Below are 144,179 nucleotides of genomic sequence, written 5' to 3'. Positions count from 1 at the left end.
GTCCTTTCTCTGAAGCAGTTAACATTTTATGACCTCTTTTATGGTTAATTTCCCAAAATCCACTTCAATGTCTTCAAAACTGATGGAATACTGATTATTTGGTATAGTTATATGTGACTTTTTCCAAATAGTCTTGCCCCTTTCCCCCCACCCTTAGGCCCTGCACAGTTCTGGGGTATGGCTCAATTTTCTCTCCTGGAATTGCTGTAAGTGGAATAAATTCCCAAGAGTATAATGAAACTTGGGTTTTTTTTTTTTTAGTTGACAAGAGTAATTCATTGGCCTATAAACCAGACTCAGCCTCTTGCCCTCAGAAATTAATAAAAACTGTATGAAAATTGAATATAGACTCAATCCATCACTAATTCATTTTATCTAAACTTACCTGGGCCTTTCCTGCAGTTGGGTAATTGTTTTATTTGTCTGATTGTTTTTCAATCTCCGTCCCCGTACTGACTCTTTCAAATTTCACAGGAGTTTACAATTTGAAGAGACATCAGAAGCCATGTAGTCCAACTTTTATCTCCCAAAGATTTAATAACTTTCAAAAAAGGAAATATTATTAGTCTGTCATGAACTTTTGTCCTCAGGCACTCAATAGAAGCATATCCTATTATCTTTCTTCAGGTGAATTCACTTCCTACCAGACAGGGAAAATGAAAGTGTTCTCTTATGAACCTCCTTATTTCCCTTATTCCATTCCTCAACTCTTTTCTAAATCTTTCCCTCCCTTCCTTGTCTTTCTTTTGATTGACTAAATTCCAACTGTCTATAAAAGTGCCCAGGTCTTTCATATCCCATCAATCAATCAATCCTAAAAAAAAAAATTCATGTTACCATTCTTTATTTTTTTCATTTAATACTTATTTCACTGTCAAATTCTTAAAAAGTCTTTTATTCCATCTACCACTTCCTCACCACTCATTCATTTCTGGGTCCTTTGCAATCTTGTTTTTTGATCTTACTACTATTAGAATATCTCTCTCAAAGATTAAAAGTGATCTTTGTTGTCAAGTTCAGAAGTCTTTTTTTCAATCTCCATTTTAACTGCCAACTCTGTTCTTTTAATTTTTTTTACACCATCCTGTCCCCCAATCCTACTTTTAAGTTAGAAGCAATTTCTTATACTTTATGGCTTCCTACACAGTTTCCATTCCATTCTACTCTCTTTCCTTCCCTTTTTTTTTGGCATCTCTTTGGGCAACTCTTCCTCTACAAAGGGCTCAATTATTATTCTTATGCACATTAACTTTCACATCAATACATGCAGCCTAAATCTCCTGACTTTCAGTACTGTTTTCAAATGAGAAGTTGTACTTCCAACTCTTCAGTCTAAAGTCAACCTTATCCTTACAAAATCCCACAAATCACAGTATCTTGAAGCTGGAAGGGAATTCTAAGACTTTTTGACCCAACAAGAGCCCCTTTTGTAATATTACTGAAAAATAGTCTTGGTATCTTTTCTTGTAGACATCTAATGAAGAAGTACCTACTACCTTCTAAGGAAGCTCATTTTGACTCCTTTAGTTATTAAGAAATTTGTCCTAGCATAAAATGTAAATATGCTTCTTTGTAGCTTCTACCAATGTCCATAGTTCTATCCTCAGAACTAAACAGAACAGGTCTAATTTCTTTTCCATGTGGTATAATTTTGACTAGCAATTACATTTCCCCAATGTGTCTTTTATCCAGATGACTATTTCTTATTCCTATGATTAAAACTCATTTGGCATGATTTAGGGATCCTTCATCAATCTGATCACTCTCCTCTGGGTGTTCATCAGCTTATCAATTCTCTTCTTAAAATATGTTGTCCAGAACTGAATACAAGACTCCAGATGTTATCCAAGTAGGGCAGCAACTGTGTGACTATTAATCACCATCCTAGTCTTGGACACTACCTGAATCCTGGATTTCTACTTTAGTTACATATGCTTTCCCTATCATCACATTAACACTGTTCAAGCTGCCATATCTATCTTGTGTCGACTTTGAGTTACACTAAAACCTATAGATCTTTTTCAAAGGAATGACTTTTTTTATCAGCCTTCTCCATCTTGTATTTATGAAAATTCTTCTTTTTTTTTAAGGGAAAGGCTTTATGTTTATTCCTATTAAATCTCATCATATTAGATTTGATCTAGTAATAAATCTCAGGATCTAATGGGGTACTGATTCTGTCACTGTCCATTATAGTATTGTATCACCTCCAGTTTTGATCAGTATATTAGTGATATCTTCATCTTTCCTTTAAATCTTCTTCTCAAATTCCATACTTCTATTATCATACTCTTAGATGCTCAGCTTTGTAAACTAAGGTTCATCATTGCTTCTATCCTCTCCCTCACCATCCAGTCAATCAGTAATTCCATAGTTTTTCTCACTTCCTTTCTCTTCACTCAGTTGGTCATTACCTGGTTCAGGTTGTCATTATTTCTTCTCTGGTCTATTGTGACAGCTTCTTAATTGGTCTTCTGCTTCCAATCTGTTTATCCTGTGACCCATCCTCCTATTGTGACAGCTTCCTAACCAATTGGTTTTCCTGCTTCCAGTCTCTCCTCTCCACCCATTCTGCTGTTGTGATAACTTCCTATCTGATTGATTTTCCTCTTTCTAGTCTCTTCCTGCTCTGACCCATTCTACACACACTTGACAAATTGATATTCCTTTAGGACCATGTTGCCTTCAATTAAAACAAAACCAAAAACACTTCATCAATAGTTTCTTATTGCTCCTAGGACAAAACAAAAGAAAAAAATTAGTTTGCTTGGGATTTAAAGTTCTTCACAATTTTACTTGATCATATCTTTCTAGAATCATATCACTCTATCCCCTTTTGTATACTCTACTTCCTAAACCAAATTGGACTACTTGTTCCTTGAACTAGCATTTTATGTCTCGCCAATCTTTATTTTCAATAGCTATCCTTGTTCACTAGAGCACAAACATGATCATGTTCACCTCCCAGAATCCTTATTTTTCTTCAGAGCTTAACTAAGGTGTCACCTCCTCTTTGAGATCTGTCCTAAGTCTTACCTCCCTAGTTGTTGATTGATTTCAGAGAATTTCAGAGAAATTGCCAACTTGCACTGGATAAAGGGAATTTATATATCTTGTAGCTTAAGAACTCATCTTTTTGGTAGAGATTACTATCTCTCATCTATACATTGTTTATTGCTTTCTTATTTACTTTTATAATCTGGGCTTTATTTTATTATTATTATTATTTTGCTGAGGCAATTGGGGTTAAGTAATTTGTCCAGGTCACACAAGTATCTGAAGTCAGATTTGAACTCAGGTCCTCTTGACTTCAGGGTTGATGCTCTATCCACTGCACCACCTAGCTGCCCCATGGGCTTTATTTTCCTACTAGACTTTTAACTCCAGTGGTGCTCACAATGATAACTTGTTGACTGTTGAATGTTGTTCATGGGTATAGAGTTACCATCCTTGGAAATAAGGGCCCAATACCCAGTTCCCTTGTCCTTCTTTCGCTTATTTATGTCTGACATCATTTTCTTGGTGCAAAGGGCACCTCACTTCTCAAGAAATCCACATTAAGTCTGACACATGAGGCCAGGCTTCCCTTCCTCCTTTTCCACTGGCCATAGGTTGAGAGCCAGTGAAGAGACGAGGTCCAGCAGTGACAGTTGGGGCTCACAGTTTGTGTCTGTTGCTGCCTAAAGCTGATTTTTTTAGTCACAAAAGAAGAATAAGAACAAATTCTTCAGCATGTTTTCCCCACCCCCAACTCTTTTATTTGTTTGAAGTCTGTTAACTACAATATTAAGATCATAAATTGGAAGGATGCAATTTCCTTTCCCCTGCTGGTTGTGGAGGCATAAGGTTTTGATGGAGGCCAATGGGCACTTGGTTTCCTCAAACTACACTTGAATCTTTACCACTCTCCCTCCCCCAACCAGGCCTGCGATATGTCAGTGGACTTCCTGTAGTGAGAGATGAAATATAATTTCCAACTCCATGTTCAGCAATTTATGGAAAGAACTGAGGTTCCTTGAGCTTCTCTTCTTCTAGGAATTGATGCTTTCAGTAAAGGAAAGGAAAAAAAAATCATTGTTTCTAAGTTATCCTTGTTCCTGATCTCTAAAAATGCTTCATTTTATGCAAATATTTCCCTTGTTGTAAGAGCTGGATTGTGCTCTCCTTCCTGATACATATCTGCTTTAGGTTCTACTCAATTAATTTGTCAATTAACTATTGAAAGCAGGAGTACTTAATCTTTTCTGTAAGTATGTCATGGATCCTTTGGCTTCCTTGAATTGGGTTTTTAAATGAATGAAATAAAATACATAGAATTTAAAAAAAAAATTTAAAAAACCCAACAAAAACAAATTCACTAAATCTGAATTCAGAACTCCTTGATTTAGGATGCCTGATTTAATGCATGATAGCACTTTTTCTATCACTTCATAGTTATCATTTAAATATTTTGTTGTTATTTACCTTTTCAAGTGCACTCCCATATAATATTGGGGCATGGATATTATACTGGGTTTTTGATAGCTTTGCCACTGGACCTAAAACTTGGCTATCCTCTCAAGCTAGAAAGATTTTGGGCACCAGAGATATGGTTGATGTGACAAATGTTTGAAGACTAGGTCAGCTATGTTCAGAGAAGCTCAGAAAGATCCATCATCTTCATAAAATGGGCTACTTCAGATTAACTTCTTTTTGAAGAGAGGGAACCACAGCAATTTGATAAGTACTTACTAAGAATAATGAGGGGTGTCAATCTGCATTAGTGCAAGGGTATTGCTACACTGATGAAGTCAGGGATATTTTGAAGTATTGAGAAAGTTATTTAATTTGCCTGAGCTGATGCTAATCAACTAGATGACAATAATTGCTTATAATTATCTCATACTTAAAAATTCCTTGAGAAGAGAGACCATATCTTAATTCATTCTGTAGACATCAAAGTACTGCACAATATTTACTTACATATATTTGTGGATTTTATTTGACTCTTTTGATTCAATAATTTTTATCTGGCAAAATAATAAAGTAGATAAAGTTTATCTTCAATTGCCTCCCATCTTTCTTAGGTTCTTCTTTGTGATTGGACATTCTTTTTCCAGACTGCCAATCTTCTTAAGCTTTCTGCTGATATCCCCAAACCTTTCTTGTTTCCTTATCACGTTATCTAGCTCTTTCCCTCACATTGCCCTGTATCTTATCAAACTGTTCTTTCAGCCTGTGGTCCTGGATACTTGAAAGGATAGCTAATTATATGAGTTATTATTAGGGGAAGTGAATGACTTGAAGAATGCCTCTCTATGTCTGCACCATATTTCCTGAGAGAGTCCACATTAAATCTGATGAAGAAGAAGAAGAAGAAGAAGAAGAAGAAGAAGAAGAAGAAGAAGAAGAAGAAGAAGAAGAAGAAGAAGAAGAAGAAGAAGAAGAGAAGAAGAAGAAGAAGAAGAGAAGGAGGAGGAGGAGGAAGAGGAGGAGGAAAGAGAAGGAGGGGAGAGGAGGAGGAGGGGGGAGGAGGAGGAGGACGAGGAGGAGGGAGAAGAAAAAAAGAAGAGAAAAGAGGAAGAAGAAGAGAAAGAAGAGGAGGAATTACAGAGTTAGAAGGAACTTCAGAAATCATATAGTATAACTCCTATTAAGAACATGATTTTTTTTTTTAAAAATCATTCAATCTCTGCTTGAAGACCTCCAGTAGTGAGAAATTGATTCTACTCTATGCAGCTAATTCTATTTTGGCTTGACTCTAATTGTCAGGAAATTCTTACTTATATTGAGAAAAACTCTGCTTCAAACTAACTTATATCCTTTGCTCTTAGGTCTATTGAGTGATATGGGTAATTGCCTGTAGAAAAATGGTATTTCTGGATTATTGACAAAGTATGCGAAGACTTTTTATTTGTTATGCTGGTTGTTCAAGAACTTTACTATCAAGAGCAACAGACTGAGTAAGGAAGAAAGAAAGGAGAGAAAGGAAAATTTTGCAGTTGCACATGAAGTGCAATGTATATATTTCTACCAATACCAAGTGGTTATTACTTTATTTAATAAATAATATTTTATTTTCCTCCAATTACATGTTAAAACATCTTTTAACATTTGGTTTTTCTTTTTAAGTTTTAAGTTCCAATTCTATCCCTCCTTTTGCTACTCTTTCCTCTCCCATCTCCCTGAGATGATAAGCAATCAGATATAGGTTCTACATGTGCGATCATGTCAAACATTTCCATATTAGTCATTTTGTACAAGAAGATTGAAATAGAAAAAGAATGAAGGAAAGAAAGAAAGAAAAATAGCATGGTTCAGTCTATATTCATACAATATCAGTTCTTTCTCTGGAGGTGATTAGAATGTTTCATCATTAGTCCTTTGGGATTGTCTTATATCATTGTACTGCTGAGAATAGCTAAATCATTCACATTTTCTCCTTTTTTGATATTGCTTTTACTGTGCACAATGTTCTCATTGTGCTTCATTTTGCATCAGTTCATGTAAGACTTTCCAAATCATCCTGCTTGTCATTTCTTATAGCATAATAATATGCCATCACAATCACAATCATGTATCATTAAAATTCTCAGCCACTACAAAAAAACTGCCACAGATTTTTGTACAAATAGGTATTTCCCCCCCTTTTAATATCTTTGGTATATAGACCCAGGAGTGGTATTGTTAGATCAAAGGATATGCATGGTTTTATTTATAGTCCTTTGGGCATAGTTCCAAATTGCTCTCCAGTATGGCTGGATCATTTCACAACTCCACCAACAGTGTATTAGTGTCCCAGTTTTCTCACATCCCTCATAATGTTTGTCTTTGTCTTTTTTTTTTTTTTTGTCATATTAGCCAGTCTGATAAATGTCAGGTGTTATCTTGGGGTTGTTCTAATGTGCATTTCTCTAATAACGATAGAGAGTATTTTTTTATCTGACTATAAATAGCTTTGATTTTTCCTTTTCATATTATTCCTCATGATTCATGATTATGCCTCTTCATATGTTCTGTCCCTTTATCATTTGACTGGCCTTTCAACAAATTTGACTCAGTTCTCTATATATTTGAGAAACAAGGCCTTTAACAGAGATACTTGCTGTAAAATTTTACTATCTTTTGATTTCTTTTAATTGTAGTTGCCTTGGGGTTTTCTCTGGGCAAAATTTTTAAAATTTTATATAATCAAAATTGTTCATTTTACATTTTATAATTCTTTTGATATTTTCTGTTGTCCTAAATCTTCCCTTATCCATAGATTAGACAAATAAAGTTTTCTATGCTCTTCTAATTTGCTTATGGTATCATCTTTTATGTGTAAATTATGTAATCATTTTCACCTTATCTTGGTATACGTTATGACATGTTGTTATATGCTTAGTTTATGCTATACTATTTCTGACCAGGTTTTGTCAAATAATGAGTTTTTGTTCCAAAAGCTTGGAATTTTGGATTTACTAGATTATTATGGTATTATAGTGTAAGGTATAGCTAATCTATTCTACTTACCCACCATTCTATTTCTTAGCCAGCACCAGTTTGTTTTTATAATTATTGTTTTATAATACAGTTTGAGATATTGTGTGGCTAGATCACCTTCTTTCACAATTTTTTTCATTGATTCCGTTGATATCCCAGATCATTTGTTCTTCCAAATTAATTTCATTTTTTTCTAGGTCTATAATATAATTTTTGGTACTTTGATTGGTATGAAACAGAATAATTAGATTAATTTAAGAGTGATTATTATTTATACTGATAAAGGTAAAGAATTTTGAGGAATGTTCTCTCCATTTTTTATATTGTCAGCAAGAATTAAGTGAACCTGAAAAAGAAGATAAAAAAGAGATAAATACACAGGTAAACCATTTATTAAGTACTAATTATATTCCAGGCACTGTGCTAAGTACAAATACAAATCCAAGAAAGACAGTCACTGGTTAAGAGAAGACATTAATAGGATCTAGAAATTGGGGAAAAGTTGCCTATACAGAGTCTAGAGTAGACTGGTAGAAGTATGATCATGACTGGTTTGTATACTTCCTCAAATAGAGGTTCATGGAAGGTATTGCCAATTAGAGGAAAATAAGTGCTTCATTGTGCCAATAAAAAAGAAAAGGAAATCTGCTGAGGCAGAATATCTTAATGTTTGTCAAGAATTTGGAGATTGAAAGAATAAAGAGTTAAAAACAATATTAAAAAAGGAAAGAATGATTGCCAAACACTTGTATTAAATAAAAGACATGAGGTTTTTCTGAAGAGCAGAAGCTGAACTCTTTGAGGAAAAAAAATTTATTTCCTAAAGAAAGATGATGTGGGCTCATAAGTGCTATTAAATAAAAGTAATCCAGTAAGAGTTAACAGGAAAGAAAGCAAATAGTAGTGGCTGGTAATTCTTCAAAGAGAGGATCTGAGTCAGCAAATTATTTGTCAATCTGCTATCAATAAAGTTAAAATTTGTGGTGTTCCAAGGGGCATACATCCATATGAACTGTTCAAGACTTGTCAAATTACATATCTATCTACTGGTGATTCACATTCGTATATATGATATTGTCGAAAGGAATCTTTAAAAGATCAATAAAGATTACAAAGTTTGGGCAAGAAACTGAAAACCTTAGGGGCATAGATGGTATTTTCATCACTGGGACAATCAAAAGGAAGGCCTTCAGAAGAAAAATGAAAATTTGAGAAGTAAATAGTTGGTGAGAAAGGGGGAGTTGTGAATGAGATTTGAATATCTGGACCATGGATTAAAATATAGAAATGGTATGTACTAGTCACTTAATCAGGGATAGGTCGTTTAATAGATAGAGTGCTAGATATGAAGTCAGGAAGACTTGAATTGAAATTTGGCCTCAAACATGTACTATCTGTGTGATCCCAGCAAGTCACTTGGCCTCATTTCCCTAATCTGTAAAATAAACTGAAGAAGGAAATGGCAAATTATTATAGTATCTTTGCCAAGAAAACTTTTGATATAGGAGGCTTTGGAAAATGAAGAGTCAGACATGACTGAAAATGACTAAACAAAAGATCTTTTAACTGAAAAAATGAAAAGGGAGAAAACTACCCAAAAGCTATTGATATGTGGTACTTTAAAAATATTAACTCATAACAATTCTAGAAGGTAGATGTTATTATTAATTCCATTTTAGAAGCCAGAAAACTGATGGAGATTTAATGACATGCATAGTGTCACTCAACTAGTAGGTGCTAAGCTGGATTTGAACCCATGCTTTCCTAATTCTAAGCCCAGAACTCCATGCATTGCACTTTGTATATCCACCAAACTAGATATCATACATAATAGGGACAATGTAAAAAAGAATAATGGGCAGTAGAGACACCAAGAAATTCACAAGACTCCATCCAAAAATGGATTTGTCATCAAACCCCATGATTATGACTGTATCCAAACAAAGGCACAATATATGGAAGATAAGAAAAGTAAGTTATAATATCTAGCCCAATTATAGAATTACAGAACTTGGTAGAGTTTAGCACATAGCAAAAGATTAATAAATGTTTGTCGACTGACTTCCATGAAGTATCTTTGAACCAACAGAAACAAAGAGTTAGGAGAAACATAGATGTCTTCAAGTAGGTGAATAGATGATATATGAAAACAATTTTAGACTACCTCTGCTTGCTCCCAGAAAGCCTAACTATAGTAGAAACAAGGCATAAAAGTTGCAATGAGGCAAATTTAAGTTAGAGGTAAAGAAAAACTTTCATTCTCCTAGAATTCTCCTAAAGAGGAGTGGACTGTCCCTGGAAGTTGTGTTTCCTTTCACAGCAGATTTTCAGGCAAAGAATTGATGATCACTTTTCTGGTATATTACAGGGATTCTTCTTTAGTCTTGTACTGGAATAAGCAGACTTTGTGGTATCTTACAACTCTGAAATTTGGTGATTTTGTGATATGGTGCTAACCCCAACTCACCTATTCTTCTGACTGAGCTTTAGCTGTGGATATATCTTCACTGCAGCCAGTATCACCCACACCCCAGATAGCTGCAACTCAAAGGGAAAGGTTGGGGGGAAAGTCTCCAGTTAAGTTCTAAAATGGACAATTATGCTTATAGTTGTAAGCACTTAGAAAGGATAAACATTGGTATCAAAAACTAACATCTTCCATAAAAACAGATTATGCCAATTTTCTTTTCCAAAGGTGTTAATAAATGGGCATATGAGGGAACAGCCATAATCAAGTATCTTGATTTTTTATGGCTTTGATGAGAGCCGTCATGTTATCATTAGACATGAGGAGATACGTGGACTTATAGATAGAATTGTTTGGGGGATTTATGCTTTACTGAACAATCTTAGCCTCTGGCCTCAATTCTGATGCTTTTCCTCTATCGATTATCTATAATTTTTCATATATATTGCTTGTTTGTATGTATTTGTTTGCATATTGTAATTTATTCCATCAAATTGTGAGCTACTTGAAGTCACAGACTATCTTAAGACTTTAAACATATCCTCAGTGTTTAGCACAATGGTTGGCATATAGTGAGCACTAGAAAAATGCTGGCTATTATCATGATTAAGTGCTTAGTTAATACTTGTTGACTGACTTGTTGGATCAATGTCAATTGTGCTGTAGTCAGTGAAGCATCTTGCATGTAGGGACAGAGACAGACAGGACAGGGATGGACCATGATTTCCTTAATATAGGGAGCTCCCAGATGAGGAAATCCCTTTCACCTCTGAAGATCAAACTCAGAGTCTTAGAGAGTTGCCTGGATCATTGAAAATTTAGATGTCTTTCCAGTCATAGACAGTATATGTTAGAGGTAGTTCTTGTACCCAGATGCTACTGACTTTGAGGTTGGCCCCATGCACTATGGTATACTGTCTCTCATCTCACAGTAGTAGTTGCTTATTGAAAATTATATGATCTATTTAAGCTATATCAGATTGCTTGCTATCTTGGAGAGGGGGAAGGTAAGACAGGGAGGGAGAAAAATTTGGAACATGAAGTTTGCAAAAATGAATATTGAAAATGATCTTTACATTTAGAAAAATAAATACTATTAAAAAAGAAAACTATATGCTATTACATTCTTACTTTATATTAATATTGGGCTTAACATGCCAGATTTTATAGAGTATTTGAATTTCATTAAAGGAAAATCCAGAAAGGAAATGAATCTCTATGATTTTGGACATTGGTACGTGTGGGTATAAGGAAGAACTTTAGCCGGTAGGTCTTCTAAGACCTTCTCACGTTACTACTTGTAGATAGCTACATACTTTTACTCCCTATACACAAAACAGATGATGATCCCAAGCATATGCCTATCTTGATTTCTGTGTTTTAGATCATATGCTTCTTAACCAAAGAATTATACAAACATGGCACAGAATTTAGTCAGTTGGTGAGTCAGTCAATCAGCATTTATTAAAACACTTACTATATAGGGAGAAGTTTGAAATAGTAAGAACAAATAGGAAGCTATTGGGATTGTACAGACTGGAAATAATGGGATCTGAACTTGTGGGTAAAAGTATAAAAGAATAAAAATTTGTAAGAGATGTTGTAAGGATGAAAGCAAGGAGATCTGGATATATGGAGTGAGTTAAAGTAAGGAGTGAAGGACGACACCAATCTTGGGTGATTGAGGATAGTGGCACCCCTAATGACTAGTACAGAAATGCAAAAGACAAGCAGGATTGAAGGGAAAATAATGAGTTTTTTGGACATGTTGAGTTTGAGATGTTCTTAGGAAATTCAATTTGAAAGGTCTAATAGGTATCTGGGTGATGCAGGATTGGAGCTCAGGAGAAAACTATCATTGGATTTATAGTTTTTAGTGTCTTTTTCATGGTCACAATAATTGAACCTATGATAATTGAACCCAGATGATGAGATCACCAAGTTAAAGAATATATACAGAGAAAAGGAAAATCCCAGGAAAATGGGATGTTTCACAAATAATGAATTGGCAAAAGGGGTCAGAGAGGTAGGAAGAGAATCAGCAGAAAGCATTGTCATGAAAATCCAGGCAGAAAGGGAGGGCCAACAATATCAAAAGCTGAAGAGAGGTCAAGGAGATTGATGATAAAGATGTCATCAAGTGTGACAATTAAGACATCCTTATTGATTTTGAAGAGTAATTTCAGCTGAGAGATAAGGTAAGAAGTAAGACTGAGAAAACGTGCCAGGAGAAGTGGAGAATCTGAGTACAAATTCCTTTTTCAAAAGGAGTTTGAATAAGAAAGGGGAGAGAGTTATGAGAATAGTTGTCAGGAGTGGTGAAATCCAGTGAGTTTTTTTTTTTTTTAAAGAAGGGGAGACTTGGGCATGTCTGTAGGAAGCAGAGAAAGAAGCAGTAGACTGGGAGAAATTAAAGTTCTTATGATTATATGTATATGCATACATAGGAGTGTGTATATACTATCTCTATATAGATATTTTTCTATGTAATATCTTCATGTAGTTATAGATCTATATTGAAGGAAAGAGAAGAGAGATGATAGTGGAGTGTTCTGGAGAAAGCAGGATGGGAAAGATAAAAGATGAAAAGAAAGAGTTTGATCATGGTGAACAAGAGGATTGATTTTTTTTTCAAAACATTTCCATAAAAGTAATATTGTGAAAGAAAACACAGATCTCCCACCCTAAAAAATTCAAGATAAATAAAGTGAAAAAAGAGAGCATGCTTACTTCTGTATTCAGACAAAATTCTCTTCTCTAGGTATGATAGGATTTTTCATCAGAAGTCTTTCAGAGTAGTCATGGATCACTGTAATGTTGAGAATCCTAAAGTCATTTATAGCTGATCATCCTAGCACTTTGCCATTATTTTGTATGTAGTACATTTCACTTGGCTTAAGTTCATGGAGGACTTTCCAGGTTTTTTTCTGAGAGTATCTTGCTCATTGTTTCCTAAAGAACAATAATATTCCATCATAATCACATACTATATTCAGTCACTCTCCAATTGATGGGAATCTCCTCAATTTCAATTTTTTTTTCTGAGAAGAGAAGTTGCTATAAATATTTTTGTACATATAGATCCTTTTCCTTTTAAAAAATCTCTTTTGGAATTCATGCCTAGTAGTGATATTGTTAGGTAAAAGGATATGCATTAATTTATATGTCTTTTGGGTGATCGTCTATCAATAGGGACATGTTGCTTCTTCTTTTTAAAAAAAATTTGACAGTTCAAGAAGGCTATTTTTTGGTAAGAGACAGGAGAAAAGGAGGAAATGGTGGAGACGAATTCAAGAGACTGTGAGATGAGGAAGGGAAAAGGAGTTTTTGGCAAATATTCTTATTTATTTTTGCTTTGTTTTAGTCATGAAAACTGAGTCAAAGTCTTCAGTTAAGAGAATAGGGAGGAAATATAGCTGGAGGCTTGAGGAGATGAAAATTTGTGACAGCCTTTGTGGAGAACAAGAGACCATTAAATAGGGATGCATAGAATAGTTGCCTTTCTACAGTGAAGGCTCCATTGAAATTAGACAACATAAATTTAAATTTAGTCCTATGAAATCTTGGGTGCATGCCAGACCATACTTATATCTTCTTCTTCACTATCACAAATTATAGATTAGTTAATCCCCTCCCTCAGTAACTAGTTCATTTGCAGACAATTAAATCCAGAATCCCCTCTATAGCATCCTTGAAAAAGACTTTCAAGTCTGTTGTTGAAAACCTCCAAATACAGGCAGCCTTTTATTGACAATTAAAATTTTGTCAATATACTTTTGTCAATGTTCATTGTTTTGTCAATTATATTGTCAAACTGTTCAAATTGTTAGGATGTTGTTCATGTTGATTCCAAATTTTCTTCCCTGCAAAGCCCTAGCTGTGTGCTCTGGGGTCAAACATGACAAGTCTAATCTCTCTTATACAGAGAAAATAAGACTTGAAAGAAAAGGGAGGCTCTGGTCCATGTAGCTCTTTGTGTATGATTCCATGAGTAATGAGTGTCTTTATAAATTCTTTTGGAGGATGATGATAATGTTGATGGGCAAGAAGGGAAAAAATTGCCTTTCACATTTGAAAAAAAATACTCCAAGCTTCTTAACCATGGAGAATCAGAAATGTGGATCTGACCTGGGGGTCATTCTCTAAGAAGAATGAAGCAGATTGGAAAGATGGATAAAATGACCCTTTTCTATGGAGCAAGCATATGCTATTATCTATCCATCCACTGACCATTCCACTGAGCCAGAGTATCAAGTATCAAGAAGCAGGGTCTAGTGCAGGACATCCCCATTCCCACCCCCTTACAACCATCAAGTCTTTGGCTTTGACCTTTGGAACCTCATGGGATTGAAGACCAAATCTCAGTTTTCCTTAACTAAGACACTCAATGGACTATCTCTGCACCAACACACCCCACAGGCACTGCACCCCAGAGAGGGAGGGAGTGTCACTGGAAAAGAATGTGCTGCTAAGGGTCATACAGTTATTTCTCTTCCTTCCTCTGATTTACCCGATTGTACTGTGGATGTTTTCATGTTGACTCAGAAAGGAAGCAGCTAGTTACAAAACCAACTACCATCCCTCTTAGCTCCCCTCCGATTTCTCAGCGGGTCTCTGCTCCCCCTAGACAGGCCTGGGTGTGGATCAGCATTAAGAGGCCATGAAAGCAATGACATTGCAGGCTCATTATTTTGTTTCATCTTCCCCTTGTTCTTCAAAGGATGACCCATTCCCAGCTGAAGAATGGAATTTAAGGAGGAGAACTAGTAGAATTAGAGAAACTGGAGGCTTGTATAAGGAACTTCACCAACCTGGTTATCAATTTCCTCATATATAAAATTCAGAGGCAAGATTTCAGATTAAGAAAAAAAAATCTTCTCAATGATTAGAGTTGTGCCAGTGTGGAATGGGCTGTCTTCAGAGGTGATGGGGGTTAGGAGAGAGTAGAGACCTTCATGTAGATATTCGATGGTTATTTGTCAAGTATGTTATAGTAGTGTTATAGTGAGGAATCTTTTTGGGTACAAATTAAACTAGATGGTCACTTAGCTTCCTTCCAGCTCTAAATCTAATATTTCTGTGTGATTCTGAATGACTTGAACTAGATAATAATTCATATAGAGCTCAAGATTTACTAAATGCTTTACTTACACAAGTTTTTTGAGGTACATAGATCAATTATTATAACCTTCATTTTACAGAGGTTGCTGATCTTCAGAGACGGTGGGCAAGTTGTTCAAAGTCATCCAGCTAATGAGATTTGAAACTAGATCTCCTACCTCTAAGGGTAACATCCTTTCTATTCTATTACACTGCTTTTCCAAGATGAGCTCTTGAACTTCTTCTCTGCCTCATTTTTCCTAAACCCATTTTTCATCTTCAATATGTGTTATGGGTTGGACATGATTCAGATCAGTTCTAATATAAGAAAAAGAGATTTACTTAATCATAGCATGAGAAAAATATTTAACAAGAATATTTAACATATTCATATACAATAAATAACAAATATACAGACCTGATTCTACTGAGTGAAGCTTTCCTGACTTCAAGGTGCCCATCACAGTCTATCAGCCATGCGACTGAACATACCTGTTGCTCTTTGTGCCTGTTTTGTACTTAGATAACAGCATATATTGTGAACAGTTTGATCCTTTAGTTCCCTAAGTCAATTACAACTCAAGAATGGTTTCAATTATTTTTAAGGAAAAAGAAACTAGTAAAAAAATCAACTGGAGAATAATTGAGGAAGGTGTGGTATATGATTGTGCTATAAGAAATGATGGAATGACTTTAGAAAAAGCTGGGAAAACTTTATGAGCTGATACAAAGTGAAATGAACAGAAGGTAGAGAACATGGTCAACAATGACAACAATATTCCAATAATCAACTGTAAAAAAAAAACCTTAGCTACTCTAATCAATACAGTTATCTCTGATTCAAAGGACTCATGACGAAAAATGCTGTGCACCTCCAGAGAGACATACACAGAAAGAAGACAGAGAGAGGGGGAGAAGGAGGGAGAGAAGGCAGAGAGATCTAATGAACTAAGTAAAATTAAAGCATATTTTTTCCTCTTTATTTTTCTTGCCTTTTTTGTTTGCAACGTGGCTAATGTGAAAATATGTTTTGCATGACTTCATATGTATAATAAGTATCATATTTCTTGCCATCTCAGTGTATGAGGGAGCGGATAGAGTGAGGGAGAGAATTTAGAAATGAAAATTAAAAAAATTTAAAAAGGAAAAAATAGTAGTGAAGGATTAGGAAATTGTTCATATCACACCATGACTTCTGGTTCCTCCTTTTCTCCCTCTTCTCCCAGCCCACTAGTGTGCTTTGGTTGTATTTTCCTCCTGTCACATTCTTGACCCTTGGGTTGACCAATTAAATTCTTCATTCTTCTTTACCCTTGAATCCACTGCCTCCTATCACTTATCATGCTTTGCTAAATTTCAATCCTGGATCATCTCCATCATCTGCCTTCTCTGCTTCTATTCACATGCTTCTGAGTCATACTGTAGAAGTCAAGTAACCATAACGACTTGGTATACTCTAGGAGAACATTTCTACTGACCCTTCTCTCTCAGGAAGAAGGAAATGTTTCTACACTCACTCCCCTCCACAGAGTGTGTCAGCTCATGTCAGCTCAGATGGGTGCTATGTATGCTAAGCTAAGGACTAATAGACAATATTCTCTGCCTTCAATATTTCAATAGGTCCATTTCTCCCAGGTGGAAAGAAAAAGCTGGGAAGACTTTTATGAGCTGATGCAACATGGTAAATAGCAATAGCAATATTGCAACAATAATTAACTACTCTGGCCTGGATAATAGGACCTTTGGGTGAATATTGGTCAATGGACTGATGTCACCCAAGGTGAAGAACTCTAGGAGTATGACACAAGACTCTGTTCTGGGACCTCTTCTGCTCAACAAAAAATCATAGACTCATAGATTTAAAGTTGAAAGGGACTTTGAAAGACCACTGAGTGCAACTCCCTAATTTTATAGATAAGGTAACAGACCCAGAGAAATTAAGTGACTTACCTAGTAAGTGTCTGTTCAGTTGTCATTCAATCATACCTGACTTTTCATGACCACATTTGGAATTTTCTTGGCAAAGGTACTGGAATGGTTTGTTATTTCCTTCTCCAGCTCATCTTACCTATGAGGAAACTAAAGCAAACAGTTTAGTGATTTGTCCAGGGTCACATAATTAGTAAGTTTCTGAGACTAGATTTGGACTCAGGAAAATGAGTTTTCTGAACTCTAGTCCTGGTACCCTAACTATTGGCCCTGTGATTTAAATCCATGTCTTCGTGACAACTCCGGTGTCATATTCACTGCTCTATGCTGCCTTTCTCATCTTATCAACTACCTGGATGATACCATAAGATATTTGAGATAGACTGTGTGTGAGGGGACAGTGTTGGTATAGTAGAAAGAACACTAGCTCTGAAGTCATAAGATCTGGGTTCAAATTCTGTCCCTGAAATTCACTACTATGTGACATTAGATAAGTCTTAACCATCTTTTATTTTCTCATCTGTAAAATGAGGAGATTAGAATAGATGACCTCTAAGATTTCTTCCAGTAAGAAATCTATGAACCTGTGAGTATCAATTTTAGAAAGGCTATAAAGCTTTATTTTGAAAGACAGCTTCAGAATTCAAAACATTCTCAGCAGGCTGAAATTGATGGATCCTAACTAAGAAGCTGAAATTTAACAGAAAGAAATGTGAAGTTCTGGATTTAACTACAAAAAAATCAGGAGGAAAAGTATATGGTGCAGAATATGAATCCTGAGAGAGAGACATAAGGGGGTTCAGTAGACTGCAAGTTTAGTATAATTCAATAAAATGACTCTGCAACTCCCAAAGTGAATAAGATCTTAAGATACATTTGTAGACATTTTGTCTCCAGATTTTTAGAAATTATAAGCAAGACCACTGTCATTTGCTCAGATCACACCATTATCTGTAGTGTGCTGTTCATTTCTGGGCATCTTATTCAAGAGGGACCTTGGCAAACTAAAGTAGATCCAGACAAAAGCAGACAGAATGTGAGGGATCTGGAAACCATATCATATGAAGAACAGATGAAGGAGCTAGGGATGTTGAGTTTGGAGACCAGAAGACTTGGAGAACATGTGACAATTTTCTCCAAATAATTAAAGGGATTAGATTTATTCTATATTGCTTCAATACATATAATAATTCATATCTAGAGATCACTTAATGGTTTGCAAAATGCTTTCCTTTAACAACTTTGTGAGTTAGGTATTGTTACTATACACATTTTATAGACTTGGAAACTGAAGTAATGAGGAATAAAGTAGTTCATAGGATCATAGATTTAGAGCTGAAAGGTATCATAGAAGCCTTTGATTCCAACCAACACTGACTTTTTGTAGATCACAGAATCATAGATTTAGAGCTCCCAGTATGAGTTTCTCTTAAGTGACATTGCTTTGTGATGTAGCACATTTCCAGTAAATGGATGTGATTAGAAAAATGACCAGCTATTGTTAGAGGGGATTTCTACATTGGATCAGAAGTTTGATTCAAATGGTTGATCAAGTCCTTTCTTATTTTGAGATTTTATGAGTATATGAAAGGAAGTATTCTATCTCTAGCTTAGGATCAGCTCTCTAGAGAGTTTTCTTGATAAATGTTTATTTAAATTATATTTTTTTACATAAGTTTGTTATAAATAAAAAGAATGAGGAATTTGACAAGTTTTTATGAACTAATTCAATTTAGAGAAAAGTTTCTGAATAATTAGAACTGTCCAGGTATCTTGTAGACAATGTCCAAAGAATCAGCAAGTTATCTATCTCCACTATCAAAGTAGAAGTAGGTAGCTTCTGTTCAAATAGGGTTTGGAGTAGATGCCCTTTGGGAACCCTTCTAAACCTAGGAAGCCACAATTCTAATGTTTCTTTAGAGAAGTGTCAGTGAAATGTTTTCACCATAACACATACTAGTCAACTCTGCCTCTTTTTCCATTTCCACATTAAGAAGAATATTTTGGAATGTCCCAATTTTTTAAATGAAAAAATGAACAAGTGCATTTAATTTCATAGAAATATGACATATATTTTCCAACTTTATTTTTCTTTCTTCTTTCGGATCTTTGCTAAAGCAGCTTGGCCAGGGGCTCCCTGGATGCTGCCTCAAGGCTCTGGAGTAAGAGTTTTCAAGCATTACAGGCACAGATGTTTTGAAAATCTAAAAAATTTAGATTTTGTCCAAAGCAGTGGTCTGGAAGTGATGACCTGTTTCCAACTAATGTGGTAATCCTTTTCCTTTTCAATTCAATATTTAAAAAAATTCTGCACATACCCAAAGAACTGTCTGACTTTCCTATTACAAACACTTTGATATTGCCATCACAGCCTAGTCGGGGGGATTTGGGGTCTGTTATTGTGATGTATCCAATAGGAAATCTCTTGATAAGGGGAAATGTATCCTTAGCTTGGGTTAGTGGATAGAGTGATGCATTCTGAGGCAGAATTCAACTCTTCCCTCAGACTATTACTGGCTCTGTGACACTGGACATCACACTTAATCTCTTGCAACCCCAGTGTCTTAATATGGAGAATTAGGATTTGCTAATTTCCTAATAAATAAATAAAATAAATATTCTAATTTGTAAAATTTCTAATTTACACAACTTCATTAGGTTATTGTAAGGACCAGGGCAAGTCTTCTCTACCTTGGGAAAAAAAAACCTCATTGGATCCTATTATTTCTTTAAGCTATCATTTTATATCTCTTTTCTCTTTCACAGCTAAACTCCCAGAAAAAGCTGTCTGCTCTACTCCACTCACTCATTTCTTAATTTTGCTTCTAATCTCACCACTTGATTGAAGACTTAGTTTTTCCACTTGTTGATGATTTGTTACTTGTCATATCCAATGTCTTTTTCTCCATCATTATACTTCTCAACTTTAAAATATCACTTGATATTTTATGCTGTTGATGTTCTTCTACTGATGGATAATATCTTCTTTCTGTTTCTGTCAATGGACTACCATCCTTCCAGTTTCTCCTCACTCTCCTTCTCGTTACACATGCAGTCAGTTTTCAAATTTTGTTGTTTCTACTTGCATAATTTCTTTTATATTTATCCCCACCCTTTTCTACTTATCTGGCTACCAATCTAGTTCAGTGATGACAGAATTATAGAAATAGGCTTTTAATTAGTTTTCTTCTCTCTAATTTATTCTTTATAGTAGAGTATAAGTCTGACTATGTTTCTCCTTTACTTGCTAAAATTTCTTCTTGCCAAGTTTACCCAGATTTGAAACTTTTTTAGGAAGATCTATCTCAGTCACTAGATCTGTGACCCTGAACAAGTCAGTCCCTGTTTTCTCATTTGTAAATTAAAGGAATTAGACTACATGGTCTCCAAAGTCCTTTCCAATTCTCAGTCTATGATGTTGTGGTCTCTGACCCTTTATTTTATCTTCATCTTTAATGCCTAATTTCTCATTAAGCCTCTCTTGCTATTATAGTCATAATATCTCTTCCATTAACATTTTTCCTTGCTACCCTAGACCAACGTCTCACCATTTTCTGGATTATTTTATGCAACAGCATAATAACTAATATTCTTGCCTAAAGTTTATTATTATATTCTACCTCAAACATGACTAGAACATTTATCCTCAAATGTTACTTATTGCTTATTAACCTACAATGACTCCCTATTGCCTCTGAAAATTCAAACTTTCTCTTCCAGAATTCTGAATCTTTTTTATCAATTTCCTTTTGATCCTTCCCTTCCCATCCTCTTTTCTCTTTATCTTTTGGGAAAATGGAAAAAGATATACAAAAATTCATTGAAGAAAAAAAAACTCATTAAAAACAAAAGACACATTAACAAGATGTACAAAAATTCACTGAAGAAAAGTAGCATTACCAAATTCAAAAAGAGGTAAAAATGCTTACTTAAGAAAAGAATTCCTAAAAAATTAGAATTGGGTAAGTGGAAATTAATGACTTCATCAAGAAACAGCAAGACATAAAGAAACAATAAAATAAAATCAAAAGAATGAAAAAAATAGAAAAAGGTGAAATATCTCATTGGAAAAACAATTAATCTGGAAAATAGATCCAGGAGAGATCATTTAAATATTGGACTACCTGACAACCATGATAAATAAATAGTCTAGATAGCATCTTTCAAGAACTCATTGCCCTTTCAAGAAAATTGCCCTGGTGACCTAGAACCAGAGCATAGAAGAGTAATTGAAAATTATCACCCCTTGAAAGAGATCCCAAAATAAGAACTCCTAGTTGATGGTAAATTCTTCAACTTGAAAGGGTTACAAATCAAGACTAAAGTGGAAGGAGTGTTGGTGCATGATTTTTTGTTTGCAGATAATTGTACACTAATTGCAGTCTTTGAAGCTGAGATAAAATAAAGTCTAGGGTCTGTTCTCTGCTGCTTGTGATTATCTGGAAAATATAGCCAAATTGCAGAGAGAAAATATTGCAAGTAGTCAGAAAGAAACAATTCAAATACCATGGAACTAGTCAGGATTACATAAGATTTATGGATCAGAGAGCTTGAAATTTGATATTATGCAAGCAAAGGATCTAGAATTACAAGTAAGAATAATTTTATACAATGAAACTGATCATAATCCTTCAGATAAAAATGGATGTTCAATGAAATAGAGGACTTGCAAGCATTCTTGGTGAAAAGATCAGAGTAGAATAGGAAATATGACATTCAAAACTCAAGAGAAGCATAAAAAGATAAACATGAAAGAGAAATAATAAGGGATTCAATAAAGCTAAGCTATTTATTTTCCTACATGGGAAGATGAGACTTGTTAACAAGTCTCATTAACTCCTAAGAAATGTATTATTATTAAAGTAGTTAAGTTAGAAGGAGTATACGTAAACAGAATGTATGGGTGTGAGTTGAATATGATATCTAAAAAAGAAAATTAAAGAATAAGAAAGAAGAATGCCCTGAGAGAAGGGGAAATGAAGATGTAAAATGAGGTAAATTAAAAGAAGCATGAAAGAACTTTTGCCATAGAGGAAGATGGGAAAAGGATTCCTTAAGCCTTACTATCAATGGAATTGGCTCAAAGAGAGAATAGCATGGACACTCATTTATTTTATCCTATAGGAAAGTGGGAGAGGAAATGGATAAGAGAAGGGAGATTTTGTTCTCAAAAGAGAACCAAAATGACATCATTATGTTAGAGTTAAATTATAGTGTATCCAACTGTGGCTAATCAGACCAATAGAAGCTTAAAATGCCCTACCAAGACCAGGTACAAATATTTCATTGTCCATTGGACTAGACTCTCTAAATTTGTGCATCTTGCATTTCTTTTGAGTTCTATTTTTGCTCATAAAGCATAGCGCCTTCTCTGAGGGATTCTCCCATGCTGTCAGGTCCTATGCCAATGTCTCTCAAACCACATAATGAATTCCAAAGTTCTTAAGAGAGACTTTGAGAATGTCTTTGTATCATTTTTTTCTGACTACCTCGTGAGCACTTGCCTTGTCTTAGTTTACTATGAAATAGCCTTTTTGACAAGTATGAATTTGACATTTGAACAATGTAGTTCACTTGATGGAGCTGCATTCTCTGCAATAGAGTTTGAATGCTTTGCAGTTGAGTTCAAGAAAGTACTTCAGCATCTGGTTTTTTACTTGTCAGGTGCTCTTTAGACTCTTCCTGAAACAATTCAAATAGAAACAATTCAGTTTCCTGGAATAGTGGTCCAGGTTACAGAGACATACAGCAATGAGGGCAGTACACTACCTCTGTAGATCTTTATTTTAGTAGTCAGTCTAATATCTCTTTCCTTCCACATTATCTTTCAGAGCATCCCAAACATTTAACTAGTTCTGGCAACCTTATCATTAATGTGTTCATCCCTGGAAAGTATGCTGTCAAGATAAGCGAATTTATCCCCAATATTCAAAAGTTTTTCATTTACTATAAGTGATGCTTTCACATATGGATGGTATGGTGCTGGCTGATGGAACATTTGTATTTTCTTGGTGTCAATTTTTAGGCCGAAATTAGCACAAGCATCAGAGAATCGATCCTTGTTGCATCTAAGTTTCAGAAACTGCATTGAGTTCCATCATCTGAAAACAAACACCACGTATCAATACTCTCTTCACTTTAGTCTTGGTTTGTAGTCTTTTCAAGTTGGAGACTTTACCATTAGTTAGGTAGCTGACCTTGATGCTCTACTATCCTCATTGAAAGCATTTGACATCATTACTGAAATCATCATGCTTAAAACGATGGAAGCAAGCACACTGCTTTGTTTCACTCCACTGGTGAAAACGCAAGATTGTTGTCTATTATGCAGAACTTGAGCAAGCATTTCATTGTGAATTTTATGCATAATACTGATAAACTTTTCTAGGCAACCAAATTTTGTCCTAATTTCCCATAAGCCCTCATGACTGACCGTATCAAAGTTAGAACAACAAATGTTGTATACATCTGCTCCTGGTATTTTTTCTGGAGTTGTTGGGCAGCAAACACCTTATTGACCATTATGTGGTCCTTTCTGAAGCTACCCTGGCTCTCAGGTAAATGACCAATTTTCAGCTGAAGCCTTTTAAGGATAATTTTGGCAAGAATCTTGTCAGCAGTGACTAAGACAGAGGCTTCCTCCCTCTGCCCCTCTGTCTCATAGGACAATCTATTCCCTTTATCTTTATAGAGATGAAGGTGTCCTTGAACTCCTGGGGGGTAACTTCCTTTTGCCATATAACCCAGAAAATTTCAATCAGCTTTTGTATGAGCAATTGTAATAGAATCAGCATCAGATGCTGATAGAAGATTTGGAGGAGGTTGGGAGATATACATAAAGGAAATACTCAGTAATCATATATGTGGAAAAAAAAGTTATAGATAAAAGCTTCATTTCTCAAATGTATAGAGAACTGTGTCAAATATATAAAAACAAGGTTGTCTCCAACTGATCTGAATAGGCAATTTTCAGACAAAGTAATCAAACTTATCTATAGTCATATGAGAAAATGCTCTAAATCACTATTGATTAGAGAAATGCAAATTAAAACAACTCTGAGGTACCACCTGACAACTATTTAGATTGGTTAATATGATAGGAAAGCAAAGTAGCAAATGTTAAATGGGATGTGGGAATTAAGACACTAATGCTCTGTTGATAGAATATATACTGATTCAACTATTGTATAGTGCACTTTGGAACTATGCCCAAAGGGCTGTGAAACCATGTATGCCCTCTGACCCAGAATTACCACTAATAGTTCTGTATTCCAAAGATATAAAACACAAAAAGTAAAATGACCTATGTGTACAAAAATATTTATAGCCAGCTCTTTTGTAAAGGCAAAAAATTGGGACTTGAGGGAATGTCCATCAATCAAGAAATGGCTGAACAAGTTGTGGTTTATGATTGTAATGAAATATAATATGCTATAAGAAATTATGAGCAAGTTGTTTTCAAAACAAGCTGAAAATATGTTCATGAACTGATACAAAATGACATGAGCAAAAACAGAAGAACATTGCACACAGTGATAGAAATATTACACAGTGATCAATTGTGAATAATTTAGCCATTCTCAGCAATGACAGTTCTGAAGACTTATACTGAAAAATGCTATCCATCTCCAGATATAGACTGATGGAATTTTAGCATTAATCAAAACACACTTGAAAATGTTTTTTCTTTTTTCTTTTCCTTCCTTCTTTCCTTTGTTCCTTCCTTTTCTCCTCCCTCCTTCCCTTCTCTTGTCTTTCTCTTCCTTCCTTCCTTCTTTCCTTTCTCTCTCTTTTTCTTTCATCTTGCCTCTTTTTCTTTTATAATATGACTAATATTGAAATGTATTTTACATGACTACACATGTATACCCTATATCAGGTTGCTTGCCTTAACAATGAAGAGGTAAGGAAGAGAGGAAGAGAATTTGGAACTCAATGTTTAAAAACATGAATGTTAAAATTATTCTATATGTAAATAGGAAAAATAAAATATTCAATAAAAATAAAACAAAATAGGAAAAATCTCAGAGGAAAGATACTTGGGGACAGGGAACAAAACTCTGAATCAGATTAAAATATAGTTGGGAAATTTTAGCAAAATAAGTGAAAATACAATACAACATAGAAAACAAATAGTTGATTTTTTTTGTTTTTTTGTTTTTTTACTGGTTTTTTAATTACTTTTTGTTTGCTTGTTTTTTATTACTACCTATAAAAAAAGAAAAGCTTATGATTAGCCAGATACAATTGTGTGCTTACTTACATCCATGTTCTTCACATTGGTTAGCCTCAAAGTCCCTACAAAAGTATTTTCTCAATGTACCACAGTATCATTGATATTCAGTTGATGGTGGATTCTGCAAAGGAAAACCTATACTTTTTGATTCTGTTCAACCCCAGTTTAGCTCAAGGTCTAGAAAGTTAAGTTCAGAAAGTTGAAAACTCAGCAGAGGAAATAACATAGCAAATTAAATGGTTTTGAGCCATAACAAAGAGAGTTTTCCTTGGAAACTGTCTTTGTTTCCTTTAATCAAAAGCAATTCCTCTCAGGCTATAGGAAAATACAAACCAGAGCTTTGGCCAATTTGAATAGTTTGCTCCCTCAGATGTCAGACACTCAGTCAACAAACATTTATTGAACTTAGTATATGTTAACCACTATGCTAAGCACTGGGAGCATAAAAGAGAATTCCTACTTTGTGATGGAGGAGACAATATACAAACAAACATGTACAAACAGGTGTATGGAACTGTTCTTTTGACTCCAAATATGAATGTAGGTTATAAGAGGCAGGAAAGGGGGATATTGGCTTTGTGGGAAATTGTTTCCATTAATTTTTTTAGAGAGTATTTAATATTTTATTAAATGGAGAGAGATACTGGGATCAAATTGGATCCATGGTTTGGTTCCAGGGCCGAATGAGACTATTGTCTCCAAGAATCCAGCAAATTGTTTCCATTGATATAGAACCTAGAGCTAGAAGTGGTCTGAGAAATATTGTTGGCTAACTTCCCAACTTTCCATTTCATAAATTAAGAAACTGAGGCCCAGAAAGAATAAGTGATTTGCCCAAGGTTATGAAGATTCAAAAGTGGTGAAACTGAGATTTGAACACAATCTTTCTTTCCAAATCCATTGTTCTTTCCACTGTGGCACAATACTTTTGGGGTTGCTTGGTAGATCCTTCATTTCCTAGATCACCAAATATTTTTGTAAAGCCAATGCATATCATTATTTATTGTTATTAGGCAATGGAAGCAGGATTTATTCTAATCATCTTGTATTCTGAAGTTGTGAAGGTTGAATGTTATTGAAATATCTAATATGCAGGACTGTGTGGTTAGGTAACAGTCAAGCACATAAAAGTTAGGACACAGTAAAATGACATGATAGGCTTAGCATAGTTAACTTTTTTAAATGTAATTTTATTTTTTCTACTGATAATAGTCTATTTCCTATCCCTCCTGTTATTCCTCCATTAAAAAAAGAAAAGAAAAACAAAACCCTTGTTACAACTATGCATCATTAAGCAAAACAAATTATAGCATGCTCCATATCCAAAATTTACATGTCTCATTCTACATCCTGAGTCCCTCATGTCTTTCTAAGAGGGTGGGTAGCATTTATCATCACTGGTCTTGTGGAATCATCGTTGGTCATTGCATTAATCAGAATTTGTAAGTTTTTCAAGATGTTACTTGCCAAAGTTGTTATCATATAAACCAAAGGTGTTAAACCTGTAGCCTATAACATGCTCTAGAGCAGTCTGAAGAAGATTAAAATGTAATCGAAAAATATTAAAAAAGATTCAATAGAACACAGGTGATATTAATATGTGGTTTTTTAAAGTCAACATATGGCTTACAGGGACAAGAATCTTTTTGTATGGTTAAGGGTCCCTAATTTTTTAATATTTTATTTTTTTCCAATTACATGTAAAAACAATTTTTAACATTCATTAAAATTTTTTGAGTTAACAGTTCTTTCTCTCTCTCCCCCTTCCTAAATAGCAATGAAATTAATGTAAGTTATATGTGTACATTCATGTAAAACATATTTTCATATTAGTCACATTGTGAAAGAAGAACTAGACCAAAAGGAAAAAAAAAACCATAAAAAATGAAGAAAGCGAAAATAGTATGCTTTGATCTGTGTTCAGAGTCTATCAGTTCTTTCCCTGGATGTGGATAGCATTTTCTATATTGAGTCTTTGGGAATTGTCTTGAATTGTCATATTGCTGAAAAGAGCTAAATCATTCATGTCACACAATGTTGCTCTCCTTATTTCTATCTGAGCTTGACACCAGGGGTAAAAATTTGTCTCTGGTTCTGCCTCCTTCACTGACACATTCAGTTTATACTGAATTATACTATCTTCTCACCTTTTGTCTTGTAGATTTCTACATCATCCTGGGCCCTGAACAACCTCACATATTAATTACACATCAATACACACAAACAATCCATGATCTTCACAGAATGTCTATTTTGCCTGGGATATTCTTACTTGGAATCCCTGACTCTACCAAGGCTCAAATCAAATGTGATCTCTTTTGTGAAATGTTTGCTAATCTCTTGCCATCAATTTGTGATTTTGCTCCCAGTGAATTTTCACTTACTTTGCACATCATTCCTTTTCTCATCTGTATATAAGTAGTTTTCTCTTTCTCCCATCTCCACCCCAATATGCATCTCAGTAGAATAAATAATGTCACTTGAAGGAAAAATATATTATTTCCATTTTTATTTTTGTATACCACCCTACAAAGTGCTTGGAACAAAGTGAATGGGTTTTTAATGAGCACTAATTGAATAGGCACCTAGGTGAGTCAGTGGATGGGGCCAGTCCTAGAGTCAAAAAGACTTATTTTCATGGGTTCAAATCTGGCCTCAACTATTTACTAGCTGTGTGTTTCTGGGCAAGTCACTTAACCCTGTTTATTTCAGGTTCCTCATTAGCAAAATTAATTGGAAAAGGAAATAGCAAATCATTCTTGTGTCTCTGCCAAGAAAACTCCAAATGGGATCACAAAGAGTTGGACATAACTGAAACTTAACAAAAATTGAATGGAATTAGATTTGGTTTAGATCCTGGATTATTTTATGTGAAATTTTGAGAACTAATTTACTTATTTCATTAACTTGACAAGAAACATCGAGTCCTAGACTTTGAAGAGATTTTAGAGCTCATTTAGACCAATTCTCTGCCTTGGATGGACCTCCTCTGCAGGGACTCTAATTGCAACCACAATCACAATATTTGGACAACCACATTTATTCAAAGCTTACTCATGTGCCAGATACTATGCTAAGCCCTGGGGGGTTAAAAAATGTAAAAACAAAATTTATACCCTCAAGGAGTTTCCAACGAGGGTGGCAACAGGCAAACAATGAGTCAGCATGGACAACTAGGTACATACAAGATACAAGCAGTGTGAATTAAAATTAATCTCAGTGGGGAAGGCATTAGCAACTTTGGGAACTTGAAAAGGATTCTTGTAGAAAACAGAATTTGTGCTGAGTCTTCAAGGAAGCCAGGGTACAGATGTGAGGGGGGAAAACATTCTGAGCATGGAGAATATATATACATGCACTACCCTCATCTCATGACAGTAAATGTAGGAATAACAACAATAAGACCAGTGCTTTGGGGTCATAGAATACTTTGAAAGTATAACAAGATTGGAGAGATAAAAAGAAGCCTGGTTGTGAAGGACTTTAAATGCCAAACAGAACCCTTTATGCTTAACTTTTAGGTAGTAGGGAGCTATGGGAAGTTATTGAGTAGAGGGGTGATTAAGAACATCACTTTGACACCTGTCCTATTATTGTTATTGGTTAGAGGAGACTGGTTATCAAATGGTGCAATCCTAAGAATTGAGGGAATGTAGCAAGCTTCATCTTGTGAATTATTCAACAGATACTGTTTAATATTTCCTTGCATCACTTGCAAAGTTTGTTTTGGAGGATCAGTCTTTTCTCTGGACTTTACAACATCAAGTCTGAGACAGCTTTATGGCTCATAGGCGGGAAATGAGCTTTTCAATGTCCCATCCCAGATACAGGCAGCCTGTGATGTATGCCCCATGCAGCCTACTTACCCAGGTGAGTTTCCACTATGACCAATGAGGACAGCACCCGTCCATCAGCCAGTCCAGTGTGATTATCCACCCTTCCCCATTATCTGTGGGTGTGTGCTCAGGAACTGTGAGTCCACATAAGGACAACGAATATAATTGGAAAGAGCAATCAGTGTTTGTATAGATGAGTTGGGGATGAGCTGAATTACAGATCAACCTTTCTGCAGATAATCGAGAGCTGATTCTAGTTGCATTTGGGAGCCAGGGACCCTCAATTTGTTATATTTCACATTCCTAAAAGGAAGCCACTACAGTGGTTTTCTTGATCAGTGGGTGTTTATCCCACTTTCTGTGTACATAACCCCTGGGAGAGTGCCATCATTCTAATCCCCTCCTGGAACACCAGGTTCTTTATCTGTAGGAGACAATGCTGTTAGATTCCCCAATCCTGGCATCTCAAATACTCTGTTTGCCAGGGTTTCAAACCTTCCATCCCTCAGACTTGATAGTTTTGGAAAAGGTACAGAAGGGAAGAGGGGAAGCTATTTTGCATTAACTCTGTGTGTTGCCCTTGGGGTGTTATGGCTGTGACTTCAGTTCATTACTGGGGCTACAAGACTAGTCTTAAAGATCAGAGAGGTCTTTATACTGGATTTTCCTTTGGGATGAATGAAAGTCTCAGTCCCAGAAAGGCCACTTTCCAGTCTTGGTCTTAATGGATTTAGTTATTGGGTTGAATTGGGAAGACCTTGACTAGTTATAATGTAGAGAGATTATAATCATATCACATGAAATGGTGCTCTGAAATCAATTTTTTAAGGAAATTGGTGACTTCTACTGTGGATGTTGCTTATTGAGAGACTGTTGTGTTTGTTGGCAGAATAGGATAGGATAGAATAGGACCAGAGAGGAGGTCACATGGGATGTGGGTGGTAGTAATAAAATAAAATGGGCCATCTGGTCATTTTCATTTCCTCATTCTGGTTGCTCAGGTGCACAGGCACAATTGTCTCTAAGCTACTAACGAATAGCAAGTGCCGAAAATGTCTTTAAAATTTTCTCCTTTGAAACAAAGCTCTACTTGCTCCAGTCTAGTTACAATTCTGATGACTCCTCTTTATATAAGGGTCCTTGGAAAAAAGTGATATGATGAGAAGTTTAATTTAGAGAATGATAATTCACTATTAATAGTACATCCCATGAATATAAGCTGATATGTAAATCCTGAAATGATTTCTCCCTATCAGCAATAAGTATATGGTTCAAAAGTGCACAATTATTCTAATGTACACTTACAGAAAACAACACAATAGGAGAATAGATCCTCTGAGGGGAAAATACTGCAATGCTTTCAAAAGCCACATTTAAATGTTTCTTCAGATATGTGGAAGCATAGCTGGTGCTTTGGACTATCTAGGTCATTCCAGGCCACATAAAGAGAGGGTAGCTATAGGCAGTTGATTGTATTTGTTCTCCTGGATACTTCCTGTGTTTAATAGTCTTTTTGTCAACATATTCAGGCTGAAGAAAAGTTGTAATAAATGTGTAATCAAATGAGATAATATATGCAGAGTGCTTCATGAGCCTCATTAATTATGATGCTAATAGCTGACATTTACATAGTCTTCAAGATTTACAAAATTATTTATATGCTGTGTCTCATTTGATCTCCATAACAACCTTATGAGGCAGTTCCTATAAGGATAATATCCGTACACGAAATGACAGAACTCTGCATATATTCAGACCCCTCACTCTCCTGCACCTGGCTATATGAGTCAATAAATAGACAGATAAATGTATAGATAAATAATACATGAATAAATAGATTTGTTGTTGTTCATTCATTTCAGTCATGCTCAACTCTGCATGACCCAGTATGGAGGTTTCTTGGCAAAGATACTGGAGTATCTTTGGAGTTAGCCATTTTTCCCTCCAGATATTTTTTGGTGAGGCAATTGGGGTTAAATGACTTGCGCAGGGTCATATGGCTAGTAAGTGTTAAATGTCTGAGGCTGGATTTGAACTCAGGTCTTCCTGACTTCAGGACTGGTGCTCTATCCACTGCAGCATTCTTAGACAGACAGAAATGAATGGATAGACAGACAGATGGATGCATACATGCATGGAAGAAAAGACAAATAAACTGACAAATACATGGGAAGACAGACAATTGGATTGATAGATAGAGAGGGAGGGAGGAAGGAAAAGCGGGAGGAAGAGAGAGACAGAGAGAGACAGTGAGAGAAAGGAAGAAGGAGAAAAGAGGGAGAGAGGAAAGAAAGGGAGGGAAAGAGAGAGAAAGAGAGAAAAGAACAAAGAGAGAGAGAAGGGAACAGGGAGCAAAAGAAAAGGAGAGTAGGAGTAGGGAGGGAGGAAAGAAAGAAGGAAGGAGGAAAGGAAGGAGGGAGAGAGAGAGAAAGAATCAGAGCAAGAGACAGAGAGAGAGGGAGAAAGAGGGAAAGAAAAGGAGAAGGAGAGAAAGAAGAGAAAGAGAGAAGAGAGAAAAGGAAACAGGGAGAGAAAGAAAGAAAAGAAAGAGGGAGAGAGGAAAAAAGAGAGAGACAGAAAGAAACAGAGAGAAGAGAATAAGAAAAGAAAGAAAGGAGAGGAGGAAGGGAGAGAGAGGGAAAGAGAGAGAAAAAAAGAGAGACAAATTAAGAGAGAAAAACACACACACACAGAGAAAGAGAAAGAGAGAGAGAGAGACAGAGAGAGAGAAAAAAAAAAGAAAGAAAAGAAAAGAAAAGAAAAGAAAAGAAAAGAAAAGAAAAGAAAAGAAAAGAAAAGAAAAGAAAGAGATAGACAGAGACAGAGACAGAGAGACAGAGAGCATATTGTCTCCTGGGCAATATTTTCTTTTTTCTGCATGGATAATTAAAACAATCTCTTTCATTGCCATGGATCTCAAAGACGTTTGGTTGTAGGTTTGATGCTCTATTTAATCACTACAATATTCAATGTAATTTCTTTTGAGAGGACTCTGGGAAGATAGTGGAGCAGGTCAGAAAACTTTCAGCTCTCCATATCTCCTCCACGGTAAAAGACACAACATTGACTCAGAGGAAATATAGAGCAGCAGAAATAAACAAGAGTCAAGGTAAAGCCGTTGTTCTCCTCAGACAACCTAAGAAGACCCCAGGAAAGACTCGACTTCCGGGGCAGAGAGAAGAACAAAATCCTCCATATCAACACTGAAGAATGAGCCAACAATAAGCCCCAGGGGCAGCTGTGGTTGGGAGACGGACTCAGTCTTAGAACCTTGCATTTGCCGGACTGTGTGGGGTCTGATGGCTGAGTGGAAGAAAGTTGAAGGATGAATGCATCCATTGAGAGATGCCTAGCACAGACTTGCCCTGGCTGGGCTGCCACTGTGGAAATAGGGAGCTAACACACCCCTGGTGAATATAGTAATAGAAGGGCAAGGATCTTCCTGGCTGTGGGCACTTGCTGGTAAGCAGAGTCCCTGGGATCAGTCCTAGGGAAGAGGGGACAGCCACCAGAGAGACTGTAGGGAGGAAGATCACAGGAGGGACAGTGTGACCAGGAGCTCCAACCATGGTGTAGAAGTGGAGAAGAGACCCCAAGGTTGAGCCCCAGGACAGACCACACAAAATAACAGCAAGGGCCTGAGGCTTAGGGTATAATTCCCTATATCTTGTTATCAGAACTTACAACTAAACTAAAATAAAAATGAGCAAGCAAGGGAGAAAGAATTTGACCCTAGATAGCTACATTGATAGAGAAGAGCAGAATTCATATTCAGAAGAAGAAAATGGAAATTAAAAAGCCAGTCTTTTTTCAATGAGAAATTGGATAAGCACAAAAAGAATCCTCAGAAAATGTTATTCTTTTAACAATAACTTTTTAATTTTCAAAATATATGCAAAAATAATTTTCAACATTCACCCTTGCAAAACCTTGAGTTTCAAATTTTCTCCCTCCCCTTTTTCTACCCCCTCTCCTTGACAGCAAGCAATCCAATATATGTTAAATGTGCAATTCTTTTAAAAGAACTTTAAAAGAAAGACTTTAAAAATTAAATAAGAGAGATCAAGGAAAAATTAGAAATAAAAAATAACAGTAAATTCAAGAAAATTATGAAAAGAGTCAACCAACTTGAAATAGAGAACCAAAAACCTAAAGAAGAAAATAATTCCTTAAAAACTGTAATTGGACAAAGGGAAGCTAATGATGTTTTTAAGACACAAAGAGATAATAAAACAAAACCAAAAGAACAACAAAAAAGAGAATATGAAATATCTCATCAAAAAATCAACTGATCTGAAGAGCAGATTGAAAAGAAATGCTATGAGAATAGTCAGATTGCCTGAAAATTATAATAAAAAATCATAATACAATATTATAAGAAATTATCAAGAAAAATTGCCCTGAAGTTCTACAAGAAGAAAAGCAGAAATAGGAAAAATTCACTTATCACCACCAGAGAAAATTTTCAGGAATATCATAACCAAGTTTTAAAACTCCCAGATCAAGGAGCTTGGAAGCAATAAGAAAAAAAAAACAATTTAAATATTGTGGAGCTAAAATAAATATTACACAAAACCTAGCAGATAATATGTTGAAGGACCATAGGTCTCAGAATACTATATTTCATAAAGCAAAAGGTCTGGAATTATGACCAAGGTAACTCACCTAGCAATGTTAAATATAATTTTGAGTAAAAAATGAATATTTAATGAATTGAAATACTTTCAGTTATTTCTGATAAAAACAGCAGAACTTGAGAAAATTCAACACATGCCATCTAGGAGAATTATATGGTAAACATTAAAGACCAATTGCAAGAATCTGAATAAGGTCAAATCATTTATTTTTTGTATATGAAAATATTTATCATTTTTTATGGCTGTCATTTTTATTTTAGTAGTTTGAAAGAAAGGCTTGGATTGATCTGAATATAATGGGGTGATTCTATATGTGTGTATATATATATGTTTGTGTCTGTGTCTGTTTGTCTAAATCAGAGGTCCTCAAACTACGGCACATGGGCCAGATGCGGCCGCTAACAATGTTCATGTGGCCAGTCCAGTTATGGCAAAAATCAGACCAGAAATGATGCTCGACCTAAACTCGCATTAGCAACACACCCTTCCGACACTGGGCTGAGGCGGCAGAGACAGAGTGTGAGGCGATCCCGAGGTAAGGTGAGTTCCCAGGCTGGGGTGTGGATGTGGGGAAAGGAGAGAGATGCAGAAGATGGAGAACTGATGGCCCTCAGCCTTGTACAGTAATGACAGCTGCCACAACAGACAAGTGCGGAGGATGGACAGTGCATGCTGTGCATGTCACGGCCACTGCAGGGGGAATTCACTGCAGCAATGAAGGTCGGAAGTGGAAGTGTGAAGAGCAGGAGAGTGCGGGAAACAGAGGCATCACAGCACAGAGGCAGCTTGGGGGAAGTTGAGCATTGCAGGCTGTATGTCTCTTGTGGGCAACGTTATTGCTGGTATATTGTTTTTGTAGTGATATATATATATATATATATATATATATATATATATATATATATATATATATATATATATATATATTTTACTAAAAGCAATTTGGAATCCCTGGGAAATAATGATGCCAAGAAAAAGAAAAATTGACTTGGAGCATAGGATAGTCAAAGAACAGTGGACTTATGATTACTTTTTCATGCAGTACAAGGAAAGAGCTGTATGTCTGATATGCCAGAATATAGTGTCTGTGTTCAAAGAATATGATTTGCATGGACACTATGAAACTCAACATAAAGATAAATATTATTGGTTGAAGAAGTGAGAAAAGGTAAAATATTAAAACTGAAAAATACATTGACAACTCAGCAAAATACTTTTGTGAAGCAGAAGCAGCTAAATATTTCATCACTGTGAGCAAGTTTTCAAATTTCCAAGCTAATAGCACGCACTGGCAGACCATTTGTGGAGGGAGAATTTGTTAAAGAATGCCTTCTTTCTGTTGCCAAAGAGATATGTCCAGAGAAGGCTGATTTATTTAGTACAGTGAGTCTTTCAGGACCTACAGTTACATGGAGGATTGAAGAAATGGGAGACAATCTGCATCAGCATTTGCAAAACTCCATTAAAAAATTTCATGTTTTTCCTTGGCACTCGATGAAAGCAATGATGTTCATGATTCTGTACAACTTCTAATTTTTATTCGTGGGACGAATGATTATTTTGAAGTCATAGAAGAGCTTGCTGCACTGAAAAGCATCAAAGAAACAACTACAGGAGAGGATATCTATGAAAAGGTTTGCCAAACTATGAATGGTTTGGAGCTGGACTGGGCTAAACTAGCCAGCGTGACAACTGATGGTGCTCCTAGCATGGTGGGGTCTAAGAAAGGAGTAATTGCTCGCATTAACCAAGAGATGGACAAACATAACCATTCTCATCCAATAGCCATACGCTGCCTCATCCACCAATAAGTGCTGTGTAGTAAATCACTGAAGTGGGACTCTGTTATGAAAATTGTGGTATCTTGTGTTAACTTCATTAGAGCTGATGCACTAAATCACAGACAATTTCAGAAATTTCTGTCTGAGCTAAATTTTGATTAGGAAGATGTTCTATATCACACAGAAGTCCATTGGCTGAGTCGAGGGAGAGTTTTGAAACATTTCTATGACTTACTTCCACAGATTACAACTTTTCTGCTTTCAAAAAACAAAGAAGTACCAGAGCTCAATGATGCAGAATGGAAATGGCACCTTGCCTTTCTGACAGATGTAACAGAGCTACTCAACAATTTCAAATGCAACTTCAAGGAAAGGGGAAGCTCATCCGTGATATGCAATCACATGTCAAAGCATTTGAAGTAAAATTAGGCCTCCTCATCAAACAAATGAAGGAGAAAACTTCTGCCATCTCCCCACAACTCAAAATCTGTTAGTGGAAAAATCGCTGATTGCATTCCCAAACAAAATATGTGTGGATTCACTGGAAAAATTGCAAAAGGAGTTCCAATTTAGATTTAAAGAGCTTCATCTCCATGGACAGGACATACAGTTTTTCTGTAACCCATTTTCTATTGCCATCGAAAATGTGGATACAATTTACCAAATGGAACTGGCTGAACTGCAGAATTGTGACTCTCTGAAAGATGCATTCAAGTCAAGCAACCTTCATAATTTCTATGCATTTCTCCCCTCTCAGACATACCCTTATCTCAGGAACCATGCACTCAAAATAGCAATCATCTTTGGCAGACTTTTCTAGAATGAAACATTTGAAATCTCCAACCAGATCAAGACTAACGGGTGCACACTTGCATCACTTGTTATGACTAGCAGTGACAAATATGGAACCAGACACTGACCATCTCATTAGCCAAAAGCAGGCCCATAGTTCCCATTGAAATACTGGTAAGTTTGTTAATTTAACTTTACTTCATTTTAAATATTGTATTTGTTCCTGTTTTGTTTCTTTACTTCAAAATAAGATATATGCAGTGTGCATAGGAATTTGTTCATAGTTTTTGTTTTTACTATAGTCCGGCCCTTCACAGTCTGAGGGACAGTGAACTGGCCTCCTATTTAAAAAGTTTGAGGACCCCTGGTCTAGATAGACATAATAAATGAGGCAAAAAAGGGAAAATAGATACAAAAGGCTAGTATGGGGAAGGTAGGTAATGTAGAAACCTTACTCTCATTGAAAGTGGATTAAAGAGGAAACAGCATCTATATCTAGAAGGGTCTAAAAGTCTTCTAAATTCAGAAAGAAAAGAGGTCAAGAGGATAGGATGAGGGATGAGTTAAAGAGGGAACTGTTTATAAATACATATATTTATACAGATTGATTGAATGGAGCATATATGTAGGTTATGTATGTAGATTAAGTATGTAGGTTATATAGGTTATGTAAGTTAACAGGATTGAGATAAAGAGAGAACAACACATTTATCTAAAAAAGTATAAAAGTCTTCTAAATTCAGCTAGAAACTAGAGGGTCAGGAGATAGAATAAGAGAAGAGGATAAGAGGAGTCAGGAGAGATAGAGATAGGGTGAAAAAGGATAATGAGGAAAATAGGAAGGAGGAAAATAAGCCTAGAATGTGAATTGGATGAATTCACCTATGAAATGGAAACAGATGGTAGATTAAAATTTTGAACTCAATAAGTTACTTTCAAGAAATGTTACAAAATGAGAGAAAACATAAAATAAAAGTCAGGAGTAGATTTTATTATGTTAAAAAATCAGGGGTAGTAAACATGATCTCAGACAAAGTTAGAACTAAAATGGATTTAATCAAAAGAGAAAAAGAGGCAAACTATACCATATGTTAGCCATATTAATCGGTATTGTTTTAGACTATTTAAAATAACTAGACATTTTAAGGTTGGAATATTGCTGTGGTGCATGTAGAAAATGATGAAATGGTGAATTTAGAAAATTATAGAAAGATTTGGATTTATTAAGGAAGATGCTATCTACCTTCAGAAAAACAAAGGACAAGTGGAAATAAGCATAATATGATCTCACATATATGGAAAGTAAAAGTACACAGCAGAGAACAAAAGAAAACCTACAAGGAAGCAAAAAAAAAAAAAAAGAGCTCTGAATACAATGTGTAGTGTTTATTATATAGGCTTTCTTGAAATGGAAATTTATTGTTATATGTTTTGAATCCTCTTTCTTCTGCTGCACCCATGACAATGCTTTTTTCTCCCTTATTTTGTACTTAAAAAAATTTTAAAAAGAACTCTGAGGGGAAAAATAAAATATATATGACAGAGAAAGTAAAAAAAAAAAGCATTCTTTTTTTCTACAGTATGACTATGGTATAATTCCAATCCACACACCTACTATCCTAGTTCAAGCCTTCATTCCTTCTAACCTGAAGTCCTGCCTCATGTCTCTTCTCATTCCCAATCATGTTTTAGAAACACCAATATGACTTTCCCATGATGTAGGTTTGATTAGGTTCTCTTGTTACTCAATAACCCCATTGGCTCTCTGTTGCCTCTCAGATCAAATATAAAATATTTAACATTCAAAAGTTCATCAATTGGCCCTTTTCTCACCTCTCAGTATTCTTATGCCTTTTATCCTTCCTCACAGCCTATACTTCAACCATATCAATCTACTTAATATTCTACTCAACAGAACTTTCATCTCCCAATTCTGCATTTTGCTTAGATTGAACACCATTTAGAATGCCTTCTATCTTTACCTCTGCCTCACGTAATTTATGGTTTCCAGGCTCAACTGAAGTGCCCCATTTTTCTTAGGAATCCTTTTCTGGTCCCTCTTCCCCCATATACAAAGGATTGTCTACCTCCCCTTAAACTACCTTATATTCATTAGTTTATATTTTCTACTTAATCATATGTGAACATGTTCCTTAAGGATATGATTATTTCACTTAACTCTTTGTTTCTCCAGCACTTAGATACTAGAGTAGGAAGGGCTTAATAAGTACTTCATTGAGCTATATTAACAGAAGTATATTCTCGCATTTAAGGGAAGTGATATTCCTACTGAATGATGCCCTGGTCAAAGACTACTCTGCTCAAGTTAAAAGGGACAATAGCAAATGCAGTGAGCTGAGAGAATGACCAAGATGGTGAAGCATCTAAACATTATTTCATATAAAGGTCAGGTAAAAGGGCTGAGGATGTTTGAGTTGGTTCTACATATTATTTATTTTTAATGGTGCCTCAAATTTAAAAATCTTTTAAAACATATCTCATTTAATCTTCACAAAAACCATATCATAGAGTTTTTGACAATAGCGTTACCATTATACAAATGTGGAAGTTGAGTCTCAGGAAAGTTATGTCCCTTGTTCAAGGTTATATAGCTTATTGATCAAGTTCAAATTTAAATGTTATTCTATTCCACTTGATTTTCAGGCTACATATCCATGAATCCTGAAAAAGAAAATAACAAGAGGTAGAGATAGAGATAACATGGTAATTATCTTCAGACTTTTCAATGGCCATTAAAGAAGTAAAAATTTTCCATGTTCTTTTAGAAAGCTGAACTAAATATTAATAAATAAATATCTGGACAGGGAGATTTGGACTCAATCTAAGGAATTTACAATTAGGATTTAGAAACTTAGAATTGGAATGATCCTTAGAGGTCTTGAGTCCCAACTATAACTGAATAAGAATCCCTTCTATACTATATACAGTAGTCTGAAGACCTATTGAGGGGAAACCAACTACCCTTTGAAATAACCCATGTCACTGGTGTATAACTCTAATTTTAATAATATTTTCTTGCATAAAGCCTAATTCATCCTCCTATTCTGCCCTCTGGCAACTTTTTGGAAAGCATCTACTGAAGGAAACAAATAGGTAGAGAATCACCATGAAGAACTTAATTCAAGTCACACCAACATTTATTGAGGACTTACCATGTGTCAGGCACAGAGCTAAGTACCAAAAATACAAAACAAAACAAAAGACAATTCCTATGCTCAAGGTGCTCAGAGTCTAATAGGGGACAGAACATGTAAACAACTATGTGTAAGACAAGCTATGTAGGTGATAAGTAGGAAATAATTAACAGAGGAAATATATTAGAATTAAGAAAGGTTAGAAAAGCCTGCTTTTTGGTTCCCTTTTCTGTGCTGACTTCCTGATTTAGAATGTAAGCTCCTCGAGGACAGGGATTGGCTTTCTTTTTGCTTGTATTTTCATCCCCAGAACTTAGTGTAGTAACTGGCTCATTTTTTGTTGTTGGTTCCATTGGATATGACTCTCTGTGACCCCATTTGGGATTTTCTTGGTAAAAATGATAGTGTGGTTTGTCATTTTCTATTTAGCTTCATTATATAGATGAAGAAATGGAAGTTGGTGACTTGCTTAGGACTACACATAAATACTTGTTACCTTTACAAGAGCCTCCTAATTATTTTCCCAATTTTTAGTCTTTTCTATCCTCAAGCATCCTTCCATATAACTATGAAAATAATTTTGATAAAGATTTATGTCTCTTTTCTTTATAAAAAATTTTAGTGGTTCCATTTGGCCCATTGAATCAAATTCAAACTCCTTAGCTTGGCATTTAAACTCTTTTGCAGTCTGGCTCTCATCTACTTTTCTAGATTTATTTTCTATTACTTTCTTCACTCGCTCAATGTTCTGCTCATAGTATTCTATTTGCTGTTTTTTCAACTCAGTATTTCATTTTTCTCTCCCTTGCCCTTTGCACAGACTGTCCCACATACTTGGAATATACTCCTTCCCCTATTCAGTCTCTTGGGAAGCAAGGAAACAATGATTTATTAAGCACTTACTACCTTCCTGACAGTGTGTGTGTGTGTGTGTGTGTAAGAGAGAGAGAGAGAGAGAGAGAGAATATATGTGTGAACTTTACAAATATTATTTTATCTTTAGACAACACAAGGATATAGGTGATATCATCTCCATTTCGCACTTGAGGAAACTAAAGCAGGGATGAAATGATTCTTCTAGAGTCAAATCGGTAGGAAACATCTTAGGCTGGATTTGAATTCAGGGCTTTCTGAATCGAGATCCAGTGCTCTGAACACTTTGGCATCAGCCAGCTGCCTCTCTGAATACTTAGTTTCCCCTTAAGGTTCACATATGCAGTTTCCTTTGAGAGATCTTTCCTGTTCCCCCATTTGTTAATCTTCTCCTTTCTCAAATCATGATTTATTTGTGTAAATTTTGTATTCCTTCAATAGAATGCAAGCTTCTTGAGGGCAGGAACTGTTTTCTGTTTTATTTTCATATCCTTAGAGTCTTGTATACAGGAGGTGTTTCAAAATACATGCTGAATTGAGGAATTCCACACTCATTTGGGAACTGGAATCTTTATTATCATAGATCAAAGTTACTTCCTTAAAACTTAAAATGGTCTCCTCTTTTTGCCATTTTTTCTGCCTTTGTTATTGTCTGCATTGTTTAAGTCTCTGTCCTGAGTCTTTTGCTCTGCTGGCCATTAGATGTGGATTTAGTCCAAGCCTTTCTAAACTTTCTCATCCCTATTACTGTCCATCTATTTCCAGACACCAAATTATTGGAAGATGAAAAGAATTAAGAATTTGAATCAAGCAAAAGATAGGGTTAATATTTTGATTCCTTTCCATTTGATTCAATTAAATTTCATAAAATGTCTACTAAGCCCTCCTACCATCTGCAAGACATTTTATTAGGTTTTGGGGTTACAAATATAAAAACAAAACTCTGACCTTAAGGAGGTTAGGGATCATTCTTTTTTCCTTCCCTCAGCTCTTTACCTTAAGGGACTTAATTTCTTTTTTTTTTAATTTTATTTATTTTTAAAGCTTTTTATTTTCAAAACATATGCTCGGATAATTTTTCAACACTGACCCTTGCATAGCCTTGTATTTCAGATTTTCCCCTCCTTCCCCCCATCCATCTCTTAAATGGCAAGAAATCCAACATATGTTTTACATGTTAAAATATGTTAAATCCAACATGTATAAACATATTTATATAATTCTCTTGCTGCACGAGAAAAATCAGATCAAAAAGGAAAGGAAATGAATAAGAAAACAAAATGTAAATGAACAACAACAAAAAAAGAGAATGTTATATTGTGATCCACATTCGGTTCTCACAGTGCTCTCTCTGGGTATGGATGGCTCTCTTTATCACAAGATAAATGGAACTGGCATCAGTCATCTCATTGTTGGAAAAAGTCATGTTCATCAGAATTGCTTGTCCTATAATACTGATGTTGCCACGTATGATGATCTCCTGGTTCTGCTCTTTTCACTTAGCATCAGTTCATGGAAGTCTCTCCAGACCTTTCTGAAATCATCCTACTGGCCATTTCTTATAGAACAAAAATATTCCATAACATTCATATACCATAACTTATTCAGATATTCTCCAGCTGATGGGCATCCACTAATTTTCCAGTTTCTTGCCACTACAAAAAGGGCTGCCACGAACAATTTTGCACATGTAGGTCCCTTTCCCTCCTTTAAGATCTTTTTGTGATATGATACCAGTAAAAACACTATTGGATCAAAGCACATTTTCATAACTTTTTGAGCATAATTCCAAATTGCTCTCCAGAATGGCTGGATCTGTTCACAATTTCACCAACAATGCATTACTGAAGGGATTTAATTTCTACTAGGGAAGGGATGAGGGTAGGTATAAATGTACAAAAGAAATGACAATGGAATTTAGAGAGTGTGGACAAATGTGTAAAACCTACAGGTATCTTGTAAATAAAGATCTCTAATTGATTCTCCAGAACTTGTGACCATGAAGCTAAATTGAAGTTGGAAAACCTGGTATATTTGAATCATTTCCCTGCCACTTAGGAGCAGTGGAATCTTGAGCAAATAATGAATTTCAGTTTTCCTCATCTATAAAATGAGAATGGCAATAATTCTAATACCTATGGGTTCTTTTTCAGAGCCAAATGTCCCTTGGAAATTGTGTAATGTCAGCCAAATTATTTAACTTCCTTCAGTCTCTGTATGTTCATTTTTAACATGAAGAGATTGGTTTATATGACCTGTAAAGTCCCTTTTATCTTTATACAAGTAATCCCATGAATCTATGAAATAAGTTAACACATAGAAAGTGCTTTGTATCTAGCAAGTGCTGTGTAAATAGAAGTTGGGTGATTAGGTGGTGAGGTGGCTAGGTGGTGGATGGAGCCAGGAAGATCATATTTTTGACTTCACATCTAAACTCAGACACTAGCTGTGTGACTCTGAACAAGTCATTGTCCTCAGTTTCCTCATCTGTAAAATGAGCTAGAGAAGGAAATAGGCAAACAAATCTAGTATCTTTGCCAAGAAAATAGGGTCACGAAGAGTTGGACTTGACTAAGAAATAACTGAACAACAATAAATAGGAGCTATTGTTATTGTTATTTTAAAGAATAATGCTGTTTTTGCCATTCTTCTAAATACTTGAAATATACACTGGTACCGGTTACGAGAAAGTAGAATGCTGATGTTTACCATCCAGAGTTGGGACTGGAGGTCCAGCTCATACCCCAGATGGCCTCCATATGCTAACAGTCTGATCCTTCTCAGTTCATTGTGTATTCAGGATGCAGATTTGAAGAACCTTATAGGTTTTCCCCTCCTTTGTGCTTATATTGTCTTTATTCAGGATGTGTGTATTCTGTATTAATTGTATCTTTATTGCTTTTCTTTGGACAAAGCTTCATCCAATCCAAAAAACTGGGGATGACTTTCTGTTTTTGACTCACCAAATACACACAAACCACAGGCCAATAAGGGGGCGATTAAAGGTCTTTATAGAATAAATCCCTCATTGACTAGAGCTTTGCTTTCTATTACCACAAGTCATCAAAGTCTTTTGATGTGTGTTGGGCCCTCTTGCTCATAGACCTCAGCTTTATCATCACTTAGCAGGGCTATGAATCTTAATATCAGTGTGAATGTTAAATTTAGAAGAGGTCATGTCCAACAGGAGATACATGTAGAAATCAACTTGGAGTTTGGGCTGAAAAATCAGAGAAAAGGAGCGGGGGGTAGGAGGGAAGAGACAGATTAGGAGGGAGAATTAAATAAAAGGTAAGTCCAGAAGAAAGGAAAGGAAAATCAGCAGAGACTGGAAAATCTTTCCCAGCTGGAGGCCTCACTCCAGGCTGAGTTTCTGGGCCAATATTTGTAGTTGAGGTCATTCTTATTTCCAAAGGCAGCAGGGGATATAAGAATAGAGCACATCTGACTTAGGGGCAGACATGCATCCACTTTGGCCTCTTGGTACTTAGTCAATGATGAATTATGGGCAGGCTCCAAAAACTTCAAACTGCCTAGAGATAACGTGTTTTCCAGAAATAAATTTGCATGCTTTGACTCAGAACTGAGTTTATGAGGCACCAAATTTCTGGGTGCAAATGCAATCATTTCACTCCATTATCTGTATGTTTGGCCTCCCACAGACAAGACAAAGGAGTTGCTTTGGGCAACTATTCATTGAGAGGGGAGCTAGCTGTCCATCAGTTCTGATATTGGTGGTTTGAGTTCTTAGCAACAGTTTTCTAGCAAAGTCCCCCCTGAAGCAACAGTAACTCTCATTTTTCATGGTTTTCATAATCTTCTTCCCAAAATAGACCAATATTTTTTGTTTAATGGATGAAAGAGAGATGGTAATTATGACAACAATTCTTATAGCCCTAGAGCTCTGCCAGCTAAAGAGCAAAGGAATGAAGATGGATTTTTTTTCTTTTAAAGCCACATTCTTCAAATATGACAAACTGTAAATAAACCCTATAGTGCCTGCCGAGTCCAACTGGAGTGGTGGAAACACCACATATGGGCACTGGAGAGCTCCAGTTTGGGCTTTTCAAAATGTTTCAGATCACTCCTGACATGGCCTGCCTGTTGGAAGCCATCTGCTTAAAAAGGAATGCTCTTGGCGCTTGGTGAAGGCTGCCAGTTTTACGCACTTAATTTCAAAACCTCTCATTTGCCACAGCACGACCGTCCATTTTCAGATCAAGGATAAGTATTTATGATGAGATTCTTGGGTCTTGGATAAGCTGCCCAGTTAGAGTTAGCATTAGTTTAGTCAATTTTGGTTATGTCCGATTCTTTGTGACCCTTTTTGGGGGCGTTTTCTTGGCAAAGATACTGGGATAATTTGCCATGTCCTTCTCAAACTCATTTTACAGATGGGGAAACTGAGGCAAACAGGGTCAAATGACTTTTCCAGAGTCATACTGATAGTGTTGGAGGCTGATTTCAGTTCAGGTTTTTCTGACTCCAAGTTCTGTATTATATCCATCATACCACCTCGCTGACCTTAATTTTACTGGACACAGTTTAAGGATCATGGTAATATAGAAGGAGGTAAGGGCTTTGATGGGACTTTCTTATGTTGTAGAAGTGGAAATGAACCTATTTCTTCTGGTGAGCACATATTGTAGAATGTAAGTATATAGTGTGCTATGTAAGTATAAGAACAGGGACAGCTTTCCACTCCAAAACCTTGTAAATAACAGGGGATTGTTGGATGAAATGCTACCTAGATTGGCCAAATTCACATGGAGAGTGAAAGTTGAACAAAATCTATGAATTCTCTAGATATTGCTTAACTCACATCCAAGCCACCTGTCCTCATCCTTGCTAGAAGAACAGACTTTGCTCAGCTAACACCTGTTCCTAGAAACCCGGCTCACTTCCATAGCTCAGATGGATCAAAGTGAAAAGAATTGGCTATTTCAAAAGATTCCATCTCTTTCATTGGAGAGTCTCCCGATGATATTTTACCATTTCCTCCAGAGGAGAGTGCCAAATGACCAAGGCAACTGACTCGGTGTCCTCCTATCCAATACAAATTTTGTAAGAAAAGTAAATTGAGTTACTAATTACTACAGGAGAGGGAAATAGGAATTAATCATTGACCTCTAAGTTTTCCAAAGTATCCACTTCATGACACTTCTGAGGGAGAAACTGTGAGGTACATATTCATTTGGAGGGTCAAATTCATCTATGACCATTAGGACATACCTCTTTTACAATAACAACGGTTATTTATATAGCACTTTAAGGTCGACAAAGCACTTTGCATACTTTTTCTCATTTCAGCCTCATTATCCGTGAAATTGGTGGTAGTGTTATTCTCATTTAATAGATAAGAAAATGGAAATTTAAGGATCTAAGATCCTTAATCCTGGAAATCCAGGATCATATTAATTTAGTAAATATCTAAGGCAAGATTTTAATCCAGATTTTTTTTTCAATGTTAATATTACTTAATAAATTATTGTTTCCTTTCTAACTCAGAGGATAAATCACTTCAATTTATTTTGATGTCAGGTTTTTTATATGTTAAATAAAGGAGTTGGATTAGGGGTTCCTTCCAACTCTAGACCTATGAAACTACAATTTGAAATCGAACACTATTCACTATACCAGGCTGCTTCTAGTTATGATTGTTGTTTATCCTTATATATGTTTTATTTTGGGAGCTAGATTGTAAAGCCTTCAGGTATAGGGAATAGCTCGTATTTGTCTCTCACCTATTTTACCTTCTATCTAGCAAGCAATCAGCAGACATTAAATAACTATATATTGCATGAAGATCAGTTAGTTAATAAGCATTTATTAAACTCCTCTTATGTGCCAAGAATTGTACTAAGCTCTGAGAGTAAAAAAGAAGCAAAAAGTAGTCCTGCTCTCAAGGAACTTACAGTCTAATGGGGAGACTGCAACAGAACAATTATGTACAAATAAGTTAGACAGGAAAAATAGAAAATAACAATAGAGAGGCACTAGCATTAAGAGGGGTTGGGAAAAGCTTCCTCAAGGAGATGGGATTTTAGTTGAATGTTGAAGGAAGCCAGAAAATCCATTAGGCAAAGAGGAGGGAGAACATTGTGATAGCCAGGGAAAGATGCCCAGAGACAGGAGATAAAGTGTCCTGTGCAATGAATAGCCAGGAAGTCAGTTGTCACTGGATTGCAGAACATGTTGTGGAGAATAAGGTATAGAAAAAATGAAAAGGTAGGACAGGGCTAGGTTGTGAAGGACTTTGTTAAACAGAGTATTTTGTATTTGACTCTGGAGGCAATAGGAAGATACTATGTGTGTGGTGTGTGTGTGTGTGTGTGTGTGTGTGTGTGTGTGTGTAGTAATGGCAGGAGTGGTGGAGGGTAGGGAGGGTGTTAAACATGGTCTAAATCACTGGAAGGATGGACTGGAGCAGGTAGAGACTTGGGGCAAGAAGAGCCACTGTAGGCTATTTTAATAATACAGCCATGAGATGATGAGGACCTGCACAAGGATGCATTAACTAGAATTTTCTGAGCTATTAAAAAAAAAAGAGATCCAGATGCAATCATTGTGTCCTCCCATTATTGTGGAAAATTTAGAATTAGTTGTTAAATGTAATTATTACTCACTTTAGGTCTAATGCTATCCAACAGATCTTCCTCACCCTAACAACTTATATACACAAAGTAGACAACTGTTTAAGATGGTGATGATAGCTGGTATAAAGGAAAGACAAATGTATCAGAGCAGAGAAAAGGATGTACCCAAGAGACATTGCATTGGTGAAAGAATATTTTAGATAGGGCTTTGTACAAAATAAATCATACGGGCATTCATTCATCCCATTTATGTGACATCAGACACCATGAAGTCTTTGAACCTCATTTTTTCTCACCAAGAAAATGAGTAGATTTCACTGCAAGGTCTTTAATATTCTTTGCAACTCTAAATTCTTGCAAAATAGTATATTATCTTCCTTTGGTAGATGAGGAAATTGAAGTCCAGAGATAAAAAATTGGTATGTCCCATGGTCACCCAGCCAGTATGTATCAGAGCCACGAGCCATGGTTCTCAGCCAGGTCCCAAGACACCAGGTTTAGCCCTCCTTCCACCAAGCCGTGCTCCCTGTCAGCACAGAAAATCTGCAGCACCGCTGAGCACTTGGAGAATTTTAATTAGTATTTCCAGGCTCTGGAGAATAAGCTTTTGCCTTCAGTTATTTCCTGGCAAGAGTTAACTCTAAGGTATAGCTAAAAGAATGTGGAGTGGGCTGGATCCCACAGGAGGGGCAGCCTGGCTGGACTTGGGTTCTGAGCTTTGCTATTGCAATCAGAAGACAGCCCAAGTCCCAGTTACAGAGCCCTTTGAGGAGGTGCCAGAGTTGACACATGTTCCCAATTATCAAATGTGATCTTGAGACAGTGTACAAGTTGCACTTGCATTCTGTCAAAGTGAAAGGAATGGCGAGATCGAGATAAAGGGAGAAGCACTGCTATCGTGGTAGATGTGCCCAGGAGGGATAGCTAACACTGGGCAAGAACAGGAGCCCATCTGTCCTTCCCTAGCCCCTAAGCTTTGCCTCTGAAGAGCTGGCCATGGAGAGAATGTCCTTCTCCCAAGTGGGTTTCTTTCCCCACACATTTGGGGAGCAGAGAGGATGGAGCTAATGTGTTTGGAGGAGTCTGTTCCTCAAGTATATTTGTTGGATTTGGGGTAGCATTCTTAAGTATTCAGCCTGGAAATTCCATGCGTCTTAATATAATAGAGGGTGAACTGCAGTTTAAAACTGAAGAGAGATATCTTAACCCTGATCATTAGTGGTATTCATAAAATTTTGGACAGAATGTTTCCAAGTTAAGCTGAGCCAGGACATAGGGATGCTTTTTATCCATCCAGTGGAACTAGGTTATTAGAGATGCTATCTAGTATATTAGAAAGAGCATAAACTCTGAGTTCAGTTCTAATCCTAACAGATGAGGAAATGAGTTCAAAAATCCAAAAGAAAATGCCTAGGGCTACTTACTTAATCCCGTTTGCCTCAGTTTCCTTATCTGTAAATGAGCTGGAGAAGGAAATAGGAAATTAGCCAAGAAAACCCCCAAAGGGTCACAGAGTCAGATATAACTAAAATGATGGAATAATAACAAGCTGGTCCTAATAAATGTCAGAATTGGGATTGAAAGCCAGGGTTTTTGCCTGGAAATGAAGGTCTCTTTGCAATATGGCTATACTGATTGCCTATTATATATAATAATCATAGGATCTCTAGAAAGGGTCTTTGAGGTCATAGAGGCCAACCCCATCATTTGAGAGGTGTGAAAACTCTATGGAAGGTCCTGTGGCAGGAAAAAAATATAACTTCTCAAGAAGTTTCCACCTTAGTTCACCTGTCTCTTGGCTCGGGGATTAGGGGAAGGGTGGGGAATGAAGACAGAGTCTTTTCCAGTGAGGAAAATTGGCTAATGTGAGCAGGGATGTCCATTTGACTCCTGCATCTTTGTCCAGGGAAAGAGAGATATCCTGAGATCTATTCCCATGGACCTAGGAGAACTTTGAGAAGTCGAGGGCATATTGGGGCAAAACAAATTCTGCATGTTGGCCACGTGGAAGCTCTCAGAGCCAATGGTTTATAAATCTGCCAAGTGGCCAGGGAGTAAACACATCAGGGAAGAAACATGGGGCAGCTCCCCTGCAGCTGATGCACGCAAACCAAAAACAGACCTTGTTCAGCCATCTGCCTCATGAGAGCCATATGACTGGATTCAAGAAGCATGCTTGAGGTGCTGAGTAAGATGGGGCACCTCAGCAGAGGCATGTGGGAGCAGCCTGGGTATCTCCCGTGGGGATGGAGCCCTGGCCCTAGAGTCAGAAAGACATTCTTCATCATCGACCAATGACCCTATGTTTAAGCAGGGTTAATTAGCTGTTTGGTCCCTGCTGAAAATTTTATCCACATTATAGATTTTCTGCTTTTAGGGGAAGCAGATTTCATCTGGGTCTCTAGCAGAGGAGAGGTCAGAAGGACAATATACGATGTTAGTCAGAGTCAGGAAGCATATTCCTCTCATCTCTGGGAACCAGGAGTTTTGCCTGAAGCTGAGAAAGGTAAAGGATTGGTTCATTTGGGAAGCAGAAAAGGGGTCTGGACACATTTATTTGGGCATTGTGGGGGATGCTCTTGAAGGAAGATGAGAAAAGAGGAAGAGGGGGGGTGGGTCTTAAGCTTTCAGAATTTTGGGAGAAACTAGACAGAAAGTCTTGATGAACATGGAGTTGGAAAAATTCCTTTGGTTATGTAACTGCTGTTCTTCTATACAGAATAATGTGAAGTTTTGGGGTGTTTTTCCAACATGACTTGGAGCCCACATATTGCTGGCCTGTGTGTCCCTGGAGGCAACTTGGGGTAGGTCTATAAACTTTAGATCCCTCCAGTGTGTGGGAGCAAGAGACCAGGCAGCTGAAACCACCAGGCCAGCAATTGTTCTTGGAACCCTCCAAATGGGGTACAGCCAAACTGATATCCTCCTGTGTTGTGTGAAAACATTTGCTCTCATGCTGGGACTCCACATTTCAGTTCAGAGCAAATTTTGCATTTAAGAAAGATAGGGGAGTGAGGAGAGTCAGGACCTAGATGTGAGAGTCTTTCTCACCCGGTGGTATTAGAATGATAGTCACAGCTGAGAGGCCCTAGTACTACTAGCTAGCCTCTTCCCTACAAGTCAATTTGTAGGGAAGTCAATAGGCTCAGGTAAACTCTTTTACCTTTTACTCCAGGTGTTTCTAGAATCGCCTACTTTAATTTCTTTTTAAACACTTTTGGAAACTTTTCCCCCCCAAAAGTTCTAATCATCTTGTGTACAAGATATATTCTTCCAGGGCTGTTTGTGATGCTGTGACAGCTGGTAAAGGGAAACCTGTCCCAGCCAGGAGCTTCCCTTGTGGGATTTCTCCCTGGGCCCCTTTAACCTTCTCTAGATTTGTTAGGGCACGCCAATGCTGCACAGGAAAGAGGCCCCAGCAGCTACATCTGGGGAGACTAGATCATTTGGTGCAGAGATCCCAGTCGTTTCTTGCGAACAGCAAAAGGAGAGGAAGTGAGATCTTGGAGGATGGAGTTCTTTCTCCCTCTCCATGGTCCCTATCTCAATTAGTATCTCAGCACGGAATGTTCTTGGGGTTTCTTTCACATAAATCTTTATTCTGGGTTGCAGTAGCTTTGATAGAAAAAACAGGGCACATTTCATCATGTCTCTCAGGCCAAGCTCCCTGTTTCTCATCTGCCTACTTTAGTCATGGGAGTAGGGAAGGAGAAAGTTGTAGAAAACATTAACAACTCAATGTGCATTTTTCTTGGGAAGATTTTGGCCAGTTTTCATTGGGGGGGGAAGGAACTGGCAAAGAAAATGAAGAATAGAAATGTTAAATGTCAATTCAGTCAATTCAGGGGCTGTAAAAGTGGTTTTAAGGTAGGTACAGGAAAATGGAAGTTACCTAGGCAGAACACAGCCTAAAGGGAAAGATACTGGCTAATCAGCTCTCAATCTTAACATTGATTGGCTCCTGCCTCTGAGTCAAAGACAAACTCTCTCCCATCTGATTGTAGACCTAAATCTGGAAAGCACTTCAGAGAGGATTCAAAACCAGGTTTTCCTGATTCAACTTCCTGTATTCTTGCTCCAAATCTAGTATGATCTGTGAATTCAATTTCTCCACAGTGCTCATTTTGCTGCTACAGGCACTGTAGCCTAGTGGGAAAAGCACCAAATAAAGACTGGGAACCCTGAACTCTTGTCTTTACTCTTATTTCTCCGTTTTTGATTATTTTTTTAAAAATGGAAATAGAAAAAATCATCTTAAAACTGTACCTCACTTTGCCATCTTAAAAAAAAAATTCCTGTGGTTTTCCCCTTATATTACTCAGGACAAAAAAATTTCTTAGATTTTCTCATTTGGAAAATGGGGATAGGAATACCTGTCTTTGCTACTCCACTAGATTATAAAAAGAATAAAAGAGGTATAATGATGGAATAATAAACAATACTGGATTTGCAATTCCAATTCTGATTTTGCAATTCCAATCCTGGTTAGACACTACTTGTGTGACCCTGAGAATGTCATTTTTATCTATCTATCTATCTATCTATTTGTTTATTTTTTGCTGAGGCAATTGGGGTTATTTGCCCAGGGTCACACAGCTAGGAAGTGTTAAGTGTCTGAGGTCAGATTTTGAACTCAGGTCCTCCCGACTTCAGGAACTAGTGCTCTATCTACTGTATCACCTAGTTGCCCCAAGTCATTTTTATATTTATGTGCCTCAGGCAACTCCATAGGGATTATCTCCTAAATTGTTGATGAAGCTGATATTCATGGAAGGAGTTAATGTTATGAAATTGCAGATCTTTTCTGGGTCTGTAAAATGAGATCATGAATATAAAAACATTTTTCTCATCTGTTATATATTACACATGTATGGGTTTAGTTTGATCTGAAAAAAAATGAGAAGGGGATAAAAACTTTAAATTTATTGGGGGAACAACAGAGCAGGATAGTCCCCCGTGCTGTCTTGGAACAGGCTTCCTCTTTTTTCCTCCCTTCCCCCTTTTGTTTATTTTCTCTTTTTAGGATCTACTCTCCCTCTTCTTTATAGAAACAGAACCTGTTGCCATCTTTGGAACCTTATGATCTCTGATCAATGAGAGAATCTAGTTCAAAAATCTTTTCATTATATGTCCATAAATTGCTTTTTTCCCAAAGAACCTATGTTAGTACTGTTAGGAGGATGATTTTTTGGTCCAAGATTTTTTGCTGGAAGACTGAGAGATAATCTGTGGGCATAAAACTCTTGTTAGGTGGGAAGTCTTTTTAAGGTCAAAAAAGTTTTTGTTGGACCTGGTTCCATAATAAGTCTAGAAGACAAACTGAGAACCAAGGACAAGTCTAATCTGATGAAAGGGATTACATATTTGGACAGCTTTTCAGTAAAAAGGGAATTCTGCTTTTCTCACCCCTTCTCCTCTTTCCTTTTTTCTCTTTCCTCTCTCATCAGTTGTCTCCTAATTTTTTCTCTTTCTCTCTCTCTTGTACATTCTCTGAAAGTTTGATATACTGAAAAGATAGTTGGATTTGGAATCAGAAGATGTGGTTTTAAATTCTACATCTTTAAAAAATTCTACATCCTTTATTTATTAAGTAGTGTCATGAATCTGGGAAATTTAGATAACTTACCTGGGCTTGTGTCAAAAATGAGAAAATTGGCCTATATCAGAGGAATTGAACATTTCCCAAATTCAATTTAAACCAGATTAAAATATAATTGGGAAATAATTAATAAAAATAAATAAAAATACAATAAGACATAGATAATGTTAAGATATGGTTTTCTAAATAGAAGTTTCTTAAACGGTGGATCAGAACCCTATGTGGGACCTTGTATGTGGGGATCACAAAATTATAATTTTTTAAATGAGATGTTTGATTTGCATACCTATTATATATACCTATATGTCCAGGCTCATGTAAAAATATTTTGGGTCAAAAGCAGTAAAGAGTAGAAGTTTCAGAAGCCCAAGTCTAAGTCAATAAGCTACCAGCAAGGATTCTTATGTACAATTTATTCCATTCCTATTTAAATTTATTATCAGTGGCCCAGATCATCTCTATTTCTCTATCATCTGTAAATCTATGATTCTCAGGCACAGAAACTGCAGTCTTTTCATGATCTATGACCATCTCATAGCACCTAGGATAGCCCCATCTTCCTATATACTATATGGATATTAGACATGTCAGAAAAAAAAAGTCCTAATTAGAACTCTCCCAAAGAGGATGAGCTTCAAGAGAAGACTCTTCCTCCTTGAAGTTCTTCAAGACATATGGCTATGTCATATGTAATAAACTACATCAGTTTATCAATATAATAAGTATTTACTAAGCACCTAATTTGTATAATAAAGTTGAAATTATCCATCCTGTGGCTTCTTATGCCCAGAAACCTTGGGTTATTTGATTTTTATATGGAATCATATGAATGAATAAGGATTTCTCTTCCTAATTAAAATTTTCTTAAGGCAAATATCTAATTATTTTGTATTCCTTGTAATGTCTAATGAAAGGGAGAGGGATTGGAGTGAATTTTTATGGGAGAAATGAATTAAGGATTAAAAAACAGAAAAATCAGAAAATGCTGTCAGGAATAACCCATCTCAGGAAAATTGAGAGTTAACAATAGGAAGTTTTTTGTTTTGTTTTGGTGAGGCAATTGGAGTTAAGTGACTTGCCCAGGGTCACACAGCTAGGAAGTGTTAGGTGTCTGAGGTCAGATTTGAACTCAGGTTCTCCTGACTTCAGGGCTGGTGCTCTATCCACTGCACCATTTAGCTGACCCAACAAGAGGAAGTTGATTGAAATGACTGACCCGAAGGATGTTTCCAAAAAGTTTAATAAATAATGATTTTTTTTAACTGTATAAACTATAAATATACCATGCAATCCTTATAATTTAAAATAATTTACAGGCTGAGGTAGGGAGGGGCCTAGGAGAGTGTTGGAGGGCAGGGGGCCCAGGGCTCGCTCCGGCCAGCTCAGGGTCTCCCAGTCTTCCTGCTGAGCACACACACACAGGCCGTGTCGATCCGGATGAAGCGCCAGGCCGCCTGCTTGCCCTCCATGGTCAGGGCTTTGACGAAGGTGTGTGTGGTGGTACAGTAGGAGTTCCAGTGCTTGGAGTCGATGCCTCGGCACCCGCTGGCCACGGGTTTGGGGTCCCTGCACTTTGTCTCGAAAAAATACTGTTTGAAGACGTTGTTGTTGATGTTGACCTCCGCGAGCACCGTCACCTCCTTGCCCTTGATGTCAGTGGCGGTGTTCTTGTCCCCGACCCACACGCTGACGCTGTCGCACACCGAGAACTCGCCCCGGTGGAAAACGGGGTGCGCCGACCTCTTGCCCCTGTGAGTCCGGTTGAGGGGGGCCGTGTCATCGGCAAAGTCCACGTCCTGAGCATCCGCGATGACGGGTGGGGGCTGAGTGCTGAACAGCACCCGCGGTGAGCGCAGCCGCCTCTTTTTGAAAAGCTTGGGGTCCACAGAGACGTTAAGAGTCTGTCCGGCTCCCCTGTTATCTACTGTCCCGGCTGAGGGGCTGTGGCTTGTGTGGTGAACTGTGTCAGGGTCGTGTGGGGCCTTAGTCCGTTGGGGTTGGGGGATGGAGTGCCCTGCTGTACCATTGTCTTGTGTCTGGGGTGTTGCCTGTATGCCGATCAAAAAAGCTGTGATCAGAGCGTAGAACAACATGGACATCACTCTGTGCACCTGCAATGGAACAAAAACGAGAGATTACCGTGGGTGGCCCCGAGTTACCTTTTCAGCGATCCTTCCCGAAAGGGATGTTGTCGCAGTGGTCTATGGGATGACCTGTGTATTTGCCCTTTTCTAGCATGTTCTGCTATTCCCCAAGCTCCCCCTCATGCTCCCCGAATATTCTTCCACATCTAAGATGAATGTCACCCTCATCTCCGGTTCTTGTTCCTTCAAAGCTTGGTTTATATGCCATCTTCTACAGGAACCCATCCTATTCTCTCTAGGAATAACAGCTAACATTTAGATAGTGTTGGGAAGTTTGCAAAATACCTTACATCTAACATCGCATTACCTTGTCATCTTTACAAACTCATGCTTTTATTATTCCTATTTAACAAATGAAGAAACTGAGTCAGAGGGAGATTAAATACATACCCAGGGTCACATATCTAGAAACTTAGCTCTTTCTTATGCTAAGTCTAATTCTCTATCCTCTGCACCAGCTGACTGTCTCTTGACCAGGCTCTTTTTTTTTTTTTTTAAGATTCTTAAGTGTTTTATTTTTCCAAATACATGCAAAGGTAGTTTTCAACATTCATCATTGCAAAACCTTGTGTTCCAAAATTTTTTCTTTCTCTCTTCCTCTCCCCCACTCCTCCTAGACAGCAAGAAATCCGATAGGTTAAACATCTGCAATTCTAAATATATTTCCATATTTATCATACTGTTCAAGAAAAATCAGATCAAAAGGAGAAAAAAACTTGAGAAAGAAAGAAAAAAACAAGCAAACAAACAACAACAAAAAAGTGAAAAGACTATGCTTTGATGCACAATCTCCATAGTTCTCTCTTTGGATGTGGATATGTACTGGAATTGTCTTGAATCACCTCATTGTTGGAAAAGAACCAATAGACTAGTTTTTAACAGTTATATTTTTGTGTGTTATGATTCCTTCTGACAGGCTGGTCAACCTAAGAATATCTTTTTATAATGTCCATATATTTTTATGTAGGATTGCAAAGGTAATCAATTATATTGAAAGTTATAAAAAAAAGTTCATAGACTTCAGATTAAAAATCCTTTCTCCAAATTGTCCTGCATGTTTTTCAGTTTTATTTTATTTTTAATTTGTATATTTATATTTATTTATATTTTAATTCATATACTTCTAATAATAACAGTTGATATTTGAATAATGCTTTAGATTTGCAAGAAGCGTTATAAACATAATTTCATTTGATCTGTGAGGGAGGTGCTATTTTTATCCCCAATTGATGGATGAGGAAACTGAGGTGGGAGATGTGAATTGATTTGCTTGGGCAGTTTATGAGGCAAATCTGATTACAAGAACTGGCTTTTTTGGGAGTCTTGTTTTTATTTTCCTAGAGCTTACTACAGTGCCTTCATATTTTTGGCTCTTAATTTTAGATAAATAAAGATTTGTTAAATTGTATTGGGTTACGTAAGAAGCAAGAGATTTTCCCAAACTCCTAGGGAAGGCCATCGTATTCTTGTGTATCTTAAGTTCTTGGTCATGTCAGGGTCTACTGTAGGTCACAAAGGGAACAAGGGTTGTTTCTGGTGGTCAGGACTGGAGGAGGAATCAGGGACATTTTTGTGGCTTGTAGGCTGTGTTTCCAGCACTCTTCCCACAGAGCAATAAAAGGTCTCAGACAGCTAGGGTCACCAGATTGGGTTGTTCTGGGTTTGTGCTGCTTGTTTTTTGCTAGCGCTGTGGGACAAGGCTTGAGCAAAGTTTGGAACTTGCATTCTCCAACTTCCCCTGAGTTTCCACTGGAGACCTTGAGTCTTCACTACCATGTCTACTCACCTTATAACATAATAAATACCTATTTGCTATGGAAAGAGGAATTTTCTGGTATCAAAAAAGGCATTTATTTTTTAAAAAGCCACCAAACCTAAGATGTTCTTAATTTTCCCCTAGATGACCTGTTTGGTGGTAGGCAGTTAAAACTTCCCGTGCCTACTAAGCCTACCCTCTGCAGACATGTGTGTGTCTCACAGGGCCAGTCCCCACAACTCCAGTGAGCCAAAAACCTGGCATTTTCCCACAGCCTCAAGCTGGGGATGTGACAGTTCCTCTTTTGCCTATCTCTATAGCCCTGGCCTCGTTTTGCATTAGGACTGCAAAGCCCTTGGTTCCATATATATTTCTGACCCTTAATCCTGAAAGGGTCCTTTTCGTCTTCCTATCACTCTCAAGATAGAATAGGGGCTCTTAAATTTTTTGGGGGGGATCATGGACTCCTTTAACAATCTGGTGAAATCTATAGACCTATTTTTGGGAGAATAGTTTATTGGTAACATTCATGATTGAAGGAAATGCTAAACTTTAGTTAGAGGCTACTGAAAATACTATCCAACTTCAGAAATATGTCCTGCCCTTGAAATCTATACATGGACTCCAAGTTAAGAACTCCTGAGCTAAAACTATATATGAGCTTGTAGAACTGAAGTAGCCATGAGCTTCGCAGGTACACTCCTTCATAGCTGCAGGGCTCCATGCTCGGTAAAACATCCCAAGAACTAATTTCTATCCCTACCATAACTGCCTTACTGAGCTTTAGCAAGAATCTAAACCCAGCTCAGAGAAGAAAATTAAAGCATCATATAGGTCATCCAAATTCAACCTGCTCCTTTTACAGGTGTGGAAACTGAGGTCTGGAGAGAATAAATGTCTTGCCTGAGATCACATGGATAGTGACAGATGGGATTATCAAAGATCCTCTTACTCTGAATATCTTACTTCCAAGTGCTTTAACTCTTGAAAGTACTTTTCACATTGATTTTCCAATTTGATTAGAGTCAAAGAAATCTAAAAGGAATGGACCTCTAAAGACATCCTGTCCAGCCCATACCTGAAGAGGAAATCCCCTCTATAACAAACTTGACATCTTCCAACTCTGCTTGCCAGGGTGGTAGGTGCAGGAGGGGCTATTATTCCTATATGAAAGATTAGTAGTTGAAGAAATGAAGTAGCTTGCCTAAGTTTACACTCAGAGTGAGCACCAAAGCTAGGGAAACAGTTCAGATCCCCTGGTGTTTTTTCCCACACCCCTGCACAACTCTTTCCATTTATCAGTGACAAAGAAAGGATGCAATTCAGTCTCCTTTCTGCCCAGAACTAACATTATGCTGCTTTCAGAGTGGTTGGAAGCTTTTTATTGAGAAAATTAACCAATTCTAGATATGGATGTACCATCTGAGCTTGAAGGCTTCCTGTGGATAGGGCAGATGCTATTGAGATAGAGATAGGCTCAGTTAAACCTCAAGTCTTGGTTCTTCTGGGTGGTGCTGGGCACACTTCTCCCAAACCCATTTGCCTTCTGCTTCCTCTGACCATTCAGCCTCTTCCCATTTTAGTAAAAAAACTCAAATCTTCCTTTATCACTCAGGGTTCAAATCCAATAGGACATTCTTTTTCACACCCTCCATAGGAAGGGGGCAACCCAAGAGCACTGGGATGTGAATGGCTTGACAAAATCTCCATGTGGAAATGGATCCCCTTCTTCTTGTCTGGGATTGTTTCTTTACATTCTCTTGAGCCAGCTCAATTCACTGGCTTGTGGATGTCAATAGACCTTGTTAATGTGTCAAGTCATGTGGAAACTGGATCCCATTCCTCTTCTTGTTTGAAATTGGTTCTTTTCAGCTCCTGATCCAGCTCAGTTTACTGGCTTTTAGGTGTCAACTGAATTTGTTAATGTTTCAAACCAGATACTGCAATGCCAGGGCACTGAAATTCCTGTCAAGATGCAATTTTGACTTTCTATCTTTACTAGATTTGTGATTGTGGGTGAGATGCTTAACTGTTTGATCCCCATTTTTCTCATGTATAAAACACCTTTGATATCAGTCTCTGAGATAATCATGAGAAAATTGTTTTGTATACCTGAAAATGCCACATCAATGTTATTATCTCATGGCATCTGATGATAATAATAGTATTATATATCACATTCCAGCTTGCAGAGTCCTTCACCTATATTACCTTGTTTCCTCCTCACAAAAATCCTGGAAGCTAGAATCTCTTATCTCCATCTTACAGATGAAGAAATTGACTTATCCTGGATCATACAGCTAGCAAATATATAAGGCACTACTTGAACTTGCTGCCTTTCTGAATTTTATCTCCTATGTTTCAGAGTCTGTGACATCTAGCTATTTCTCATATATTGCTTTCCTTAAACTCCTTCTGCTGCTCTACTCTTAGGAATGGAGGTGACCTCTGGCTGTGCTGTATCTGAGAGCAAACCACTAATTTCTACGAAGCTTAAAAGGAGTTGGTTTTGTGCCCAGGAACAGACTTTGTCTACAATCCAAGGACCAGCTAGCTACGCACAGATACTCATCCCTAGGGACCTGGGCACTAGATGATGAACTTTTTGTTTTTTGGGGGGAAGAACTACAGCGGCTCACAAAGCTCCTCTCCTAAGGACATGGAGACAGGGAATGATGCAAATTGTTCATGGGAGATGCATCCACACTTATGAAATTAGGAATCTTCTAATTTTTTTTTATGGACATTATTATAGATATTTCTAACCCCATCTTTTCCTTCTACAAAAATATATGTTCTGAAAGGAAGAGACCATATCTTATTCACAGGCTAATACATGAAGAGCTAGAAGAGATCATTGAATCAATCCCTTCACTTTCCATAAGAACTGGAGGCTAGGAAGGTTACATATTAGTGTCCAAGATCACACAAGTAGAAATAGCAGAGGCAGAATTAGAATCCTAGATCTCTGATTTCAAAGCCGTCTCACAAGGCTTAGCATAGGACTTTATACGTGAGAAGAGCTCAATAAGTAATCTTCAGATAATTCAAAGAATGAGAGGTAGGTTTAGGGGCTAAAATAAATCACTGCCTGATTTCTTTTAGTTAAGTCTGATTTCTTTTAGATTTCATCAGGACTGTTAATAATAATTTTGTAATAGTAGTGCCCTAAAAACACCTGTGGGGCATATACTCATGTAATGGGGGGCAGAGTGAAATGGGGTGGGAGATTTCCAGATGGGCTCTGGATGCTTGCAAATATGACAGTGGCCCTGAATGCCCCCATATGTGCACACAATCTGTACAAGACACATACTTTCATCTTTGGTAACTTGCGTAGATGTTCAGGAAGCCAACATTCCAGCCAGATGTTCTTTTCCTTCTTCATTGTCATTCTTCAAACAAGTCTGATTTGGCCTTGAGATACTGAAACCATACTCATTTCTGGTTATCACATGTTTTAAAAAAGACTGGCAAAATGGACAGCATCTGGAATAAGGATTATTAATCTTTTGTCTTTTTTTGTATCATGTATTTCCTTGGCAGTCTCGTGAAGTCTATGGATCCCTTCTCACAATCACATTTTTCAATCACAAAATAAAACACATAGGATTACATCAATTGTTCGACATAAATTTGTAATTTTTCATTCTCCAGATTCATATACCCCTTGAAATTTATCCATGGACCTCAAGTTAAGACCTCCTGACATAGAATGTGATAACTGAGTTAGTAAAAGGACTGAGATCCTAATATATGAAAAGCAGTTGAAGGAATTAGAGGTGTTTAATTTGGGGGAGAGAAGTCTTTCAAGCCCGTATGAAAGAGCCCATTGTTAAAAACCTGGGTGAACTGATGCAGAGTAAAGTGAGAAGAACCAGGAGAACATTGTATGCAGAAACAGAAATATTGTGTGATGACTTGACTAATTTCAATAATACTGTTCTAAGACAGCCTATTTCAGATTGCTAACAATCTCAGGGAGGGAGGAAAGAAGGAAAAAAAGAAAATTTGGAAATCATTTAAAAAATCTTAAAAATTATAATTGGGGAAAAATTAAATATTAGGTTAAAAAAGAAAGAACCCATTGGAAAATTTTATGTATGCACATACTGACATGACAAAATCCATAAACGCTATGAATTAGAGCTAGTTATCTTGTTTTGTTAATTGTCTAGACTTTAAGTGATAGAGAACATTTTAAGAATGTATATGATCTATACTGTGCACAGGATCCCACTCCTTCCCTCCTACCCCACCTCCAAAGCTTACATTTACCACTAAGTCTCTAAGTGGCTGTCTTCAACTATATGGATGACTTTCACTGAGAAATAGGAATTTGACCACTTCTTTTTGTCTCTAGAGAATAGAGCTGTTACCAATCTGTGGAAGTAGCAAAGGGGCAGTGTGTATAATGGATAGAGCACTGAGCTCAAGCAGCTCTAGGTTCAAATTTTGCCTTAGACATTTACCTGCTATGTGACCCTGAGTAAATTATTTGTTTGCTCCAATGGATTTCTCTTTTCCTCATCTTTAAAATGGAGTGGTTGAACTTGACTACCAACCTTAAGGTCTTCTGAGTCTGCAATAGGCACATTTCAGACTTCTGAGGAAAAACATCCTAGTAAGTAGGAAGTCTTTGGGTAAAGGCTGGATGTTGGAGAGGGAGTCCTAGCCTAGGAATGAGTTTAGACTAGGTGACCTCTGAGATCCTTCCAACTATGAGATACTCTATGCAACTGTCAGGCAGAGAAGGAGTCAATGGCAAGGCTAGATTCCTAACTACCTTTTTTCTATTTTAGCTTGTTGACCTAGAGATGGAAGTGGGTTAATCAGTCTCTGGAATTTTATGTCTTCTTCCTTATATTCCCCCCTTGCCTTTTTATTATCGGTCACATTCAGTGGAAACTGACCTGGAGATTCTGGAACCTGGATCTCTTTCCCTAGCTTTAATAAAAATCACTAAAATTTATCACTAATTAATCACTAATAATTAGAAAGTGTTCCTTGCAAAGTACTCTACTTGTTGTTTCGTTTGATCTTGTAAAGTAGGTGCTATTGTTTTAGGCTAAAAGAGATTAAGCCAAACTTGTAATGGAGGCAGGGTTGGGACTAAGGTCTTTCCTCCTCTCCATCTGGTATTCCATCCACTGGACTTTCCCTAATTTCTTGCATCATAATTTCATTAGAGGGAGAACATGTACAGGGAAAAGTAATGAAACTCATCATCAGTCTGGTTTTATATTCATCAGCTTTGATCAGTCTTGACAGGCAGAAACTTGAACCTCTTAAAAGAAGGTCAGGACTGCTCTTTTAGCTTTATTCTATTCCTCCCACTCCCCATTGTCAAGGAATCAATTCACTTCACTTCAATTCAACTCAACAATCAAGCTAGTGACTCTGAACCTGACATGTTTTTGACCTTAAGAGAGACCTTTAACCTCTGTGTGATTTAGTTTCCTCACTTGTAAAATGAAAGCTTTGTACTTGGCAATGGATAAGGTCCCTTTTCACTCTAAAACTATATTCTTATGATTTCCCAACTGGAGAAGGAAGAGGTATTGACTTGCCCGCATTATATTCTACAGCTCTAGATTTTTAAAATCGTTATTGAACACATGTATAGATTCATATGAGTGCTTAGTTCTATATACTAGACCCTCACTAACAGTTTATTTTGTGCATTGAAAAATGTGTTTGTAAGAAGGGATCCATAGACTTCACAAGACTGTCAAGGCAAGACATGATACAAAAGAATAATCTATTTGGTGTTTTATATAGGATAATAGAAAATATAGATAATCCATATAATTATGAATATATATCATATATAATTTTTATATATGTATATATGTATTTTTCTCTATAACTTAATAGAAAATAGATAATTTTGGTATGCATGCTAAAATTTAGATTTTGATGACTTCTAACCATAACAGAAACTTGCATGGTTAGAAATTTCTGATATTTTGAAATATGCTGAGTATAGTTCTCATATGGTAGGGAGGGGGATAGAAAAGAGAAATTTTTTTCTTTTTATATACTTTTTTTAAAAGTTGGGATAAGAAAAAATTTTTTTTAAATTTTTATTTAATAATTACTTTATATTGACAGAATCCATGCCAGGGTAATTTTTTCTTTTACAACATTATCCTTTGCACTCGTTTCTGTTCCAATTTTTTCCCCTCTCTCCCTCCACCCCCTCCCCTAGATGGCAAGCAGTCCTTTATATGTTGGATATGTTGCAGTATATCCTAGATACAATATATGTTTGCAGAACCGAACAGTTCTCTTGTTGCATAGGGAGAATTGGATTCAGAAGGTATAACTAACCCGGGAAGAAAAACAAAAATGCAGATAGTTCACATTCGTTTCCCAGTGTTCTTTCTTTGGGTGTAGCTAGAAAGATTTTTTTGAGATAGTAGTATTGTCCATTTGATCTTATTATCACTCTTTTTTTTCTCTCTACAACTCCAAAAGACTCCTAAAAAAGTCTGTGCTCTCTATTCCAGTGGTATCATTTAGTAATCATGGTTTTAAAAAAATAAACATTCTCTCCTTGGTTAGTGGTGAACAACGGAAGGAACCATGGATGTTTATTTGTTTATTTAAAGCAAAAGAAAATGCTGAGCCAATGATGATCACCCTCTTGCTCCACCAACCAACCTTAGTGGTACCAATGTGTAGTTGTGGGAGAGACCACTTGAGTGGATGACCACATTCAAGACTAGCTCTGGAAGCAGAAAACAGTCATTTTTTTTTAGTCATGTCTGGCTCTTCACAACCCATTTGAGGTCTTCTTGAAAAAGATATTGGGGGTGTTTTGGCATTTCCTTATCCAGCTCATTTTATAGATGAGGAAACTGAGGCAGAGTTAAGTGACTTGCTCAGGGTCATACATCTACTAAGTGTGTGAGGACAGATTTGAATTCAGGAATATGATTGACTCCAGGTCTGATACTTTATCTACTGTACCACCTACCTGTCCCTGAGGTCAGAAAATCTAGGGTGAAATACAATCTCTGGTAGTTATACCTTTAAAACTTTGGACCAGCCACTGAACCAGAGAGAGACTTGGTTTCCTTATCTGGAAAATATGAGTGGTGGAAAAGATGGCCTGGGATACTCTTTCTGATTTCTGAGCTATGATTCTATGAAGTAAACATTTTATTTGCTTTACCCCATCCTGGTAGAAACATGGCCCAAAGTAAAGAGGCAGGTAAGAATGCTGCATTGGTCTGTTCCTGCACCCTTCAATCACCTTCCCATCATTCTGTCTGGTAGGTACATTATCTCCATTGCTTAGTTTAATCCCGCACTTCCAATCATTCACCTGGTCAAAGAGCCTTGGCAAAAATATACCTTGCTAAAGATTCCTGTCCAAAATCCACCTTATCTGACTAGGTAATGCAACAGCTGGATGGAACTAGGCAACTAGTCCACATATTTGAATAGGGATTGTGGAACTAATGATTCCAGAAGACTTGGCAAAGATGCTTAATGGAAGGAAGCTGTAGAAGGGAATAAGAATTTCTGCTAAAACAAGAAAGGAGATGAGCTGTGTTAGTGATTCTTAGACTACAGACTAGACTAAAGAGCCAGAAAAACTAAGTATTAGAGAGAGAGGAAATTCTTGCTGTTAGATGAAGATTTTTTCTTCCTCTTTCTCCTGTGTCTTCTTCTCTTTTTCTGTCTTGCTATCTTTCTCCCTCCATTTTCAGAAAAGCTTGAGTCACTTTCATTTTTCTTGCCCTCTCTCCTTCCCTTTCCTTCCTTCCCTATCTTCCTCCCTCCCTATTCTCCCTGTTTTCCTTCCTTTCCTCCTTCCTTCTTTCATTTCTTTCTTTATTCTGTCCCTTCTCTAAAGGTAAGTTGGCCCCTTTCTTTAGCTTAATAAAACAGACTCTCTTGGAAAGTAAAAGATTCCATAGACTTCTTGATGGTCAGTGAGAATAGTTTTAAGGCTCCCCTTCACATAAATGACAGCATGTTTGAGCTGGAAGAGCCCTAGGAGGTTATCTCATTCAAGCTCATCATATTAGAGATGAGAAAAAGGAGGTTAAGAGAGGAAGGGTCTTGCTAAGTTTGCTTAATTAGTTAGCTGTAGAGGTATGGCTTGAGCTGTCACTTCCTGATTTCCAATGTGCTATGTATTTTACTATGCCATGCGTTATGTAGCAGCATCCCATATATTTGGTACTAGAACAGAAAAAGGAATAATAGAATAAAATCTTGACTCACCATTGCTTCTCCTCTATTAGGATTTATTGAGTACTCTGACACTCTACTTGTGTTCTTTCCATAGGAAGAAGAACTAACTTTATACCCTTATTTAAAAACCTAGGAACTGATTGAGTACTCAGCTAAAAATTCTGTATCCTTTGTCCCCATAATGCCATATAAATATTTAGATAGACTAAAAATATTTAGATAACTGCTTTTTTTTCTGCTGACACCCAAATATTGGGCCCAGTGTAAATAGCACCTGTGAAGAACATTTAAATGCCTGGAAATTCAGCACAGGTGGCACAAATATCCACTTTGTATGTCTTTGGGTGTGTTCACTGAATTAATGGAAAAAGAATCTATGATCTCAGTTTACAAGCCATAAATCCTGAGATGGATGAAGGAAAATTCGGGGAGGGGGGTGTTTCTAGGCAAAATAAAAGATCTCAAATGAGCCAAGGTGAACTTTGAAGGAATAGGAACAAAAGGTCCTGAATTCATACATCAAACTTATGAGTTAGAAGTTTAAAGATAGGATGGATCAGACCCACATGACTTAGGAGCGATGGGGTCAAGAGGAAGGCCCTTAGGGAAGACTTCTTCCAGACACGTTTGGAAACCTCTGTGTGCACATGTTCATCATCACAGACATGTCCTCTCACATCCAATTCATATTTCAGGCCCATGCTAAACAGTCCTTGAGTTCAGAAATATTCCTTTTCCTCAGTCTTAGGCTTATTTCACAGCTGTCCACTCACTTCTGGGTCTCTTTCCTGCAATGCAAGGTGCTGGTGATGCTTGGATAATCACTTGGATAATCTTACCTCAGTGTGGCCTGGACAGAAAGCTGCTCCACAGGGAAATCTTTTATTGGGTCCAGACGCTGAGCTGCATTTGGGTCCAGCATGCCATCCAGCCCCCCAGACTACACAGCCAAGAGCCAGTAGAATCTCACTCCAGGACTCTAGAGAAAGAACAGTATCCATATCAGAAACAATATTTCATTAGAGTCAGAAGTAGGAATCCTTGCTGTCCTCAAATCTTCAAGTAAGGTGAAATCACCCCCAAAGGCCAAATGGACATTTACCTGGTGGCCTGTGATATGACCTGGAACTTTTTTTTTTTTTATTTTTCTGGGGTTGGAGGGTAGGTTTTAATGAGAGAAAGAAACAATTAGTCCTTTGCTCCCAGAAACTCTATCCTGCAGTCTGTGGATTGTCGTAGGCAATGTCCTTTGGAGAGAGGGTTAGTCTGTGGCCCTTGTGCCAGGATTAATTCCTTTCGTTTGTTCTTGGGCATAGTCCATGACTACTTTTATACCCAACAAAGCGACTGCATGACATGTGACTGCAGACAGAGGCACCCTTATCAGATGGCAAAAATGAAAATCATTTTGTACGCTACACATTTGCAGAAATGGAGCCAACTTTGGAACAGTATAATGAGAGTAAATCAAACTAGAAAAAAAAATGTCCTGACAATTCAGAACAAGTCAGTGCTTTGAGGAAAACTTAGATGAGCAATCACAGCAAATTAAAAAATGCAAGTATTTGAAAGATAAGGGTAAATTTTTTATGAAAATATGACAGAAATCTCAGAGAACCAGGCCAAAGTTCAAATTTTAGGAATCTAGAGATAGAGAGGAGAAAATAGCTGATGGGGGGAGGGATGCCATTTAGTCTTAAAGTTGTTAATACTAAAATGGGAAAGAGGTTCTTTTATCTTTTTCTTGCCTCTCAAATAATTATTAAATATAATTATTAAAAGTTTGAATGGGAATGGAGGATGGGAAGATATTAGGATAGCTTTTTTCTCACCCAGCTTGCTCCATTGTTTTTAGAAGTGACAAAGATCACTCTTGCTCCAATATCTTTATCTCTTTTCATTTTGGAAACCTGCTGGGTGCATATTTTTCCAATGCTAATATACAAGAATTAGCAAAAGAAGAACTGAGGAGGCAGTATCCAAGTACTAAAATTGGTTTCACCCTTGGCAGTAAAACCCCATCTCTCTGGTGCTTTGTTTATAACAAGCCTGTAAGGTAGGTGGTATGAGAGCTGCTATCTCCATTTTACAGAGAAGAAAACAGAAGAATTGAATATCCTCTAAACAAAAACTGGGAATGCCCCTTCCCTTTCAAGCTCAAATTTTGAAGTTTGGTTTGGTCTCAGTAAATGCCTGAAAACACCTCTGACTCTTAATTAGATTTTAGGTCTAGAGGGAACATTTACCTGGCAATCCTTAGAGAGAGTCAGATGCTCATGGGGAAAGATGGTGAATTCTGACTATTCCAAATTGGAGCTTAGTTTCTGGAGAGTGGTGTGTTATGGGGAGGTATGAGAGAAAGAATCAAACATGTACTCAAGGGAAACAGGATATGAACAGTTATAGTGGAATAGAGAAAAGCTCAACCAGTTCTCCATTCTGAGCTCATGTTGGCCAAACCTGACAAAATCACCTTCCACTCTCCCACTCCTCAATCCAATAAGTTCCTTTAGTAGGCTGCAATTTTCCAACCCAGACCTAACCTAGTAAATCTCAATGCAGTAAAGTTGAATCCAAAGCGGGATAGTATAGTGGGAAAAGCATTAGCATCAGAGCCAGGATGATCTGAGTCACTGCCAGCCTCTGACACTTAGGACACATGTAACCACAAGCATACCACTTCACCTCTCTTCGGTTCTTTCATCTATAAAATGAGGACCACAAATACCTGTAATAATAACTCACAGGGTTGATGATGAGGAACAGATGAGACTATGGGCATTAACACTTGGTAAATAATTAAGAACTCTACAAAGGTCAGTTGTCATAATTTCTGGTGATCCTATTCTATGCCTGGGATCCCAATCTTTGTTGTTGGTTAAATTTGTTCTTCACTTTCAAAGAAGACTGGTGACCTCAGGAAGGTGATAATTTGCCAGGGAATTGGGTTTAAATGAGGTAGAGTTGTGTAAAGCTGTCAGACTCTCGTTCCCTGCCAGCTAACAGAGCCTCCATGGAGGTAGAACAAAGGGATTCTCCTTCTGCTTGGACTTTCTACTCACAACTGTGCTTGCTCATGCTGGAGATATTTTTGGTAGATTAATTCTAGTTGTTCCTCCTACCTCTCTGACAACTTCTTGGAGAGGGGAAAAGACTATTATCTGTGAGGAATAGAAAGACGGAAGGGCTGATCACCTGGCTCCTCCAAGGTGACTGTATCTATGACCGGCCTCCTAGCCACCAGGATTCAAGTCAAGAGTATGGTGAATAGTCTAAATACTAACATCCTCTTTTGCCATGACATCTGACCAGGTATTGCTGTACCAGACTGTAGACTGAGTTTCAGTTTCTTTGATACCTTCTCCCATATCCTACAGAGATTTGAACTTACTAACTGTGTAATCTTGGACAAGTTATTTACTGTCTTGGGGCCTAATTTTCCTCCTCTATAAAATTATGGTTTTGGACTAGAATAGAAGTGAGGAATTTTTTTTTTCTGCCAAGGGCCATTCTAATATTTATAACATCATTTGGGGGTCCTAAATTTTTTTTCACCTTAAAAACTCAAGCAGTGGGAAGTTGTTGTGTCTAGCTTTCAGCTCATCATCGCTTGCAGTTGCCTTAGCAAGATCAGATTAAATAATTTCAGTCTTATACAGCCTATGGGCTGGATATTATCCACCTCTGGACTGGAAGATCTCTAAAGTCTAGAACTCTATGAATGAATATGAAAGGGCTTTCAAAATAGCAGAGTGCTATATAAATGGAGCAGTGAAGTAAATGAGTGCTGAATCTGGAATCCAGGAAGACCTGGGTTTGACATACTAGCTTTTTTATGACTGGTCAAATCTTTTAAACTTACTCAGTCTCATTTTCCTTATCTGTAAAATGGAGATAATAATAGCACCTACTTTTACATGGTTGTTGTAAGGATCAAATAATGATAATATATGGAAAATGCTTTGTAAATCTTAATGCTTTATATAAATCCTGGTTATGATGATGATGATTGATCATGATGATCAAGATGACAATTGACATGACTCCCCATTGTATCAGTATAGTTCAGGATCACAACAGTTGGTGGACAATATTTGTGAATTTCTTTTTTAATCTGCTAATATTTTGTTTGGTTTACTTTTCAGACTCTTACATCCATTGGGATCAAAGAGAAAACTAATAAAACATGGGGGCATTGGTTCTTCATTATAGAGCCCTGAGAAAAGTCTTTAGAGGTCTTTGAATATATATATTTTATAGAAAACAAAACTGAAGCCCAGAAAGAGAAAATAATTTGCCCAAGCTTATAAAGGTTGGGCAAGGATTTAAACCTGGGTCCCTGATGCTAATGTCAGAATTCTTTTCCATGGAAAGAGAAGGAGAAGGGAGTATGGTACTCCAGTGACAATCACTTCCCTACTATTTCTCAAACAAGATACTCTATTCTTTCAAGTCTCACAATTTCCTCTCATTGTCCCTATTCCTGGAATGCTTTTTTCCCTTATCTTCACCTCTTGGTTTTCCTGCTTTCCTTCAAGTCCCACCTTAAATCCTATCTTCTACAGGAAATCCTTTCTCACTTCATTTTTAGTGTCTTCCCTCTGCTGATTATTTCTCATTTGACCTTTTCTATGTCTTTTTTGTACAGTTATTTGCATGGTTTTCCCTCTTTCCCAATTAGATTGTGAGTTTCTTGAGGACAGGCACAGTCTTTTGGCATTCTTTGTATCCTCGATACTTGGCACAATGCCTGGCACATGGTAGGTGATTAATAAATGTTTATTGGCTGAATTTCACTTTGAATAATAGATATAGTCCTAAAATTTGCATGAGATTAATTTAGCTTTTAATTCATTCATTTCAAAAACTTATTAATGGTTTTTGGCATCTGCACAGCCTTGTATGGATGCTGGGGGGTAGATAATGAAGATTAAAAAGAGACTTGTCTCCATTCTAGTAGGAGGACAAAGTAATTTAGCTATGGCTTCATTGGTATTCTGTAAAGGGCATTGATTTGAGAGCCCATCATGAACTGTGTTACAATAAAAGAGCATTGAGTTCTGGCCTTTTATCCAGTATGGTACTTTGCCCACAGTAGGTATTTAATAAATGCTTGATGACTGCCTGGGGTCAGAAGATCTTGGTCAAATCCTGCTTCTAATGATCAATGTGACCTTAGCCTTTATGTAGTTTCTGTGGATCTCAATTTACTCATCTAAAAATAATGGGAGGGAGTAGTAGAAAAGATGACCTCTGAAGTCCCTCCCAGGTTTAGATGCAGTGCGGTTCTATGATCTATGATATTATTATCCCTAAAAAGTTCATATCTAATGAGAAGTAATAATATAATTATATACTAATAACATAATTATACTATATGATTATAGCAAACATATTTAATTATATAAATATAAATGTAATAATTATGGTTACTATTTATATAGAGAGAACTTAAAGTTTGCAAAACACTTTACATGACATCAGTTCTGTGAAGTAGATGCTGTGGTTATGTCCATATAACAGATGATGAAGCATAGAGCCTCTTTATCTAAGGTCAAACCACTACAATCTGAGGCAGAAGTCAAACTCAGTTCTTCCTGACTCTTTCCACTATACCATTTCTGTCTCTATACAGATAACTCTAATTAGAGTAAGAGAAATGCATAAAAGAATCATAAAGTATCACAAGAACAGCTGTCGGAGAAATTAGTTCTACAGTTTTATGAAGGAGTTGGAATTTTACCTAGATCTTGAAGGATAGGTGGGGTTCCAACAAGTAAAGAAAGGGATGGGTGGGAGAAGATGTTCCAGGTTAAGGGAACAAATGTGGAGTTGAGAAAAATACTTGCCCTTTGGAGAATGGCAAGTATTCTCATTTGCCTCTTCATTCACATTTTAAATGAACCAAGCAGAGTGCTGGGTCACTTTAACAATTCCTAATGTGAGTCCTTTTATGAAATCCACAATCTTTTTGTAGAGTGATTTAGGCAGACTAAATTTATCTTCTGGGTAAATATGGTCTTGTACATTCTTGGGTCTTCAGGGAAGTATTTTTGATGGTAAAAAAGAGCAGGCAAGAGTGTTAATGATATCTATATAGGTCCAGTATTTATAAAGGGATGCTCATTCCTGGATGATAAATTTGACACATCCTATCAACTGATGCTGGAGAATTAGCAAAGACTTTTTTTTTGGGCTCAAATGATCCACAATGGATATGGGAAAGATTGTCTTTCTAAGTGGTTTAAGCTAACAAAACTTGCACATGTTCTATGACCTCTAAAAGGCATAGGGTTTAGAATTGATAGGGTTTGCTGAAGGGGAAAAGGTGGATGCAATAAGGGGGAGTACATGCAGTCGCATATAGATATGCTTGTATGTGTGAGAGACAGAAACAGATCATGCTCCATAGGGTGGATTGGTAGTCCAAATTAACTCTAGAGGTCTTCCTGGTTTTTTTTTTTTTATGGTACTAGTAATGATGAAAAGCAAGAACACAGATTTGAAAAGTGGTGAACTCTAGTTCTAAGGTCTAGTCTGGGTTTTGTGCTACGGAACCTTAACCCTAACCACCCCACTTCTCAAGGCCTCTTATTTCTGCCCCTGTAAATGAGGAGGAAGAAGGGAGATAGTTGTACCAGCTGATCTCTACATATTCTTTAACCTGGATAGATCTTAATGATTTTATGTCAAGTTGAATCGAGAGGCTGAAACAAATAGCAAAAGTTTCAAAATGAATATCTTATTCAAACTAGACCTTCATGGAAATATCAGGTTTTCTGCTAATTGTTATATTCAAGGAATGATGGCCATGTCACTGAAGCCAACTTTTCTTCTCTGCCCTTACTATTCACTCATCTGTTTCCTCTGTTCCAGTAGTTCTTAAGTTATTTTTGGTTCAGATTGAAAGATCCCACAGACCATTTCCCATCTGCTTCTACCCCCTTTCCTCTCAATGTGTCCTCTACTTGCCTTTCTAATCCTTACTTACTGGCATGAAATTCCTTACTGGCATGATAGAAAGACTACTTTATGATGGAATCCCATTGAGATAAATCATGAGTAAATTATTAATATATTTCAGAAACTGAAACAGGCATGAAGACAGTCTTTGGGGCTGTTTCAGAGATTCTTAGAAGAACTTACACTGCCTTTTCTGACCTTTTCAAGCAATAGGGGGATTACCTGATCAGAGAAGAGGCTCATCATTAGAATGGGAACTCCTTGAGGGCAGGGGCTATTTTAAATCTTTCTTCACATTCCTAGTGCCTGCTTAGCCCAGTGCTTGGCACATATTAAGTGCTTAAGAAATGCTCTTTGATTGGTTGATTTTGATCAAATTAGAAAGCTTGGGTTTGAATTCTTTCATCTAATTCATAACCAATTTGGCCTACATAGGATCATAGACTTGGAATTGGAAGGGATTTTAGAGGACCCTCTCATTTTAGAGATGAGAAAACTGAATCCTCAGAAAATGACTTGTCCAAGGTCACATAGGTAGCAAACAGAATGGGATTTTAACCCAGGATCTCTTCTTCCAAATTCAGCACAATACACATTTTCTCATCTTCAAAATGATAATGTTATGCTAAGTGACCTCTAAATAATATTCCATTGTGCCTAATTCTGCTGCTTTCTTTAATCTATACATGTGTATATGTTAATATAGGTGGGTTTGAAGATTACCATTCATATGCATGATTAAATATCAAAGTTTTAGGAAAATCACCAAAAAGATCCCCTTCAGGCTGACCTTTCAATATGGTTTTGAAGTGAATGCTTAGGAATAATGGCTAGTTCAGATGATGGAAAGCTTACAAAAAATCAGCAGTGTCATCCCAACATTTCTAAATGAGAAAAGTCAGAATTCAAACCTAGGCCCACTGAGGCTACTTCATCTAAATATAGAGCTTCTTACCTCTCTTTGGAAGTATTTAGACAATATCTGTCAGATATGTCCTTTCTGGATGTCTATTTCATTATCTGGGAAAATGAGGTGCTTAGCCTATGTGGCTTCTGAAGTCATTCCCATCATTCTGGGATGCTGTGATTTCTCATTATGAAGAAGGTCGAGCCGAGGAAATGCTACCCCAATGTACTTCTCTAATTTAATTCAAGGATCTATGATTCCACTGGTATGGGATTTCCTTCAGGGAGGCAGATCCCAGCCCCCAATGCCTGCCATAGTAGAAAGTCTTCATGAACTTCTGTGGTCAAAAAAATTGTCATGTGGGAGCTAATCTTCTGGTGAACAATCTCTTTACTTAATGGAATTGGTCTTCAGATAAGCTTGTTGGGTATGATTTGCTAGAACTTATACTTTCTTATTGTTTTCAAGAAGCCACGGTTACCTCCATATCATAATAATGATAATATTGATACTTCACTTTAAGGTTGGCAGGGTGCTTTACAAACATTATCATTTTTATCCACATTTCCTTTATAATATGATGGGGCAATAAAGTATGAATTTATTAGAGAATTTAAATATAATCATTGTTATTGTCATTACTATACTCGAGTCACTCCTTTCTCTGTCAATTCTTATTCAGACTACGTGACTATAGGAAAAAGGGGGACATAATTTGGGCACTTATATTTTGGAGACCCGATTCATTTTTTTTTCAGTCTAATCTCCCTGTTATCCTTATTTTGCGTCTAATCAGGAGTTTAGAAGTATGGAACCAGCATGATACTGGCCAGCTAGTAGGCTTTTTAATTTCATGGATTTAGAGAAAAATCACTTTGGTTAGTTTCTACTGATTGCAATGTTTGAGAAAAAAAGAACATGTTTAACTATCTAGTGGTTTTGGCACATTCAATAGGAAAATAGCAGACCTGGTACAAAGGCCTTGAGAAAGCATAAAAAGTTCAGGAAATTGCCATGTTTTTCAATAGAAAATTATTGAAAAAGGACAGGTTTCTGAGTATGTCCCTTTCAAAGAAAACTGGCCCAATGGACTCCTTGAGGGAGATTCTGGATCGATTACAGAAGCACTTGCCAGTCACCATCAGCCACTCTTTGGGTCTCCCCAGAGACAGGGGCAGTTTAAAAGAGAGGCCATTGTGGTTGGCTGACCTTGAAACTTCAGATTCAAAGAGACTTTGATGTACTTGTAAGTGGCCTGCTATTGTTAGATGCTGTCCACAGAAGACATGTTATTTACCTGACTGGGCTCATGGTATGTGTAGCAGCCTACACTACAGAGAAACAGTCATAGAACAATGCCATTAATGTGGTCAACACAAAGACAGCTAAACACAAAGCAGTCTGCTGTGAGGACAGTATATTTTTGTAAGCCTACCCTGCTGAAATAGTAACCCTCATCATGTAGCCCATCAGCTTAGTAATACTAATGATATATCTATAATCTCTCCAGCAATGCCAAAAACAATCTAGCAATTTTTCAAACTTCTTTGAGACCCTAAGAAAACATTTCCTTGGTTCCAACTGGCTGATCCTTAAACCACAAAAAAGATCTGTTTCAGTTATGTTTTTGGCCTTTCTCCGCTCTGCACTTTGTGTACTCGTGACTGAGGGTAAATGACAGAACCCTATCAAAGGGGACCACTCGGGTTGGCTGGTGGCAAGCTTTCCATTGGATGATTCTAGCTGTCCAGCTTAAAGCTGAAACCAAACTTGGCATCTGGACTGGCCGCCCAGGTCCCAGCTCTTTATCCCCACTGGTCCGATCAGATTATATGTCCTCAGTTTTGCCTTTTCCTTCTCAGTGTGAGGTATGTTTTCCAAGCAATAGGTCAAGCAGTGTTACAATACATAAGCGTATAATGCAATTCAGATGTCATTTAAGAAAAATCAAGGGAAGCTACATCCCTTAAAAAGAACAAGTCAGAATCTAACTTAAAAAACATGGGACTTGAGGACCTTCTGAAAGCCAAGACAGTAAGTTCCACAATTAAAGAACAGTGACAGGACTTCAAGTTAAATATTTCAGCAATGAGGCCATCTTTTTTGTTCCAAAAGACATTCTATTAAGTGTTGAATTGTCTGCTGGTACCATGGAGCTGTTTTCACTGAGAAAATCCTAGCATAGCCCCATCTTCCGTACTACCTTGTGTCCAACAGATCCACTGAGGACTCATGTCCTGAACCTGGTGAGCATCATATGGAAAATTCAGCCTTGGGACACGGGGAAACCAAGTTTTGACTTTATTCCTACCCTTCTGCCCCCATGATTCTGCTGAAGGCACTTGGGAGCAAGAGTTGACATAATATCTTTGATGCTCTTCCTTTTTCTTGCTGACATTTCTTGGCATGTCCACTCACTTCACACCCAGAAAATCTGATTCAAGGCATGAAAGAGATAATTCAGTCCCACTCTGCCCAGACATGCTTCTCAGGCAGATTTTGGGGAACTTGGGGCTAAGATAAAGGACAGGGAAGGGAGATCCTCTTCCAAAAATGAAGAATTTCCTTTCGTGGTTGCCTTTGTCTGGAGCCCTGCGATTTAGCTGCTTCCTGTGTATTTTTTTTTTTTAACCAGCCTGAGTCTTAAATTGGCTCCTTTTCCCCATCCAGTGCCGTATGTACTTGATAGAGAATGGTAGAATGTCAGTCAAGCAGTTAACTCTAATGAAGGACTATTTGAAGAGGGTATTTTTAAGCTTAGGTAAAACGGAGCTCTTTCATTATCTCGGGAGAAAAGGTCAGCATAGATGGAAACCTGCTGTCCTTCTAAAGTCACATGATTCTCATATAATTACATCTCAGAATATTCACAATCTTCTAGGATTTCTTCTTTTGGGTTTCATTTGACCATGACATCATGAACAAAGGGAAAACTACACAGCAGGAGAATTCACCAAGGGGTTAACAAGAGCCCCACAGTGTGCATCTGTCTCTAGAGGCCCAAACCTTTTGAGTAATAAGAGAAGGCCAGAGATTGAGAGCAGATTGTATTCTCCTTTCTCTCCTCAATGTTAAGGTCTCCTTTATAGGCCAGTGCATACTTATAGGATGAGGAAAATCCACTGGCATTTAACCTATTATCTCATGTTTAACATTCAGGAAAATGGAAAATACCATTTTTAATCTTCAGTCATATCGATTTTTGTATTACTTCAAATCATGGAATCACCAAATCTTGGGATTGTAGGATCAATAGTCTAGGAATGGAAGAGATCCATCTAGCTCAATTTCCTTAATTTTCAGGTGAGGAAAGTGAGGGATAGGGAGTTAAGTGGCTTGCTCCTGACCATACCATGAAAAGTCAAATTTGAACCCAGGTCCTCTGATTTCAGAGCCAATGTACTGTCCACGTATACTTTTGGTGTATATAGAGTTAACTTAATCCAAAGCATTAGTTTGGCAGATGAGAAAACTGTAGGTTCAGAATTTTATCTAAGATCATATAGCTGCTTAGTGTCAGAGTTGGGTCTGATATCCAGGCAATTCAATTCAGTTAAACAAATTGAGAGCACAGTGATGGGCAAGTTGGGGGGGACAAACCAAATTAAAAAAAATAGTACCTCCCCTCATGAAGCCTTATAAGTAATACAGGCATGATAATATCCTACATTAGAGTGAGTAGTAATATTATTTGCCATTGGAGAGACACAGGACAAGAGCTATATAGCAAAAAAAAAAAAAAAGAGTAAAAAAGATGTCATTACCTGGGGGAGGGAAGATCAGGTGAAGGCTTTAGGAAGGAAGTGGCTGAGTTCACCTTTAAAGCACAGACATATGGATGAGGACTTGCTATTCTGATATATTGTGTTTTACTAGTCACCTTCTCTAGCTAGGAGAGATCATTTGCTAACATTTGGTTGGAATTATTGGCTGCACATGCCTGGTGTCTGCTGTCTTTAAGTGTGAGATGCAAGCAACGATCCTGCAGCTGGGGTGCCATTATCTATAATCACTGAAAACAAAGATGCTGAGTAACGGACTTAAAGATTATTTTTGAAATGACCCATTTTTCTTGGTTCCTAGGCAGTCAGTCTCATTGCTATTTGGGAGATGCACAAATCCTGTTCATCAGAGACCGCTGTTAGATAAAGCTACAAACTTAGGTATCAGAGGGGCCAGTGGATAGATAGTATGACATAAAGGGTAAGGCTTTTGACTTAGGAATAAGGATGAAGTGGCTTGATTTGACCATCCTCCCCTTTTTGGCTAAAGTCTTTAAGAAAGATGTCTACACTGGGTGTTTCCAATTCTCTCACTTGCTTGATTCAAACCTCTCTTGCATTCTCATTATTTAACTGCAACTGCCCAATTCAAAGTTAACAGAGATTTCTTTATTGCCAGACAGAATAACTTTTTTTAGAAGCACCATTTTTATTGACCGCTGTAGCTCTTAATATTGTTAATTACCCTCTCCTATTTGATACTCTCTCTTGTCTAGTCCTGTGATTCTCTTCTCTCCTTGTTCTCTTCTTACCTGCCTAATATCTTTTGCTAAATCTTCATTCAAAGTAAACTCACTAATCATGAGGTTGCCTATGAGACTATTATGGACTCTCTTTTCTTCTTCCTCTTTACCATCAAGTTTGGTGATTGCATCAGTTTCCATGGGTTCAATTATTCTCTCTCTCTGTAGGTGGTTTTCACCTATATTTTCAGCCTTACTCTGTCTCTTGAATTCTGGTGCCACATCACCAACTGATTTTTGGACATCTCCAACAGAATGTTCTGTAGGCATCTCAAACTCAAAATGTCCAAGACAGAATTTATTATCTTTCTTTATCCTGAAAGCTCCCCCTCTTCCCAGTTTTCCTTTTGCCATCAAGGGCACCATCATCCTCCCCCTGACCCAAGCTCATAACTTTGATGTCATTATTACTTTCTCACTCACACTCACTCCACTTATCCAATCTGTTATCAAAATTTGTCATTTCTATTATCATGACATCTCTCATAGACATCTGCTTTTCACATACCTATCCCTTGGAACAGCTTGGGACCTTCATCAATTTTATAATACCATTTCCCTTGGTTTTCTTCTCTAATGTCCTTCCCTATTCGAATCTATTATATACTCAACTGCCAAAGTGATTTTTCTAAAGTGCAGGTATGATCCATAAGTGTTCTATTCAATAAAGTCCAGTGGCTTCCCATTGTCTCCAAGATCAAACATAAAGTCTTCCAAGTGGTTTTCAAAGCTCTCCACAACTTGAACTCTTCTTCCTTTTCTAATCTTCCTTTATTTTATCTCCTTCCACTCACTTAACAATATGGCCACAGTAAACGATTTGCTTTTCTTCACATACATCACTCCATCTCCCAAATCCTGGCTTTGCATTGGGTACCACCATGTCTGGAATACTCTGTCTCTTCCTGTCCATCTGTACTGGTTTTCTTCAAGACTCAGCTCAAATCCTGACTTTGACCACCTTCCATCTAATGTTATATGTATCTTTTATGTACTAGTTACTTATAGATTGTCTCCTCCATTGGGATATGGGATTCTTGAAGGCAGGGATAGAGTTTTTTACCCTTTGTATTCCTAGTGGTAGCACGGTTAGCTAATAAATGTTGGCTTACTGCCATGCCCCCATTTGCTTATCAAGGAAATTATATGATAATAAATGATCTATGAAATTATAAATGAACTCAATGGCCTTTCTGATTTTTTTTTCAGCTCTAAATCCTCAGAGAGAGACTCTATAGGTTTTTCCTTCATTCTGATACTTGATCATTACTAAGCAGTTAATAGTTCCTTTGGGTTCACCCAACTTTTGCAAGAAGACATCCAAATTCAAAATATTGCCCAATAATGTAGGGAGATTGGAGAACATCTCTATTAGAGATGACACACTCCAGGAGACTCCTACAGAACTCTCTAGACTCCCAATAAAATGTAATTTGAAAATGTTTAACAAAATTAAAGTACAATACAATATTACATTATTCACAGTAACATTAACATAGATGATGTTAATTTGTGGCTTTCTATGTCCAGAGAGGCCTACAGGGACACATTTTTATTTTGCATTTGATACCACTGATCTATACAGTCACTCCGGGTCATTCAACAAAGTTGGACTGCTTTAGGCCTGAGTTATTAGAATTGGCTTGAGGACAGTCCCATATTTACTACTCAGGGTTCCTGGAAAACTTTTTCATGCTGGCTTGGATAGCCTGGCCTGAAAACTGTAACAAGTACTTTTGAAAGTATGAGAAAGTTATCAAGGCAGACAGAAGACAGGTGGATGGAAAGCTTTTGGCCCGTTAACTTCTGATGAGCAGAAACTCTGAGGCATTAGTAGGCAGTGATTCCTGCTTAAACTTGAGTGCTTAAAAATGCACACAGGTGCTGTGGAAAACTAGCTGGCTTCTCTCTTCAGTTTGTCTATTTTCTTTGTCCATATTTTCCATGAATGAATAATGCCGTGCTCTGTCCCAGCCTCTGGCTGTTTGCTGGGCCCTCTGGAGAAGGCAACTGCCTCGTTGTTTAGTTACAACCCGTGATGTGAGGCAGAAAATGAAAAACACACACACAGATACACACACACACACACACACACACACACACACACACACACACACAAAATGAGGCTGAGGTTGTGCAATCAGTAATGAAAACCATTTGTGAGCATTTCCCTCCTGTCTGCATTGATATCCCTTCAGAGTCGGGGCCCAGGTCTGTGCAGGAGCCTGCCTGTGACTAACTCCCCAGCTTTGACTTCTAAGGAATATGGGGATGTGAGCCACTGGTCCAGAGACCTTTTTGCTAGAGACTGCCAAGCCTGACTCTCTCCCCCATCCTAATCTCCCCAGATACTTTCCACTTTCTACTCCATGGGCGGGATATCATCCCATGCAGTGCTGTGTTTATGCAGTTATTTTTAAGCTTTTTTGCCCTGTTGGATTTTATTTTGAAGCAGAAGGCAGACATCCAAGATCCCAGAATTAATTGTCTTTGTGGCAGAATGGAGTTTCACTTAATATTCTTCTTTTAACATAATAATAAAGGTAGTGGGAAAAAGCTAATGTTTAAATCTCTTTATGGTATTTAAATACATTATCTCCTTTGATCCTCACATTTCACCCTCTTCCTACCTTTCTAATTTTCTTGAATCTTTCTCCTTTCCATTTATTCTAAGGACACTGTAGCTATTTTCATCTGTGTTTTAAAGATGAGGAAACTGAGGTTCCAAGAGATAATGTTACTTGTCCAGGTTCTCACAACTGGTGGATATCAGAAGGAGATTTTGATCACAAATCTTTTTGAAATCAAGCTCAGCATCCTTTCCCCGAAAAGATTCCTTGAAAACTTAATTGGTAGGGCAGTACAACTAAGGCCTACTTCATAGATATTGATGATGTTTTATCAAAAAGTGGCTTTTCATCTGGGACAAGGTTTGGTTGGAAATCTGTGGCCTCTGGGCAGGGTTACAGCCCATCAGAGACAGTGTACTGAAGGAATAGCAACAACTCTGGTTCATCCTATGATCTTTATAGATATTCCCTTCACCAGTATTGAGCCTTCTCATCCTGTAAATCAGAAGTGTGTAACCCTGGCAGTAGAGCAAAATCTTGGGTATGGCTAGAATCAAAATAAGATAATTGGGAAATATTTAGCAAAATAAATACAATATAATGGAACATAGATAATAGTAATATGTGGTTTTCTAAGTTAATAGGTAGCCTACAAGGATCCTTTATGTACAGTTTAATGATTCCATTTTAATTTGAGTTTGACACCACTGATGTAAGATTCTTCTAAGGAAATTAAAAATCAGCTATAGGGAATTTATATACTGTCTTAGAAACCTTTCTCTGGAATATTTCCTGGACTGTAGGATGGCTCTGTAGGTATAGTGGAGGAGTGATCTATCTATTATCCTTCCTCTGCCTGCATTTCCAGGTCATCTCTTTTCCTAGAAATATATCTATATCCATATGCATATGGTTATAGATAGATACAGAGATAGATAGATAAAGATAGATATCTATTTGCCTATTATCTATCACCTATCTATCTATATATCATTTTTCTATCTTCCACTGATAGCTTCTGTAATGTTCCTTGAATGTAAGTCATGATTGGGAATGTGTGGCAGCTTCCCTTTATCCACTAGGAATCTTTTCTCCCCCTGAAATTTGGTTCTTCTGAGATTTAGGTGGTCTATTAAATCAGTTAAGATGCAGCATCACCAAGAGAATACTGGTGTTAAAAACAATGGCTTCTGCAGTTTGGAGATCATTGAGAGATTTCTCTGGTTTCCCAAATGCAAATCTATCCCATTTTCCTGTTCAGTTCGTGCTTAGCTCAGCATACATCTGCAGTACCTTGCTAAGATTTACGTAATGATGGACTAACTCAACCATCCATCCAATTGCGTGTCATCACCTAGAGATAGACATTCTTCATCTTCTTTATGTTTTGTGTTTTTATGGCAAGGTCAGTTTCTTTTAAGTGATTGTGGATTACATCAAGGAGATCTTAGAGTATTCTAGGATATTATCAGTCTGATGTCACTTAAAATCAAAATCATCTGGAGAGTTTCATCACCCATAAACAGTATTAAATTCCAGATAATGATTTTTTTTATTTCTTATGCCCTCTTACTGTGAAAGTACTATAAGAGGAAAAAAAACTGTCTTGACTTAAGTTCCTACCTCTGCCAGTATCTAGCTCAGGGCACTACACACAAGAGGTTCTTAATATGTGTTGAATGACTATTTGGAACTTGGCATAGCGAAAGTTAAATTTCTGGCATTGAAATAAATTCATTTATTATAACACCTGCCATTCAGAGAGCATTTTTAAGGCTTATAAGGCACTGTACGTGCATTACCAAATTTAAATCACACATTCTCTGAGGTAATTACTACAGGTATTATTTTTGTTTTACAGATGAAGAAACTGAAGCTCAAAGTCATAAAAACTAATAGCTGGGAAAAGTATATAAATCCAGCTCCTTTAAGAATGTAAGTCCCATTCTCTCTCCATAGCATCATATTTATGACAAATGGGTACTCAATCTGTTCCTATTCTTATTAGCAAAGGGAGTTTCCTCATCTGGGAGTCCCCCATACCAGTTTAATTCATATGAGTAATTTCCAGATTTGCAAGGTAAATTGGTACCTTGTCTCTAATTTATAGTATTATAGAGAATTGCCTTGAACATTGAGATAACAAGTGACTTTCTGAGGGCCATAAGGCTATTATGTGTCAGAGGTTACACTTGAATCTTCTTCTTTGCTCAAAAGCTGGCTTTTTATTATTTGCCACATTGCCTCTTGACAAGTAACTAAGCCTTAAAAAATCCAGCATCATGATGTGATCCATCCATCTATCCATCCATCCAGACTGCATATTCTTCCTCCAATCCTGTGTGTTCTGCTAAAGAGAACTGATTACCTTGCCTGTCCTGACTCCCAGTTCCAATTCATTCTAAAATTATAAGGTTGTGACTTATAGAGATTCCTCTGTGCTTAACAGCCATCTGCAGCCTGGATTGTTTTGCATTTAGGTCAAGGGCTACACAAAAAACAAAAGAACCACTGGAAGTATTTGAAGGCAAATTCTCCCAATCTCCCTGGTCACTGCTCATCCTCTCTTGAAGGCCAGCTGTCTCTCTGTTCTATCTGCAGTTGCCTTTCACTGACTTAAAACCACCAAGTTTCTTCATAGAAGCTGCCTGCCAAGTAAGCGGTCTGATCTGAAATGTGCGCTGAATGTGTGCAGTCTGGCTGGCTTTGAGGTAAGACAGCCTTTTAATTTCAACATGCCTCAAAAGTCAGTGGAGCTCCTGAATCCATATGAAGAAGAATTCACTTGTTTGAAGGAATAGCTTGGCCACCAAAGCTTCGATAGATGAAGACCTTTCTGTTGCATAATAGGGTTTTTCATTTCTACTTAGGAAATGACCCAAATGCCTTGATGAAAGAAAATTGGTTTTACCTGTAACATTCCCTTTCTGTAGATTAGTGCTGGCACTGTGGATAGGGAAGCCAGCAGAATTGTTCAGAGAGCGAGCAGGTGAGCTGTCCAGCTAGTAAGTGAGCTGCCATTTTGGGATGGAGCTAGGGTGTTTAAAGAGGGAGGATAGTGACCAATGCTGATGAATATTACCTATGTGACTAAGGATTTTGAAATGAATTAATTTATCAGAGGAGAAAGTAACTGATTCAGGTAGTTTTAGGAAGTGTGAGGAAAATTCTATCTCCTATATATGGGTAATCTGAGGTCACTTCCTATATGTAGATACTTCTATGGACTTCTATTTTGTCTATATCTTCTGCACACTAAAGAGTTTTCAAACTGTGATTATTTTTGGCAATTTCACCCAAGCAGGGGTCTATTCATTAGAATGGTGAATCTGTTAGAATAAAGAAATTCTAATTCAACCTAATTAGTATTTGGAAAAGGTCATTGAGCCCAGACGCTGCAATTTTGCCATACCACCCTGAAAAGAATATTGGTTCTGGAATAAGAGGACCTGGATTCAAAAGTAATCCATTCCCAGATTTCCCTTCCGATACCTTATTGTAGTAAGGGGAAAAAAACCCTTTGGATGAGAAGACTATGCTAGTGGGAGCAGGGTTGGACAAGTTCCTTCATGCTAAAAACCCAAATCAATCATTCAGACAGTAAAAATTGATTAAGCATCTATTACATGTCAGGTACTGTGCTAAGTAACAGGCAGCACTGCTAAATATCTAGTGGATATTTCTAGCTATATGTTCCATAGTCAAATTAAATTTAACATATCCAAGACATAATCAATTTCTTTCCTTTCTCCAAACCTTCCCTTTTTCTGGGCACCATCATGATTCCAATCACTGAGATTTTCAACTTCAGAATCATCCTGAATTCTTCATCTCCTTCCTGTGCCCATATAAAATAAGTTATTAAGTCTTATTGATTAGAATTCTACAAATTCTCTGGCATCTACCTACCTCCCTCTCTGTGTGTATCCAGCTACCAGTCTAATTCAGGTTCTCATTATCTCTTCCCTATACTGTTTTCTGTAGTCATTTTCTAATTGCTATTCTTGCTTCAAGTCTCTCTTCTCTCCAATCTATCACACTTACTGACATCATTTCTAAAACACAGATCTAACCATATCACTACCACACTCAACATTTCCACTGGCTTTCAAATGTCTCTAGGAAAAAATACACATTTCTTTGACATGTAAAATCTTTTGAAAGTTGGTTCATCTCTGAATATGCTCTAATTTGTCAACATTTTTCCTAATAGGTGGTGCCTAGAACTTAACCCAATACCTTTTTAGAAAGATATTGTGGGGGCAGCTAGGTAGTACAGTGGATAGAGCACCATCCCTGAAGTCAGGAGGATCTAAGTTCAAATCTGGCCTTCAGACTCTTAACACTTCCTAGCTGTGTGACCCTGGACAAGTCACTTAACCCCACTTGCCTTAGGAAAAAAAGTACTGTGGTCTGATCAGGGAAGAGTAAAGAGAGACTAGCAATTACTTAATATTGGAAGATATATAATATATATCTTTATGCATCCTAGGACCATATTAATTGTCATAGCTTATCGCTGATTACTATTGAGCTTGTAGGCCACTAAAATAGCAAGTTGTTTTTTTTCCAGTTGGATCATTCTCTACCCATAATTGCTTTATTTTGTACTTATTAAGTTGACATTTTGAAACAAAGTCTAAGATTTTATATTCATCCATATTACATTTCATCTTATTAGATTTGTCTTATATCTTGGCCTTTTAAGATCTTTTTGGCTGACCCTCTTTCATTTAACATATTAACTGTATTTCTCAGCTGTCACTTATAAATCTGATAATCATGTATGCCATTTACATCTTTATCCAAATTACCGAAAAATGTTAAACAGTTTAGGGCCAAGCCCAGATCTGGAACCCACCAATAGAGTAGTCTTTTCTGATAGCTATCAAATGATTGATGACTGCTCTTTCGGTTAGGGTTGATAACTACTTCCATGGGATTACAGAAACATAGCTTCAGAATGGGTTGGAATCTCCAGGTCTAATCACCCCATTTTATAGATGAGGAAACTCAGAAATGAAGAGATTTCCTGGAAATAAATGGCAGAGCTAGGTTTCTAACTTAGGTCTTTTGATCACAAATCCAGAGCTATTTCTAGTCTAATATGCTTCCTTGAAGTCACTTAACTATATCATCCTCTACTATCCCATTTTTCTCTGTCCTATGACAATAGAATGCTTTCCAAAAATCTAGGTAAACCATAACGATATCATTTCCCTGATCTATAGTACCTGTTCAATAATCCTGTTTTTTAAAAAAAGGAAATGTGACTAGTTTGATGTGACATGTTTTTAATTAAATTATGCTGATTTTTAAAGATCTTGGCTTTCTTTTCTAGGTATACATCCATTTAATAATAATATATCCTAGACTTTTTCAGGAATGAAATTCAAAATTACTGGCTTGTAGTTTACCCAAATAGAACTCATACCTCAGAGCGATGAAGGATCTCTAACAAGCCATATCCCAAGAATCTGAGCTCACATAGCTAGTATCCTCCAGTTTAGGATTATCTGGATTATCCTTAAATATTATCTACACACGAAGGTGTAGTCACTGATCCTGACTGGAAAGAATACTTGTTAAACTGATTATATCTGGGAATGTTCACTAGATCTTTGGGGGGAGAGGATGGTGACAAGTTAGGAATATGACTTTTGCAAGCTGAAATTGCTTCCATCCATTTTTCAGGTTTAATTTAGTTTTAAAAGTGATAATATAGTGGACGATCATGAGGAAGGCCAGAGCTTCTCTTAGCTAAGAAAAAAGCACTCACTGACTTCAGATGGTGATGAGTGCTTCTTGATTAGTCAAGTTTTTTGGGGGGTAGCTATAAAGACAAACCCCAAAGTTGCTACAGCCAAATGTTGTCTGTTCATATTTCCATTCAAGGCCATGCAATAAAAAATTTAAAAAATCCATCTCCTACACTTACAGGAAAACCTAGAATATAATATCTTTGTCAAGCTTAATCAGAACCAGAGTAAAATTCCGGCCGCCAAGAATAGAAACAGACTTTAATGATTTCATTTTTGGTCCAAACTATACAGTGTTTGCTTTGCCCATTTTGTTTGTCACTTTCTCAAACAAGGAATTAGAGAAGGATGACTGGCTTGAGGGAGTGCAAGAAACCAATCAACATGGAGCAGACATGTAAAGAGATCAAATGTCAAATGTCCTCAGGGAAGATCTTTCAGAAGTGGATTGCTTTTTTCCTGGCATCTCTGTCAATTAGTCCATCAGTGGTGAATTAGCTTTTCCTTATTCTCTCGGCAGCCAGCACTATATGTGAGAAGTAATACCACAAAGCCAAAGAAAGAATGTCTGGGGGGTTACTGTCATTCTTTTAAAAGGAGATGAATCACAGAATCATAGAATACCAGAATTGAAAGAGACCTCAGAGGTCATCTTAGTGCAATCCCTTAAATGAAACATGTATCCTATCTACAGCAACCCAGCAAGGAATCTTTCAGTCTCTGTTTGAACACCTTCCATGTCAGGAAAATCACTCTATTCTGAATTGGCCAATTCCCTTTTTAGCCATGTCTGATTGTTGGGGTAGTCTTCCTTTTATGAGTTGGAATCTGCCTCCTTATTAAGTTCCACTCATGGGCCATAGTTTTTTCTTCTAGGATCAAGCAGAACAAATCTTATTTCTTTTTCTTACGATGCTTCTTTAAGTATCTGAAGCCAGAGACCACATTTCCACTATATTTTCTCTAGGATAAACATAGAGGTGTGCTGAAGCCAGCTTTTGCTGATTACTAAACTTTTAGTCTACATCTCAGAAGCTGACAAATACTACTAATCAGGGCTTTGCTTATTTTGTTGATTGCCAAGACTTAAGAAAGTGATGGCAAAAATGTTAATAATGCAGATTAAACTTGAAAGTGTTTCATGGTGCTTTTTCTGTGTAGGGCGGAGGTACAGATAGCTGGTTGTTAAATATTAACCAACATACCCCTGGATGAACACTACCACTGTCTTCCAGCTGAATTTCTTAAGGCATGATTTTCTCATCCCAATGGTCTTCATGTATATTACTTTTAGTCCAGATCAGAACATAATACACTTGATTTAATCGGATCAAAATAGTGTACTGTTAGATTATTACTATTGGACAATATTGTCCTTATATTTTGATTTGTCATCCTAACAAAAATATTTCAACTTCTGTTCAAAACCTCCAATGATAGGGAGTTCACTATCTACCAAGGCATCTTCATGTTGAGACAACTCAGAATCTTAGAAGTTCTTCCTTCTACTGAGCCAAAGATCTTCTTCCCTTTAACTTGGGCCCAATGGTCCTAGATCATTGGTAATAAACATAAGTCCTTCATATTATGATTTAATTATATGCTGATTAGGAATCACAGAATTGTCATGTGTAGGAACAGGAATGGACATCAATTTAAACTCAAAACATGGAGACGAAATTTGGAAATCTCATGCCTCACCCTCTTGGCCTCCAGTGTACTGCCTTCAGAAACCCTTTCACCATGAAAAAGCAATTAGGTCTTTCTCTGTGGGTCTTGAAGAACTCAACTAGGACTATTATTTCATGGTGTTCTTTCCATTTCTCCATTGATACATGAGATCTGAAAGATCTTCTTTGTCTTATTGAAAGGTTGTGCACATGAAGGTAAAAGGTGTAAGGGAACAGTAGAATGGAGAACAAGGGGATGGTGTGGCCCAATGTTCTCTTTTTCCTGGCCCCGACAGGGGAAGAGAACTGTTCAAGGTCACAAGCTTATCAGACTTGATATTTCTAGCTTCCTGATTTGAAGTCTAACACCCTTCCCTTATATTATACTGCCTCTCTAAAAAGCACCTTTGCTGCCCAGTGGAACAATTATTGTTAAGTCAGCCAGTGCTTCTCCAAACCACAGCGCAGCCTGCAAGTCACAAATACACAAGTTGGTCATTAATCCTGAAGGTTGGACCCAAGCCCTATTGGGCACTAGCTATGAACTGAGTAATGTTGGCACTGCAGCTGGGCCTGGCAATGACATTGGAATGACTGAGTGTACTTAGGGGCCAGCTCAGGGCTGAGCTCAGGCCCCTGACTGAGGGAGCAGTTGACAGTCTCTCTGTCATACTGATGACAGGTCCAGTGCCCAGGTCACCACTCTTCCTGTATAGACCATATTCATACAGAGATCGGCATTTGTATAGATTGGGCAGACTACTTAACTCATGGCCTTCCCCAATATGGAACGTCTCTGAGAACTGCTGTATAACTCGCTCTTAGAGAAAGAGCAAAAGGAAAGGGGAAGAAGGAGAGAGGGAGGGAGAGAGAGAGAGCACAGAAGAGAAAAATACAGAGGACAGGGAAACCAGAGAGGTCTCCCCTCTTTGAAAAAGAAAAAGAACCTAGAGAAATGAGGAGAGAAGGGAAGGGGAAGAGAGAAGAGGGCAGAGAAAGAGAGGTGGAGAAACAGAACAGAGAGCAAAAACAAAGAATGAAAATACATGCAGTGAGAGGACTGAATGCATACCAAGAAAACATAAATACATAAAATAAGAGAGAAAGTACACAGAGAGAAAAGGAGGTGGGGAGGAAGAAAGAGCTGAGGAGGGGGAGACATACAGACAGATAGACAGGGAGACACAGAGAGGCAGATTTAGAGACACACACAGAGAAAGAGAGACACAGAGAAAAAGACATACAGAGAAAGAAACAGAAAGAGACCGAGGAAGGGAAGGAAGGAGGGAGGGAGGAAGGGAATGAGGGGGAGAGAGACAGAGAGAGACAGTGACAGAGGCAGAGACAGAGAGAGAGGGAGAGAAATAAACAAAGTGACAGAGACTGAGAGACAGAGACAGAGGCAGAATCAGAAGGAAAGAGGGAAGGAAAGAGGAAGGGGAGAGAGTGAGAGAGACAGAGGGAGACAGAAACAGAGATAGATAAGAGAAAGAGAAAGACCCTCATACAAAGAAACAGAGATGGAGGGGGTGAAGGAGAAAGGGCTTTGAAGGGGACCTCAATTTTAGTTCTAATGAACAACGAGAAATCGCTACACAAATCACAACCAGATTCTTCATCTTCAGTCTGGGATTTACTGCTGTTCTTGGGGAAATTCTCTGGGGGCTTGGCCCAGACAAATATGCCCAGGGAGCAGGTAATCATTGCCATTTACAATTCACAATCACTCCCCAAAGAGCCCAAACTTAACTCTACTAGTTTCCATTATTAAAAGATCTCTCTGATTTGCTGCAATTATTAATTTCTAACCAGAGGGTAATTTTGTTGAAAGAATACCAGACCTCAGCCCAAGAACCCCAAGATCATGACATAAATGGCCTTGGCAGAACAGCAGCAATGATTCCATGGACTTGTCTGGGATTTAGGATCATCTTGGAATACTCTATGTCAACACAGATATTGCTAACCTTGGGGCAGTTAGGCTGGACATGAGAAAGAATAAGACTGGATGTCTTAATCATCATCTGATTCAGAGAAAATATCTAGGGAAGGGAGTCAAGAGTAAAAAAAACAGAGGGCAACATCAGGGGAATTGAGGCTTTCCATTGATGCTTGGATCCAGCTGGAAAAAGTTATAGTGTAACTCCATCTAATCAAATTCATTGCCACTATTAAAATAAAAAAAAAAGAAAACTCAAACAAAATGCTGATAAATGATGTTGAACTTTGCTTGAGTTCGGCTAGTTGTGCTCAGCAACCATTGGTCATAAATCTGGGACAACTGCTCCGACTCACACTCTAGATGAATTTGATCTGTCTCAAGAGTGTGTCCTTATGACTCACTACTCACTACTGTGTTTTCCCCTAAAATACACCTGCTCCTTTTTTTAATCAGCCCATGAGGGGGTCAAAGGAAATCACAGAGGTTAAGTCTAAGACCCCTAAGCCTTTCTCTTCCACTGAAAGGGGGAGGGAAGGACATTGACAAACTAGCAAGAGTCCAAAGGAAGGCAGCAACCATAGTGAGGGGCTGGAAACAATTAGACGTGAAGACTAGCTGAAAAAAGGAGCTGGGGTATTAAGGTTGGAGAAGAGACAGACAGGCTGAAAGAGATAGAGACAAAGAGAGATGGAGAGACAGAGAAATACTGGACAGAATGAGAGAAGAAAGGGAGAGGAAGAGAGAAGTCAGTATTAAAAGGACTTGCAAGTTAGGAGACCTGGGTTTGATTCCCGGCTCTCTATTTATCAGCTAGATAGCTTAGTCATAGTCACAAGTTCTCTAGGTCTCAGGTTCTTCATTTATAAAATAAATGGACATGACTATATGATCTCACAGGTTCCAGTTCTAATGTTTGAGAATTTTGTAATTCTGGGAGAAAACCAAGGAAGAACACAATAGTTACTTTACTATTATTTTTTGGAAGGCTGAATATACAAAAAGAAGAAATCTAATCCCAATCTATCTTTCTAGGATAATTCTATGTTACCCCATTTTCTACACTCTGCAATCCAATCAATCAATCTCTTTCATAGGGGTATATATGTGTGTGTACATGCATGTATATGTATGCACACATATGCATATATGTATATGTGGAGAGAGAGACAGAGAGAGAAGTAAGGAGAGAGGAAGGGAAAAGAAAACATAAGGAGAAAGAGGGGGAGGGAAAGGGAGAAAAAGAGAGAGACAAAGAGACAGAGAGACAAAGAGACAGAAACATACACACACACAAAGACAGACAGAAACAGAAAGAGACAGAGACGGAGAGAGAGACAGAGCTAGATAGAGCCAGAGAGACAGACAAAAGCAGAGATAGAAGTGAGGAGAGAGGAAGAAAAGAAAGAAGGAGGGAGAGAGAAAGAGAGTGAGAGAGACAAAAAGACAGAGAGAAACACACACACACACATAGGCAGAAAGAAACAGAGAGAGAGAGAGAGAGAGAGAGAGAGAGAGAGAGAGAGAGAGACATCCAGCCAGAGATAAGCGACAGAGATAGAGACAGACAGAGATGAAAAGAAAGGGAGGGGGAAGAGAAAGGAGAGTAAGAGACAGAGACAGAAAGAGACACACACAAAGATAGACAGAGAAAAACAGATATGGAGTCAGAGACAGAGAGATAGATGAAAGAGACAGAGACAAAGACACACACACACACACACACACACACACACACACACACAATGCTCACTCCATTTTCTTTCTCTGTGCTTTTACACTGGTTGTACTCTGTTCCTAGAAGGCACTTCCTCCTCATCTCAGGCTCACAGAATCCCCCTTTCTAGTTCTGAGGTGACCTTCAAGTACCATCTTCTATGGAAGGTGTACTTACATTTAGCATCATTTAGCATTTAGCTCTAATTCTAGTGTCCTCCCTCTCAATTTTCTGTATGTACTTATTATCTTTTTTGAATAGAATTCTTGAAAGTAAGGATTCTTTCATTTTTTGTATTTGTATTTCTAGCACTTAACATAGTGAGCACACAGTAAGTGCCCACTAAACAGTTGCTGATTGGCTAGCTTTTTCTGTGTAGTTTAAGGGTATAACTGAAAGGTTAGAAGGCTACAAGAACTCAGATTTGGGCGCAACTAAAAAAGGAACTTTCTAATGACTAGATTTGGATAGTAATAGAACAGGTTGCCCTATAAGGACTAATTTCTCCAATAGAAGAAAATAGTAGTAAAATTTAATTTACAAAAAAAGATCAGCTTTCAGAGACTTTCAGCTTTATTATAGAAGGGATTTTAGCATTAAGTGGAAGAGTGAACTAAATGGCTTCTAACAATGCTTCTACATAGAATCTCAGTACTAGAAAAGACTTAAGTCACATGGTACCACCTAAACAGTCAATCTGTCAATCATTTCCCTGTCTAGTGGTCACCCAGAATCCTTTGAAAAACTTCCAGTCAGACAGAATTCATTGCTTAATAATAACAATAATAATACTTAGTATTTTTATGATGTTTAAGATTTGCAAAACTCTCAGTTATGTTATTTGATTCTCACAGCAACCACGGGAGGTAGGTTCTATGATTATGTCCATAAGGAAATGAGGCTGAGAATAGTGACATGATTTGGTCAGGATTAAACAGCTTTTTAAGGCAGTACCATTCTGCTTTTGTAAATAATGTATAGAAAAGGCTCCAATTTTCAGGAAATATGACCTTTTGTTGAACTAAGATATGCTTTTCTATTATTTTGACATATTATTTTTAGCTCTGCAAGATGGGACTAAGTAAATTATAGAATCCCTTTCTCCTATGGCAACCTTTAAAATATTTGAACAGAGCTAACATTTTTTTCCCTAATAAATCCTGTCTTCTCCAGGGTTAGCACTACAATTCCTTCAACCAATTTTTTGGTCTTCTCATCATCCTGGTTATCTTCCTCTGTATACATGTAAATGTATCTCCTAAAATACGTCTCCTCAGAAGTACACACAATTCTCTCCACTTGTGGTCTGATCAGAGCAGGGTACAGTGGGAAAATCACATTTCTGAATCTGGATAATATGGTTTTAGTAATTCAGCATAAAGTCACATTAGTTCTTTTGGCTGCTATATCACACTGTTGACTCATATTAAACTTGGTCTTCACTGAAACTATAGGTTATTTTCACTTAAATTGTTTTCCTGCTTGGTCTTCTTAGAAGCCTTCTAATCTAACATTTTCCATTTATCTTTATTCATTTTATCTTTTTAGAACCATATGGAACCAGAGAAACTGGGTTTAAATTTTGGCTTGGCTGTGACTATAAGCAAGTCACTTAATTGGGTCTAAAGTTCCTCATCTGTAAAACAAGGTGGTCAGATGAGATCGCCTTTAAGGTCCCTTTCAGGTATAAATCCATGGTCCCATGATCCTATGTTTCTGCAAATGTGGGATTCCAATTTATTCTTCTAAACCTCATGTTATACATACAGTTGATAGCCATATCATCTATGCTTTCATCTAAATAACTGGTAAAAAGTATTGAAAAGCCCAGAGTCAAAGGAAAATGCTTGAGGCATTCCACTAGAATCATTCCTCTAGGTTGACATTACTTTTCAGGCATAGTCTGAATTCAACCAATTGCTAATCCACTTAACTGTATTATTATCAATTCCACACTCTTCTCATCCATAAACAGATCATAAGAAGCTGTCAAATACTTGCTGAAATCCAGGTATACTCTGTCTATGGTATTCTAATTGTGCAGTATAGTAACCTTATGAAATATGCTGACAGTTTAAGCTTGGAACACTTCCAATGATGAGTAGGTTAGACTTCACAGTGTAGTCTGTTCTGTGTCGGACAGATCTAATTGTTAAAAGTCTTCTTATTAGCCCTTGTAATGTCTAATCATTTATTCTGCTCTCTGGAGCTATGCACTAAGTACAAAGTTATATATTTTTCCAAAGCAGCTCTCACAAAAGACAACATCATACTCTCCTTTGGTCTTTTCACAAATTATAGAATGTTAGATATAGAATGACAGATAAAAAAATACTTAAAAGAAAAAAATGGAAAACTAAAAGAAAAAAAAAAGAAATAGAAGGAACTTTAAAGATCATTGGTCTAGCCTATTCATTTTACAGAGGAAGAAATTGAAGTCTGGAGAGGTGAAGGCCACACAGCTAAAAAATAGAAGGGCCAGGACTCAAAGTTAGATCTGCTGATTTCCATCCTCAGCTCTTTAACCCACTAGTCTTTCATGTCTTTCTCCAGTCTTATACCCTTACTTTCTTCAGATATTCTTCATGTGAAATTGTTTCCAGATTCTCTATCATAATTGCTTCCCTCCTTTGGAGTTTTGCTCTAAATGTGTCAATAACCCCCATGCTGTATGTAGGGTCTGGAAGAGAGGGGCAATGGGGTCATAGGCTTAAGTACTGTGACTTCTTTCACCTCATCAAAGAAAGAACAGGTGTTCATTAAGTGAGTAGTGAGTCATTAGAACATGCTGGAGACAGTCCATATTTGGATGCAGGGTAGGTCTGAGTCCATATCTGAGGTTCAGTATGATGTTTAACCTGACATATTTTATTCTCAATGAAGCCATGCTACTTTATAGTGATCACCGCTTCCATATCTAAGTGCTTTTACATCATTACGACATCATGGAAGAAATATTGGTCTCCATGGTAAAAGTCTTGTATCTGATATATTAGATGTGTAATTCTGGGCAAATCAATTGTCCTGAGTTTCAGCATCTTACCTAGTCTATAAAATGTGACTCATAATACTTGTACTATTTACTTCCTTGGTTTATGAATAAAGTTTATTATAAAAAACCATAAGGTGTAAAATAAATGGGTCATATTCTATTAGGACTGGAAGACTTTATTCTTGTTTTGTTTTTTGTATCCTTTATACTCAGTATAGTGTAGCAGATAGTAAACACTTAATAAATACTTGATGACTAACTGAAACCAGGCTCATTGGTCTGCAGTTTGAAGGATCATTTCTTTATGTATTTGAAAATTAGAATATTTGTGAGCATGTATGCAGGCTTATGACAGTGATAGGTTCTTTCCAAAATTATATGTTGAATATCTAACATATATAAAACTGCTTGCCATCTAGGGGAGGGGGTGGAGGGAGGGAGGGGAAAAATCGGAACAGAAACGAGTGCAAGGGATAATGTAAAAAAAAATGACCCTGGCATGGATTCTGTCAATATAAAGTAATTATCAAATCAAATCAAATAAAATATTTTAAAAAAACCAAAATTATATGTTGAAGTGCAGTTGAGTAGCATGGTGGTACAATGAATAGGGATCTGACCAGAGAACCTCAGGCTAGATGGCCATTGATGAATTTTGTGACCTTGAGCAAATGACCAATCTTTCTTCATCCAGAAAATGAGAGATTTAGACTTGATGATCTCCATGATACCTTAGGCCTCCAAATCTATGACCTTACAAACCTATAGACATATTTAATGTGCAATGTAGGTTTATTTCATCCACCTTAGAATTTCTCTACAATGATCCCAAGCCGATCTCGCACTCCAGCCCTTTTTCAGCTGTCTTTTCTGTATTGTCTTCCCCAGTGGGAATACAAACTCTTTCAAGGCAGGAAATCTTTCTGCTTGTTTTAGCACAATACCAGGCACAGAGTAAGGGCTTACTAAATGTTGGTTGACTGAGGGCATGACTGATTTCCTATTGATGATGAAAGTTTTTTTAGTTATTTGAGCACCCCTTGGCCTATAGTGGGTCCTCTTTATAACTTTTGTGATCATCATTGTCTCTCTTCCTCTTCCTCCCTTTCCTCTTCCTTTTCCTTCTCTTGTTTTTTTCTCTCCTCCTCCTATTTCTCCTTCTTTTTCCTCATAGAGTATCTGTGTTACTAGTCAGCCATTTTCTACCTTGCTAATGTTGAATCCAAATCTGTCTATTATAATAACAACTGCCTTAACAGGACTGAGGATCAAACAAGCTCATACACATAAAAGTGCTTTGCTTTTTTTTTTTTTTTTTTTTTTTGGCATATTAGCCCCTTGATACTAATGCCCTCCTTCCTCATATCTGCTTCCCAGAGTCTCTCTCTTCCTTAGGATACAGCTTAAACTTGAAGCCTTTTCTGATAACAACCTCCTCCCCCAACTTAGTGCTGTGCCTCTCAGACAACTTTGTGTTGAATTACTTTGTATATATTTGCATTTATTCATTTTATATTTATGCTATTTTATGTATACTTGCTATCTTCCCATTAGAATGTAAGTTTGTTGCAAGGAGATACTGTTTTATTTATTATATTTGTATTCCTAATGCTTAGCACAGAGTTTAGCACATATTGGGTACTTGATAGGCAGCTACATGAAGAGACTACTGGACTTGGAGTCAGGAAGTTCAAGTCCAGTTATACTTCCTAGTTAGGGCACCATAGTCAGGTTATATAACCTCTATTTGCCTCACTTTCCTCATCTGTTAACTGGGTATGATGATAATAGGACATACAGTACAAGGTTTTTATGAGCATCTAATGCAGTAATATTTGTAAAGTACTTTACAAACCTTGAAGCTATATAAATATTAGCTATTACTAATTAACAACAATAATAAATACTTGATGACTAATTGACATGTTAGTGAACTATGTTAGAAAATGGCTATTCAACAATTTGGAATTATGCCTTCAAAGTTACTAAACTTTGACCTAGCAAAGAAACTACTAAGTTGGTGCTCCAGAGAGATAAAAAAAAAGAAAATGTCTGATGTGAACGGACATATTTATAGCACTTCTTTTTATAGTGGCAGAGAATTGGAACTAAAGGGTACATCCACATCAACTGGGTAATGGCTGAACAAAATATGGTATAATACTAGAGCACATTCGTGGCATACACATACCTGGGAGACTTTGGGCAAAGCACTTGATCTACCATTTCTATAGAAATGGAATAGGAAGTGATGAGAGGAAGAGTTTCAAACAAATCTGGAAAGACTTGTTTAAACTGAGGGTGAAGCGAGCAGAACCAGGAGGGGAATCCATATTCATATAATAATAGCAACAATTGAAAAACAAATAATGCTGAAGGCTCTGCAATGACCAAAAAGAGAACTGCAGTTGGAGAGGTGAGGGACTCAGGATACAGAACAAGACATACATTTTGGTACACAGCCAATTGGAGGGTTTGTATTGCTTGACTATGCATGTTTTATGTGAGGCTTTTGTTTTTGTTTTTAATGGGGAAAGGGAGGTGGCAGGATGAGAAAATCAATGTTTATCATAAAACAAAATAAAATAGAAAATCCATTAGAGCTTTTCTCTAACTTCTTGGTACCCAACACATAGTAAGTATAAATATTTACCCATAGTATAAATGCTTCATAAATATTCTTGATTGGCTCTATGTTAATGTGTTTCTATATGCTAATACTCATGCTCAAGGATATATATATATATATATATATATATGTGTGTGTGTGTGTGTGTGTGTGTGTGTGTATATATATATATATATATATGTATGTATATATATGTATGTATGTGTATATATATATATATCCTGCTTGGTCTTGATGAATCTTAGAGAATTTAGCTAGGTGGTCTTTGTATGAAAAGATGAATAATTTATCACTGGCCCTATACTCAAAATCCCTTAGATTTTAGCTTAGATTTAGATCTGTGAGTAATCTTAGAGATCTAGTTCTAAATGAGGAAAGTGAGGCATGAAAGTAAAGAGGCTCACATAACCCAGGTGACAGTAGGTGGGCAGATTTGAAATGAATGCCCTTCTCCAAATCCATTGCTCCCCCATTATAATACAATGCTTTCTTCTATTGGCACATCACTCAGGAACCCAAGGTCACCTTCATGCCACAATGAGACATTAGAGGAGAACCTTATTTAATAGTGATTTATGAGTGTCTTTAAATCTTTTCATGTGTTTCAGTTCTTCCTCCTCCAATCAGAGTAAAAGAGTCTGTGAATTTTTCAAGGTCAAGAATTATTTCTTTTTTTTTTTTTTTTTCTTTGTTAGTATGCTCTCTACCCATAATGTTTAGCTGGGGTTCTGTCACAGGGTGAGACTGAATTGAATGCTGCTGGCCAACTAAGAACTCAAGGTTCATAAAGCCTCTCTTCCTCAATTTCCCCAGAAGGCCTTGGCTTGTACAATTTCCCCTTGTAAAAATTCACAAAAAATTTAAATATGCAATTAACCCAGTTTTATCAACTTTACTATAAGCAAAGAGTGGAAAGACCATGAAATTTTAAAGACAAAATTTGGCCCTGGAGAAAAGTTGAGAAAATGCACCATTTATTTCCCTCTTTGTAGTTTTGGGGAATTATGGGAGTAGACGCCACACATATTGGTCAGAGACAGTTGATGTATTGATTGGTTTGACTAAACTTTTTTTCCCCTTGAAACAATTCTTTATTACAAAGAGTAGCTTAGAGGATATCGACCAATCTAATTCTGCAGGTGGCATTATACTTTTCCATTCTAGTACATAGGCATTTCAGTTAGCTTGTCTATTAAGAGTGATCCAGAGACTATGAAAAAGAATTGATGCTAGTAATCTAGATAGGAAGGAGGCAGGAACAGTGGAACTTAATGGATCAGGTCAGACTATCTAATAAGGGAAGGCAGCAAGGTTTTAAATCTGCTAAATTTTGATTGTGATCATTTACACTTCAGAAATCTTCAAATGTTTTGAATCAGGATTTAATTTATTATTTTGTTAATGGTCTAGATATAAGAAAATGGAATAAATATTAGTAATGCCAATTAAATTTAAAAGTGTTTCCCCCATTGGTTATTAAACCTTTCTAGCACTCCCCATTCAGTGGCAGAGAAGAGTTAACCAAAGTGGGAATAATGTCTAAAATAGGTAAGTAGTCTCCAAAGAATGACAAAATCTTAGCATCAATAATGATGAAAGAAAAGACAGGAAGTTTGTGTAAGGGAGGCAGCAGTTCTCTTCTGCAGAAATACAATGAAAAGCTCCATTTCTTGATGAAAGTTAGCTGAGGAGGCAGGGTTGACATATTCCCTAAATATGGAAACACATGGAGACATGGAGACATAGGAACGATGACCAGTTAGCCACTGGGGCAGCTGTTCCTAATTACTTTCCATCATTACCAATTAGGAACAAATCTATTTAAGCCAGTGTTGGAGCCAGGCATAGCTCTGGTGATCATTAGCCTGGCACATTTGATTTTAGAAAGGTTGAAGAAATTTTTGTGGCAAATCAATAGATTTATGGTTCAAGAAATTGGAAGAGGGTCAACAATCTATGGATATTCTTATACTGATAGGGGTCTTGGGGTTACATCCTTTTCTGAATTTCTATTTGTGGCTATAACTTCTCACAGGGAGTTTGAAGAATTGGAAGGGGCAGTCTGTATGTATTTATATTGAGCAGGGAACAGGGATCTCGAGAGTAAGAACCTATCCTGTGTCTTATGAGTCTGTAGGTTGCGGGAGCAAACTGGGGTGTAACTTAGTTTTCTTGGGCCAGAGAGGGAACCTGCCCATCATATGAACTTACCACGGATTCTGCTAAGTAATATGTACTTGAAAGTTTCCTGTTGAGACTTTCCTGTGATCAGAAGAGGTGAAAGGATGTCAGATAGGTGGCTTATGACCCTAAAGACCAAAATGCAGATGCCAGGAAAGGATGGTTTAGATATTAAATATCTATTCCCTTTGCTATGCAAAGGGAAGTGAAGCAGACTCTTTAAGAGTTAGCTGTGAATAATCTATAAACTAAAAAAATCCATGTTAAACTGATCAAGAGTTGACTTCAATCATGATATCATAGATATATTCAGTGTAACTATACTAAAACCCAGTCTCCTCTTCACAAAAGAAACCATGATCATGGAGAAGGGCAATTGATATGGAAAGTGTCTGAAGGACTATCTGCTTCCTGATAACATAACTGGAAACTCCTCAGGAGATGTAACTCAAGCATACAACAAATCTAGCTGTCAATGCCAAGTTTAAGTTTGAAATTTATACAACGAGTTTACCATGAAATTGGCAGCAAGAAATTAACAACCTCACAAGTGTTACCAGTTGTGGCAAAGCCTAATCTGTATTAAGTTCTGTAATGAATAGCTAAACAGCCTCTTGATTCCCAGGGATTTCCATGTGTCAAGTTAAAAACTTGGCTGTTCTCCTAATCCTAGGTCAAATTGTGAAGTTCTCACCACAGACTATGTCTATAAGCAGAAAGTAAATATATTCAGTTTGCTGTGGCTTGTCTATAAGGAAACATTCACTTGAATGGCAGTATTAAAACAAATCCTAGCTAATCATAGGCTTGATGAATTGTTGAATACTGCTGTGATCCACATGGTTATATGGATATAGGCTTATGCTGAAGCCATTTTGTGGCTAGTAGGTGGCTCAGATGATAGAGAACTGAACCAGGAATCAATATCCAGCCTCAGACATTTACTAGCTATGTGACCCTGAGAAAATCACTTGACATCTGCTTGTCTCAATTTCCCCAATTACAAAACAGCACCTGCCTCTCAAGGTGTTTGTGAAGAAAAAAACAAAATTATATTTGTAAAAGTGCTTAGCACATAGTAAGTAGGATACAAGTGGTTTCTTTCTTTCTCCCCTGTGATATTATTTATGACTTTTAGAAGAAATCATAATTGATCCGTTAGACCAGCTCCCAGCCAATCAAGTAGTAGAACGAGTTTGTTTTGAGTGTCTTACAATGGGTTAAGTATTCTTAGGCATAAAACAGATATATAATTTGGTTATTGTTCAACTATTAAGAGGAAAAGGCAAGAAGGGCACATAAGAAACAATTGGAGAAAAATACAAGATAATACTATAATGTAAAAAGATAATTAGCCTACTATCTGCATACTGAGGTTAGTGGATGCCTTGGGTTCAGGAGTTCTGAGCTTCATTACAGCTAAAGTTAAACAGGTATCTTCACTAAGTTGTGGGGAGGGACAAATAAAATTATACAACCAGATATTATGGAGAACATCAGGCATAACAATAAAATATGGTGACTGCTACTCCTCCGCCCTTTCAGGGGATGTAGTTAGGCACCAAGCTGCCTAAGCTCCCAAACTGATCAGCAGCGGGATATGGTCCATGAGTTCCAGTGTGCTTCCAGTCTGGGCAAGACAGAGGTATTCAAACTCAAAAAACAAAACAAAACAAAATAAGAAACAGGTGATATGCAATTGAATGCTAAGCTATATGACAGAATTGTTCAAAAGTGTAATAAGAATCTCTCAATACTGAGGTCTTAAAACATCCATTGTCTTACTACTACTCAGGGCTGTGATGGAGAGCATTCTAGCTTAGGTGCAGCTTGGACTAGGTCTATTTTCTAAATTCTCTTGCTACCCAGATTCTAGAATTCTACAGCCATAAGACCCGTAGGCCATGACTACCTAAGGAATTCAGAGAAGGAGAATATCAGTGATGACTGGAATAATTAAAGGGAGGTTTCCTGAAAGGAAGGAAGCTTTAGCTCGTCCTTAGAAGCAAGGGATTGACTACCTAGAGTGTTCAAGAGACCTCCAGGTTTAATATAGCCAATGATGCAGGGATGTAGACTAGACTTCATTAGAAAGAGAAAGAGGAAGTTTCTTTCATTCAGCTAGAAGCAGAGAAGAGTCAGAATCCATTATATTTCATTGAAATGATTCCTATGAGCAGCCTCTGCAAAGTATAACTTTAAAGAAGTCCTAATTTAACCTCTGAAACTGACCAGCTGACCCCATGGAGTCAGCCACAGGAGGATTCAGGATCTGGGCTCTGGTAATGCAGGTGACGTGCCCAGAATTCTATTATCTATAGAGAAATTCTTTGGCTCCCTCCTCTGATAACAGCCTGGCCAGTCCTTCAGAGTTGGACAGCCAGAAGAGGGAAGATTGGTGTCCTGGATGATGATAGCTGTGAATTTCCCCAAAATAAATTATTTTATTTTGCTTTCCATAGCCTTTCTGGCAGATTTCTAAATAATGAGAAGTATTAGTGGTGCATTAGACTACCTCCACCTAAAATAATCCTTGATATTCCCTGCATTTGGTACAAATGCATTTTGGACGCTATTTAAAATTCTCAGATAAAATTACAAAAACTATGAAGAACATTGGGCATGAAAATTAAGGCAGAGTGACAGCTGAAAAAGTATTCAAAAAATCAAAGAAGAAATAACCAGTAGCAGGATCAGACATGGAGTATATATCCTCAGATGTCTGTATATCAGTGCAAAGAGTGATGGGTATTAGAAGTGTTATTCCTGGGAAAAGGTAACAAAGGCTGAGGTTAGTCAACATTGAAAATGACACATGAATATATTGTTGATGGAGGCAGGAATCAGGATATTTGGAATTATGCAAATTTCCAAATGCTTTGGCTGTGCTGGGCACATACCGCCCGCCGCCCGCCTCCCACCCCCTACCAAGAGTTCATTGACAAAAAGGCTCCACATACACCAAAGTATTTATTGCAGAATTTTTTTTGTGGGAGCAAAGAATTAATAACAAAAAACAGACACCCAAAAAGTGGGGGAATGGCTAAACAAATTGTGGCATATGAATGGAATGGAGAATTATTTTACTATAAGAACAGATAAATAGAATGGATTAGAAAGAGACATAAAAGACTTGCATGAACCAGTGCAAAGTGAAGCAACAAACCAAGAAAACAATATATGCATTGACTACATCATTTTAAGTGAAAACAATGACAACCACAAAATAATCAAAACCAATTTTGCAAAATTGCAAAGTTGGCCCCAGAGAAGATATATGAAAAGATATTTCCTCCTACTCTTTTGCAGAAGTGAAGTGGGATGTGGTCCACATGTATGGAATATTGCATATGATGTCAGATTTTTTAAAAAAGGAATTGGCTCGTGACTGATTTTTTCCTTTTCTTTTTAAATAAAGTTTTTGTTACAAAGGAAATCCCTCTGGGAGGTAGGAGAAAGATAGATGAGAAATTTATGTGAACAAAAGATATCACTAAAAATCTATTTTTTAAAAAGTGAGGAGAGATTTTATGACTGGAGTAGAATGATTTTAAAGAGCATAACTTTTCAAAAAGAACAAACAGATCAGATAAAAGGGATGGCAGAGTAGTACTGCCTGTTAAAGAACAGTGCACATGGAGAGAAATTCTAACCTGAAGAGGCCAATCAATAAACATTTATTAAGTGCCTATTATGGGACAGAAACTGTGTGCCATCCCAGAAATATAGCTGTTTCCTATGCAGAAAACTTGTCTGATGCTTAGAAGTTAGTGATCTTTTGAAGTTTATTCAGAAGAGCATGGGGTAGGGATAAGAGGTTGGGATTGGTCCAAACTCTTTAGGTTAAAAAGATGTCAGCACAATCTCATTTCCTTGAGCAAATGTAAGTATAAACCTATCTCTTTATATAATTTCAACCCTGTTTAGATGTCCCATTTCCTGTATCTTAGCTTAATTTAGGCCAAATTTGTCTTCCCTGCTTAGGATTACTGACTCCATTACCAGCCTTTGCCTCTGGATCTTAGATATACTTCTTATGCCTTGCCTCTTCTTACTGATTTAGTCATTTTGGAAGCTCTAACATTGGGCTCATCTGCTTTGAATATATCACCACACAATAATTAACATCATTAGTAAAGACTTCAACCCTAAAAATCACATCAGTAGAGTAGCATTACAGTTCATTGATATAGCTCTCAGCTATATCCCTCTCTCATCCTTGTACAAATACTGGATGACTACTCACTGGGTATATTATAAGGAGAAATCTTGCACAAGTCTGGGTTGAATGATATGGCCTTGTTTTAAAGTTCCTTCCAAATGTGAGATCAAAATGATTAAAATCAAGTGAAAGCACAGAATATCATGAATCAGTTGTATGTAATGCATGGTATTATTCAGAATTTTTAAGATAATATGAATATGAACAGATTGTAGTGCTTTTACAGGGGAGTGTTATGTAAGAAGACAGCACAATGCAGTAGATAACGATACAGGGTCTGGAGTCAGAAAAACTCATCTTTATGAGTTCAAATCTGACTTTAGCTATTTACTAATTGTGTGACCCTCGTCAAGTGACTTAACCCTGTTTGCTCTAGGTTCCCATATCTGTAAATATGAGCTGGAGAAGAAAATGTCAAACTACTCCAGGATCTTTGCCAAAGAAAACAAACAAAAAACCCCAATGGGTCTACAAAGATATTATGCAACCAACATTATGCAAGAAGATTGGGAAGGCAGGATGATATTGGATTAGGGAGGGATTTGAATGTTGAACAAAAAAAATTGAACTGAGAGCTAATATAAGGCAGGAGATGTTAATCAGTAAAATTTCCTGAAGATGAATTTTGAGTAAATTTATGAGAGAAGAGACATGAAATTATAGATTTCATATACTCTCAGATATGTTAAGATGGTTGAAATAGATCCACTTGAGATGAAAATCTGGCACCCCCCCCCTTTTCCTGATTCTAGGTTCAAGGAGAGATAGATACCACTTGAAGCAAAGTCATGTAATGAAAGTGATATCTGTTACCTTTTCTGACTATAGATAGAAATCTGCAAAAGACATTGCCAAGTAACAGCTTTATGATGCTGTGAGAAGTCCAGAAAAGACACTCAGTGCAAGGGAAAATTGATTTGCTTAGATGTTAAAATCCTAACTCCTCTAGGTATGAAATTAAATATGATTCTTTTTCTTTGCCTTTGGGTCATGTTCAGTAATCCTTCAGATACCCACTCCATTCTTTGTTCTTTCCAGCTGAGTCTTTGAAATCCTCCCAAAAGTCACAAACACGAACTATATAGACAGCATGGATATAGACCTGTGTAAGTCATAGTCCCCTGCTCTTGGAAAAATTAAGCACTCATTTCTGATATAATTGATCACAATATTCCTGAGAATAATTGAATGCCAAATAGGAAAGTACAGACCTCACATATAAGCACTAATGAAAGTACTATAAAGGACCTCAGCAGTCACATTACAGATAAGATAATTTGGGGGAATGGTAAAAGGTCACTTAGTCTACTTCTTGATTTACAGAAAAGATTTTTAAAAACCTTAAGATATTACCCTTGTCTTCTCTTTCCATCCTCCCTACCTCACAAAATGACATTTTTTATATAGTTCCAGGAAAATATAAAATAGCTCAAATAAAAGTTTAATAAATGTGTATATATACACACATATAATATTCTCCCAAATAACTTTACCTCTAAAATTAAGAGATCATACAAAGTAACAAATAAATATTTCTCTGGGAGGTTCCTAAATTTAGGTGAAAAAGTAATGTCTGATGTCAAGTTATTTCAGTTATTCTGGATTTTCCTGATCATATATAAAAATATCTTATTTTTAGATTGACCATTGTGTATGAGGTAGGGGGAGGTAAAGGAGTAAAGATAATAATTTTATGATCTGGGTGTTCATATGTACATATACATACAAATATATGTTCACACATAAAACACTCACAATACACAAAATAACACTGCACAGATATGCTACATAACAAAACATTGTAGAAACGCATGTGTACATACACACAGTGTAATAAACACATGTGAAATATATCTATGCACATATACATGTGTGTACACTTGCACACCTAATAAAAGTATACATGCATATGTGTACATAATGCAATATATAATTAATATTGTTGTTGTTCAGTCATTTTTCAGTTGAATGGTTACTTATAATTATATTTGGGCTTTTCTTGGCAGAGTAGAAGGGTTTGTCATTTCCTTCTCTTGCTCATTTTACAGATAAGACATTGAGAAAAACAGGGTTAATTGACTTGCCCAGGGTCACACAATTAGTATGTGTCTGAAGTCAGATTTGACTGAGGGAGAGGAGTCTCCCTGACTCAAGACCTGGCACTCTATCCACTGAACCATGTAGCTGCCCATAATTAACATATTACACACACACACATATATACATATAATATTTACATATTTATACATATATACATTATGATAAACATAATATACATATGTACACTAATGTGCATATCCATAAATATATCACATACAGGGATGCATAAATACTTGTTCATGTACAAACACTCATAATATTGACTTGCATACATCTCCTTCAGGCATCCTCAAGGACATCAGGATGCTATATTTGGCTTTGTCTGTAGGCAAAGAGATAGACTAAATGATGCTCTGGACTCCCTTTCTGCCATTTTTATTCTCAACATGGCAATTCTGCCATGAAATCACTATATGTTTGGAGAGGAGAGACGATTGGTACTTGAAGTATTCAGAGTATGATCTGGTTGCTGTATTTTCTCACCCTTAGACCTGTCAGAGCTTCTGTATATTCTAGGGCCCTTGGGGCACCTCTTGGATTTCACACCACTGGACCCCAAGACACTAGTTACTTTTGGAATTTCTTCAATCCTGGTTCAGATCAAATTTTGATCTAGCAGCTTTTGGGGTATGGAAGTTAGTATTGTTCTTTATCATTAATGGTATTGACTTCATTATAGGGAAAAAATACAGCTATGAAGTCTGGAATTCCACCCACACATGGAAAACAAGACTCATAAAAGCAAACAATGGTGCTGTGTTTGTCACCCACAGAGTACCTCATCCGGCCACATGTGATAATGTATTTCTTCTCCCAGTGCTCTTCACCTGGGATTGATAAGGAGCAAAAAGTGAGCTAATGTCAGGAGGCCAGCTAAGTGATTACATGGCAGAACATAAATACTTGGAACCTCTATATAAGTGGGAATACATTCCTAACACTGGCAGAAATCCCATCTTTACTGTAATGTTTAGATAATTATCAGCAAAGAGATCTTTATTTAACAATATTTAGACAATGACTACAATAACCTAAACAAGTTAATTATTTCAATCTTAATAAGGAAAACATGCCTTCATCTCCGGACCAAAAATATTTGAATCAAGTAAATTGGTCTCTAAGGCTGGTCCAGAGCAAAATAGGCACACCTGGTCAGCAGCATCCCTTATCCCTACTCACTAACCTGTCTCATCTTTATACCCCCCTTTCCTCTTTTTGTGGCTTTTCTCCAGTTTTCTGGTACCCTCTTGTTGTCTCCAGATGCCATCACTTTTCATAACTATTCCCTAGATGAGAACCTCTTGCAGTAGATATTTCTTGTTCAGGTATCCTAATGTACTAGTTACCAAATCAATCTATATCTATCTTCTTTCAAGCCTCTGTTAAACAGCAGAAAAAGAAAATTCATAAGTCAATTCCTCAAGGATTCATGATTTTGTTGGGGTTAGTTCCCCCACTTTCATCAATTGAGATTACAACCTGTCCACATATTAGGAAACTGTCTTTGTGAGTTTTAGAAACCATCGAAAACACTTCTTGATAGCCAGTCTCGAGGTGATGATCCCCAGGCGATAGATATGCAGTATATTCAAAGTCTTTCCAGATTGAAATTAATGGGCAGGACTTGTCAAGAAGTTGCATTTTCCAGATGCAGCCTTCAAAAAGTCAGGACCACCTCCAATGTCATAATGAGGCAATGAGGAACACATTTGAAGTCAGGGAACAAGCACAATGCCAAATTCACATTAAGTTGTTCTTCAATACTTCAATTGATTTATGATCTCACTCCTTCCTAATGGTATAGAATAGATCATAACCCACCCACAGTTTCTCATCAGTGGACTCACGCAAATGCATAAATCATCTGTATAGTGTCCATTCAGCATCCTGGGGGCCTTCCTCTAGTTCTTCAAACATTACTTGGGTACCATTACAAGCAAGGGACATGATCTCTCATTCTCACCACATGACTATCTCCTTTTGCAGGTATATATCTCTGACTAGTTTACATAGATTCTTGGCTTACAGTTCATTGTTTGCTATGGGATGTTGCCTATTTACACCCACCATGCAGTTTTCCGTTGCCTTCTGGGTGACCTGCAATTTGGAGATTGTGATATCAACCATTTGCAGTCATACATCATCAGGGGAAGAAAACTGGCACTAGAAATAGGGTATTATTTCATTGAAGCAGTAAAAAACACTCATCAATTTCTCAGATGCAGTTCAACCTACTCTTCTCTGATTTGATTCTGGGCCAAATGCATTGTCCAGCTGGAGTATCTCTCCAAAATATATATGTCCTAATAGATCAGTTCAATGGGTCACCCATCCAACTGCATATCATAGCCTAGACAATAGGCATTCTTCATTAGTTTAGCTTTTCTTGGATTGTCAGGCTAAACTTTTCTGAGTGGGTGTGAATCTCAATTAGGAGGCTCTGCAAGGTCATCTTCAACCAGGGAAGCCTGGAGGACCCCGCAGTCTATGTGGAATTCCCCTTCCATTTGGACTTATTCTTTAGGAGAATGTCAAGTATCTTTAGCAACAAATATCTCACTCTCTTCTACTTAGTTGACATTAATAACCAGAGAATCATCAAAGTTATTTGTTATTGCCTCTCTCAAGGAATCTTGAGTGACCTTAACACCTGCATGAAGACATCCTGTTGGGAAGATTTTCAGCTTTAAGTTAAATGCTTTAAAAAAATCAACCAATATATGACTATGACTAAGTTGCTTAAATTCCCTAGGCCTCGGTTTTCTTATCAGTAAAACAGGAATAAAATAGGTACAATGGATGCAGTGGAAATCCAACTGATACTTATTAGCTGTTAATTTTTGTTTGCCTCAGTTTCATTATCTGTAAAATGGGAATAATAATAGCATCTACAGAGTAGGTAATATATAAATGTTAGCTATCATCATCATTAAAACCTTAATGTAAGGTACTGTAGGGGCAGCTAGGTGGCGCAATGGATAGAGCACCAGCCCTGAAGTCAGGAGGACCTGAGTTCAAATATGACCTCAAATACTTAATAATTCCTAGCTGTGTGACCCAGTCACTTAACCCCAATTGTCTCAGAAAAAAAAAAAGAAAAGAAAAAAAAAGATATTGTATATAAAGTATTTTCCAACCTTAATGCTAACCATTGCCAACTAATATAACTATAATTGTTATTATTTATTGGTCTTCACGTTCAGAATTCTCAATAACCAGTTTGCATAACAACATAATTCTTGGAGATAGCAGAACTTAGGCAAAACTATAAAATAGGAGAACTATGTCTCTGATACCATATCATGTCTCTTCCCCATCCCTCCTTCTCTCCATTCCTTTCCTTCTTCCTCTAGGACCCTTTCCCAGCAGCTTCTACATATGGATTCTTTCTACTCTTTGTATTAAGCTTACTAGAACTCATTTCCTTCAGGCCTCTGCTTGGGATTTTTCATTTCACTAGAAAGTTTTTAGAAGTCTATGTTCAGAATCTTTCCATTATCTGCATTAAGCATACTAGAACTTATTTCCTTCAAGCCCTCCTTGGGTTTTTTGCATTTCAGTAGAAACTTTCTGGAAGTGCAATATTAATTACCCTCAAGAACCCAAGATTAAGAGTGAGAACTTTTTGGCTCTGTGCCAAGAGGTAGGAAGAGACACTTGGTACATTTTCCCCCTCATAATCAATAAAAGTGATCACCAATGTCAAAGACTGTTTCTGACTGGGAGATCTGACTTGGAGGGTTTTACCTCCCTTAGTTTCTCTAGTGCTCTGCCTGGCACATCATAGTCACTAAAATAAAGGGTTATTTGAGCTACAGAGGGAAGAGAGTTTACCAACCACCAGTTGTTCCAGCAGCATCCTTCAGCAAATTTTTATTAGTTCACAAAACTTTTCCTCCCCAAGGCTCTTATCTCTTCAAACCTATTAGCTCCCCAAAATGACTTTTCTTTCTCTGACTGCATTCTGCTCTGCTTGCCTAAAATCATTTCCTGCCAACCCTTTTCTACCTTCCCTCCCTTCTCTCCCCTTCCCCCCTGCCCCAGCCTGAGTAATAGCAAGTACAGAACTTGGGTGTTTTCCTGAACCAGAGTTTAATTTGGAATTATGCATCCTGTGGAGTGTGCTTTGGAGGGAGCTATTCTTTTTTTTAAAGCTCAACACCTCTCAATTGTCTTCATTGCCCCCTTTTCAAAGAGGGAACCCATAGGCTTGTAAGAATACACAGATTTAGAGCCAAAGGAGATTGCAAAATTTGTATAGCTCAGTATTTCTCAAACTGTCCTCCAAGAAACCATGAAATGTTTAAGTTGCTGTTTTTTCTTTTAAAAAAAGTCTTATTTTGTTTGGTGATAGTTTTTAAAATAATTCTAGAGGATTTTATAATAGTTCTGTGAATGTTTTGTTTAAAGTAAGGAATTCTTGATGCTGAGTGAAATGAGCAGAACCAATAGAACACTAGAACAATAACAGCAAGATTATGTGATCAAATATGATAGACTTAACTCTCATCAGCAATGTGGTGATACAAGACACTTTAAATAGATTTGGGATAGAAAATACCATCCACATTTAGAGGGTGAATTATGGAGACCGAATGTGGATCAAAGCACACTATTTTCCCTTTCTTTGGTTTGCTTCTTATTTCTTATGTTTTTTCCCTTTTTGTTCTGATTTTTCTTTCATAACATGACTAATATGGAAATATGTTTATAATGATTATACATGTATAACCTAAATTAGATTGCTTGCTGTTTGGGAGGGGAGAAAAGGAAGGAAGGAAGGGGGAAAATGTGGAACTCAAGATTATATAAAAATGAATGTTAAAAGCCATCTTTACAAGTAATTGGAAAAATGAAATAGTATTGAGGGAAAAAATAAAGTGAACAGTTTTTCCTCTACAAAAAATTTAAGAACCACTAACTAAGCCACCCATTTTACAGATGAGTCAGCCAAGACCCAACCAGAAAGATTTTGGGTAATACAGGTAGGAAGCATGGAGATTCAAGCCCTGGTCCTCTGACTCCCATTTTCAGTAATCTTTTCAACACTGCACCAGAGCAAGGGATTTCCATAGATCAAGGAAATCTACTTCTGTTTTCTATTCCTTCACGTTTGCTATGTCTACTACTTCTTACCACATGATCTCATGTCCATTTTCTCCTCTTGACTTTCAGTTTTCTATGTGATGTGTGCACTTATATAAACCTAGAAAATAGAGCATTTTCATTGGGAGTCTTCTCTCCCTTGACCGGCCCCCTAGTTTCCATCTGCCAACACCACCACCCCATCCTCTTAAAAATTCCTTTGGAAAACTGGCCCCATAGTGGCCATCTGCCCACGGAAGAACTGGGAGTATATAATGATGACAACTCTGGGCTTTAAAAGCGGTTGGAGTCTTGTGACTTTGGATTTTCACCATCTCCTCCCACCTGGTATTTTTGGTCTATAAAAATGCATCTCCCCCAGTGATCTGAGCCATATCTCTTCATCTAAGTGCATTATAAAAATGGGCTGAGTGTAGTTCTCAGCTCTTGGACTAGGGCTGCTGGCAGCCCTGGCTTAATATTAATGAAGAACAATGTAAGCCTAGTAACCCCAGCCTGCTACAAAATTCCTGAGGGGTCAGAGGCTGACTTCTGGTCTACCCATGGCTAAATGTCTCATACACTGCCAGGCACATGTGGGCGATTGATAAATATCATTAGATGGTGGTGGCAATGACAAAGATCAGAAGAATAGGTCTTTTCTTCTGCTACTTGCTACTTAAATTTCTAGGATTTTCTTTAATTCTAGGATAAACTTGTGAAGAGAGGGAATGTTCTTCCCCTATTAAGGAAGAACAGGGAAAAGGAATCTTTACTGGAGCAGCCTGGAGACCAAATACAACTACAAGATAGGTTGGCCAATCTAGCAGTAATTGAGGTGCCAGCCATGTCAAGTTATCCCATATTCTCAATTCAATTCGATAATTAGATAGTAGTAACATCTAGAATGTGCCAGGAAATGGGTGCTAGACACTGGGAATATAAAGACATGAGTACGGATGAGTGAATATAAAACATGAGCATAATACATTTAATGACATTTCCGTGTGTGTGTGTGTGTGTGTGTGTGTGTGTGTGTGTGTGTTGGGGGAGAGGAGCAGAGAATACCAAGAACTAGGATTGGTAAAGGTGGTTTTAATGAATGGGTATTTGGGCCTTGGAAGGAACTAGGAGTTAGAGAAAAGTGGAGGGGAAGAAGGAGAGCACTCCAGGTATTGGGGTGCCATTAATGCAAAGGCATATAAACAGAAAATGAAATGGCATGGATAGTGAACAGCAAGTATGCCAGTCTAACTAAAAGAGAAGATTCCAGGCCTAAGCCTTTGCATTATCATTCCTTTTCTTTAGTCATCTGGAAACAGAATTTCGGTTATTCTCAAGAACCTCGGCTTTACTCAGTGATTAAGGGAATTAAAGTAAAAAACAAACAAAATTTACTGAACACAGAATTGTCAAACCATAGAAAATAAGAATCTGTAATCTAGCCATGGAGGCTGGCACAAGCTTTCTGAGCCAATTAGTTCTTCTCTCTTTGATCCTCTCTCCCATCTCAACCCTGCCACATGGCTAGACACAATTCTGTATGGGCAAAGCTGGTCTCTGCATCCACCACCCTTATACCACCTCCCAGTACAAGTCCATGTCAAAGCTATCACCCTCTCTACTCTATTCCATCAACTTTCTAAGTCAGTGTTTTTGAGCCCCCTCTCATATTAGCAAAGATCCACCTCCTTCCTTCTCTAGCCTGTGACTTATTGAGTCAAAGTCTCCTTCTTCGCCTATCCTTACCCATATATTCTATCCAAACTCACAGTATCTCAGACAGCCACAGAAGTTCCAACCACAGTAAGGAAAGGTTGATTTTTTTTCCTCTACAACTACCATCTGGAAATTCCTCTCTCATAGACAGAAGATATTACAGTTCTAAGCAAGCCCAGAATACTTGGTCTCAACTTCCTCCTTGGTGGGTACTTGGAGATCAATTCTGAATATATAAAGGGATCATTTCCCACTTTACCTATGGTCTAGATCTATATACAGCCACTAAAATGTAGGAAAGCATGGTGATTGAAAGAGAAAAGACAAGAAAGAAATTATCTCCCTGCCCTGCTACTGAGCAGATGGATCTGTTTAAATTCTACCTGTGGGGAAAAAAGTGTTGCATTTAACTGTTTTTCCTGTTATAATGACACTTAGAACCATCTTACTTTCAAAAAATTATTTCACGTCAAGCACTGTATGTAGGTATCAGAAGGATATTTGAGAAACACCTTATGTTCTCAGTTCAGCTCAGCCATTAATTTGAGGTTAAAAATTGATTAAATTTATCAGTCTTTATGGGCTATTTTAGTTGTTATCTTTATAGAACCATTAATTTTTGTGCTAGATGATGGTCTTGGTGGCCATATAGTCCAACTCCTTCATTTTACAAATGAGAAAACTGAGGCTCTGAGGAGTGATGCACAATATCACAGAGTAATAAATGACTAAGCAGAATTTGAATTCAAATCTTCTTGGCTCCAAATATAATACTTTTCCCCCTGAAGTACAGCTGCATTTTATAAAAATACGAAATGAGAGAGTTAAGCTAGACTGTTTCTAATGTCCCTTCTAATTTTGAGATTCTATGAATCTTACTATAGGGAACAAGTGGTTTCTGCAATTTCTTTTTTCTGGAGTTCCAAGAGAAGAAAAAAGAGAAGGAAGAAAGGAAGGAAGGAAGGAAGAAGAAAAATGGAAGGAAGGGAAAAAGGAAGAGAGAAAGAAGAAAGGAAGGAAGAAGCAAAGGACAAAGAAAGGGAGGAAGGAAAGGGGAAGAAGGAAAGGAAAAGAGGAAGAAGAAAGGGAGGAAGAAGGAATGGAATAGGGAAGGGAGGAAGAAGGAAGGAAACAGATAGTTATTATCTACTTTGATAGATGTAGAAAAAAGTTTAGAGATGGAAAGAGAGTATTCAAAATGAGGAAGCCTCATGCCCAGGGCCCTTGCTTTCATATTACTTCTCAAGGACACTACCCTTCTCTTTCCTTCAGTCCTTTATGTTCACAATCCTGAAGGAATGGGGAAACTCGTCTGGGACTCTGAACTCAGCTCCATTCAAACCAAAATGACATTCTTATCAATTATTCTTTCCCAGAAGAGTGAACATTAGATTTTCCAAAAACTGAAGTCAATTGGATGTAAGCTCCTTTAGGCAAGGAACAAGAGTTTTCTTTTATGAGCCATATGAGGTTAGTTAGGCTGTTAGTTGATTGAGTATAAAGTTGCTACCTCTTGTAAATGACTCCACTCCTCTTCATTGCTCTTCTACTTTGACTTGTTGGATACACTATAGTGGAGATTCCTTTAGAGGCATTGGTTGGCCTAAATGACCAATACAATCTCTTCTATTGTAAAATGTCTGTGTCTAGAGAAAGCCTATATCACAGATGCAAGAACTGGTTGAATGGAACCTTTGCCTCTGTGAGAGAAAAAAGGAAGCAGCTTCCAGCTATTGTTTCTGGGTACTAATCGACAGTGGGACCTGGGAGGGAAAAAGGACTATAGGATCATAGGTCTTAGAAGGAGCCATAGAAACTATTGAGTCAAACCTGCTCATTTTATACATGAGGAAACTAAGGCAAGGAGGTTAATTCATGATTATCAGAAGGTATCTAAACTTAATGTAGGTATTTCCCCCATTCATCACTGCAAATTTTTTTGTCTTCTCATTCTGCAAAGTCTTGAGGGGACTTCTAGGAGCTTCTTATTTTAACTTATTCTTGTTAACAAGTGCTAAAGTTCACCTATTTCTAAGCTATTGAAAAACTTCAAGTGTTATGGTTCCCCTCTATCTTTTTGCACCTTGGAGCAAAGTCTATTATACCTTACTCAAGTTGGCCCTGGCCTTTGGGTCTTGTTTGACAGCTTTCCTTTTACTTCTACAGTTGGGAGTGGTGAGAAAGGGACAAAAGAGCACAATTTTTATACCCTCTATAAATATTCATATAACTCTAGGGACATTGGTATGAAATAGTTGTTTTTTTTTAATAATAGTGATGTGATTACATTTTAAGATTGAAAATTACTTATAATAAGTATAATTTCATTGTATCCTCATTTCAACTCTAGAAAGTACGTTGTTTTCATTCCCATGAGGGAAATGAAGATGATAGAAATTGAAGAAAATTTTCCAGTGGGAGCTGTATAACAATAAAATCTGAACTTCCTTTATTTGTTTCTTAGGGTACTGTGTAGCGATGATGATGATGATGATGATGATGATGATGATGATGGTTTTTATATAGCATCTACTACATGTCAGTTACTTTACAATTACCATCTCATTTGATCCCCACAACAGTTCTTAGAAATTGTTGTTTGTCCTTTATTCTCAAAGAAGAGCAATGACATCACAAGCATGATGTTTTGATCTAAATGTGAATTGGATTTGAATAAGGAAGTGCTGCACAAAATAGTCAGCCTTGATCTTTCTTCCAGAATCACTGGATTCCAGTGACAAGACAAAAGTCAATGACTGGTCCAGGATGTGGTGGATCACTTTGATCTTTCTAAATTAAAGTCTTTCTCAGGTCTTAGCTTGTCTGAGGCCATGCCCATTCCATAACCAAAGGCTAGGTAAGAATTTCTTGAAAGGTAAATGCTATTCTTCTCCCCATTTGACTGATGAGAAAACTGAGGCAAACATAATTTAAATGACTTACCTAGAGTCACACAGCTAATATCTGAAGTCAGATTTGAACTTGATCCACATCACCTCTTTGATACTGCTATTTAATTAACCTGATTCTGTAATGGCAAAGTAACCTTAGCTAGTGATATCAGTCCCTTTGGCCTTTCCTCAGGAAGCCTTGAAAACAGCTTTCTGGGATAAAGTTATCCATCAAACAGGGTCTTACTGGCCACATGATCCTAAGGTGAAAATGTAGTGTTTCATTTCTTTAGAGCAGGGTTTCCTGGGATCTTGAGACTTTTAAAAAATGTTTTTGATAAATTAGATTTTGACATAACTGTTTTTCTTTATAATCCTATGTGTATTTTATTTTATGCTTTTAAAAACATCATTTGGAGAAGGGGGCCAATAGTCTGTCCAGATTGCCAAAGGGATGTATCCATAATACAACAAATGTTAAACAGTCCTTAACCTAAAAATAAGGTTTATATTTTCTTGAAAGGCAGACACCCTACAACTGTGAAGAGAAGTCACAGTTCAAGTTGTTATCAGTATCTTCTACCTTGATTTTTTTTTAACATCTCAACTTCATGTTTTGGTTAATGGGAAACTAAGGGGATGGACAACATTGAGAATGGAGGCCATTGAGGAGAGAAGAGAGAGAAGCAGGAGGCTACTGCTACTTCTCTACAAGGACAAGGAAGAGCCCACTTCTATCACTTTTATCTCCAACTGACCTGGACCATAGAAGTTTTCATGAATCTAAAAGTAAAAGTGAACAAGATATTCCAGGGAAGTAGATGCCCTCAGCATCAGGCTGATTTTATGACTTCCCCTGAGTTCTTGGTGGAGGTGTGATTTTTCTGGGACTCCCAAGCCTTAAACTCAATAGCTTCAATGAGGCTAATTCTCCTGGAAAATCTGAGCTTCTATCAACTGTGAGTCAGTGTTAATTACACCTCGGGCTAAGCATTCATTTCATTGTCATTTTATCCATCCTTATTCCTTGTAAATGCTTATGATGATGCTTTTTATATGTCTCAGGTAGCTTCAATCTTAAGACTACATCAGTTGGTCATTAAAATGAGTCCTGAAAAGCCTAACACTTTGCCATTCTGACAACAAGAGGAGCCAAAATTGTAAGTGCCCTGACATGGTCCTGTGGGCAGAAGGCTCTGATTCCATCCTTGGTGATTGCCTGGCCCCCACTCTAGACTGACTACAAGATGACCAGGCCACGGGGATGCTTTGTGTCTCTGGGATGACTCACTAGAGCATCCCCACAGACGCGGCTTCCTTCTGGAGCTTTTCTGTATCCTCTATCCAGGAGTTCAGGGAAATCTTTTTGGAGAGCTATCTATGTACCCCTTGATGGTGAGTGATCTGATTGAATTCATACTGTTTGGGAAACATGAGAACTGAGACTGAGGCTCACTGGAGACTGGCATCATAGAGACTGCTAGGCTCAGAGCCAGGAATAATAATATTAGCTAGCATTTTTGTGGTACTTTACATGGAATCTCACTTGTTATTCACAGTAACACTATGAGGTAGGTGGTAGCCCATTTTATAATCGAATAAAATGAGTTTGAGAGAAGTAAAGTGGTATATCCAGGGTCATACAGCTAGTTAATGTCTGAAGCCACATTTGAATTCTGGTCTTCCTGACTCAGAAACCAGTGTGCTATCATTATACCATCTATCTGTGTTTCTTCATCTGGGAATTCCCTATATCAATTAAATCATCAATTCAGTTATTCACTTTTTTTTTCCCACTCGTGTCTAACTATTTGTGATCCTGATTGGGGTCTTCTTGGCAAAGAAAATGGAGTGGTTTCCATTTCCTTCTCTAAGTCATTTAACAGATGAGGAACTAAGACAAATATATTATCCCAAACAGTTATGAATTTTCAATATCAGTGGATGTGTTCCCATTCTTTTCTAGTTCTGTTGTTCCCAGCCTTAGGTCACGATGCCAATTGGCATTAGGAACAGGACTGCATAAAGATCACAAAATATCCTCCTCTCCAAACATAAGATGGAAGGAAGGCTGTTTTGGTAGGGAGGGCAGGGTGGCCAGTCCAGGCTGTGTCATTTTTCATCAATGTGATGATAACAGTATCTGTCATTGCCATCCCCCATTTGCAGTACCCCAAAGACGTACGAGTGATCTTCAGCTCTGTATGGGACCCACTGTTGCCTTTTTTATTTGCCGTTTAGTTGTTCAGAAAATGCAAGGCAAGGGTGGAGAAGGGAATCAGACAGCTTTCTCTGCCTTAATAGCATACCCAGAAGGTTAAAGGAGTGGTCATTTTCTAGAACAGAAGTCAGCACATTACTGGTGCCCTGTGGAGAGGTAAAGAGTTCAGCCTCTACTTAGCTTTGAGTCTTTCCTTCTTGATTCTGAGAAATGTAGTTTCTCTACTTGTTCATTTTTTCCCTAACATTTTAAGCTTTCCCCAACTTCCACTGATAGTGAGGACTTGAGGTATTTTTAATAGCTGATTCTTAGGCACCATTTCTGGGATTTAGACAAAATAGCAGTTGGAGACAATTCCCCACACCCCAGAGTTGGTTGATCTTTCTCCCTGGTCCCCACACCCAGAGTCTTTTCTTCTCCTCCAAACTGCTCTCCTCCTGCTCCTGACCTTAATTAACTTAATCCTTTCTCTTCCTCTGACTCATCACTGTTTTTTCTTCTTGTTGTTCAGAAGTTTCTGTTCTCAGACTCCTCCTATCCCATCTAACTAACACCTAAAGTCCACACTATTTTTCACCTTTTGTTCTTTTCCAACACTCTATATTCCAGTCAAACTAGCTTGCCAATTGTGCCAAATATATGACATTCCTGCCATTTCCCACCTCTGGGACTTGGCACAGGTGATCTCACCTCCCCCCCCAACCACACACCTTTCTGGAACAAACCCCTTTCCCAACCTCACCTCATCTTATGGAATCCCTATTTTCCTTTTGAGCCCATCTCAGGTGTCACCTTGTAGGCCTGTGTCTTTCCTGATTTTCCTCCAGTGGTTAGTGATCTCATCCTCTTGAAATTACTTTATATAACTTTTCTATGTAATTTGTATTGACTCACCAATGTATGTTCTTAGCACCCTCTGCCTGCTTTTCTGTCACGCTGTCCCCATAACTGTAAAGTAGAAGGTAGATCAACAAGAATAAGGGATAGTTCTTTGTTCCATGTGTCTGGGGCACACAAACTGGATGAAGAGTTAAATTGGAACTACCTTCAGCAACCACAAAACCCCTTTAATGACTTCAAACTTCCCTTGAAAACAAAGCTCTATTATTCTAATTTAAACCATTTACCTGTGTTACTGTGTGGCCCGTAAGACATGGAATAAGGTAATACCAGAAGAATCTAAAAAGAAGGGCACCAAGAGTGTAACGAAGGTGTGCCTAGTGAGTAGCATATGACAGGAGAAGAACTCTGCTGAAGAGCAGGAGTTAAAACATTATTTCAAAGAACTACATGATAGTAAGATGAGGTGGGCTAGTTATGTGACAGGGTTATGGGCTGACTGATAGGCTCATGTTAGAAGAAATTAAGGAAAGTCATCAGCAAATTAGGTGACTCTTTGTAAGGAACTTAAGGGAGGCTATAGTAAAGAGTCCCAAATGATGGGCAGGTTCAAATAGACTGTGACTTGTATTATTGAAGGGAACTTTCAAATTGTTAGGAAGTTTCAAATTCAAAATGTCAGATCCATTTTAATATTGAGTATATCTGTACATATGTTGTACTATTCCCTCATTCCCCAATCTATATTGATTTAAGTTCCTAAAACTTATCAGTTTTAATTGTTTCTAGTGACTCTAATGATCACTGATTTAGAGTGAAAAAGGAAACAGAAAAAACATTGGCATCTGAGAAACCTGTGTTCAAGTTCTTTCTCTAGCCAGTATTAACTATGATTATGGATAGATTACTGAACCACTCATTGTCTGGGGCAATTATCTTCAGTTACAGTTGTTCTTGAATCCTTTCAATCGTGTCCAATTGTGTCTAACTCTTTGTAGCCCCATTGGAGGTTTTCTTGGTAAAGACACTGGAGTGGTTTGCCATTTCTTTCTGAAGCTCATTTTATAAATGGGGAAATTGAGGCAAACAGGGTTAAGTGAATTAGTCAGGGTTACATATCTAATAAGTGTCTAAAGTTGTCTCTCTCTCTCTCTCTCTCTCTCTCTCTCTCTTCTCTCTCTCTCTCTTACACACACACACACACACACACACACACACACACACAACTTTCTTCTAGCACATGAATTGCTACCAAGGTAAAATGACCAGGGATAGGGTTGGATATCTGCAGACTTTACATAGTCAGTGTCCTTTTGTGAAAACACTTTAGACAACTGGACGAATTTAGAAAGATTTCACAAAACACTTAAAAAATCTTTAAAACATTTAACGTTCTATTTTATTTTAGAAGGAAAGGCATGTTGTGAATCAACCCAAAATAAAAAACACTTGAAAACTCCACCCCCCCAAATATTTTCTTTCTTTTCCAAGATACAGAGTTGCTGACACATGGGCAGAGAATCTGGAGGCAGGGTTTGAAGTCTGACCTCTTTAAGAAAAAACTTTGTAATTAGTGACCTTTCTTGTAAAATAACAGACAACACTCTTGAACCCAGTTCAAAGGAAAGCTAACTCCTAAAATCATTCAGTTTCATATGTGGTAAGAAACTTTCTCTCCTGGTGTGTCATATTTTGGGAGAATTGGCTCAATTTGCCTTTGCAAGTTTCAGAAAAGGGTGGAAATGAACTTCTTTTTCATTTTTTTGTACTGGAGCCAGAGTTAGAATTTGCTTTATTCTGCAGGTAGAAGGAAAGCAATTCAAGCCAATTCAGTAAAAACAAAACAAAATAAAATAAAACAAAACAACAAAAAATCCCACAGATGTTTAATAGCTTATGTACTTTTTTATCAGGAGCCCAAAAAATCTTCCCTTTGCTTGATGGGTATGTTGTTATTGTTTGTCCTTCATTCTTGAAAAAGACCATGATATCAGGGAGGAAATGCCATGACATGTAAATGAATTTAATTTAAGTGAGGGAGGACTGGCAAAGTAACCAGCCTTATTTTCCCCTCCAAAGTCATCAGCTTTAAAGTGAGAGCTAAGGTTATGTGACAAAAGCAATGAAAAATTCCTTTGCTTACACTGTTTTGTTCTTCAAGCAAGTAGAACTTGTCACTTGTAATTGTATAATTAAAGGGATGCCATTAATTTCATTTTTAATGTAAGAACTTAACTTATTATGAACTTCACAAACAAAAACATTTCAATATGAAGAGAACAGAAAAGGAGATTGTGAAGTTTTGCTCTGTACCAATTGGATTTTTTTAAAGTATATATTAAATTTAACACTGTAATATAAACCTGCCCTGCTTGTTTGGGTTCCCCTTGAATTTCCTTCTCTCTTCTTGTGTGTATTTTTAAAAATACCATTCATTTTATAGGGGAGAAGGAATTAGATGTGATAATAGCAGCAGGGTTTAAACTATAAACCTTTCTCTATGTCCAAAGATTATCTACTCTTATGTCACTCCTAAACCATACATACAATTAGTTCTTTTGTCACTCTTAGAAAGAGTAAGAAAAGGCAAGAACTTGAATTAGATTTAGAGAGAAATATGTCATCAGATTGGATACTATCAATGTCTTCTTTGCATCCAAGAACTAAAAATGGAGTCCTTTTTATGAGACAGTCCCTATTTTGAGAGAAGAGATGTGTAGTAAGACACATGGGAGAATATCTGAGATGAAAGAAGATAAATATGTGATATGAGAAGATGAGGTCAGTCATTTGACATTACTTATCTTCCTTTGGAACTTAAATTGGATAGGAAATCACTCATTCAAGCAGTCATCTTTTTTTTTTTTTTTTTTTTTTTCTGCTTGAGCAAATGGATCCTGAAGTAAGGAGGATCTAATTCAAATCCAACCTCAGACACTTAACACTTACTAGCTGTGTGACCCTGGGCAAGTCACTTAACTCCAATTACCTTGCAGGAAAAAAAAAAGATAATGTTCAAAATTTTTTTTAACCTCTAAAGTTTTTGGAGCAGAAAAGTCACTTGGTCACACTTGTGATTTAGGAATATCAATTTGCTAGCTATTTGAGAAGGGATGGAGTAGAGAAGGGAAAGACTAAAGGTGGGGAGAACAATGAGGAGGTTATTGCAATTGTTCAGGTGAAAGGTGATGAGAGTCTGAACTACTGTATAAGTAGAAGAAAGAGGATGCCTGGGAGATATGTCATGGAAGATGGGACCAATAAGATTTGGCAGTTAATTGAATGTGCAAAAGAGTGAAAGAACTAATTTTGAGATCCTTGGTGACTGGAAGAACGGTGATATCCTTAGCAGATGGCATGAAGGTAGAAAGGAGAATGGATTATAGGAGAAAAGCTAGGGCTGGATATATGGAGCTAAGAGTCATTGTTTTCACAATGGTAACTCAATCCATAGGAGCTGATGAGATTATCATAAAATGGTATATATGGAGAAAAGGTCATAGAAAAGCTCACTGGTGGGTACACCCACACATGGAATGGGGAGGGACATCGGTGATGAATCAGCAAAGCAGAATAAAAAACAGAATGACCATGCAGGTAGGAAGAGAACTAGGAGAAAGTAGCATCATGGAAAATCTTGGGAGGAGAATGGTCCATGGTAATTTTAAAAATTTCAGAACTGGAAGGGACCTTAAAATCTAATCTTTTCTTTTTGGAGGTGAGGAAACTGAAGGCCAAAGTCACATAGGTGACAGACTATCAGATTTGGATCGGAATGAAAGAATAAATTTCTTCGTTGTTCAAATTTTCTGGTTGCTGATTTCATCAGGAAAGACTTAGACCCAGCATAACATAGAACTTTTCCTGTTATGGGAAAATTCTAGGCCCAGGGTTCTGGGAAGAAACTTCTTTAAAATTATGACAATGTCAACATTTTAATGGTATCTTAGCCCTGTTGGCCTTATAAAAATATACTGGGAGGGGGGGGAGGGATGTGATTTTGTGGGAAATTAAAGCCCTTTCACAGACATTGCAACTAGGATAAGATGATATCCTGCCTCCATCCCTAGTCACCGGCCAGCCTCTTTAGCCCATAAGTTTTAGGTAGCTTCTGAAAAATTGGATTTTGCTTCCAGAAAAGCTAACAAATCTCAAGGTCCTCAAAGAGTTTTACTAGTGGAGAAACTGAAAGGAAGGATCATGAAGTCATAAATCTAGAACTATAAGGGATTTTAGGGATCATTTTGCCTAAAACTCTCATTTTACAGATGAGGAAACTGAAGCCCAGATGTGTCAAATGAGTGGCTCAAGTACAAAAAGGGTCACAAAAAAGTGGTAGAACCATGTATTCATCCAAGTACTTCTTGGTTCCAACTCTACATTACCTAAAAAAAGCATGGAAATGGAGTAGTAATGAGAGAATGAGCAAATTCAGAATAATTTTTTCTTGTACAACAAGTATAGTTAGCATTTAAATAGTGCTTTAAGGTTGGCAAAACACTTTAAAAGTAGAATTTTATTTGAGTCTCACAACAACCCTATGAAGTAGAAGTTATTATTTCCATTTCACTGATGAGGAAAGTAAGTCTAAGAGACATGAAGGGTCACACAGCCATTTGAATAAGGATTTGAATTCACATCTCTCTTCCAGTCTAGCACTGTATATGCTATGCCAACTAGCTGCCACAATGAAGGTAAAAGAATGAATGAAACAATTAAAAATATATTTGTTAACTGTTTACTATATATCAAGCACTGTAATAAACCTTAAGGATACAAATAGAAAAATTGAATCAGTTCTTACCCTCATGAAGCTCCCATTCTAGTTTTGAGAGACAATGTATAAACAAATTTCAGATGTAGCAGAGAGAATGGAAAGATCCAGAAGTCCTAAGGGCTCAGTAGTAGGAGAGATGGCAAAGTCCAGATCCTCAGGCTTTATCTTTTGGGAGTGATCTCTTTTTTGATGAAAAGTCAACCCATCCTAGAAGCCTTTATAGAAATCTGAATTTGGATATAACTGAATAATACATAGCTATGCAAAGAGATGTCCATGTTTCTCAGTTCTTTCTTTTTCCTTATCTAAACAGGCAATAGCTTTCAGACAATCACACACTTTGGACTATACAGATCAGAAATAGCAGATATCAAATACTGAAAGAATAAATATCTGACAAAGCTGCTCCCTCAGAAACAAGCTCTATCCAGGAAATCATATAGAAAATATAATCACAAGATTCACAGCTGATCTTCCTTTTTTTCTTTCCTCCCTTTCCTCTTCCTCCTCTCTGCTTCTCTTCTCTTCTTCTCTCCTTCCTTCTGTCTCTCTTTTTCTCTTCCTTTCTTCCTCTTTCCTTCCCTCCCTTCTTCCTTTCCTTTTTCCTTCCTCCTTTCCCCTTTCCTCTCTTCTTCTCTCCTTTCCTTTCTTTCCTTCTGTCTCTCTCTTTTTCTCTTCCTCCCTTCCTCTTTCCTTCCCTCCCTTCCTCTTTCCTTTTTCCTCCTTCCCTTTCTTTTTCCTTTCCTTTTTCCTCCCTCCCTTCTTTCTTCTCTCCTTTAATTCTTTACTTCCCTGTCTATGTCTCTTTGTCTTTTTCTCTCCCACCTCTCTCCTTTTATTCTTTCTCCTCTTCCTTCCTCCTCCTCCTTCCTTTTCCTTTCCCTCCTTTCCTCCCTCCCTCTTTCCCTTCCTTTTCCCCTCTTCCCCTTCTTCCTTTCCCCCTCTCCCTTCCTTCCTTCCTTCCTTCCTTCCTTCCTTCCTTCCTTCCTTCCTTCCTTCCTTCCTTTCTTCTTTCCTTCCTTCCTCCCTTCTTTCCTTCCTTCACAACTGCGTGACTTTGCTTAATATCCATTTGCTTCCTATTCTGAATTTTCCAGTTACAGAGGAGATGATTTTTCTTTGGGAACCTATATTGTAAAGTGCTAATGTGCTTGACAGGACAGTGAACTGCCACAATCTAATAATAAACATTTAAAGAAAAGAAAGCTGAATGAAGTCCAGAACACATTGAGAAATATTAAGAACTATTTTGGTGACTTTAAACTTTATTTTTTTAAAAACCCACCCAGGGATTGGGGGAGGGGAAGGATAGATTTCTGGATTGTCTGACCAATTGGCATATAGGTCAAAGGCTCCTTTCAGTCTTCATTTTCTGAGAAGTGTGTCTTCTCACTTTTTTGCACATCACAACTCAAATCTAAAATTAGGGTTCTTTTCACTGGAGTGTGTGTGTGTGTGTGTGTGTGTGTGTGTGTGTGTGCGCGCGCGCGCGCGCACGGGCACATGAGTGTGTGTGTGTGCCTATACACGCGCATGTGCACACATGCCCTGGTTTATTATAGGGATGTTTTTATTTCTGTAGCCAATAAAGATACTAGCTTGTAGGAGGATTTGTGGTTATCTGAACCAAATTTTGGTAGGGGGCAGAAAAGGGGGAAGAAGTGGAGGAAAGTGAAGTTCAGAATCAGGTGGCTGGTTGGTCTCAGAGCTGATGGATGGCCCACACAATGACTTCACTCCAAGCAATGTGAAAACTAATTGAGAAAACATGTTCCAGTGATGTCTTCATGGAAAAATCCAGATTGGGGCATTTTTTTTATTCCTTTAGAATTCCTTGAATATTTGTTGTGCGTGTCTCTACAGCCTCCTGGATCATTACCCCATGCTTACTGAGAAGGACTAAGATTCCCTGCTTTATCTGAAGTTAGGTCTGTGAGGGGTGGAATTCCCTCAGAGGACTAATGGACCAGTGGTCAGAGTACGGGGCAGGGACAAAGATAATCTGCCCTTTTTTGCTTTTTCTATAGAAAGAGAGAAGCAAAAGCTAAAGTTCCTGGAAACTCATTCTCTCCTACATCCGTCATGGTTATTCTAACATACATATCATGCTTCAGTCTAATCAAAAGAATACCATTTTTTTCCTTTCTCTATTAATTTTATCAAAATCTTGTTAACCATTCAAGAACCATTTCCTCCATGAAACCCTCCCCCTAACAATTCCAATCAACTGAAGAGATGCTTATTAAATTCCTCTAAAGAATCAGGAACTTAATTGGTGCCAAGGACACAAGGGAAACAGAGACTCAGTCCCTGACTTCATAGAGTTCCATTCTATTGAGAGGATATCTCATACTTCTAGATAATTATAATCCAGGTCATAGAGTAGATCACTATATCAAAGAACTTTTTATAAAGTACCTACTGTGTACCAAGCACTGTGTTAAGTACTAAGGATACCAGAAAGAGGCAAAAGACAGACTCTAGTCATAAATTCCTTAATGGAGAAAACAATATGCAAATACAAAGGAAGTTATATACTGTTTAGGATAAATACAAAATAAGCAGCAGAGGAAAGGCACAAGAATTAAAGCTGGGGAATTCAGAAAGGACTCCTTGGAAGAGAAGAAGGGAAAGCAAAGGAAGTAAGCCTTTATATAGTATCTATTATATGTCAGGTACTGAAGGGAATAAACTTTTATATAGTATCTACTTTGTGTCAGACACTGAAGGGAATAAACATTTATGCAGTACCTACTATGTGTCAGGCACTGAAGGGAATAAATATTTATATAATACCTACTATGTGCCAGGCACTGAAAGAAATAAACATTTATATAGTACCTACTATGTAGTAGGTGATTTACAAGTGATTTACAAATATTATTTCATTTGATCCTCACACCAATCCTACAAAGTAGGTATTACTACTATCCCCATTTTACAGTGGAAGAAATTGAGGTAAACAGATTATGTGACTTCCCCAGGGCCATACAGCTAGTCTGTATCTGAGGCTACATTTGAATTCAGGTATTCTTGTCTTTGGGTCCTGTGCTCTATTATCTGTGCCACCTACCAGCCTCAGGAAATAGAAATAGCACCTGAGTTGAGCCTTCAAGAGAGACAGGAATCTTGAGAGGAAAAGAGGGGTAAAGGTTTTATTCAAGGTGTGAGAATGGCTTATGGGAATGTACTTTATAGAGGCATGTAGAATTCTGAGAACAGTATGTTTGTCAGTGGGACTTAGTGGGAAGGAGTGTGAAATAAAGCTGGTGAGGTGAATTTGAACCAGAATGTTTAGAACCTTAAATGCTAGGCTGAAAAATTATTTCCCTTATTCCAATTTCTATAGCTCTTAGTGACTGCAGTAGGCAACATCTCCCTTTCTTCCTCTGTTTAAATACTTTCTAGGTAGAGGAAACAGAAAAAGAGGACATTTTATGCAGGGAGTATAGCATGAGGGAATAGATGCTTGGGGATCTTCATGAAGGCACAGGAATGACTAGGAGGTATATAGCAGACAAGTAGTTCTGAATATAAAGGTAAATTCTTTTAGGACAGGAACCACGTCTAATGTTTCTTAATATTTCCAACAGTAACTTGAATAACACTGAGCTTTTAAATAGGTGCTCAGTAAATACTCATACAGAAGCATGGAGTCGATTGATAGAAATACAGTCTGGGGGCCTGGGATGATGAGTATTTGCCTTTTCTGGTTTTTTAAATAGTTCACCCTTTGTTTTTTGGTTATCATCTGTCAATTAAGAATTACATCTGAGAGCAATGGAGATAATTATTTTATCATTGCATTTTATACTTTGTAAAATAAACTGCTTCTTTCTATCTACGTTTATTTCTTCCTATCTTTTTTACCTCCCCAAAGGTCAAAAGGAAATAGTCATATTGTTGCATTGGGTAAGGAACTAAAATAAGATGATAGAATTTGGAGCTAAAAAAGATCATGGAGTCCAATACCCTCCTAAAAATACCTACAAATGCCTTCAGTCAAAATCTCAACTTTCAAAGAATTCTGTATTGAAAGGATGATGTTTTATCATTTCCAAAATAAAATCTGGGGCAAAAAAAAATACATCTGAACATCCACTGATCTTTCACCCAGATGTCAAGAGGCTTGTAAAGATTATTTAAAGTAGGGAATGCAAACCAACCAGGATGTTAATTGTAAAATGTTAAAATATACAACTGGGTAAATAAAAATGATTTCTTGTGCCAGAAATACCAATAGTAGATTTGTACAAATTAGGGCATCTAAAATGGAAATGAAACTGGAGAGGAGAGGACAATTGCCCCAGGACTTAATTTTAAATGGAAAGATAGATCTAAGAAATGCAAATGGAGTGTACAATATGTTAGAAACCTGTCTTTTAATTCTTATTTTTTCTCTAGCTGAATCTTCTATCCCAATCACAGAGGTTTGTCACTACTCCCAACATATCATTTCCTTTAGTGGATAGAATGCAGGATCTGGAGTCAGAGATTTGGATTCAAATTCTTCCTTGGACACTTATCTCTATGATCTCTTGATCAATTCACTTTGATTCTTTGGACCTCAGTCTCTTTATAGGCAAAATGACTGGAACTGTTGGCCTTTAAAGTTCCTTCCAGTGATAGATCTATATCTATTCTTTAATTCTTTCCCTTTCCAGGTACTACTCATCCTTTAGCCTTTTGAGTTATAACAAATGTAAGATCCAAGCATGTGGAAGTGGGGAGGGCTCAGGAGTGACTTGTCCAAACATTACATTTTACACAGGAAAAAAAAAACAGAAGCCCAATAGCCTCCAAATGTGAAATAACCTGCCCAAAGTATTATAGTAGATCCAGGATTTGACTCCAAATTCTATTTCATCATTCCCTATGCTATTTAAGAGCCAAGACCACATCCCTAGCACGTAGCACAGCTAGCTAAATAAATATTTTTGGCACCTGTCAATCTATGCTTTTTCATCTGAGGCTGTCTTTCCTTCAGAAAAATCAGTAAGCATTCATTGTCCCTTGCTTGATTAGCAGGCAATTAGAACTACCTTGACTCACATTTCTTGAGGGTGAGGTGAGGAAGGGGGAGAAGGGAGGGCCGGAGACAACACTGGCCTATTGGCTTATTATCCTTGATATTTTGATGAATCTGTGATCTCACTAATGTGGGTCCTCCCTCTAATGATGCAGAACATGAGCCATCCACGTCCTTTCATTCTGTATGACTGTGTTTATATACTCCCATATATCTTCTGCAGGTGGGTCCACCCAAAATTCTGGAGCCCTTTTTTAGTTCGTGGGATCCCAGTTTTAAAACCAAAAGGTCAACACTCTCTTTTTGCATGTTTGGGACCTGAAGTCCAGACAGCTGAGGAAAGAAGGCAACTAAATGAAGTGACAAAGTCAGGATTCAAATGTAGATCCTCCTTGCTCAACCCTTGTGTTCTTTCTACTGCACTATGTTCTCTTGACACTGAATGGATACCAATGGAGCATGTGAGCTTTTTTTTACTCCATGACTGGCCCACTTTCTTTTCAGTGATATACATCTAGGATATTCTTTAAAAGCTTAACAAATGCTTTTCATTCATTCATCCTTTATGTGGCTTCTCTTGTGAAATTCTTGGATGTTAATATTTATCATCATGGGTACAGAAAGGCTGGATCTTTTGATGCAGGTTTTTCATTTCTCTTGAGAGAGATGGGCATTCAATGTAAAGAATGAGATACAACTAATTCTAGATGGGGAAGTCAGAAGCAGCATGAAACATACCAAGGCAATTCAGCACATCTGTAGCAGATAGCAAATATTTTGTGGTTACTTGGAAACGATCATGTAGTATAATGGATTGTAAATTTCTTTATAGTAAAAGGCTACTGTGGTAAATTTGGACACCAGAGCCCATTCATTCATCACCACATCATAGTCAGGTCCTTCTATTTCCAGGGTTTTTTTTTTTTTTGGTTTTTAGAAAAGACCACTGCTGACCTCTAAATCTCTCAACTTCTCCTTAGCGGAACAGTAAATTTACAGGAAATTCTAGTTTCTGACTATGAATCCAAAGACAGAAAGGAGAAGGAGGAAGAAAAGTAAGAGAAGAAAGAGAATTTATATACTACAAAACCAATTAGGTTCCTGGATAAATCAAAGCAACTATATAATTGGGTCATAGCTAACAGGAGAAAATGTGGTGCTGAGAAAAGAGCCTTGGATTTGGAGGCAGAAGTTATGGGTTCAAATTTCAGCTTATTATTTATATTGTCAAAAGTTGGAATGGAAAGATCTTGGTCCAGGGTGGGGGTGGGGATGGGGGAAAGACATTGCTTGATAGAAGCAGAAAGAAACTCCTGGGACAAGACTGGTAACATTCTGCTACTGAAGCTGTCACATGAACAAGGAGCCTCCCATTTTCTGCAGTTTTTGTTTTATCTCAATAATTGCTTCAACATCCAGTTCTACCTTCCTTGTCCATCATTATCTTCTCTTCTTTGTTCTTAATAAATATCAGATATCTTCTGTTATTATAAATCTCATTCCCCAAAACTGTATTCCTTTTATTCCTTTCAAAGAAAAAGACTCAAAAACAAGTCACCCATTCTTGCTCTTCTGAGCTATTCTGAGAAAGGCAGTAGATAGGTAGAGGATGCATCACTCTCAAGCAATTTTCTAAACATCTCTTTTCATTGTAGAAAAGCACCTAATTTGAAAACTAAATGGGAAATTACATACTCTCATTTATTCTAACAGCTTATGCCCATTTTTATTCATGTTTTGTAGAGATGTATTAATGTTGTATTAACTGGCCTTGATGGTAGGGAAGGTTCTACTTGGCTGATGACTCATAGGAGGGATCACCTGGTGAATTTAGAGACCACTCTCTTCATTTAAGAGGTGAAAAGGATATTTCCCAGATTGGGTAAAATAACTTCCTAAAAACACAGAGATAGATTGGGACTCATGCCTTCTTCCTACAAGTCTTTCTTCTATAAATTCCACAAATTTTGAAAAATTTCCTCTGTGAATATTGATGTCTATCACGGTCAATGTGGCCCATATAATTCTTATAACTACAGCATTTGACTATCTTTTAATTGGTGAGGAAACAAGACACCATTACAATATATAGTCTCTGAAAACAATCTAAATCCACATCCAAATTAGTGCTCATACTCATTTGTTAGTGATAGTCATTTAAAACTGCTTGGGGAAAAGATTTCTTCTGGACATGAGTTAAGTATGTGAATTGGTAGTCTGTCAAATTAATTACCTTATTGAATAAATGAATACAAAAGTCACAGGTACCAATAGGCTTAGTTCTGGGGATACAAATACTATACCAAAAGTAAGAGAGTCTGTCCTCAAATAACTTACATTCTAACTAGGAATATCCTAGGTGGGTGCTTTATTTTGGGAAGTCACAAGGCAAATGATTGACAAACCCTTTCCGGAATGATAGTATTGGTAGTACTATATCCAAAGTTAGGGGGTGGAACTCTGGGGAGAGGGAAGAGGGAAGAGTATATAGTTGAGATCTGGTCCTATCAGATGTAGATAGCTCTAATCAATCAGGAATCAAAATGGACAGCTGGACAAAAACTGGGCATCTGGATTGAGGCAAAGGCAAAGAAGGTAAAGTGAGATGGAAAGACATGAACATGAATGGAAAGAGGCAGACTTGGGCTTGGTTTACAGAAATGTGATTTGGACTTCTAGCAGAGTCATAACTGTAATCAAGACCAAATTCAGATCAGAGGATAGAAGTATGTATGATAGATATCAGAGGTATAAGCTATATAATTGCTTGACTAGTATATTATAGGAAAAAAGATTAATAGGGGGAGAGTGTTATACATTGGACAAGATGGCTTCTGAGGCCCTTCAAATTCTATGAGTCTGACTATAGTGTGCCTAGTGGTTTGTGGGTTGAGAAGGAAAGTGTGAGAAAGAAAGTGGATCCTCAGAGAGGGGCAATATAATGACAAGATGCATCAGGCAAGGATGAAGTGATTGTACTACAGGCTTAAAGGGTAGTGAAATGAGGCACAAAAAGGTAACACTTCTCCATGTTCCCATCCTAAGGCAAAGATTCATCTGTCCATAATAGTTATGGCTCTAACCATAGGTCCAATCATTTAGTAACCTTCCAAAGCAGATACAGTACTTACCATGACAAATGAGGGAGCAGAGCCCTGTTTCTAATGTGCAAGGAGAAAGTTTGGTGTTAGCAAAAGAAATTCCTTTCGTGAAATCCTAGTCCCTAGATGATTTTCTACAGAAAGGTCTTGGCTTCCAATGCCAGTTTTCACTGCTCTTGATTTCGGTGTCTTCTTGGGGACACTCCTCTTCTATCCCCCAGAAAAGAAGCCCTTCATATGGTGATAAGAACTTTTCATCCACTCCTTAGCAATGAACCCTTCATATAGGGATTAGTGTAATGGAGTGGATGAACTGATTTTTCTGTAGTATTTGCTCTGTGATAGAAGCCAAGTGGCCACTGAAGCATTCTACAGACATGTTGTGAGTAATGCTTGATAACCAATTCAAAGAGCAAACTTCTCATATTTTTTTTCAGTAGTATATCCTCAGAAACCATGAGAAACTCCCCGCAGGCTTTTCCCCTGCCCTCCTGGAAGCTAAGGGCCTTCCTCTTGCCCTGACTCCCAATTCCATCTGAGTCCAATCCTTAAAGGATTAGGTGGGAAGCAACTGCATCAGTCTGGGTCTGGAACCTGCCCCTGCTCCACAGGACTCAGAATATTTGGGGTGGAATAAGAAGAGTAGGGATGGGAGTTCCATTTTCCCAGAAGTGATTAGGAAAAAAGGATAACTAGAGATACCTTAGGTTAAGGTAAATTGAAAGAAATATGTATGCCTATTGTATTTTGAAGGGACTGGACAAAGGAAGATACAGCATTATTCCTATGTGCCTAAAACCCTGTTATGTATATGTGTGTGTGTGTGTGTGTGTGTGTGTGTGTGTATGTGTGTGTGTGTGTGTGTATGTTTAAATTTTACAAAATCAACTAGTCAGTCAATAAGCATTTATTAAGGACCTATTATGTACCAGGGATTGTGCTAAAAAAAAAAGCATTATTATTTTCAAGGAGTCCACACACTCTAGTGGAGAGAAAACATGAAAAAAATTATGTCCAAATTAAGATACCTACAAGTTCAACAGAGGGAAGAGACCAAGCATTAAAGAGAGTTAAGAAATTATTCTTGTAAAAAAATAGAATTCTGGTTGGGACTTAAAAGAAGTCCTTTAAATGGACTTAATGGAAATAAGGAGGCAGTATTAGACATGAGATAAGTCAGATAAGATGCCTGGAGTTTGAAACTGGAAAAGACCTTAGAGGTTTAGTTCAGTCCCTACATTTCATGTGAGAAAGCTGAGGACCACTGACTTGAAACGGCCTGCTCAGGATTATCCAGGTAATAAGTGTGAGGGATGATTTTCATAGCACCAAACTTCCTCCTAACTGTTTATAGAATTCAACTGAACTACCTCCCCCACCCAAAGAAAAGAAAAACAAGGAGAGCTTATCAATTTCCCCACCCCCAATTTCCCTTAACACAATCCTTAGGTTTCACATCATCTTTTAAGGACACCCCATCCATTCCAAAGCAGCTCTCCATCATCCATTTTATTAGTAATTCACCAGTATAAAAATGTAGGGAGTATCAATAAGAATTCAGTGATTTGTTTGAGGAAAGGTTGGTAATCAGCCCTCATTTCAAAGCAGGCCCCTGAGATTTACAAAATATTTGAAACTTTCATTTTAATTCAGAAAAGGGAATACATTTTCCTTCCATGCCAGTCCCTCCTATCTTTTTTGCTCTTGGGTGTTTTATTTTCATTTTATTTTTCTGCTGACAGACAACTATCACCTTCATCAATAGCCCCTGGCTAGGAAATGAAATGTGAGTTGCCTATATTGATACTTGGCAATGGTAGCAAAAGAGGCCTATCAGGTTGGTTGAACTTATTACTCATTTGGGAGTCTGAGAGTTCACCTGACAAAGGGAGAGAGAGAGGCAGAATTAAGGAAAAGACTATAAGATTAGGGCGTTGTCCAGTCTCTGGCACACGGTAGATATTTAATAAATGTTTATAGAATTGAATGGGACCAGAAATTCCTCCTCCAGGGCAGGTTGGGGGGGATGTTTCCAGTCTTTGGATAGTCTTGGTTAAGATTTTCTGGAGAAGTTGTTCTGAGTTCTTGACTATCATTCATTATTACAACCTCGCTCCCAGTTCCATAACTGGGAGTCCTAAGTGGGAGATCATGACATACCGTAGTGAGTGAGGGTGCATAGAATACAGGCAGAGCAATTGCTATAGCTCTTTCCTTAGGGATTTCCTTAACTTCAGATCACATATTGACAGAGTAGAATCAGTGAAGATTTCACTTCTTTTGTTTCCAGCTGGGACGTGTACTTCGTTTCTCTTAATACCCCAAGCACCCAAAAGGCTTTGCTGTAATAGACTTTAATGCCTGAAACACCCATAAATTATCCTCCAAACTGTTACAACTTCCAATCTGGAACGACTTGGAAAAACCAGCCCGGCAAGCAGGATCTTTTTTTAAATCTCACTTTTTAGGAGCATAGAAAGTCAGAGCAGCAAGCCCTTTTCATCATAATCTGGGTGTTAAGTTCTTAAGGAAAAGAACAATCGGGATCAGCCCGAAGTAAAATACTGTCGGGTATCGTTTCCTGGCCCCTGAAGTCTTCTTTCTCTCCCTCTTTCTGTCCTCCCTGATTTAGAAGGTGGTGCCATCTCAGCCAAGCCTCCACTGCACCTGGCAACACCCGGCAGGGAAGGATGTCCCAACAAGAAGGAGCTGAAGCCTTAGCTGCCTCGGCCGGACACCTGAAGGTGCCCGTGGCGTTTTGAAAACGAAAAGATTGGTGCAGCCCAGCCTCCATGCCAATTTCTTGACAGTGGGTACATCGGCGTTCCCATCCCTAGAACGCAGCCTTTGACCTTGGGCACCACTAAAGTCCGGGAGCTCTCGGGAGAGTCCCGAGCTCTCAGTCCCAGCTGCCGCGTGGGGAGGTTGGAGAGGGACTAGAAAGTGAGTGCTAAGCCGACTTCTGGGCTTGGGGCTGAACTCTTCCCCTCACCTGGGGAGCCCCTGGGACCACGCTGTCTTTGGGCAGCAATGCCTCTTTCAGGATTCAGCCTACTGTGGTGCACTCGCGTGCCAAACCTTCGTACCTGACTCTCCGGAGCTTTCTGCATGAACAGAGTCAGTGGCCCCTGCCCCCACCCCTCACCGATTCCTCCCTCGCTTTCAGGTTTCTCTCCCCAGGCGCCGCGTACCCTCAGAGAAGCCTTCCCTGGCATTGCGGGCTTCCCCGTGCGGAGCGCAGTGAAGGCGCACAACCGCGGAGCGATCGGAGCCTGGCAAGGTCCGCGTACCCCCAGCCCAGTCCGGCTCCACAGCCGCGCTCTTGGCAAAGCCGCTTGGGACACTCACCTCCGGGCTGCGCCTCTGGATGCTGGGAGCCTAGGGGTTGCCCAGAGGGTCGGAGATCTCGCTGGACCGGCGTCCGTAGACACTCTCCCAGGCGGACACAGCCATCCACCCTGCCCCAGGTCCTCGCCGTGTGCGCCTCTGCCCGTGCGCTGCAGTGCCCGTGCTCTGGGGCAGTCCTGACTCACTCGGAGCTCCGCTCCCCTCGGGCTCGCAGCGCTTTCTGCTGGAGTGGCTGCCTCACGCTCTCCTCCTTAGCATTTTTTTATTTTAGTCCCTCCCCTTTCAAGGCTGCTCAAAACCTCCTCCCCCCCTTTCCTGCCCCCACCCCCACCCCAGCACCTGCTCTGACTGACTCCGAAGAGCCGTCTGCTCCGCAAAGGAAGCGTCCCTAGACTAGTCCAAGGTGGCGAGACTAAGAGAGAGATCGATCCCAGGCCAGTGCCAGGCCCAGGAAGCTCCGGAAGGGCATAGACTGCCTCTTGGCAGCACCTCAGGCCGTTGTCTCTAAGGAAGGAGAGGGGCACCGGCTGAAGGGCTGCACACAGGTTCGGGAGGCACCCAGACCTGGGCGCTGTGTTTGAGGGTATATTCTTTTAAACTCCCAGTCCCCTGGTTGCCTGCTCCCTCCTGGTCCAGCTTACTAGCCCTCGGCCACAGGAACCTCGAGGGTGGGCATATACCTCTCCGCACCCTCTCTGATTTTCGTGGATTAAGAGCTCTTCTTCCTTAACCCGGCGGAGCTGACCTTAGGAGAGAGAGATCCTCAGGTGCGGACCCCTGAGAAGCGTCCCCGCTAAGCGGGGGTCCCAAACGCGGGGGAGGGGGCTAGCCGGGACCATAAAACCTGTGGAAGAGAGACCCAGAGTTTGGGAGAAACATCAGGATAGCCGGCAAAGGCGAGACTAAGGGCTGGCCGCGGTCCATTTACACGGCCGATGCCAAGGTGGAGCGACGATGTTCTCTGCCTCCAACTAGAGTGACACCCCCTCTTGGCGCGCGCGCGCGCATACACAAACCCCTAAGACCGTGCCCTAAAGCCCAGTAACCCAATAAACCTCTCTTTTGACCTGTTCTCCACGGTACTTGCCAAATTTTTTTGGTCCCTTTGTGTGTGGAGCGTCCTTGGTTAAACCCTCAATTTATGCCCTTTTGAAAGCCAAGTTGGAGAGGGCTTAATTGGTTGCCCGGGCTCAACAAAGCCCCATGTGGCCCAGCCAAGTGTCACAGACGATGCCAGAGGCCTGATGGCACATCACCCATTGCTGTGCCAGGTTTTCACTAGTGTGCACTACTGAAGGGTCAGAGTTATCAACCCCTCCCCTTCCGTCTTCCTCTCCACCCACCGCGGGGCCCTTGTATTTTTTTTCTAATTTTTGCAAAATCCTATTCTGTCCTGGCTTTACAGACTGTTAGATTGTGAGATTGTTCAGTGGATGGGGCAAGAAGAACACTCTCTATAACCTTGTTGAAGTACAGCAAAAAAGATGCTCTAATTTTAGTCAAATATCCTCCCCTCCATTCCCACCCCCACCCCAGGTGCTTGTAGGTGATGGAGACACCTTAGATTTATCTCTGGCTTGTTCTCTGCCAAAACTCTTTACTTGTCACAGCCTAGTACAAGCACCAGGTACTGAACACAAAGGGAAGATGTTTGCTCTGGCAGACTAAAGAAGCTGGGAAACTTTGAGACCTTACATAAAGGGACATCTCTGTGAGTCCACCTTCTTCAGGATTTAGTCAAAGATGACCAGATCTATCCTAACTTGTCCATCTGTGAGAGCTGAACCCAAGAGCCTCTCCTGACAGCTGGCAATGTTGATGAAACAAGGAAAGCATTGAGGTAGTGACCAAAGCCCGAAGGAGGACTTAGAAAAGCAAAACAGTATTGTGTCCAGTAGCTAGAGCCTTGAATTTGGAATCAGTTCAGGAGCCTCGGAGTGCCTTTAGGGTAGCAACTATTTAATGTTTTTCTTTGTATTCTTGGTGCTAAGCACTGTCAGGTGGTAGAGTGGATAGACAGCCTCAGATACTTATTAGCTTTGTCACCCTGGGCAAGTCATATAACTATTTGCTTCAGTTTCCTCAAGTGTAAAATATGGATGACGATATTAGCACTATCTCCCAAGATTGTGGTGAAGATCAAATAAGATAAAAATTGGGAAGCACTTAGCCCAGTGCCAGGCACATAATAAATGTTAGTTATTTATTTAAGCAGGTATGATGTACTAGAGACTATAAAAAACAGTTCCTCTCCTCAAGAGTATGAGGTCTTTGTTCTAGCCTCATGTTATGCTCCTTTATTAAATAACATTCCATTTCCCATCCCTATGTGTTTGCCTGAGCTATGACTGATGCCTATAATACTTTTTCTCATCACTTCTGCTTAGCACGACCCCAGCTTCCTTCTGAGCTCCGATAAATTGTGACTTCCTGTGGGGTCTGTTTTGGTTTCTCTACCTTTGCCTCCTTGGGAAATACTTTCATTTACTTGGCATATGTCACTTTCTCCCCCCTCCCCCCAATTTCATTAGGGAAAAGTCTATTTTGTTTGTGTATTTGTATTTCCAGTGTCTAGTACAGTGACTAGACTCTGGAATAAAGAAAAAAAATTAGACCTGTGATTCCATTGCTATAAGGACATGATGAGGGTTTAATAAATTATTTTTGAATGAATTAATGAATGAGTAAAAACCCTTACATTCTATAGGAAGAAACATGTCTATAGATAAAATGATCTAAAATAAATACAAATTGATTTCAGAAAGGGAATAACAATTGGGGGAAGCATTAGAGGCTTCTTGTAAGAGAGAGTATTTGACATTAGCCTTGAAAGGAGGTAGAATTATTGGATGGAAATTGATTGGGTCAGAGTTTGGGACCCTGAATCTACATCCTAGTTCTTCTTTTTTCTGCCTTGTGATTATGGGTAAGGCATTTAACTTGTGAATCTCATTTTTGTAATCTCTAAAAATAATATTATCTTTTAAATTACTTTCTAGCTTGACTGTTCCATTGCACAGCTGGGAAAATTAAGACATTGATTTCCTCCCCAAATTCTTATATTAAAAGAACTAAAACCAGTCTTTCCATTTACTTAGTATGAGTGTACTGTCTCTTAGAATCCTAGATTCAGAGCTGGGGCATTGAAAGTATCTATTCTGATTTGCTTATCTTACAGATAGTGAAATCACAAACCAGAGAGATCAAGTGATTTGCCAAAAGACACAGAGGTAGTAAAAAGTACAGAGTGGGCATTTGAAGCCAGGTCTTTTAACTTCAAATCCAGTGCTCTTTGTGCTGCACGTTAGTGAATAAATAAATTGCTTAGTGGATAATATTATTTCATTTAATCCTTTCTACAACTCTTTGAGGAAACAATAGTGCAAGCATTATTAATACAAGGTTACAATTGGAGAGAGTGTGACATAATGCATAGAGAAAGTCAGCCTCAGAACTAGAACTCCTCCCTTCGACCCTTACTGGCTGTATGATCCTGAGCCAATCATTAACCTCTCAGTATTTAGGGGAATTCACTAAGACCATCAGCTCCAGAGAAGGTACTGTTTTATAAAGGAAGAAGGAATTTCTCATACCAGTGAAATCATGGGTCCTGTCCTTATCCCTTTACAAGTGAGGAACGATCCTCATGGAGGTTAAATGATCTAAGACAGTTTCTTAAACTGTAATTCTTGAGCTCATATGTAGTCTTATAACTTAATGTGGTGGTTGCGAAATTACGATTTACTTTCAATAAATGTTTAATTTGGATATCTAATTTATATATCTAGGTTCCCATAAAAATTTATTGGGCACAAAAAGTCATGAATGGAAAAAGTTTAAGATACTCTGATAAGTTTCCTTACCTATTGTATGACACTCAGGTACTCAAAAGTGTTCCAAATACAAATCCATTATCCTTTTTATTAAACCATGTGGATGTACATGATGAAAATGTTAATGGAGATTGAGGCAGATGTTAAACTATAGTATCTTCATTTTTACTTAATTATCATGATCATAATAAATCACACTTATGCTATACTTTAAGATTTTCTCAGTTATTGCTCACAACAACCCTGAGAGGTATATAATACAAGTTCTAGATTTTAAAAATTCAAAGACCATACCTAAGTTGATGCAACTAAATGTTAGAGTCAGGATTTATACCAGAAGCTTCTTATTGTCTCTAGAATCAAATATAAAATCCTCTGTTTGACTTCAAAGCTCTTTATATTTAGCCCCTCTCCTACCTTTTCAGTCTTCTCACACTTTACTCCCAGCTATGTATTTCTCTATTCAGTGACACTGGCCAATAGCTGCTCCTTTAATAAGACATTCTGTCTCTCAACTCTAGGAATTTTCTCTACCTGGGATGCTCTACCTCCTCATCTTGGCTCTCTTAGCTTTATTTTATTCCCTACTAAAATCCCACCTCCTGCAGGAAAACTTTCTCAATGATTCTTAATTCCAGTGCTCCCCCCTTTTCATTATTTCTCATTTATTTTATAGACATATATGTATATGTATACACACATACTATATATATATATAGACTATATATATCTGATTACTTGTCTCTCCCATTGGATTGTTAGTTCCTTGAAAGCAGGAATCATCTTTCTGCCTTTCTTTGTATCCTTAGGGCTTAGCATAGTTCCTGGCATATAGCAGATGCTTAACACATGCTTATTGACTGACAAACTGCATTATCTCCTGTCATTGAGTCCATCAAAATTCATCTAAGCTCCCTAGAACCATTGGTGCTGAAGAGCCGGATCAAATAGATAAGGTTTGAAGTTGGGTTTAGAAGGATTAGAAGTTGGAATATTTCTCCCACTACTTAGTTCTGTTTGGGATGCTTTCTTTATTTCTCAAGATAGACTTTCTAAGATGGATTTTTTACAGAGCATGCCAGTCCAGACAAAACTTGTAAATTAGCAGAGTTTGCAGGTGAAGGCAGGAGGCTCACGAAACACCATAAATGGTCCTTTCTGCATAGAAATCCTCATAGTCAACATTATCCATCAGGAAATTTATCATCTTCAATTAAACAAAGGCATTTTCAGACAACAGGATATTTAGTTCATCACTTATGTCATGTACAAACTTGACTAAAGGCACCATCTTAACCTTTTTAAAAACTGTCCAAGAATTTGGGGATGAAATTTAAACTTTAGATGAATAGAGTTCATTTTTTGAACATGGAGCTTCAGTTGATGCAATCTGGTGAGAATAATCCTGAAGAACAGAAAGGATTTGGAAGTCATGAATATACTATAGTGTTTTAGTTTTTTTCATGTGCTAGATAGGAAAGGGGAAAAGGAGGGAATTAAATACTGAATATAGGACAATCCCCTGCTCTATGTGGGTTTCTTGGGAGTCTATAGAAGACCTACTTAGCTCTATTGCTTACTACTTATATGACTGTGGGCTCGATTTAGAGAAAGAGAACTGGTCCTGATCCCAACCTGTTACTTACTACCTGGGTAATGTTGGACAATTCATTTAAACTCTCTGAGACTGTTTTCTTATCTGTAAGACAAAAGGATTGAACTAGAAAGCTCTTCCAGATTTAAATCTTTGAAATAATATGAAACTTACAGTAGCTGAACCTCAGTTTCCTCATTTGTAAGAATGGGATAATAACTGAAAGGACTGTAGGGAAGAATGGATATATATATATATGTATATATATATATATGTTTTCTCCCCCCCTAGAATCTAAACTCCTTGAAGACATGGACTAAATGTCTTCAGTACCTAGAACAGTGCCTGGCACAAAGCAAAAACTTTAATAAATACTTGCTCTATTTGCAAATTATAGTAGAAGTATTCCAATATTTGAAGGATCTGTGATTTTATCTGGGTGATAATCCTTCTAATAAATCACATTACAATCCTTTCATACCTTAACAGATAGTCTTTGTGAATTGTTATCCTCTTACCCCAATTTTTATAAATTAAAAGAAAACCATCATTTGTTGGATACTCTTCAGATTATGAACCTTTGTAAACTAAGTGAGCCCTTTCTTTGAGTGACAAGCACAATTTATTGCTAGCTTCCTATTTGGGATCTTTTTATCTTGATAAAATCCACAAGAGCTTATTATATTCCATAGGCAATAGCCTTTAAAGAATTGAGAATTCCTCCCCACCCCCATTATGACCAGACATTGGAGGAAGATGTTGACAGAGCCCAGGAAAGAAGACTCAGGGGATTCACAGTTGGACAGAGATCTTTGTGACATATTGTCCAAACACCACGTTGTACAGAGAAGGAAACTGAGATCCAGATCATCTAGGGGACTCAGTCATGAAGGTTGTAGGCAGCAGCCTTGGGATTCAAACCAAGAAGATGCTAGAGACAGATATCTCATTAACTTCTATATGAGCCTTTACCCTTCAGAAATCAGCAAATGATACAAATCAAGACTGGAATGATTGTTTTGCTGATTGTCTAGACATAAGGAAGTGATGGAGAAAATATTAATACTGAAAATTAAACTTAAATGTGTGTTCTGCATACATTCTCTCCTAACTCTACTTTGATAGTTTTAAAAAATTTACTAGCAGACACAATTCAAAACTAGGTTCTCTTACTCTTTTTGATATTGCTAAACAGAATATCATAAATGAAGCAGAACTCATATAGAAAATACAAGATATTTGAGAGGTTGCAGGGGCAACCTGGTGTCATATTATGTGTCATTGGAAGAAAGGAACAGATTAGTGGCCAGCCTCAACAACTTGGGTAAGAGAGGCTCAGTATCTGTTACTAATAATACTAGCTAACATTTAGAGATAGGTTGCTTTAAGGCTAGCCAAGCATTCTGTAGTCACAGTAATCTTTTGAAGTAGATAATATCTTATTTTACAGAGAGGGGAAACTGAAACAAAGACAAGTTATAACTTGTTATACTTTATATAGTGTTATACTTTGTGTCAGACATTGTACCAGACACTGAATACATACAGTCCCTACCTTCAAGGAGTTTAGATTTTAATGGGGGAGAAAACATATATATATATATATATATACACAAAAAAATTTGTCAATGACAGATGTGGGATTTCAACCTCAGTTAGCCTAACTCCAAGTCTATGACTTTATGAAAGATATTCATTGCTCTTTCTTGTGCCATTGAATACAGAAGTAGAAAAGGAAAGAGTTGGAGAGTAGAGCTTCAAAGCCAAAGGAAGGATATAACAATGTGGTAGTTGATTCATTGCAAGACTGACGTGAGGGATAATTAAGATGCAGACAGGGGGACAGATTAGAGCCAAGACTGATGGCATCGGTATAGAAAAATTATCCATATGCCCTTCATCCTATCCCATGTGAGTCAATTAGCACAACTTTGTTTTTTTGGTTAAGAGAAACAGATTTATTTAAATAGTAGTGCATGTGGATCAGTGATAGCAACTCAAATAATGCATATCTTTACCATTTGAGACTCCTGGGGCAGAATACCCAAATCCAGTCAGAGGTATAGGGCACAGATACTCTAAGAGAAGAAGGGAGATCTGCTGAACTCACTTAATCCTACCCATTTTGAGACAGAGTTGGTTATCCTTTTCTGTAGCATTTTCCATTCTCAAGAGAAGAAAATGGAATAAATATTTATATAGTGCATAGGGGTTATATGATATGCCAGGCATTGTGCTAAATGCTCTGACACATATTATCTCATTTGATCCTTACAACAATTATGCAAGATAAATGCTATTATTCTTACCATTTTGCAATTAAGGAAACTGAAGCAAATAGAGAATAAGTGCCTTGCACATGGTTATATTAGATTTGAACTCAGGTTTTCCTAATGCCAGGTCCAGCACTCTAGAGTAGAGCTACTTCCTCTGGCATCCAGGACCTATGCATTTCTCTTGGTTATTTGGTTAGTAACAGTGCATTTAATTTGGTACTTAATAAATGCTGAAATTGGATGAAATCATCTCTCTTTCCCTCAGTACCTAACACAATACTTTGCTCGTAGTATATGATGATATGGCATATACTAGCCTGATTTTAAAGAAGATGAAAGACTCAAAAAACTATAGGCCAGCAAGCATGGCACAGATTCCTGGTCGAATTCTACAGAATTCCCTGTTATTAAAGGGATGCTTAGAATATGTAGAAGAGGAAACAGTAATTACAAAGAGCTTCCAACAAGAACTGTTTATGTTAATCTAGCTTCATTTTCTTTTTTTTTTTGACAAGGTTTTTGCAGTGATAAAAAAGATGGTTCTGCATATGTGTGGAATATATGCATATTATATGTACTTTTTTGGTGGACTTCAGCAAAGAATTTAACAAAGCATTTTGAGATGAAAGCAAGGTAAATTTGTAGCTGGTTGAATGACCATATATAGGAATATCTTGATACCAGCTGGAGGAACATCTCCAGGAGAAAAACACTGGAATCTCAGCTTGACCTGAACTATATATAATGTTTATCAAATACTTGGATGATATACTTATCAAATTTTTGGATGACACAAAAACTAAAGTGACTAGCTAACATATTTAATGACAATGCCCCCAAAATCTCTTTAATTGGGCTCCATCTTTTTTTTCTGGGGCAAGACTCTTTAGTCCCCCTAACCTTGGCAGTCTGTGTAACCAAAAGTATAGAAATCAGTATCTCATAATTATCTAACCATGAACTTGAATGAGTGTACAAACCATTTCCTTGTGTCTTCTACTTTTATTTTTTAATAGTATTTTATTTTCTATTTACATCTAAAGATAGTTTTCACCATTAATCTTTTGTAAGATTTTGAATTTCACTTTTTTCTCCCCTTTTCCCTTCCCTTCTCTCCACTCCAAGACAGCAAGCAATCTGACATAGATTGTATACATACAATCATTTTAAACATATTTTGATATTTATCATGTTGTGAAAGAAAAATCAGAACAAATGGGGAAAAAGTTGCAAGAAAGAAATAGCAAACAAACAAACAAAAAAGACAAAATAATATTATTTGATCCACATTTTCTCTTTCTGGATGCAGATGGCATTTTCCATACCAAGCCTATTGGAATTATTTTAGATCATCACATTGCTAAGAAAAGCTAAGTGTATCATAATTGATGCAGTTACTGTGTAAAATGTTCTCTTGGTTCTGCTTACTTCACTCAATAGAATCTCATATAAATCTTTCCAGGCTTTTCTGAAATCAGTCTGTTCATCATTTCTTATAGATCAATAATATTCCATTATATTCATATAGTGTTAGAATCCTTACAAAGTGATGTCAGTTGCCTAATTTAGCAAATCCTCTAACTCACTAATATATTTAAGTACTCATTGGAGTTCACACTTTTGGGAGATTCACAAGTCAGTATTCTGGATGAGATTCACAAGTCAGAAACCCACAATCCCACTCTCAGAGGAGGAGTCAACCTTTGAGTTCACACCTCTAAAAGAGCCTAAAAAGGAGCTGAGTTAGTGAAGTCAGTCAGTTCAAAAGATTGACAAGCTAGAGACTTCAGTCAGGCAGAACGAAAGATTCCAAGGATTTGGAGGAGCAGAACCAAGACTGAGATTGAGAAATGGAGATTCAGAGAGAGCTGTAAGAACTCTTGGAACCAAGGAGAGAGAGAGGCCTCTAAGAAAGCTAACGGGGCCCAAGGAAAAAGACAAGACTTGGAGAAAATAAACATTTGGATTTTATCAGCTGGCTGCATTTGAAGTGATTACTATTTTGAACTGAAACTAAGGCTGCCTCCAGAAAATCTCCCCAAGAAACCTGTCCCACAGAGAACCATCATATATTATAAAAAAGAAGAGAACACCACAATATAGTATAACCTTTTCAGTCATTCCCAAATTTGTGAATATTCAATCAGTTTCTAATTTCTTGCCATTACAAAAAATATCTGTTACAATCATTTTTGCACATGTGAATTATTTTCACTCTTTTAAAAAAGTCTCTTTAGGACACAGACCCAGTCAGTTACCACTTTAATTTTCTCCAATTATGCAGTTTCCTCTGTCCTATTTCCTACTCAAAAAAGACAATGATTCATATGTGGGAGAATCAGAAAATTAGTCCATTGTTCATTACTTCAGCAACCACCTTTGTTTATCCTGAATGCTTAAGTTCTTCTGAAAGCTCTAGGCCCTTATTCCTTGCTTATTTCTCAATGATTCTTTGTTTTTTTATCTCACAGGTCAATCTTTCTTCTCCCATCCTCCATAACCTATTTTGTATATATTTTAATATATATTTATATAGTTTCAAGACATTTCTATCTTGATACTTATATTTATATATATTTCTTGTTCTGTTTGGGAAAGTTTATAGTTGAAATAATTTACTTACTTCTATCTTGTTGTTTTTCAAATATGCTTTAATACTTCTTCTTCTTGTTTGATTTATAGTATATGTTGTTTTGGTTTGTGATTTGGGCTTTA

General features: G+C 37.6%; 1 protein-coding gene across 1 annotated transcript; it reads right to left on the bottom strand.

Moving 5' to 3' along the window:
- Positions 1–53,687: 53,687 nt before the first annotated feature.
- On the bottom strand, positions 53,688–133,930 carry NGF (nerve growth factor). The gene is made up of 3 exons (XM_051992936.1): positions 133,762–133,930; positions 65,416–65,555; positions 53,688–54,576 (listed from the first exon to the last, which is right to left on the bottom strand). Exon 3 carries the CDS (start codon positions 54,562–54,564, stop codon positions 53,848–53,850), a length of 717 nt encoding a protein of 238 aa, XP_051848896.1. The 5' UTR covers positions 54,565–54,576; positions 65,416–65,555; positions 133,762–133,930; the 3' UTR covers positions 53,688–53,847.
- Between the last annotated feature and the right edge of the window lie 10,249 nt (positions 133,931–144,179).

Source organism: Antechinus flavipes, chromosome 4 (assembly GCF_016432865.1).
Source record: "Antechinus flavipes isolate AdamAnt ecotype Samford, QLD, Australia chromosome 4, AdamAnt_v2, whole genome shotgun sequence".
In the NCBI taxonomy this organism is placed as follows: Eukaryota; Metazoa; Chordata; class Mammalia; order Dasyuromorphia; family Dasyuridae; genus Antechinus; species Antechinus flavipes.
This window is presented reverse-complemented; position numbering and strand designations above follow the sequence as displayed.

Excerpts from the sequence above, each read along its gene's own strand:
- NGF (XM_051992936.1), bottom strand. The coding sequence starts at position 54,564 with ATGTCCATGTTGTTCTACGCTCTGATCACAGCTTTTTTGATCGGCATA.